This window comes from Sceloporus occidentalis, unplaced genomic scaffold (assembly GCF_023333645.1).
Source record: "Sceloporus occidentalis isolate IW3139 unplaced genomic scaffold, rSceOcc1.0.p SCAF_4, whole genome shotgun sequence".
NCBI lineage: Eukaryota > Metazoa > Chordata > Lepidosauria > Squamata > Phrynosomatidae > Sceloporus > Sceloporus occidentalis.
In genome coordinates this window covers 102,512,929-102,657,107 of record NW_028316984.1, presented here as the reverse complement: position 1 = coordinate 102,657,107, position 144,179 = coordinate 102,512,929, and the positions used below count along the sequence as shown (strand labels likewise).

The following is a 144,179-nucleotide window of genomic DNA, read 5'->3' as shown; positions in this document are numbered from 1 at the left end:
TATGCCAGAAAACCTGCTATCCATCTCTTAAATCAGATTAATGCATGTAGCATTCAGGGTAGCCTGAAGAAAGGGAGCCCTCCCTCCATGATAACTGTCATCCTTTGGCCTGTGAGGGAGTGAACAGGCAGGCCCAGCTCCACCAGGGCTAGCCTGAAGAAGAAGAGCCCTCCCTCCAGTCCATCTGCCTTGGTCTAGGCCTCAGAGGGAGAGAATAACCACTGGACCTCATCCCCTTTCCCACCACCATTCCCTTCTCCTTTTGTATCATGTCTTTTAGATTATAAGCCTGAGGGCAGGGAACTGTCTAATTAAAAATAATAATTGTAAGCAACTCTGATAGCCTTTAGGGCTGAAGGGCGGGATATAAATAACCTAAAAAAATTAAAAAATGCAATCACTATTGTCACAGTCCTACATTGCCACAGCATAGCATAGATATCTGCTGGTGGAGTTACACCAGGCTAGTCCTATGCAACCCCATTCAAAGAGAAATGTTGTGCAGCACATGTTCAGGAAAGGGACTCATTGCACAATGTGCAATGATAAGCACGTATAATTGTACTCATTTAGGCATCCTCATGTGTAATGGTTCTACCGCTACAACTCTACTTCCTCCAATGTCAGCTGAATATGGCTGTTGCATGATGTCAAAATAACAGCTCTGCATGTGTTGTACAACTGAAGCTTGCATATGTCACTAACAGGATGCCAGCATCTGTGTGAAATAGTTCTCTGTCAAAATAACATAAAATATTTGGTAAACCAGCACAACAAATTCTAAAAACTAAAGTAACACTGGTGATACCCTTAATAGGCCAGTCAGAAGGTGCGAAAATCATTGTGCTCACTTTCAAAGTCCACTGGCTATTTCATCAGGCAAAGATGGTAAAAAAAAATCATGCAAGCGATGTTACTGGAGTCACAGATCTACATCTTGCTTATTCAGAATGTTACAGAGAGTGTTTATGCAGTTGGAAAATTCATGCCCAGCCTCCCCCTAAAAGGAAGTCAGAGAAATAACCAAGCACCAAGGCAGTAGAAGGAGGCAATAACATTTCTGTTCTCCATTTGACAATTACTGGTGTATTACAAATTATTTAAGTAAAACTTGTTGCATTGCCACTCATTTTTCATTCATGGCAAAGTTTAGAATTAAATACCAACTGCTCAATGTCCAATTTTTCCTCAAACCACCTATTCCCAACTACAGTTCTACAAATTGGCCACATACTGGTCCACAGAGGCACCAGCTGACAAGCATACAACTATATTCCTATCATTGAACTCAGAACTAACATAATCTGTAGGGATGTCTGGAAGTTTTCAAGGAAGTAACCATGTTAGTCTCAAGCAGCATAAAAAGGAAGAAGGGAGAGGAAAAAAGAAATGTGGTAGCACCTTTAAGAGCAACTGGTTTTTATTTTTGCATGAGCTTTCGTGGATATAAACCCACTTCTTTGTCTCAGGACTGAATAGCTACTGAATACAAAGATGTAGGTTTATATTTACATGCAAAGCTCATGCCAAAATTAAAACCAGTTAGTCTTTGCTGTCACATTTTCTCCCTCCTTCCCTCCTTTTTAGGGATCTCTAGAGTTTCCTGCAGATGCCTGTGATTGTGTGTCCAGATATATATATATATATATATATATATATATATATATATATATATATATAAATAAAAGAAAGAAAGGATTGGTACCTTAGATTTTTAAGTCCAACCTGGTCATTCATGTATTCTGGGAAAATGTCCACTACATACTTGTATATGAATCTTAGCTCCTGAACTCAATATGCTTCCATGCTGTACATAGCTACTGTTAATCACATTCTATTATTCTAGGACAGACTACAAAGAAGAGAAGTCCATGCGCTTGCCTTAGTAGTCAGGTCCTGTTCAGCAGGTAGTGTCTCTCTCAAAGCACGCAGTCCATGTTTAACTAGCTCATCCAGATTACCTGAAAAATATGTACATATATAACCAATACATATGTAGTGAATTACTTCTCTTTGAGTGAAAGAATGCCTCAGAAATATTTGCCATGTGAGAGGTAGCCAAACTTCTCTTCAGCATGAAGCCCCCAAACCTCACAAACCAGGGAAAAAAATTAAAGAGAAAAGGTATGGAAATATCAGCAAAGTAAGATACTCCCATCAGACAAAAGAAACCAAACACTTACAGTCAGAAAATTCAGTCATGCGTCGTTCCAAGTAAGTTCGAGCTGACTGGGATCTTGCACCAATGGACATAGCTTTGCAATCAAAATAATTTGCAGAAGGGCAGGTCTGGAAGATATGAGGGCCCATGTCCTAGCAAGACAAAAGGACAATTTCTTCTAGAAAGAGAAACACCACTGGAGACTGATAACATTTTATTTCAGCATCCAAATAACATCTATAAACCACAGGCAGTATAGGAATACCTCAGTTAACAACAACCCTGACAACGCTCCTTTTTACAAAATGTTTTTAAGAGAGCCCGGCCCACCTTCTTCTTGTTTTCTGTCTGGCTGGAAGTATTTTTGTAGCACTGGCACTGGGAGGATGGTGAAGAACAACTGGAGGAAGACAGTGGTTCAGTGCTAGATTGCAGCAGCATGTCTGCAGTAAACAATGCAATAAAGCCTCATCTGGGAAAGAATGGGATTCTTCTTTAGGTGATCGTACTGAAGGTATGCCTCCAGATTCACTTAGTGAACATGTGTGATGAGGAAAACAGGGGGGAAAAGTGGAGGATGAAAGATTAGCCTGCCCCACCAGCTACTACCTTAACATGTTGAAAAAGCATAGATCTGCATGTTTTTCCAACAAAATGTATTTTTTTTTTTTATGGAGGCTGTTGAAAGACAAAATCATCCCGGGATGCATTTAGGAAGAAGCTTATGGAGTTGTCTCTAGATGAACCAGGCCTACCTGACTTGGTTGTTTCATTACACATGTGCATAATGTTAGTTTTGGACAAAAACCAAAAAATCTGATGGAACACATTGACTCAACTTTCTTTTTTGGTATAACAACTTATCTGTATTTTATCCCTATGTTTTCCATATTATATCTACCTCTGGTACTAAAGCATCTGTTAAAGAAGCCCAGGAACACATTTACTTCGTTAACAGAGGACTACAAGAACATGATACCACTATATTCATGTTTCTTATGGGAAGGTCCACATTTAAGATATTTACACCATATGCTGTTTCATAATCTGTGAGAAGATTCATAACCTTTTTCTTCACACTTGTTTAGGGATGGAAAACTCCAAACAGAATATAAACAATGTATCTTCCAGCAGATTTTTCTTTCTAGATCAGTGAAAAGCACCACAGTACTTACATCATAACCTGCAATGAGAAGTCCCACACCATATGGTCTTCTGCCATATCGTTGAGTTGGTATCTGTGTTTCTTGAAAATGCTAAGGAATATGTCTTAAATGTTTAGTTCACATATTTACATTTGTCCTATACAATATATTAATTCACTTTTCAGTCTTAGAAAGGAACACAAAGTAGCTTACAAATACTGTACATAGGGTCAGAACAATAGTTAAAACAGCTTTTAAAACAATCATCCACAGAAAGTCTCAAAACAAAACCATTAAAACACACCAGAGGAGACTGAAGCTAAACCAAATGCTCAATGTCCAGTTGTTGAGTATTATCTTAGGCCACTGTCCAGCTGTTGATTAGTAGCTTAGCAACTATTTATTTTCCAAGATATCCATTCCCTCAAAAAGGATACTGCTTCCAATTAGAGATACTAGTCGAGACACTGGAAGAGGCCTGTCAAATACAAATCTAGAATCCAGACATTCTTGACGCATAAAATTGCTGCAATGTTAAAAAAAGAAAAGAAAAGCATCATACACAGTAGTCAACTTACTGCATGTGAATTTCATTTCACACAACTTTAGCCTTTAATAGGATTAGTCTTTAATATTCTAAAATACTCTTGCTTGAATGCTAGAGCTGATGGAGCATAGCGGCCAGACGTATGAGCCTCCTTAATTCCAGGATGTAGTCTACTGTTCAAATTTCACCTCAGCCATGGAATTATTTAATGCTTTCAGCCACCTTATATACATATACACATGGTCCTGTCCACATATTGAATGTGTGGGGAAGCTGTGTGGCCTAGCTCTATCCATTGTAAACACCGGGCATAACTGCCATACTCCACCAAACAGTCACTTATCTCTCTGTAGGCACAAAGAGCTCTTTGTGATAAACATCAAGCAGCTATTCATTGGGGGAATGTGATGGTGATATGCAGAGAGTGAAGCCATCCCCTGTGGTCCCATCTACATATTTATTCAATGAATGAAGGAGATGGATGTACTTCCATATTATTTGCCCACTGTACAGGTTCAATATAAGAGAAATATAAGTGGGGTGGCATAGAAGGGAGAAAAGTGTTTTGCACATGAAAATGTGGTTTATGGCCAGGATTTAATGAGGGGGGCAAAAATAGATTTACTTCTTATTTGTAATAATGCTTGAGACAAACATAAGCCAGCAAAAATGTTAGACGTGGACTAGAGGTAAGGGCTTGAAGACCCAGTTGAACTTTAAAGTCACTGTATGTCCACTGCCAATGTTTCAGTCTTAGTTCCAGTCTTACTGTTGTAACATGTAATATTCAGAAACATCCACTCACTGTGACCTATGAACTCTGTAAATTGTGAAAGTAACATAAAGAGTATCACTATGCACTGCAATTAAAATACTGATTACTCTTCATAGCAGGGATTCACACACCAGAGCTATAAGGGCTATACCATCCTAATTTTGGCTCTTCTAGAGCTCTGGAGGACCAAGGGGTGTCATCACAGCCACCATTTGGGATGACCAGAAGTGATGACACATCTGGCTGTCTTTCACTGGAGCAAATGGCTATTTGGGGTGCAGAGTTCCCCAACAGCATGTCATAGTCCCAGAAAGGGCTTTTTAATCCCTTTTTTTTAAAAGAAAAAAAAGGAACTCAACTTTTGGGCCAATACAATTATGGTGTACAGACTCTTTTGAAAGGTCAGTGGCAGTCCCAAGGGTCAAAGTAGATCCCCACTTGAAGAGCCAGAGGCAGCCTATGGGCCACACAATTTCCACCCTGGTTTATGGGAACATATTATTACTTTTAAGATTCCATGGGACTGAAGCCTTGCCAAGTACATTTTTTTTAGACACTTGTATCATTTGGAGCTTTATTTGGCACTTAAGTACACTACTGGCCAAAAATAAATGCTAATGTTAGAACTAGAATAAGTTCCTCCTAACAAGACATCCCACTTCAAGTAACATGACAATGGCCTGGGAACCCAATACGAACCCACAAAATGTGACTGCAATTTGGTACTAAGTTCACACTCAATCGTAGCATTAGAAGTTTTACATTGATGTTATCATTAAAGAATATAAAATCAACTACAAATTTACCACAGGAGACGTGCATCAGCAGTAAGTCCAGCAATTGAAATTCCAATATGGTTGTCAACATAGAGGATTTTTTTCTGATGAGCTGCTAGTTCTGACTGTGCTCTCTAAATAAGCAAATATTGATTGTCAGTCAAATAAACATTTATGACAATGACAAGAAATGTTAATTCACAGTTCTCTAAGTATCCATAAATACGGAGTATAAGTTCATATAAGCAGCTTCACACTTTTATGCATTAACCCATTCCCTATATGGACACATGAAGCTACCCAACCAGTGATGTGTATAATTCAGTAATGTCTCTTCCAACTAGCAATAGCTTAGCTACATCCTGAGGAGGGATCATTCACAGAAACTGGATTCCATTTAACAGTAATGCTAAAACCATGGCTCGAATTTGCTCTTCTGTTCACATTAAAAAAGGGATGTAAATTTTGCCATTTTCCCTCTTTATCATAACCCACTGCACCCCAATTGGGGAGAAGTGGTCAACCTTCACAATCCATTTTCCAGGCATGGAAGGAGCTCCATAGGGAAGAGTGGTGGGAAAATCCCTTTCCATGAATATAAACTCTGTTTCATTCATGCAAGGGAAGTCCATGTGCTGTACTGCCTTACTACATCTGGTGTCTAGGAACATCAATTCTCTACCTTCAGTAAAAGAAACAAAGCTCGTGCAAAGGAGAATACAGTTGTCCCTCCATATTCACTAGGGTTAGGGGAACCGTGAATATGGAAAAACCGCAAATAACAAAAACACTGTTTTTACCTGAGAGGACATCTCTCTGGGAATCTCTAGGTCCTCCAGTGCAACTATGTGGTCAATATCCAAAATACACTGGCCATAGAATGGCACTGGAGTAGCTACAAATGGTCTTTCAGTGCAACTTTTAGTTAAAGTTGACCACAGAGTTGCACTGGAGGACCTAGACAGTCCTAGAGAGAACATATTAATGAAATCCGTGAATAATCAAATCCGCAAACATCAAATCCGCAAATATGGAGGGATGACTGTACACGCATCCCTCTCCAATTGCAGACTTGGGATCTGCAGTTTTGGTCCTTCACGTATGGCAAGCATAGAGGAACAAAATGGGGTACGCACTTATGGCAGCGCATGCATGCAGGAGCATTCCGCCATTATAACCAATGGGGCTTGAATATCTGCAATAGTTCTGATTCCCATCAGGGAGGGTCTGGAACAGATCCCCCACAAATCAGAAGGGGCAAGTGTATTTTAAATATTGCAAAATATATGTTCAGAAGCCTATCATTCTGGCTGACTTTCCCTGGAAATGCCCTACCCACCTCAGAGCCACTTTAGAAAACCATGCTTTTTTGTGTTGTTTTCAAAAGCATCTACTTTGGACGAATCTTAGAGCAGATCCAAATCACTATAAATGACTATAAACACCCCTAAAAAAGAATGGAACAAGGAAATGCAGAATCCAAGGGGCTATATTGTGAGAATTTAGGCTTCTTTAAACCATCATTGAAAAGCTCAACTCTAGGCTTGCAGGCTTAGAACTGAACATTGCACCTGATACATTTGTCATTACATGCAGAATATATGTACCAATGCACCAAATATTGTATCAGTCACTTGCCCCATGTAATAGCTCCACTGTCTATGGACACGTACTACATTTTTACTTTTTGAAACAAAAAAGGCTCCAGAGTTTACTCTCAAGTGTACCTTTAATGCCACCAGAACTGCATGCGTTTTTGATTTAAGCCCAACAGTTGCAGAGCCTTGCTTGACAGCCTCCATTGCATATTCAATTTGATGAATTCGGCCCTATAGAGCAAAAAATAGAGCATACTTCCTTTAAACATGAAAATTCTACAAGTGAACAGACTACCCATTAATAACTTTCACAAAAATTAACAAAAAATGTTTTTTTTCCAGTTAAGTAAAACCAGTCTTTTTGCTCTACTTTGCAACAGATCACAACCTTCAGGTTTTAAAATTTAGTTATGTCTTCGCTGATTGTAAAAGTATTCCACAATAGCTCTTGAGACTTATTACACAAAAATATAAGCCATACACATAACCAGCACACTTGCTCCCTGAGGCTTTTGTATGTGTATTGAAAGTAAGCAATTTATTTTATACCATTAGTTGTGGTTAAGATTGCAGTGTTGAGAGACAAATGTACACCAACTTGCAATAATTATCTATCTTCATATAGGGACTTTTGAATGAACATGGTTCAAAATGGCAGTTTGGATAGTGTTTAGATGAGGGAATCATCCTTTCAGGTATTGACGAATTGCCACTCATGATTGGTCAAACTGGATGAGGGGAACTGGTGGTCCTATAGAAGGCCACTGATTCCCCAACTTTGATTTAGACTCTCTCAGCATCACACTCTTTACAAAGGCCCATCACTGTGGACTACCAGAGGTCTCTTATTCCCAGTGTATCCCTTTACTCCAAAATTCAGCCGATAACGGAATACAAGTGGCTTATTAGTCATGAGAAATCAGTGGCTTCATATTTCTTTGCAGACCCTCCTGGTTTCTGTATAAGAGCTTTGATCAGGCAACCAGATTGTCTGATGCTCTTAGCATAACCATGACAAATGCAAAACTAAATATACAATGAGTAACAAAACAACATACCTGGGGGCTCCAAACAGTGACATCATTGTCATACTGGTTACGGAACTAGAGCAAAGAGAAAAGAGCTCATTAATATAAGTAGCCATAACAATTTGGAAAAGACAGGCTACATATTTGCTTCTTCAAGTGAAACAGACACTCATTATTAACAGATACTCAACATTCACTTTAAAACTCTTTTATTTTAAGTGATTCCAGCTGATAATGCAGATCTGAAGGTAGCATGACGGACTTTTAAAAACGATAGCCGACAGGAATTTGGCAACTATTAAGATGTACTAAGAGGCGTACAGTGTAAATCAAGGGCAAGGAGCGAAGAAAACAATTTAAAATATAGGAGAAAAGACATCACAATTGCTCAAAGTAACTGTAGACAAATGTACTGGCTTGGACACTTAGCTATTATTATAAATCAAGAGAAGACATTTCAGAAACAATTAGTGGCCAGCGACACAATGTTCAACATACCACTCAAAAAAAAAAAGTTTCATTTCTTAACATGGTAGGCATGCTGAGGCCTAAAGCTACAATCCTCCTTCTTCAAATCAGGGGGTTTTGCTTTCATTTTCAACAAGAGCAACAATAGTGCCTACTGGAGGCTGCTATCGCTACTTGAAAGACCAGATCATAGCGAGAATCACCAACTTCAAAAGGAAAACTTCTCAGTACGGAAGAACATTAATAACTCTATCCTACGCATGCTGGTTGAATCTGATGTTGCTTTTAATTCTTGCTAACACTGCATCCACAAATTCTGGGAGAAATTAAGGAAATTTTGCATTTTTAATTTTTTTAACAATCTAGTATCTCCTAAATAAACTATAAGTCAGCATGAAGTGTTACACTGCTGTTGTTTTAGACTACAACCACATGGTCTCTGGAAGGTCCTCTACAGGGCCATAAGTTATGCAAGATATCCCCCTCTGAAAACGCTCAGAAACAATTAAATTACATGCTGCACTACCAGCCCTGAAAACTTCTAAGATAAGAGGAACTAAATTGTTTAGAACAGACACTGCAGGATGGAATAGTCAAGCAAAATGCTGAATCATGTTACAATGATGCAGAAGGTTTTGGGCCTCATATAAACCATAGGAGGAGAAAAGGAAAGCAACGGGGAGAGTCACAAAGTATGACAAAGGAAGAGTGAACTGCAAAACCCAGCAACAACCCAGAGTGACTCATGAGTAGTCTCCTCTTGCATACTGACCTGAGAGTACAGGAAACCAAGTAAGGATCACTTTCATTTATTGATGTCAGGATATTTTCCTTATTTGGGACACATCTGATTTCATTCATTTTTCAGTATAAGGGTTTGTTTGGGAGCCAGAGAGCTTGTCTCTTACAGGGCTGGCAAACGTCCCTTATAAAGGATGTCCACTATTTGAGGGTTGTCCAGTTTTTCCTTTTATATAGACTGAACAAGAGGCCAAAAATTCCCATGTTTTGAGGAGTGGGGCCTTTGTAAAGAGAGAAATGCATGCACAGGGCAATTTATAAATGTGGCCAATACACTGATCTGACAGGGAATGTGTATGTTATAATATGGTATTAATATCATTGTAATAATATATGGCACAATGCAATACAGTTGGCCCTCCATAACTATGGATATTTTTTAATCTAGTACAGTAATAATGTATGTAACAATATCTCCAGGGTTGTTCTCCAATGCTCAGGAAGTATCTGTGAACAGCTCTGTATTCTACTGAAATATCAAATGCTGGTTTTGGTTTCAGTTAAATTAGCCTTGTACTCTCTCTCTCTCTCTCTCTTTATATATATATATATATATATATATATTATTACATACATGATGACTGTACTAGATAAAAAAATCCGTGGCTATAGAGGACCAACTGTATCGCATTGTCCCATATATCATTACAATTATAATACGCACACATTTCATTATAGATATATCTCTCTATATATATAATCATAGCATATTGTTACATACATTAAGACTGTGCAATGAACCTGTTTCCTTTCTCAAAAGGAGTGCGGTGGATGATGGAGGAGGAGGAGGAGGCGCGGGGCTCCCCAAAGAGGCCTCTCCGTCCCGGGGCTCAAGTGCTGACTCACCCGACGGAGAGAAGGGCCTCCCCGCCGCAGCCCTCCTACGGGGCCCGTCGCAGCCCACTCTTCCTCCGCCTCCGCCTCCGCCCTTCCCTCCCCATCCCTCTCTCTCTCAGTCCCTTCCTCACCATTTCGGCGGAACCCAGGAGACCGTCTGACCGGCGCGAGGTCTTCCCAGAAAGGCGATGGATCTATGATTCGGCGAGCGACGGCTTTGGCCTGGGGCACTTCCTTCCGGCTCTGCCGAGGAAAAGAGGTCGATGCTCGAGCCATCGATTGAAAACAGAAGAACAAACCCCGCCTCTTCAAAACCGTTGGCGCGACAGGAGTGCCTCAAGCTGCGCATGCGCACTGGGTTGCTGCTGGGAAGCGGCTGAGAGTTGTCCTCAGTTGGAGGAAAGGGTCTGAGGAGCAGCCCAGTTTAACTGCCCTGGCTCAATGAGGGGAATTATGGGAACTGTAGTTTTGTGACGCATTTAGCTTTCTCTGTCAGAAAGAGCTCTGTTGCCACAATAAACTACAATCCCCAGGATTCCCTAGCACTGAGCCAGGACAGTTAAAGCGCTCTCAAACTGGATTATTTCTGCAGTGTGTGTTTTGGACCTTAATCTGCATTCAGTCCACCTTGTTCCCACTGTTTGCAGTGAAGACAAGTAGACACGTTCCTCAAAGGGGGAACAGCAAGTGTGGGGCTACTCAGTGGGCTTCTTAGCCCTGCCCAAAATGGAGGACATTTGGAATTCCTCCTGGACCAGGGTGAACCAGACGTCCTCTTTTTCTTGGTCCTGTCCTCCCGTTTCAAACTTCTGTCCAGGAGGAATTTCTAAATGTCCTCCATTCTGAGCATGACTAAGAAACATGCATTTACATTTATGTTAGTGCTTGTAGCTTTTGTTTTGTTAGGTCCTACATTTTCTTGAATGCCCTACATTTTGCAGAGTTCTGAGCAATCATGCTGGCCACATGATCACAGAGTAGTCTCTGACAATGCTGGCTCTTCAGCTTAGTAATGGAGATGAACACCATCCCCTTTGGTCAGACACGACTTGACAACCTTGTCAACAGGGAATAGCTTTACCTTTTTAATGTCACTTTGCAAGCTTATAAATGTTGAAATCCTATGAATAAAGTGGTTCTTTCTTTGCTCCCGAGACAGACTGCTGGGCTGCTCTCTTCAGGAAGGGAGGTGAACACCTTGATCCAGGATAACAATTTTCCCACACAGATTCAGGATCGAGACCCGCAGTCCACATACATTCAGGGTGGTTGTGGTGGGAATTAATATCTCAGATCTCCCACCTCCTTATAAACACCACCCAAAGTTTTCCTGATGCAAAAACATGAAGATATCTTGAGAAATTCAGTGTCTTCTGCCTATCAAAGAGGTCTGTGGCCTCAAGAAGGATGGAGATATACTGGATTGCAAAGGAAGTATTGCAAATGGATGTTAAATCTTTGGACTTTGGGAATCTCCCAGTAGCTACATGGGCAGAAGGAGGAGGTGTCAGTCTGCAAGAGATACCCCATCGTACCATCTAAACTAAGAAGGCCTGTGACTAACATCTTCAATTTCCCCCCCTCCTATATGACTTTTACATCTTGTCTGATGGAGAAGCCAATGGAGTTTTGAAAGTTTGCAACATGCATATTGTGCATTTTAGTTGGTCTAATAAAGGTATCAGTTTGGTGAATTTTTGATGTTATTGGATTTTCTTTCAGTTAGTTTCAAAGGTGCTACAAGATCTCTTAAGGTGTTCTGCAAACATCTTAGCCTGTGCTCACTGAAGGAAAAAAGAATGGTAAACAATGGAGTGTGGATAGTGTGCAGAGCTTTAAAAAGTATTAAAAAGTGAAATGCTGTACCCGTCGTGAGTGTGATGTGATTTATATACAAGGATTTGTGTTTACTGCTCTTGCTTTATAGTGTGGGAAATCCCAATATCATTGTCAATCATGACATAGGCTTTAAGTCTACAAAACCTCATGCTTCCAGATTCCTCCTTTCAGTTAGTCTCAAAGATGCTACTAGATCCCTTTGCATACAAAATGTCTCTTTGTTACCTTTCCCCCTTTTTCTCTAGTGCTCTTGCACAACTGATATTTATTTACTGTAAGCTTGTTGTGGTAGGGACCTTGTTTTGTTTGTTTCTCCTTGCTCTTTGAAATGCAGGCTACATTGGTAGAGGTTAATAAATAATTTGTGATATTCCTGATGCTGTTAAGTGGATCACTTGACGTCACAGAGTGTGTTTAGTCTAGCAGACACGTGCAGCCCAATCCCATCTGTATTGGCTTGCAAACAAATTGCAACGACTTCATTGTTTACAACAAATCCCATTTATTTATTTGTATTCATTTATTTATAATATATATTTATCTTCATATATTTCTTTTCCTAGTTCAGGACTCAAGGCAGCTTATAACAGTTGAAACAACCATAGCTAAATATTCACAACCTACAAAAGTTAAACATGTAATTAAACCCTCAATAAAAGTGAAACTAGTTAAAAACATAAACCATTAAAAGGAAAATAACAAATAGAAAATCCATCACATTATGCAGGCCCCTTTCACTTTTGTCCAATCAGTCTTCCAAGGCCTGTCAAAACAAAAAGGACTTCATCCACTTATGAAAAGGTAGCAAAGAGGGTGCCTGTCTAACTTGGGAAGGGAGTTCCAGAGTCTGGGGGCATCCACTGAGAGGGCCCTCTCCTAAATGGACCTCTGATGATGGGACAAAGAAGGGCCTCCCCAGAATAATACAAAACAAGAACAGCCTCGCATGAGGGAATTTGTTGTTCTTGTGCCTTCCAAGTTATTTCCTACTTATCGTGACTTTAATCACAGGGTTTCCTTGACAAGGTTTGTTCAGAGGAGGTTTGCCATTGCCTTCCTCTGAGGCTGAGAGCATGTGACTTGCCCAAAGTCACCCAATGAGTTTCATGGCCAAGTGGGGAATCAAAACCTGGTCTCCAGTGTCATAGTCTAACACTCAAACCACTGTGCTACGCTGGCTCTCATATGAGAGAATACGGCCCTTCAAATAGCCTAGACCTGAGTCTCCCATGTAGAAGTGGATTCCACAGATTATGCCCACTGATTTGAATGAGCTGGTGGGGGACATATTTCAGGGTTGTGCAGTCGGTTGTGGTGAAGAGCCCAGCCAGCTGGCCAATCACAAGTTTGGGGAACAGTTAGGTCCGAGAGAGGACTGTGTTCCAGGAGTTCCTGAGGGAACAGTCAGTTAGAGTTTGGCTGCAGACCAGGAAGGGTCTATTAAGTCCAGAGAGGAATGTTAAAATATTGGGAGTCTGATAGTGAGAGACTCTAAGTTAACTGAGCTCTGAAAGAGGGTTGCGGTTTGATAGTATCCTGAGGGATTTTATAGCCTGGGTGGCTGAGTCAACAATAAGGATAGAAAAACTTTACATCTGTAACTGAGTAACAAAGCAAGACTAAAATAGCAACTACGGCGCGTTACAGACGGCCCAGAAGGGGCCGTCTCACGCCGCCACCGGTTGCAGCGTCCGGGAACCGCAGCAGCCAAATGGTGCGGTTCCAGGACGCTGCCAAGAAGGAGCGTGAAAATTGCGCTCCTTCTTGCACCCCGGAAGAGACACCGGGGCGTGACGTGCGGATGCAGAGTGTCCGTTACGTCAAGATGGCGGCGGCCATGTGGAACGGCCGCCGCCATTTGTTACGGATTCAGTCCGTGCTAGGGTTAGGGGCGTCTGGAAGAGACGCCCCTTTCTAACCCTAGCACGGACTGAGTCCGTCCTAGAGTGCCCGTTTATAACGGGCCTATGTAACCATAAGACACTGTACACCTTTACTTTCGAATAAACTCTTATTCTTGTTTGAAGAACCACTTGGCCTGAGTTTTGAAGCACAATAACACACTACTGAACACTAAGTCTAGAGTGGTTTGTGACATAATTTGGGGGACAGCAGTGGGATAAGAAGGCCCAGGGTGCTGTCAGCCTAAAAGAACAGTGGTTTAAAAAAATTAGGGTGGACATTACATATTTTGGTGGCAGCACCGAGATCCAAAAAATCCAGTTGCTGAAGATGTGCTTCAGTTACAGGGATCTGAGTGTGAATTACCAGATACCCAATACTTAATTTGAACTTTAGAGTAAAAAGTTCAACAGTTTAGAATCTAGGTGTTTGTGTCAGGGGAGTAATCTCTGAGGTAGAAACTAAAGTGGGAGATTACTCGAGGATTGACCACGCTAGATAATGACTAGTCTCTGAGGTAAAAGTGCTGAGGTATTAGTAAGAGACTAGAAGAAAAAGGAGAAAAAGTACACTTAGAAAATTAACTTTGAGAGTGATTTCTGAGGTAAAATTTTGGAGTAAAATAGAGAATCACTAAGTGGCAGTTAAATCCAAGTGCCACTTACATACACAGTTGAAACAAAGATAGATACAAGTATTTCCTGAGGTAAATTTTTTGGGTAATTGTAGGGAAATACTCGAAACATGCCTCCTAAGAAAGTCAAACCTGCAATGGGGCTAGATATGGTGGAAGAAGACGTAGTTGGAAAAGAAACGGTGGCTAGCCTCAATACTTCCATTTCTAAATCTCAAAAGAGCATAGAGATTTGGAAAATCAACCTTGAAATAGCCAAGTTTAAAAAAGAAAAAGAAGTTGAAAGATTCAGAACTGAAAGGGAGAATGAGAGTACTCATAACCGAAAAATACATGACATAAAAAAGAGAGAACTGAAGAATGAGAGAGCTCATAACAGAGATATGTGTGACATAATGAAGACATGGGGGTTAGTGATCACCTTTATTCTGACATAAAACCTTTAAAATGGGCCATTACAAAGAAACCTACTCAAAGATCATCAATTCACAGCGTCATATTTTACACAGGCAAAGAATACTAAGGCTAAGCAAGATGCTGCCACAAGGCCAATTCTGGTGGAAAAAATTAACTTTCCATTTCCTTGCTACTACTGAATTATAAATAATAATAATAAACACTTGCCAATTCAATGCCAGAGACCTACTGGGATATCCTAGTCTACTTTCTGGGACTACCTAGGACCCAGCTGTTAGAAAGTGAACTCTAAAAATAAGTCGGAGGAAGTAACCAAAAGCTTAAAGGTGTGTTTTTTTAAAGATGTAGTTGAGTGTTTTCGGTTTTGTTTTGTTTTTTGGTTTGAACAGGGTTTAATCCATTTTCAGTGCCATGGTTCATTTCTGTAGCTACATACTATAATAATACATAAACATATTAAATTTTTTGTTGTTGAATTTTTTCCCCTAAAGGTTTTATTCTGAGTAGATGTGCGTAGGATTGCATTGTGAATGTACATTTATACTTTGCTCTTTTCCTTACAAAAGGCTAGTATTAAATTAAAAAACCTTTAGGGAAACCAAAAATCTAAAGCAGCAGAGCGCTAAAAAACAAGACAGAAACACCATAAAATCAATTTGCAGAGGATTAAAAAGCCTGGGAAAGGTCTGTGCCTGCCTGACACAGACATGACATCCAAGTCGGATACAGTAGTCTTTGTTGCACAGTATGCACCTCAATTATTCTTTCTTTGGCAACACTTGAATAACACCCCATCAGTGCTGCATCAAGTTTGTTTTATACATTGCTCTGTTAACTTCTCAGAATGAGGTACACTCAAACTGTCTCATGAACCACAGCACTGCATCATGTGTTTCATGATGCAGTTTGCGCATACCTCATTCTGAAAGGTTGGGCAGAGCAGTGCATAAAACAAACCTCTTTTATTGCATGGATGCAATTATAAATCATTACTGTGTTACAAATAACAGTCTGGTGTACATCTGATGGTGTGGTTGTTGGGAAAAATAGTGTTATAACAACACTATTCCAGGGTTGGGGAATCTCTGGCCCTGATGAAGATGCTGGAGTATACTTCTCATTCTCCATGTTCATTGCTCATAATGGTTGAAGCTAATGGTAGTTGAAATCCAGCTCCATCCAGAAGATTCTCACCCCTTCCTTGAAGCCCTTCCACACTTCTTGTTAGTTAACATATAACTTAGATGTGTGAGAACAATAGATGCAGACATCTTTTCTGTTCTTACATTTGAAGAATACTATCTCATCACTTCAAGGGCTTTTCAAAGTTTTGAAAATAATAACAATAATAACATTTATTTATATTTCCCGCATCTCCCTTCAGATCAAAGCGGGATTACAGCAGTAAAAACATCTTAAAATACATACATAATTCAAAAACATCAATCAAAGAAATAAAAATAAAAGGGAAAAGGAGAAAGTTGTTACAGTGTTGCTCAGCCGTAAAGATTGAGTCATATATTCAGATGTACAAATCAGATTAGAAGAGATTAGTTGGATAGGCCCGCCGGAAGAGATCCATCTTCAGTGCCTTTTTGAAGGCTTCCAAGGAAGTGATAAGACAGACCTCTTCTGGTAAATTGTTCCAAAGTCTAGGGGCCATCGCAGAAAATGTTCTACAAGAGGTAGTTTTCAACCTGGTTTTGGGATATTCCAATATTTTTGTGCCAGATGTTCTAAGAGTGTGGGGCGGATTATGTAGGGAAAGGCGTTCCCTTAAGTAAGCCCAGGTCATGTATGGCTTTATAGGTAAGAACCGACACTTTGCATTGCGCCCGGAAGCTAATCGGCAGCCAATGTAGAGATTTCAGCACCGGTGTAATGTGCTCTGATCTTAGTGTCTTGGTGCTCAGTCTGGCTGCAGCATTCTGAATCAGTTGGAGCTTCCAAACTTGGTACAAAGGTAGCCCCATGTAGAGTGCATTGCAGAAATCTAAATAAGAGGTTACCAGTGCATGTACTACTATTTCAAGGTCCCCCTGAGCCAGGTAGGGACGCAGTTGGTGTATCAGCTGTAGCTGATACCATGCACTCCTGGCTATCGCCTCCACCTGGGATGTCAACTGTAGAGACGAGTCCAGGAGTACTCCCAAACTGCGGACTTCATTCTTCAGTGGGAGTGTGACCCCGTCAAGGATGGGTTGGCAGATCTCCCCCCCCGGACCAGGGGCACCTATCATGAGCACCTCTGTTTTCTCTAGATTCAGCTTCAGTTTGTTTTCCCTCATCCAGCCCATTACAGACTCAAGGCAGGAAAGGAGAGATGTCATCCTTAGTCACTGCAGCAGTCGGAGACATAGAGCAGTGAATTTGGGTGTCATCGGCATATTGATAACACTGCGCCCCATGTCTCCAGATGATCTCTCCCAGCGGCTTCATGTAAATATTAAAAAGCATGGGGGACAGAATAGCGCCCTGAGGGACACCAGATGTCAGTTCTCTTTTACGAGAACAACTGTCCCCCAGCATCACCATCTGGAATCTGCCTGAGAGGTAGGAACAGAACCACTGAAGCGCAGTGCCCCCAATACCTAGCTCCCTCAGGCATTCCAGAAGGATACCATGGTCAATGGTATCGAATGCCGCTGAGATGTCCAAGAGCACCAACAGGGCCACACTTCCCCTGTCGATGTCCAGACGGAGATCATCGACTAAGGTGACCTTAGGCAGTTTCAACTCCGTATCCCACCCTAAAGCCAGTCTGAAAAGTGTAGTTGTTCCTCTTCAACCAAGAGTAATTTAACCTAGTTGCTCTGGGGCATCTCCCTAACCACTGTGGCTTAAATGTAAGGGATTTTCATTGAATTTTGGCTGCTGTAACCAAGAGCATTCTGTGGTTCACTGCACTATATCATTTCCCAGCCAATGAAAACAATAGACTGATGCTGCAATTTATCATGAATAAAAATTTGGAATCTCTTTTGCTGTATGAAAGGCTAATATTGTCGTTTGAGTGTTGCAGTTCCCTGCTGTGCTACTAGATGGGAACAACTGCCTTGATTATTATTTATTTAATCTATTACTTTCATTATGTCTTTGTTTAATGTATATGCACTCTCAGAGCTGGCCAGGAGCCTTGTCCGGCAAATAAGCTTTTCTATGTTTCATATCTTATTTGCTAGTTGTGTTTACTCATCCATTTTTCCCTTTAGTTGTCAAGCAACAACCACCCAAACTACATCCTCTGTACCCACAGCCACCTAAGAAGAACAGCAGATGGCTTAGCTACAGAAACAAAGACTGGCTTTCATTCTTAATTTTGTTTCCTCTGCTCTTTTCATTAGCAAACTCTGTAATGGAATATTTGACCTTTACAAAGATCAAAACGTAAATAAGGTTCATTGCATGATGCTATTTAATGTTATTTGATTTTGAAATGGTTGCTGCAATTCTACTTTAAAAATATTCTTGCTGCCAAGATGTATCTGTTTTCCTCTTTTAAGGCTCTTCACACACAGCACAAAGAGCATGCGAAGAGGGAAGGAATGAAAGACAGGCTTAAATAGGGGAGACGTATCCAGTAGATGTTATACTTTTGGTCATAACTACAGCAAAACATGAAGTTCAGTTCTGTATGTTTTTAGGCCAACTAAAGTCAACATCTCTTATATCAAAGGACATGTATATAGAGCTCTATGGTGTGTTCAATGAGGCTTGCTTGCAGGTTGAATTTAGCAGTTTAGTAGAGTGATGCTCTCTGTCTCCCCACCTCCTTCTTTAAGAAAGGGAATTAGATGCAAGAACAAGCTTTTACTTGTCCTGAAAGCTCAGAAGAGACAGATTCTGAACACCCTGCTTTGAACTTGAGTGTCACTTTGCAGATAAAATCACTAGAATATGATCTGACTCAGATGCTATAATTGATACAGATCCAGTGTGTTGTGTGTGTGTGTGTGGATAACATTGGTCTCTGCATGTCCAGTGATAATGGATACTTTTCAGTTTATGCAACCTGAGGATGTGGTCAAGATTCTTAGAGAGCTGCCACATGTGTTCTAAATCCTTGCCTTTTTTGGCATACTGTATTTAAAAAGACAGAGTGGTACTGGCTGAGTGGGGAGAGGTTGGGCCTTGCTAAAACAAGACAGAATTCCAGCTTGACTAAAAGAGGCAGTTATAAAACCATTACTAAAAAAGTTCACCCACTATTCTGGATAATTATCAGCCAGTCTCTAACATTCCATGTTTGGACAAGGTATTGGAGCATGTGATGGCCTCCCAGCTCCAAGGATTTCTTTGGCGCGTTCTGGACGGGCCCTATTGGGTGCCGTCATTATATGCAAGGGGCGGCGCTTCCTGACGCGCCTTGCCCTTCGCACGTAACGAGGGTGTCAAAATGGTGGCGCCCTATAAAGATGGGTGGCGCCATTTTGACATGATGGACGCCTAGCGTCCACATGTTTCAGCGCCCTTGTGATGCTGCAAGGGCGCCATTGGCGCCTTGTGATGTCACAACAGCGCCGCAAGAAGAACCCACTTTTTGCAGGTTCTTCTTGCTGCGCTGGGGAACCGCGCGGTTTGTCTGCTGCGGTTCCCTCGCACAGCAAACACAGGCGCCGGCAGACCACCCTTTTGGGCAGTCCGTAAAGCACCGTTATTTAGATAATTTGTTCCCAACCTTTGGTCCTCCAAGTGGTCCTCCCATAATTCCTGACTGTTGGCCAAATTAACTTGGACATCTCGAAATGAAGTCCAAAACAAATAGACCAAAGGTTGGGACCACTGATCTAGATCCATTTCAACCTGTTTTCATGGCTGGTTGTGGAACAGAGATGGCTTTGATGACCTTGGTGAATGATGTATACACCTGGAACTACACATGGGGAGTCTGTATCTGTTCTGTTGGACCTTTCAATTGCTTTTTGTTAATGCACCCTGCATATGCCGTCTCTGGGACCAGGCATGTTTTCAAGATGTCCCAATGGCCTTTGGGACACCAGGTTAATTTCACATTGGCAGGACATGGGGACCTGAAGGTATGTGGAATGACCCAGGTAACATCAAGACAAAACCTAAATGGGTGTGCTGTTCACTTTTTCCTCTCTCAGATTCCCTGCATGTCCTCTTGCACCAAGAGACAAAGGAGGTCTCATTGCACCAAGGCAAGTAAGCCACCTGCTCCCAGTTCCCAGCCAACTTCCCTATCCATCTATCCTGGGGCTGTCCTAAATCCAATCACTGTTTTTTGTAACTCTGAAGTTAAAGCCATCAACCAGTTTGGAATCCCATTATCGATTCCTTGAGAAAACCATCAGGTCTTTGTTACATTTCAAGGCTAGGATCTCAGATATAAATGTCTGTCCCAAAACCTAGCCTTCCTGAGAACACAGTAGAGCATACTGCAGTCACCTTTCCAGGACAGGTAATTATCACCCCTCTGCATCCTTAAGGCGGGTTACATACCGCCGAGAAGCAGCGCTGTCCCGCCGCCGCCGCTTGCGACGTCCGGGAGCCGCAGCTGCCACACCGCGGGGCTCCCGGACGCTCAGAGGAAGGAGCGCGGAAATTGCGCTCCTTCTCGGGCCCTGGAAGAGGCGCTGCAAGTGCCAAAGGGCGCACTCGCGGCGTCACTTCCGATGTGCCACGTGCAGACGCAGAGCGTCCGTTACGTCAATATGGCGGCGGCCGTGTGGAACGGCTGCCGCCATATTGTACGTATTGAATACGTATTAGGGTTGGGGGGTGCGGAAGCACTGCCCCTTCCTAACCCTAATACGTATTCAATATGTATTTTTTGGCGGTCTATAACCCGCCTAAGACTCCACTAAAAAATCTCCATACTTCTGTTTTGGTTAGTTCTCAATGTTGTGTCTGTCTGAATTACTATCATATGTTTAATTGCATCCTTGCATATTTCTAAATAAAAGCTTTTTTATTCACCCCAAACCTGGAGTTCTCCTCAGTACTGTTATACACAGGTGTAAAAGATCTTCAGTTTAGCCATCTTCTTGTAAGTTTCCTTGAGCTAAACAAATACCCCAGCTGACACAGTTGGTAGGAACCCCTCAATGCAACCACCTTTCTTTGGGTAACATTTTGATACCATTAATCATCATATCCACCTCTTTGGAATTGGACTTGGGGATATTGTCTTACAGAGGCCTTGTTACATCCTAGGGGGCGAACCCTGCTGAGACACTCATGTTCAACCCCTGGGCCATTGGCTTGTGGGGTCCTTCAGGGCTCAATTTTGTCCTTCAAAGTATTTACCATACACGGAGTTGCTAGGTTATCCAGAATTTTGGAGTCTGGTGCCATCGTTATACAAAGACAACCAAGTCTACTACTCTACCACATTTGAAGGAAGCTGTTTTGGTTCTAAAGCAGTGCCTGTCATCAGTAATGGACTGGATGAGGTCAAACAAATTGAAACTTACCCCAGATAAAACAGAGGTGTTCCTAGTTAGCCAAAAGGCAGATCAGGCAATAGGGATTCAGCATGTGCTGGATGGGATTACTAGATGGGTGTCCCTCCTGAAGACACAGGTTCTCAGCTTGGTCATGCTCTTGGATTCAAACCTGAGCTTGAAGGTGCTGGTCTTGACAGTGGGCAGGAGTGTGTTTGCATTGTTAAGGCTTGTATGCCAGCTGCACACATTCCTTGAGACACCGGATGAGACCACAGTGACACACGCCTTAGTTATATCCTGGTTGGATTATTGTAATACCCTGTACATGGAGCTGTTTTTGAAGAGTGTTTGGAAATTTCAGCTGGTCCAGAGAGCTTCAGCCAGATTGTAAATGGTGCTGGCTACAGGGAGCACACAACTCCCTTGATGCAACAGCTCCATTGGCTGTTGGTTCATTTCCAGGCACAATTTAAAGTGCTGGCTTTGACCTATAAAGCCCTATATAGCTAATCTCCATATTATTTTAAGGATCATCTCATCCAGCACAAAGTTGTCCATGTTTTGAGATCTGCTGGGGAGACCCTCCCCATTGTCCCACCACTCTCACAGGTGCATCTCGGGAAACATGGAGAGCATCTTCTCAATGGCTGCCCCCAGGCTCTGGAACACCCTTTCCAGGAAAGTTAGATTGGCACCCTCCCTATCTTTCCCCCCATAAACACCTGAAGACATTTCTGTTTCGACAGGCCTTTAAGGATTGATTGTTTAGGCAGGATGGGCCTTGTACGATGTGCTGGGTCTTCTATTTGTTATTTTTTATTGTGGTATGGTATTTTTATTTTTATGTTTTAACCTGTTTAAAATGTTGATAGTTTAATCACTTTTAAACTTTTGTGTATTTTTTTAGCTTTTTTCTTTTTTTAAAAAAAATCTGTTGTAAAGTGCCTTGAGTCCCAAACTGGAGAAAAACCAGAAGACTAATATCTGGCAGGAGGCCTTACTGAACAACACCAGTTCCTAGTAAATTTGCCTGTAACTGGACAATTGTGGTGAAGAGCCCAGCCAGCTGGCCAATCACAAGGCAGCAGTCATCAGCCAATAGAATGCTGGCTGGTAGAACTTTAAAAATTCCGTGCTGACAGTTGAAGTTGGCAGTTGGGAAACAGTTAGGTCCAAGAGAGGACTGTGTTCCAGGAGTTCCTGAGGGAACAGTAATTTGTCAGAGTGGGTTTTGATTGTAGACCAAGAGAGGGTCTGGTGGTCTCAGAAAGGGACAGTAGTAGAATTGGGAGCCTAGTAGTGAGAGACCCAGAGTTAACAGGACTCTGGATGGGGGTCTCAGTTGATTAATATCCTGAGGGATATCATAGCCTGTGTGGCTGAGTTATTAATAGAGATTTAAGAACCAATCTGTAACTAAATAAACAAGCATGTCAACAATAACAATTTCATATCCAAGTTATATTTTACCATTCTGTTTTAAAATAAACTTTTGTTGCTGTTTGAACATCCACTTGGCCTAGGTTTTGAAATCATAACACACTACTAATCATTAGACATTTCAAGGGGTTGAGACATCATAGAGAGGGATCGGTTGTTCATCACATATTTTGGTGGCAGCGGTGGGATAAGAAGGCCTAGGGTGCTGTCAACCTAAAAGAACAGTGACATAAGAAAAAATTAGAGTGGTCGTTACAACAACGAACTTTCAGAAACAGTGATTGGAAGGCACACCCTCCAACATTTCATAAATGAAAACTAGGACACATGGGCAAATAACAACAGTGCAGTCAAGATGCTAAAAGTTATTAATGAAGAACAACATACAAACAAGAAGAGGCTGCAGCAATTTGTTTTTGCCTGAGCCTACTGGGAAGGGCAAGATTCCACCTTTCCCAATAGACTCAGAGACAAAAACTGGGACACTTCACTTCATGGCAGGAAGGAAGAAAATCCAGGGGTTTAAAAGCTGGTGAAGGCTTCCTGGTGGTCAAGGGGTTTAAAAGCTGAATAAGGCTTCATAGTGGGAAGGGAGAAATCCAGGAGCTTAAAAGCTTTCCAAGGCCTCATGGTGGGAAAGGGGAGATTGCAGGGTTTAAAAGCCTTTTTCAGGCTCTACCATCACTCTCCCATCTGCCTGAGGAGGAGGGAGGGGAAGAGCACCACTGAGCGGAGGTCATTTCAATTCCAAGTGAGCACAGTTTTTGGCCTGACTCCTCTGCTCTTTGAACCTTGCTTAAGCAGAAACCAGTGAGGTGGCGGGATTTTCCTTGGATTGGATGTCAGTTAATTAGAGCCTATATTTCTTGCACACACACACACACACACACCCAGAGCAACTTTTGCACCTCCCTTTTGGGTTACACACCATTGTTTGAATAGCACTGCTCTTATGGACACAGATATAAATGGCTATCTCTGGTCTATGCACTTACTTTTCTCAGATCCACAAATGACTTGTACATGGTATTTTAGGCATAGGAATATGCCTGAACTATGCCCCAAATTCCACTTTTTGTCATAAAACATATTTGAGATCCTACTTCCAGCCCATCCACCAACATCCGGCTTCAGTAGGAGAGAGGCAGGCTAGCTCCATTGGGCCTAGCCCAAAGTAAGATGAAGAGCCCTCCCTCCAGCCCATCTGCCATGGCCATGGCCCCAGAGGGAGAGAGAAGCCAATGAACTTGACCCCTTCCCCACCACCATTCCCTTATCCTTTTGTGTCATGTCATTTTAAATTGTAAGCCTGAGGGCAGGGAACTGTAATTAAAAAAAAATGTAAGCCACTCTGAGAACCATTATGGCTAAAGAGTGGGGTATAAATACTCAGAATAAATAAATAAAGATAATTTTTCACAGTTACGTTCCAACACAGTAGACAGCGTATAGCTAATATAGCCACCACTATGAGGCTTTGTTAATTGAGATATGCCTGTACATTGCCTAAAGGTGACTGGTTGTTCTGCATTTTAACTGGCACAGAGGGGTTATCCGTTGGTTTAAATTACTGAATTTTTAAAGGTAAAGAGAACAACATTGTACAGCTGTGATTGTATAATTGCCAACATTAGATGAAAATTGACTGGTCGGGAATGTTCAATTGTGGAAGTTTGACAGTATTGCTGGATCCAAAACACATTGCAGAAATAATCCAGGTCTCATTCCCACTTACAGATAAATTGGCGTGTGATCCAAATCGACGGATTGATTCAACATCAGGGTGTGGTTCCCACTACATTTGCCCTGATCTCATTTTTCCCTCTAAAATAATCCACTTGTGGTTCACATTCATGCATGAATCAATTCAAAATGGACCCACTCCAGCCAGCCGATGGGCAAATTTAAATTGATTCCGATCTGCATCTGGTTCACACTTGTGCGGAATCGATTTATCAAAAAAGACACGGAAAACAGAGTCAAAAAGACGTGGGTTAAATGGGTCTAGTGCATGGTCCCTCTCTTGGAATCGCTTCAGTGATTCAGCTTAAGTGGGAACCAGGGTTATTTGAACCGGTTCAAACTGATTTGAGATCCACGGAACACTAGTTTTGTGAGACATTTAGCCTTCCCTCTCAGAGAGCTTTGGTGCCACAATGAACTACAATTCTCAGGATTCCCTAGCACTTAGCCAGGGCAGTTAAATCAGTCTCAAACTGGATTATTTCTGCAGTGTGGTTTGGACTGTTCACATATAGAGAATAAGTGGGGGCAGCTGTGACTTTTCTTCTGAGCTGTGAAAGAGCCCAGAAAAAAAGAATTGAAGATTATAGGAGGTAAGCAGCAGGACTGGAGCTGAATAAGAAAAGGGAAGGTTGGTAGTAAGGACTCCGCTGGCAATAGTTCCCAAGAGAGGTGAAATCCTAAAACTCAGAGAAGATTTGGTCCCAACGTTTTGGTTGCTGGATTACAGGGATGACTGACAGCTACTAAATACATCATTGCCAAGTTTATACCTGTGAATTCTTAGAAAGTCTCTGGGGGCGTTTCCACTTGCGATTTAAAACGATTTTAAATACAGCGGTTCGTTTTAAAACGACTCAAAATACAGCGAGTGTTATCCCGCTTTTCAAATCGCTTTATTTGTATCGTTTCCATTTACATAACGTTTTATTTTGTTTCACTGTAATTGACACAGTGTCGTTCCCATTCATGGATGAATCGGTTTATATTTAAACTGGTTTTGTTACTTTTTCGTTCACATTAACTTGTTTCGGCTATGAATGTCATGTCAATCAAAGCGACGTCATCATGACATCACAATAATTCGGAGTAACATGCATCGATGTAGCCTGTACCTGCGTTCCCACTACCTGACCGTTTTTAATTCTTTTTAAATTTCGCGGGTTTTTTAAAAAAAAAGAGCCAATGAGGAGGCGCTTAAGTGCCTATGAGCCTGGAAGGTGCAGGAAGGGCTGGTTTAGGCAACCTGATGTGAGGGAGAGAGAAAACTGCCTCTCCCAAGAACTTTTGTTTGGTTGATTTGGAAGGAAGTTCATGGGGAAAGATGGTTGAGGGAGAGAGAAAACTGCCTCTCCAAAGCACTTCTGCTTGGCTGCCTTGGAAGAAAGACCCCAGAGAGGCTGGGGGAAGTTCCTCCAGCAAAGCAGTCATCCTTCTGGCTTGGAGATTTGGGGAGTGATTTTTTTGGAGGGGCAGCAGCCAATGAAAATCGTCTGCATCCGAGGCTCTTCTGTTGCGTCTCCCCAGACAAGAAGGAGCCTTATTCGTCCTCTTCTGTGTCTCCCCATATTAACTGCCATAACTCAGTGCTAGGGAATCCTGGGAATGGTAGTTTATTATGACACCAGCACTCTCTGGCAGAGGAGGATAAATGTCTCACTAACACAACAGTTTCCATAATTCCTTAGTACTGAGCCAGGGCAGGTTAAGGGGTCTCAAACTGTATTATTTCTACAGTGGGTTTTGAACTGCAGATGAGGTTTCTTTCCCCGTAAATTAAAAAAGTTGTTACTTTATAATTTACTTTAGAAATACACACACACACACAAATATACATTCATATGTGTATATATATATATGTGTGTGTTCACACAAACTTACAAATATGTATGTGTGTATTATTATTATTATTATTATTATTTATTAACCTTTATTTATAATGTATATACCTATATGTTTGTGTGTGTGTGTGTATATATATATATATATATATATATATGCATGTGTGTGAGAGCATTCATATATAAACATGTGTGTGTATAAATACACACACACACACCCCTACCTACCTATCTATCTATATAGTGTGTGTGCCTGTGTTTTCGCCAAATCAGATCAAGGAGGAGAAGGCACAGGGCTTCACTGGGGAGAGAATCTTTGGGGAAGATTGCTCCCTGGGCTGTCTTGGGAGCGATGAAGCAGGGATGTCCTGCAAAACCCATCCCATAGTTCCTCTGGAAAGAGCCTTGATTCCCCAAATTCGCTTTGCCTGCCCCATTGATCTCTGGGCTGTCTGGGGGGCAATCAAGCAGGCATGTCCTCCAAAGCCCATCTGCTGCTCAGGTGCTCAGGCAGAGGTGAAAAAGAAAAAAAGAATAGTTAAAAATGGTGTTCAATGGCTCTCCTCACACATTGGTCTATGAATGAGGAGCAGAGGGGAGGTTGCAATCCACCTGAGGAAAGGCTATTATGCGAATGGAAGAAAATGGTGCTGGCGATGCAGAAAGAGACCAAAGAGGGTGACACCCCCAGGCCAGCCCCTTGAGTGCTGATCCTCCCATCTCCAGGTTCCCGAATCAGACACCCTTTCATTCCCATTTAAATACAGCGATTCGTATATCGGCACAAGGGATAACCTGGGGTAAAACCTACTATTTTTTTGCGCCGGTTTATAGGCTTCTGATCCAGTTTAGATGTTTGGATTCGAATCAAATTTGAATCGCTGTGGGAACGATAGAGGGTAAATCTAGAACTGTTCTAGAGTTAATTTGGGCTTGAGTGGGAACGATACACCCTGGATTCGCTTTGTAAACTGGTGTATAAGTGAGTGGGAATGCGCCCTCTGTTTTGCCTTATATTTTGGCACACTTAAGATAGGTGTCATCTTATGATGACAGCAGTATGGTGGTTGAAAGTGGTCAGGTAATACGAAAAAGGCCATCCATCACACCAGGGACGTAGCCAGGATTTTAGGAAGGGGGGGGGGGTTCCAGACTAAATGCCACCATTATAATGGGGCTTGGGTGTGGTGGCGCAGCAGCACACACCATTCATTTTTCTAATGGAAGGGGGGGTCCAGACCCCAAGGACCCCCCCCCTTGCCTACGTCCCTGATCACACTGCAGTAGCAGTGCAAAGATCCTAGAAGTGGGATGCATAGACAAGTAACTGCATTAAAGAATACGTTTTAGACTGAACTTTAGTGCTAGGTGTCTTGTTGTCATCATTCACTTTTACTTATGTTTTGCCAATTCCTTGAGTGATGCAGACTATCACAGCTTTGTGCTAGTTCAGTTCAGCTTGTGTATAGCATACATTTTATTTGGCAGAACCACCTTAGTCACCTCTGCTCCAAGACTGCTTTGGAAGCAGAAATATGATCTTGCCTTGATAACAGTGAGGCAGCTTCTGGCAAAGTGACACACTCTCTTTGCAACTGCTTTGAAAGATTCCTGAGAGTAGGCAGTACATCATACATGATGCCTATATTATTAAAAAAAATCTATGAATATAAAGATGTTTCTAAAACCAGTACACTTTATTCTTTGTCTATGGAACATTTGATAAACGCCTATACCAGGTCTTCTGAACTTGTGGACAACCAAATGCTTGATAATTTCCCAGTTTTTGCTGTCCTAGACATGCAGAAAACAGAAAATTAAGGACATATGAAAGTTCCTTTAAATTGGTAATTCCACCTACAGTAGAGCCATTAACGCAATAGGGTTTATACAGACTTACCATTCAGCAAATGATTCACCTAGTCTGGTTGGGACTTATAACTGGATTTAGGGTTGCCATACATAGTTGGTAGATATAGCTTGCTTGGGTAGATCAGACCTTGTGTAGGCCTGGACTGCATATATTAAGATTAAAATAGGTCCACACTATTTGGCAGACTGTTTCTCCTGGTATGAACTGGCCAAGCCCTTCTCTCCATCTCAACACCATCACAAACACGGTTGGTGGAGACACGAGAGAGGGCCTTCTTGGTAGCTGCCCCTAGACTCTGGAACTCCCTGCCCAGGGAATGGATCAGAACATCTCCCTCCTTGATGGCCTTCCACTGGCAGGTGAAGACCTACCTGTTCACACAGGCATTTAAGGAATTACTATAAGGCTGGGATGTTGGACGATTTTAAAAATTTGTTACAGTTTCCCCCTCTTATTTATAGTTTTATCTTTTTAAAATATGTTTTATTCTTTTAATAACTACCTGTTTTAATATTGTAATAATGTAATCCCTTTTAATGTACTTGTTTTAATATTGTAATAATTTAATCCCTTTTAATGTACTTATTATTATTATTATTATTATTATTATTTAATTTTTATGTTTTTATTGTAATGTTTTTAATACTGTAAAGCCACTCTGAGTCCCAGTCCTGGTAAAAGAGCAGGATACAAATAAATAAATAAATAAATAAATAAATAAATATCATATATCTTTGATTGAAACTACCTACTAGATATGCAAAAGTACTGAAACAGCTGTTGGTGTATCACCAAGTTGCTGGCATATTTGCATAGTGGTTACAGATTCTTACAGGAAACATATGGATTAAATTGTATGTCATAAAGAGGCATTCAGCTCATAACCACTGGACAATATCACATGACTGAAATTGGAAGTATAATCCAGTGTCATCCTGAACAGAATCATGCATATTCATGTTATTGTGCGAAAGGTTACCACATGCGATCACTGGCAGTCCAAACGCACTCCTAACGCAATCACGCATCAATCCACAGTTAAGTAAATTCTGTGAACTAGCGAAGTCACAAACCCTGTTCCTAGGCAACTTTGCACTCAGTGCGCTATTGTTTGGTGTGATGTACATGTCTCCTTTGGTCCTGGTCCCCCCCCCCCCATAATCTGGAAGGGGGGTTTCCCATGAAGCCACACTGCAATTCCGCTTCAATTTTGCTTCCGCTTGTCCTTCAGCATTGCTGAGGGTGGGCTGCTGCCTGCTAATTAAGAGGCATGGACCCGGAGCTATTGGATAGCATTATATTCACGTTTTAATGTGACAAGAGTGAATATATGCTCATTTTAACATGAATAGAGCATGTTCTTTCAACCATTCTTCCTGCCCCCCGCCCCAACCTCTTTTGTCAACTGTGGGGTTCCTTGGCTCCTCTCTCTCACTTGCCTAAATATGCTATGCTCTAGTCATCTGGAGTCTCACTTAGCATGCACAAGGGTGTCAATTCGCAATTAAGAACCCACAGATGTGATGGCTTACTTTGCACAGAATCTGGGTTGCATTCGGGGAGGCCATTAAAGCGAATTTAAAGTGTGATAAGTAGTCACATAATTGCGTGAATTTTCGAATTGACCTTGCTATCTTCTCTTTCGAAACTGAGAGCCTCCCGTCCCTTTTGATAAACTCCATTGTTTGCAGCAATAATTATCACACCAAACCTGTTGGTGGTTCTGTGACCACAGCAAGAGGAATAAAACCACGTAATTGCTGAGGAATATGCAGAACAGAGCACAGATTTTGTAATTAGGGCTGGAATTATTATTAAGACTGTTTACTTAAATGTCTACTTTTCCCATCTCAAATGTTCATAACAGGATAAAACAAACATAAATAAATTATGTCTTTTAAAATATTAACAATATGAACATTGTTATAATATAATTATGCTTTTTGGTTGTGGCCCATTATTGGTGGCTTCCACCCTTACAGAGGCTGTGCTTTATTTTTTTCCCACTGATTTTCTTCAAGTAGACTGTAAAATGATTTATTGTCCTGCTTGTTAGCATCATTTTCATTGGTTGAGGTCTACGAGCTTCTAAATTGCTCGTATTTTTATTTTATCTCCAAGATTTGGAGTTATGTTGTTAACGGTTTGCTAATTATTATTATTATTATTATTATTATTAAACTTTATTTCTAAAGCGCTGTAATTATACACAGCGCTGTACAAGGTCGGTAAAATTAAAGAGAATATAAAAGCCTGCCCAAGGCGTACATTCTAAAATAATAACAATTAAAAGAGGAATAGATAAAATTACCATATAGAAAAGAAAAAACAAATTAAAAACATCAAATATCAAACAAATCACATCACATCAAATATTGTCAGACAGCCAGATGACAATCACAAATTCCCTGAGAACGCTTCCCTAAACAATATGGTTTTCAGCTCAGCCTTAAAGCTGGTTAGGGAACTGATGAGCCGTGCATGCAGAGGAAGAAGGTTCCAGGAATGAGGGGCAGCAAGAGAGGAGGGACGGATCCGGGAAGGGGCAGAGGAGATCCTGGGTTGAAAGAGGAGACTTTGGCTACCAGAGCGGAGAGTGCGAGTAAGGATGTAGGGAGAGAGAAGATCAGTTAAATAAAGAGGGGCCAGCCCATGCAGGGCTTTAAAGGTGAGTAGCAAAAGTTTGTACTTGATGCGGAAAGGAAAAGAGAGCCAGTGAAGGAAAGACAACAGAGGGGAGACATGATCATAACGGCGAGCAAGTGAAATAATGCGTGCTGCTAATGGTTTTCTCTAAATTTTAGTGTGACAGTAAAATAAAAAATTAAGTCTACAATAAATATAAAATCAAAGGTAGTAACTGTAGTATTCAGGGGAATAATTTCCTAAATATCTATAGAGAATGAAGGGGAAAAATGAGAGCTGTTTAACATCACAAGAAACTTGTCAATCTGTCACTTGTCCTTTAAATATATATCAAATCTAATGGTGTGGAGCCAATTTACATGGGCAGTCTTGGGCATGATAAATCACACTCAAGGTTATAATACAAGTGGTGAATAAAATGAGGTTACAGAAACAGAAGCAGATAAACATGAAATAACCTCCAGCCTTTCCCACAATGATAATTAGGCCACCAAAATCCAAACCAAACACTGTTTGTTTCCCAATTATGTGTCAATTTTTCCTGTATGTTCTATCTCTCTCTCTGAGATTAAACATGGAAATGGTTCTACAAATCAAAGCTGACCTTTCCCTATAATGGCCACTCAAAAGTATTCAAGGAATGAGATGGTTCCTTTAAAAAATAGGAGGTGGCTAAAGTTCCCTCTCCAAAATGGGCTTTGGTTGAAGGGGTTCAGAAAGGTTTTGTGCACTATTGCATAGTCTTTTATGTTTTTCTAAGTAATTAGGATTACCATGACTGCCTGGGAACTAGGTGTTCCAGACAGTTTGCATAAAGAAATCGGCATTGTGCCCATTTGGCAATAGAGATTTGTGTGGATGTCAGTTCTGGAGACACATTCAGCGGAATATCATGAGTGCCAGCTAGATGTGTGGCTTGGGTGACTAGTAACAAAAGTTCAGAGTTGTTTTTATAAATGGGATAAGGACACTATGCCCAAGATCAAATTGGCAAGAGGAGGTGAGTTTAGAAGAGGTATACTATGGACATTTGATAGAAGAATTATGTGTATGCTTTGGCAGACCTTGACTACTAAAAAGGTAGAAACTTTGTTTTGCTTTTCTAAATAGGGTGGGTGCCAACATGCTGTGCACAGAATCAACATTAGGGAATTGATTCTTTGGGGAGCAGGTTTTTTTTAAATTTAGCACATTGTGATGGTCATGCTGCTGTTTACTTCTCACTGCTGAGACACTTTGAGGATCAGGTTTTCCTAGACTATCCTTCCAACATAAGGATTTTTTTGAAGAGTTTTGTACTACAATACAGTACAGTTAGCAGTTGGCTGGATTCTATAGGCATACCTTGGTTAATAAAGCTCTTGACAAAGAAGTTCCTTTTTACATTCTTTTCATGCTTAACCAGTGTCTTCTCTTTTCCTTCTTGTCCTCTATCTAGCTGATTTTTTAACAGCATTGGTACTGGGAGGGTGATGAAGGACTGGAGAAACACAGACTTTCAGCTACCAGGTTGAAGCAGTGTGTCTGCATTAAACAGGGCAATAAAACGTGAGCTGGGAAAGAATGGGATACTTCTCAGCTAATCTTACCCTAGTTGTATGTGCCTGCCTACAACAGGCAAAGTAACAGTAGCTGCCTCTAGAATCCCTTACTGAGAATGCAAGGAATAGAAAAAACAGAGAGAAGGCATGGGAATAATTAGCCTGTCTCATCAAGTCATAGAATCAGAATTGGAAAAGGTTTGAAGGGTCATTGAGTCCAACCTGCTCAATGCAGGATTTCCAGCTAAAGGATCTCTGGCAAGTAGCTGTCCAGCCTTATTTTGAAGACATCCAAAGGAGGTCCCACCATCTCTTTAGGCAATTCTATTGGTTCCATTGCCAGACTGCTTTTACTGTCAAAACGTTCTTTCTAATGTGCAATTGAAATCTAGTCTCTTGTAATTTCATACCATTAAACCTGGCCCCACCCTCTGGGGCAGCAAAGAACAGACTTGACCCCTCCCCTTTGTTACTGCCCTTGAAGTACAGTTGGCACTCCTTATCCACAAATTCTTTATCCATGGATTCAAGTATCTACAGTTTGAAAATATTTTTAAAAATATATACATTCTAAAAAGCAAATCTTGATTTTGCCATTTTATATAAGGGATACCATTTTATTATCCCTTGTATTTAATGGGACCTGAGCATCCATGGATTTTGGAATCCGCTGAGGGTTTTGGAACCAAACCCAGAAGATACAAAGGGCCCAATGTATTTCAAGAGTGCATTCATTCAATCTGTTTTTCACCAAGCTACACACGCTGAGCTCTTTCAACTTTCCTCATGTTTTGTTCTCCGTACCTCTTATCATCTTTGTTGTCCTTCTCTGAACCTGCTTCAGCTTGTCTATAACCTTCTTCAAATAAGAGATGTAGAGAGATCTTGTAGCACCTTTGAGACTAACTGAAAGAAGGGTTGGCAGCATCAGCTCTCGTAGACTAGTCTACTTCCTCAGATGCATCTTTAGTCTATGAAAAGTCACGCTGTTAACTTCTTTCTTTCAGTTAGTCTCAAAGGTGCTACAAGATCTCTCTACATCTCTGATTCTACAGACTAACATGGCTATATCTTTGAATTCTACTTCTTAAAATGAGGCACCCGGAACTGAACACATAACTCTAGATGAGGCCTGACCAGTGCAGATATTGAAAGATTTATTTTAAAGCCCTCTTGATCAGACTTGCCATGCTACTACCGAAGACTTTCTCGACAGTCTTCATGAGGTATAGTCTCATGAAGCCAAAGCATTCCCTGAAGCTAGACCTCTCTAGCCTATACCATCTTCATAACCAGATTAAGTGTCCTCCTGTCCCGTTTAGTCCTCTATTCTTCATTGCCTCAAATCCCTTCAACTTGCTGCCCAAAGCTTCATAGGGCTAGTCTACAATACTCCTTATTCCAGCTGAATAGAATGTGATCCAGCCACACATGATTTCCAGGAGTTTGACCTTTTTGCAAGACCCCCCCCCCCCCAAATTCCTTAAACTCTGTGGAAGAAGGCTTCACATTTTTTACTGGAATATGTCTGCTTTGCATGCATTCAGATGGCTGAGAATTTTCGGTAGAGGGAGGGTGAATAGATGTGAATTTGTGCAGGAAAGTGAAGAAAATTGTCGATATAAATGTATAGTACACCTTTGTGTAGATTAGCCCATAGTGTAAGGTGATTGGCTTAGTGTCGGACCTCTGTATCCACAGGGGATCCATCCCCCCCCCCCCCCCATGGATATCAAAATCTGTGTATGCTCAAGCCCCATTAAAATTAATGGCAGTGCAGCAAAAATGGGGGCTTGAATCCACGGAAGGCAAGTCTACCAAAAAGGAAGGTGAACTGTATTTATTTACTACTCACAGTAAGTGACTTCTTGTTGTTGTTTTCCTTCACATTGTTTCTGACCTATGGTGACCCATGGGGTTTTGTTGGCAAGACTTGTTCAGAGGAGGTTTACCATTGCTCTCTCCAGAGGCTGAGAGAGTGTGACTTGACCAAGATCAGCCAGTGGGTTTCACAGCTGAGTGGGGAATTGAACCCTGCTCTGCAGAGTCATAGTCCTATGCTCAAACCAGTACACCTCACTTGGGGACTTTATCACACAAGGAAAATTGGAAGGTTAAAGTTGGGGCAAGGCAGGATCATCCAGAGTATTAGGGACAAGTTCGTAGCTGCTTATCACATGATGCTGCTCACAATCCGGACAGAATCCAGAGAGAATGTGAGGGGAATCAAGAAATGAGCAAATTCACAAAACTACCGTATTTGCACGTCCATTTTGCTTGTGAATTCACTCCCTTCGCATCATGCCAGCTGTGTGGAAAGGAAGCCTCCAGATGCCTTCGTTTCCCAGGGTGCCTTGCTGTGCCAAAGAGGAAGAATGCTCTCTTCCCTTAAAGGGATACACACACACACACACACACACACACACACACACACCTCTTTAGGCTCACCTGCTGCTTTCCACCTCTAATTAAGGGCACAGCTGGTGGGAGAAGGCAGCGGGAGGACGCTTTGGAAGTCCTCCTGGACAGGAGGGAGAAGTGGAGGACATGCCCTGAAAAAGGAGGGCATCTGGCAGTGTTGGTGGAATCAGGCAGGCTTATGGACCCAGCCCCCTCCTCTTTCATTCTCTTGTGTGTGTGTGTCTTTGTGTTGGTTTTACGGAGTTTGCAAAGGGGAGCCTCATCCTGCCTCCCTCTGACACAGCTTTGGGGCGCCTGTGGAAATGACAGTTTTGAGCATGCTCAGAAAAGGTGGCAATGGGGATTTGTTTGCCTCCTTTGGATACCCAGATTCGAAACTGACCCTAACTAATGTGCCTTTAACCCCTTGTTGTGCTCTTGTGTGTGATAACCATTAGCAAATGGGCTTGTTTTCCTGGGATGGCACCACTTTAACCATTTTTGGGATAGACGCACATAGGTTTGCGTGTGGAAAAGTCCTGGCTCTCATAAATGACTAGTGAATGCAGTTTTTGTAGTGCAACATAAACACGCAAGTGAAAACTCAGCACTACTTGGTCATATCAGGTTAACTGTCTGGTTTAGAAAACTTGTAACACTGAGGTACTGACTTTTTGGCAACACACAACCCAAAATCTCCATAATTTCTTAGGCTTTAAATTTAATGGGCGGAAGGAATTGAGCTTTAACAGTCATGTCCAAATCACCGTTTTCATGGGGCATTGTAACATCCATTTTTTGTATCACAAAACCCCAGCATCTGCACAAAATGCAGGCCTGTGACTAATATTCTCATTTTTAATTTTTTTCTCCCCCTCCTGTATGATTTTTAACACCTTTGCTTGATGTAGAAGCCGGGGGAGTTTCCAAAACTTGCCTCGTGTATATTGTGCATTTTGGGTAGCCCTAAAGGTATCGCTGTTTTGTGGATGTTGGGTTTCTGAATTTTGCAACAGAGTTAAGAAAACTCCAGAGGGTCGCCATAAGCCAGAAATGACTTGAAGGCACACAACAACAACAACAACAACAACAACAATCTTTGTTAAAGACTGACAGTATTAGGGTATACAGGGCTCTGTCATTTTGCTGCAACAGAGTAATGTCATGCTTACCCAGACTGCCGGCTAAAAACAGTTTGTGGACAGAACCGCAACAAAGTGTTTAGCAAACTGTTTAGGAGGTCGGCAGTTTAATGCCCTGCTTTTGAAAACTCATCAGATCAAGCCGTATGCATGCCCATGTTCAGTTTAACTCTAAATACAGTAACACTCCAAATCTACAAACCAGGGATAGCTTTATGGGGCCAACCAAAAGGCATGATATACATATCTCAAGTTTTGAAAGCTTATAAGACATATTTTATGCTTTTTGGTTGGACAAATGGATTTTGGATGTTACTGTCCTTTGCTATATGGCCAACAGGGTAACCCTGGGTATGTTATCTAAATCAGAGATTATTCTATCAGCCAAAAGGAGGTCGGCAGTTTAACACCTTGTTTCTGAAGACTTGCCAAATCAAACTGCATGAATGTCTGCATTCAGTTTAACTCTGAGGATAATAATATCCCAAACCCACAAAGCAGGGGTACCTTTATAGGGCCAGACACATGCATTTTAGGCCTTTTGGTTGGCCCTGCTTTGTAGGTTTGGGATGCTATTGTCCTCAGAGTTAAACTGAATGATGGATGTTATTGTACTTTACTATATAGTATATACTGTATGTATTTTATGGTATATATGTATTATATATGTACTTTATATATACTTTATATGTGTACTTTACTATCCATTTATATACAGTATGTACTTTATAGTATATATGTACTATATATGTATTTTATATAATCTTTATATTTGTTCTTTACTATATGTGTATATATAGTATCCACTTTATAGTATATACATAGAACTGTATTTCCCCGAAAATAACACAGTCTTATATTTATTTTTCCTCCAGAAGACGCCCTATGGCTTGTTTTCAGGGGATGTCTTATGTTTGGGGAAACAGGGTAGCAGTCTTCTCTGCTGCTCCGCTCTGGGAGGCTATAGCCATGCCTAGCACTATGTCTTATTTTCGGGGTATGGCTTATATTGAGCAAATGCTTAGAAATCCTGCTACAGCTTATTTTATGGATATGTCTTGTTTTGGGGGAAGCAGAGTATGTATGTACCATATATGTACTTTATATATGTACTGCACTAGATATGTATGTACACTATATAGGTCCTATGTATATACTTTCTCTGTTCCTTCAGGGCGAGCCTCCCTGGCCCCTCCCCCTCCCCCTCCCCCTCCCCGGCGGGCGACCGTTAGGCGCCAACCGCCAGTCTCTCTCTCTCTCTCTCTCTCTCTCTCTCTTTGGGGCTCTGGCCAGGGTCTGTCCCGCGCCTCGCAGCGTCACGTGACCGGGCCTGGAGGGGCTGGGGGCGGGGCGAGGGAAGGGGCGGGGCGCTGGAGGGCTGCCTGCGGGGCTGTTGTTTCAGTGGCGGCGAGTAGTTCCCTCAGCGTCGGGTGGAAGCCAGGAGAGGAGGAAGAGAGCGGGGGGATCCTCCCTCCCTTTCCCCGCCGTGCTCCGGGTGCTGTGCCCGCGGAGTCCTTTGCCGCCGGGGCATCATCGCCGTTGCCCGCCTTCCTGCTGGGCGCCGCGCGGCGGGTCTCGTTTGAAAAGATGAGGCGGCGGCGGCGGAGAAGCAGCTGACGGAGGGCGCCCTCTTTGCTCGGCGCTGATGCCGCCCGCCATGAGGGAAGCAGAAGGGGAAGGGAGAGCCGCCCGCCCGCCTCCCAAACTGCCCAGCAGCCCGGCTCCCGAGGAGGTGCCCGGCGGCCTCCGGAGGAACGGCTTCGCCAAGGGTTGCGCGGCGGCGCTGCCCAGGACCCCCTCCCGGGGCTTCCTCTCGCTGCTCCCGGCCGCTTTCCGGTGGGGCGCCCTGGCGGCGGCGTCGGCGTCGGTGGCGGCGGCGTGGGCGCTGCTTCCGTGGGGGGAGCTGCTCCGGTGCCTGAGCCCGCTCTTCAGCCTGGGCAGCGCCTTCTTCCTCCTCTCCTGCTTCCTGGCCGGGGGCGAGGGGGGCGGAGGCGTCCCTTGGTGGCTGCTGGCGCTGCCCTGGTGCTGCTTCTCGGGGGACCTGGCTGCTGCCCTGCTTAGCCCCCCGACCACGACCACGACGGAGCCCGGGACGGCCTGCGGGCGCCTCTTGGCCTCGCTGAGCGCCGTGGCCGGGCTGACTCTCTTCCAGCGCAGCCTCAGGCTCCGGCGCTGCCTGCTGCTGCTGCCCTTCTCCAGCCTCGCCTGGCTGCTCGCCCTCACCGGCTTGGCCCCGCTGGCCCCGGCCCTCAGGCCCCTCCTGGCCGCCCTCGCCGGCTCGGCTGGCTCCCTCCTGGCCCTGCTCCGAGGCCGAGGGCGGCTGGGCAGCCCTGCTCCCGACTCTGGCTGCCCCTGCTGCTGCTGCTTCTCCCCGGGCAAGGGCTGCCAGCTCCAGCCTTGCCACCCGGCCAGGACCCCCGGCAGCGAGGAGAAGGTGCCCGTCGTCCGCCCCAGGAGGAGGTCCAGCTGCGTCTCTCTCGGCGAGAACGGCGGCGGCGGCAAGGTGTCCGCCAGGAGGCCCTCCTTGCCTTGCATCTCCAAGGAGCAGGTGAGCCCGCCTGGGCAGCTGCGCCCAGCAGAGAGGGCTGCATCCAGACTGGAGACGTAGCCCGCTTTGGCCCCGGGCTCAAGGCTAGGGAATTCTGGGAGTTGCAGTGTCCACAACAAACAGCCTTCAGCTAGACAACAAGTTAAAGGGCTGCCAAACCGGGTTATCTCTCCAGTCTGGATGCAGCCCTCGTAACACCTTTGAGACTCTCAGAAAGAAAGGGGCACCGTGAGCTTTCCTAGGCTTTGGTCTACTTCCTCAGATGCATTTAGATGCAATAATAATAAGTAGAGAGGTCTTGTGGCCCCTCTGAGACTCACTGAAAGAAAGAAATTGGCAGCATGAGCTTTCCTAGGCTCCAGTCTACTTCCTCAGGTGCCTTTAACAGAAACCCTTTTACCTGCTCCTTTTTCCTGAGGTTGGATTTTGGTGGAGGAAATTAGAAAGCACTCTCTCTCAGGTGCCAAACATTTACATTAAACTCTGAGTCAAACTATCCAGGGTCCCACACTCCACACTTGATCTGTGATTAGGATAATATATCCTAGGGTAGCTGTGTTGGCCGTATAGCAAGGGACAATGACATCCAGGGTCCACAAAACAGGGACACCTTTATTCAGACAACCAAAAAGCATAAAAAACTTGAGATAAGTATATAGCATGCCTTTTGGTTGTCCCCATAAAGGTATCCCTGTTTTGTGGATTCAGTTAAACTGAACACAGACTTGCGTACGGTTTGATCTGACGCCTTTCCAAAAGCTGCCGACCTCCTAAACAGTTCCCTTACAGAAATGGTAAGGTTTGTATCAGCAAACTGTTTTCAGCCGGCAGTCTGGGTAAGCATTATTATTCTGTTGCAGCAAAACATCAGAGTCCTGTATACCGTAATATAGTCAGCCTTTAATGTCAAGAGGATTGCCTGATTTGTGCCACTAGAGTTTTCTAATTAAACAGCCTTATTTTCTTAACTAAAGAGCCTAATCTGTCATTGGAAACAACTCTGCCTTGATTATATTTATATTCTAAAGAAACACAAGCACAGGACAATTTCTGTAAAGGCAACCAGACCTCAAGCATTGTAAAGTTGGCATGAATTTCCAGACTCCAGTAGTAACTGCAGATTGCTACTCAGAGTGCAAACTAGACAGGTGCTAAAACTGTGCGGCTTTTGAAACTGTCAACTTCCTTTTTACTCCGTCGTTATTTACTCCCCCGGAAGCTGTGTGAACAGACGTAAACAGAATTATTTTGTCAGCAAGAGGATGTTCATTTTCTTTTTGCAGCGTCGTTTGTCATGTGAGTTATCCAATAAAACCCAGCACTGTGAACAACTTGCGTTAAGGAAAACCCCACAGAGGATCGTGTTAACAGATAATCTGAGAGGCAATCTGTTATATTTTGATAAGGGGGCAATAAAAGCTTCCTATCTCGAGATGCCAATAAATAAAAACTACAGATGTGTGACAAGAGGATATCAGGAGAGCTGTTTCCAACGTTTGAATAAAGTTGAATAAGGTTTCACATTGTTAAGCAGGTGGTATTTGGACTTGGGAAGGATGAAAGTCAGTTAAGGCTGTACTGCGTAGGAAGTGTTGGCAAATGTGTGGTTTATCTAACGGAATCAGTAGTGCTTTCACTTAAAAGAGTCATTGGTGAGTACAGATTTATTATGGGTTGATCCACAATTTATCCTGCTCATTAAAGGATAACATATTTTACAGCCAAATAGGAAAGACCAAAATAAAAGTACAAGCTGAGTATCACTTATCCAGAAACCTGAAATACTCAAAAAATTGTCTACTTGGATGGCTGAGTTCAGTGGCATCACTAAGGAGGTGAGGATCGGATCGCACCAGGTGACACCCTAAGAGCGTGTGTGTGTGTGTGTGTGTGCTCCTCACACATTAAAATGTTAAAATTACTTTTTAAAAATCCTGGGGCCTCTCCTTTCTCCTCCCACTTAGCCTCACCCCAGTCATACTCTCTCTTTGGGGTTTGAAAAGGACACAGGCAAATGCCACAGCCCATTTCTGCCCAAAGGCAGATGTTCTGCATAGATATTTGAGAAGCAGAGGTGTCACCCCCCCCTCTTACGGTGTCATCTGGTGCAGCCCCCACCCCTGAGTGATGCCACTGATCTCAGCCATCAAAGGGGACAATTGTAAAGTATTTCGGATTTTTTTCAAAAATGTTCTTTTAATTTTGTTTTTAATTTTTAATTTTTGTTTTTCACCGCTTTGATAGTTGGAAAAGCGGTTTATAAATAAACATTTCTTATTATTATTATTATTATTAAAAAACCATCCCATTTTACCAAATTTTCACTTTAACCACATGAAACTATATAATTAGATTTAGGCTGCATGTGTGATATTGTCATTTAAAGGTAAAATTTTAATTTTGCAACTTGTTTATAACCCAACTATTACCATTACATTTGGTGATATATGAGAATTATGTTTTATGAGTAACATAAATAAAAAACCATTATTAAGGATTTTATATGGTTTGGTATGGAAGGAGGTCAATTGGGGGGGTGACCCCAAATTCAGTGACACCTTTGCTTTCTGATAGTTCAGTGTAAACAAACTTTGTTTCGTGCACAGAAATATTTAAAATATTGTGTATAAAATTCCTTTCAGGCTGTGTGTAAGAGGTATATATGAAATATAAATGAATTTTATGTTTAGACTTGGTTCCCATCTCCAAGGTATCTCATTATGTATTTGCAAATATTCCAAAATCCAAACATAAATTTAAAAAAAAAAAAACTGAAATGCAAAACATTTCTGGTTCCAAGCATTTCAGATAAGGGATAGTCAGCCTGTTGTAAGTTGCTGGAAAACCTTCATAGTTGGTAGCTACTAGTTATGGAATTGTCCTTGTTAGTGACCATTCTAGAGCAATTGTCCAGAAGGCACCTGGGAAGCCACTGTTAATCTGGCTCCTCCTCAAGACCCATTATAAAGTGCTCTTTTACTGGTACCCTAGCACTGCAGTTCACAGCATGCATATTTGGGAATAGGTTCTACTGAACTCAGCAAAATGTCTGAGTGAATATGCAGTTGAACTACTCACTTCTCGAATATGAAACTCTGCTAGACTAAATTATTTAAATGTGAAGATGAGAAAAAAGAATGTGTTTAAAATTAAAAAAATCATTGGACTCTTAATTCATTTGTTTACTGTAAAGTGGTTTGATTGTAGTTTTGCTTTAAAAACAACAATGTGGATGTATTTGTATCTGGCTCTCTGTTCTAAATTTTAGTTTAAAATACTTCATGATTTTTTAGAATTTCTTTGCTTCTTTCTGTCTTTCTTTTATAGTGGTAACGATAAGATAACTGGGATGGTGATTTTATTTAAATTGATTACAATTTCAGTTCTGTCTTCACATTTTTTATTATTATCTATTATCTAATGATTTTTTTAAAAATGCGATAGTCTATAAATATGCATTTTGAACTACAATGTAGTTATTAACAGTTATTCCAAAATAATTATCTACCTGAACATAAACATCTATGCCTTATCCCCAGTACAGTAGACAATTTTATGAATATACTGTGCCTGCAATCCTGCCTGCATAATAAAAATAGTTTTGCATATAACCCTAATCTCTGAAAAGGTGAAATGTGATCTCAGGATGGGATTTTTGTTTGTTTTATTCTGGTTGTTTTGCAGCTTGTGTAACCTTCAGAAGGGAACTTGCATGGAAGAGATATGAAAGTTCAAAGCAGGAAAGCTTGTATTTTTCCTCAATTCAAGTTCCTTTTCTAATGTCACACTAGTCATGCCAAAACAAGGACCACATCTCATTCATAAACTGTGCTTTCTTTCTCTTTATTGCAATTATGACTTAACAATCCTTTTCTCTTTGCTTTAAGATATATTTTTTTGGCCTGTTACAGACTGCCAAAATAAAGCTGCTTCAGGTCTCTTTGGAGGTATGCTGTTTAAATGATGCATGCATCCTAAGAATCCGGAAGCTGCACCAAAGCTCCATTCCAGTGCTTAGGAATGGAGTGTGGCTTTGGCGCGATCTCAGGACTCTTAGGACCCATGCATCATTTAAATAGCATACCTCCAAAGAGACCCGAAGCAGCTTTATTTTGGCAGTCTGTAACAGGCCTTTCTGTTTTATATGAGACTGATACTAGTGGGAGGAGGAACAGGATTTGGATAACCTGGGATTAAGAAATAGGGTTTACTGATATTTCTTGATTTTTTAAACTCACAAAATGCAATAGTAATTTATTATTATTATTATTATTATTATTATTATTAATTTATATCCTGTCTTCCTCCTGATATAGGGACTCAAGGCGGATAATTTACTACAACTCACACTTTTAAGAACATTTGAGACACAATAATTTATCTTATAAAAGTTAAAAGAGCTGAGTATCAGTAGCATGAACACAGCAGAGTGGTTAAGCACTGAGAGTTAAATCTAAGGCAAAGTATAATTTTTGAAAAAAGTTTTATGTTAAGGAAATCAGACTTGTGTGATATTTGAAGTGTGGTAATAGGAGTTCAGAAAATTTGACCCAAAAATATTTTTATCTTGTTTGTACTGGCCAGCATACCCCAAGGCCAGCCCAGAATATCCTGACACTGCACTTGCCATTCTGCCCCCATTACCTTTGCCTCTGATTACAAGGGCTGTCTGTTTTGGGCTGCCCAGTATGTCTGCCACTGCCTAGTGCCTCCTTCTGACCTCAGTATGAGGCAGCAGATTCGCTGGATGGATCAGCTCACCCATGCAGGCGTCTACAGTACTGTGGCATAGGAGTGGAGGGCTCTGGATCTTCTTCCCAGAAGATCTGGAACAACAAGTAAGTTTTTAAAAGTCATTTTAACCCTGTTATGCCACAGTTCTAGTATGAGACATGGCAGACATTGACAAGACTGCCCCCACAAGAACTAGGGTTTGGGCCTTGTGTCATCTTAACAGGATTGTGCCAGAATGGGAAGCAGAACGGGCCTTTTGGCTTGTGCAGACAAGACCCAGGAAGGAGAAGAAACAAGGTACAGCATGCTCGCACAAATGCAGAATTTCTAGGGCCTTGTCTACATGGGCCAAAAGATCCACTTTCCCCCTTTTCTGGCATAGTTCTGTTTGGACAACACATATCTCAAAACCTGGTTCTGGTGCGAGCAGTATGGGTGGCGGATGTGCCGGGTGGCTGAGCTGGACACCTGTATATTATCTGTTGCGCAGTAATGGAGGGCAAGGTAATGGGCGAGATCAGGGCAGCTGTGGAGACAGGATACCCTGGTGTGATGACTGGTCCTTCAGTCATCTGGGAACTTCTTCTGAACCATAAGGGGTTAATCGGGGAGGAGGAACATGCTAATGAGAGATGACATCACATGCTAATGAGCTGTAGCATCATAGCTGATGTAAGGTCTAACTGACCAATCAGAGAGTAGGACCGCGAGATTCAAGAACTTTCTATGGGAAATCTTTAAAAGGCCCTTTGAGGCCATGTGCTCCTTTGTCTCTCCCTTGATCCTCTCCTGAGGGGGAACCAGATGATGTCTCTTTGAGTCTGGGAGACACAGACTCAGGGGAATGCAGGTCGAGAGGCAAGGGGCCCTCCCTGCATCCAGGAACTCAAAAGGACTACAAATCCCATCTTCCGTGAGTAGTTAGGAACGTGTTAGCTAGTGCGTTTAGGCCTTTTGTTATTTTCAACAATGGCTTGTCTGGAATGAACTCTGTAACTATGTTCTTTGACCTGCAAGGCAAGGAGGCTTTGCAAGAGCGATATAAATTCTTTCTATCCTATTCTATCCCTTTTTAAAATAAACTTCTTTCTTAAAAAGCATCTGCTGTCTCTCTGCTCCTGTACACGCGCCTTGACTCAGCTACTGGTTGTTCTGGGTTGGCAAGAAAGGAAACTAGATCTCTCTCTCTCTATTCCTCACAAGTCCCAGTGTGTGTGAGGAAGGGGTAGCTGTGGAGCTACAATAATTATAGTTCATTCACTGGGTGGTGGCAGCGAAAAGTTCTTTTTGTAAAGGGATCCCCTGAGAGTAATAGTCACGCACAGGGCTTTGCCCTCAGGGATCATCACACCTGGGCTGCCCTCAGAATATTTTGGCCAATACAGACAAGGCCATTGTGCCTTTAAAACCCTATCTATTCCCTGGTTTGGTTCTCCCTGGCCATGTTTCGGTTCAGTTTCATATACACTTGGTAAGCATCAGAAACTGTTTCTATGGAAAGAAAGAGAACTGACTTCCCAAGAAACTTGGAACCCATCCCCAATGAAAAAATTAATAATTGACGAAGGTTTCCCACACCCTCTCGGAATGGCAACTAATCAGTTTTGCAGAGAGAGAATGTATAAAAATTAATCAGGACCAGGAAAGACATGAAAAAAAAATTATGCACCTAAGCTTCGTGATATTTTTAACTGGCAATACGATTTCAGTTACCATATATCCTCAATTATAAGTTGACCTCCTGTCTAAGTCAAGGGCAAGTTTGGGAACCAGATTTAAGGATTTTGATATATCCTGTAGGTAAGTTGAGGGTAAAACTTAGGTGCATGTAACAATGGATGTAAAGTACGAAGCAAAGAATGTAAAGGACAAAGAACTTATAAAATTCTGGCAAGCGTAACTGTTTGTGCTTATCCTAAAGACTGGATGAATCAGGAAGGAAGTATGGTAAATCGTGGCAATGTGATATGTGGGGGAGATGACTAGGCGTGAGTGGGGCTATGAAAATGCACACATGTCAAAAAGGACAAGCAAAGAAAATGGCAACTGCAGGCTGAAATAGATGGCCCAGAAGTTGTGGCATGAAGCCGCCCCACCTGAAAACAGATTAGGGCCATGGCAGCCACATGCTGTGGCCTCAGTCCTCTGCGGTGCCAGCTGAAAAAGGAGCTTGTAATTGGTCGCGGAAAAGCCACCTTTAGCAGTTCTTCTCCAGTGGCTTCCTGGTGTGTTGGGGGCTTGCAGCATGTAACTGCCATGCCCCCAAGATGCCTGGAAGCCGGCACACATACCAGGTGGCTTCAGAGTGTGCAACATCAAAACATCATGGTCTGAAGCCGCCCAGATGGAGGTGCAAAGCACCAGTCTGTTTTGCCCCTACATTAGTGATTATAGCCTTTAACTTTAATGTTATAACTTTTCTTGATTTAATACCAGAAAAGTTGACCTATTCAGATGATTTATTCAATTTTTTTTTTTTTTTTAGGTATTTATATCCCGCCCTTCAGCCCTAATGGCTATCAGGGCGGCTTACATTTATTATTATTTTTAACCAGACAGTTCTCTGCCCGCAGGCTTACAATCTAAAAGACATGACACAAAAGGAGAAGGGAATGGTGAGGGGGGAGGGGATCAGGTCCAGCATTCTTCTCTCCCTCTGAGGCCTGGACCAAGGCAGATGGACCGGAGGGAGGGCTCTGCTTCTTCCAGGCAGGCCTGGTGGAGCTCGCCTGCCTCTCTCTCCCAGAAGGTGGCTGAAGGGAGGGCTGGTCCTCTTCGAGGAAGGCAGTTGGAGCTCGCCTGCCTCTCTCTCCCCTTCCAGATGGTGGCTGAAGGGAGGGCTGGTCCTCTTCGAGGAAGGCAGTTGGAGCTCACCTGCCTCTCTCTCCCAGATGGTGGCTGAAGGGAGGGCTGGTCCTCTTCAAGGAAGGCAGTTGGAGCTCACCTGCCTCTCTCTCCCAGATGGTGGCTGAAGGGAGGGCTGGTCCTCTTCCCTCAAAGCCCAATTTCCTCTTGACATTCCTTTGAGAGGAAGCACCAGAGAGCTGCCATTGCCATTTCCCCACCCAGGCACTCAAGGTTTAGAAGTGGTGCATCAATAGAGAGAGTAGAGATCAGTGTTTCTTTTAGGTGATATTAGGTGAAATTGTTGTTTGGCTTAATGTCAAATATGAGAGTACAGTAGTTCCTCTGGATTTGCGGGGGATATGTTTCAGGGCCCCCCACAAATTCAGAATTTTGCAAATATTCAAGTCCCATTGTCCCCAGTGGCATCATTGTGGGCAATGGGGCTTGACTATTTGTGAAATTTCCTCCCCTCCCTCCCTCCCTCCCTCCCTCTGTTCCCCCTCCCTTTCATAAGAAAAATGGAGGCTAGTGGGGAGTGGAGTAATCCCTGGATGCATTTAGGCTTGCCTAACCTAGTAATTTCATTTGCATTTTAACATATTAACATATGCCTATTGTTAATTTAGAATTTAAAATTTCCTGAAACATGTTGAACTATTTTTTTTAGAAATATAACTTCTTTCCATGTTATTTCTGTATCTGGTATCAAATTTTCTGTTAAAGAAGTAATGGCCACAAATAAATTGATAGAGGTTTACTTGTATTTCTTTATAAATATCTTAAAGAAGAGCAAAACATGGAGCATATCAACATCCTAACATATGGACCAACATACTACTTTGAAGAACCCCAACAGAGTACACTACTTCTATGAGTCATAACTTTGGTATAAAAAGTAAGAGGCAGGATAATTAGTTTTTGGCAGGTAAGCAGTTGAAAGGATGCTATAAAAATGGTAAGGCAGAGTTTGGAGGAGTGTATGCAAGCTTGCTTGTATGTTGGTGATAAATAGTGGGCAACAGAAGTATGGAAATGAGAGATGTACAGGGATGAAGGGGGCAGGGAGAAGAAAGCAGAGTCAAAACTTAGTTAAAATATTTTTAATCTTCCCTTTATCATGGGATCTCAAGGTGGTGGATAACATCAGTGTAATTATTTTAACATAAATTTAAGCAGACTGAGTGCTTGTCTACACTGGTGAAAAAACTGCACTCACCCCAAAGCCAGTGCTGACAGGCTTCATGACATATGGCTACATCTGGGGAGGATCTGTGGTTTTCAGCCCTTAACCTGACCTTGCTCTGAACTAAACAAAGTTGGAGGAAAGTCTGGTTCTTTTGGCCATTGTGACAGCTGGATTGCATCTGATTCAGCTAATTCAGTTGTCCAAGAACCAAGAGATGTGCCATCTTTCTTACCCTGTGCTGAGCAGTGCAAGAAAGGGGATAGATTGCCTTTGGAGCTGCCACTGCAGCTTTGTCACCAACTGATTGGGTTCCTGTGAGTGCCTGCCTGGTGCACTGCTACTTCTGCTGAGGTCAGATTGCCTATGCAAGGAGGGGTAGTGCTATCCCTCTTGCTAGATCACATGGCTAGATGTCTTCAGGAGGAGTCCAGCCATGTGACTTTGTTCTCCCCCACCCAGATTGCTTCCTGTGATGTCTGCAGGAGGTGTTTAGTTATGTGATCTAGAATGGGGGCATCGTTCTACCCCCTTGTCATTGATTGCACAGGCAGTCTATTCTGACCTCAGCAGAAATGGTGGTGCTCCAGGCAGGCTTTACATGAAGCATCTGCCCATGAGAAAATGGCAGTGGCCGTTTCTAAAACAGGACGCCACTGCAGCTTCCTTGCAGGGAAGAGCTCCCTGTGAGCTCATGCTTGGCATGCTGTCGTTTCTGCTGGTGGGGAACTCCTGCATCGAGGAGCTGGAAAAGCAACCCACCTCTTGTTGATCACATGGTAGGGTGCCCCATTCTGATCTCAGCAGAAGTGACAGCACACTGGGAAGGATGTCACAGGGAGCTCCTGCCCACAAAGAAGTGGCGGTTTTTGAGGGGGAAGGGCGAGCAGGGCTGATGCAGTGTCAACCTAGCTGGCCCTTGTGCAAAACAATGCGGTGTCACACAACATTTGTGCTGGTGTGTGTGATCAACATCGTTGTCAGTCTGGGACCAGTCCAGGCCATAATGCTTCAAACTGGCCCCAGATTAAGCCAGCAGTGCAGATGCACCCTAAAAGCATGTTAAACAAGACAATTTTAAGCCAGTTAAAACCATGCACACATACAGATTTTGATGAGCTCAGTTAAGCCCCAAAGCTTTAATAAAGAATGATGTTTTCACTTGGGGCCAGAATGAAGCCTGTCTGTGTTCCAGTTAAGCCTCCAGGAGCATTCCACTAGTGTGTTTCCTCCATTGATGAAACACATTGATGGAGATGTGAACTTCCAGTAGTCCTCAATTGTTCAGCAGTTGTATGTTTGTGTGAAGTTGTGCTGAAGTCGCTAGCCATTTAGAGACTTGAATGTCAACATCAGTACCTTAAATTCTGTTAGGGATATTCACATGTGTATCTTTCCCTTACATCTGTGGTGTCCTTTTTTGAGCACTTCAGTGCTTGGTATTCCTTTATTCCCTCCACAGCACCCAAGGGCCCTGACCTTGTGATTTACTGAACTGCTTGTGAAGTTGCCCATCCTGGTTACTTCATGCTTTGCAGCAAACATACAGACTCAAAAAGCTCCTGTCTACTTCCTTGTAGCATACACAAAATGATGGCATTAGCACTGAGATGGTCTAGCGTCCTCGAGGATCAGCACTGCCCTGATCATTTCATGTCTGGCTATGACAATGTAGCTGGATGTTTCTCTGAGCCTGTCCACCTGCCTGCTTGCTACAAAGCATGAAATGACTCTGTGGGGCAACTTCAGTAAGTATCAATAAGTCATAGAGAGAGTATATGGCTCATCATACTGTAGGTCCATATGCAGATATTTACATGATGCTGAGGGGATGCAGGATTGAAAGCTGAAAGTATTTTGGCACCCAATGTGACTCCTTTAGGATCAGTGTTGTATGGTTTCTATATGATGTTCTGGTCAGCAAATTTAGCTGCTTCATTTGAACTAGCTACAGCTAGTTGTCTTCCAGGGTAGCCCCACATACAGTGTGCTGCAGTAGTTTGATTGGATAGTTCCTAGTGCATGCAATATGGTGGTTATAGCCCTGTCTGCGCTGGCCCCAGATCTGTCCTGACTCTCCATTATAAAGGCTCTCTGTTCTGAAGCCAGGTAGCTGATTACATGCTCATCCCATTGAGCCATCTGCTGTGTCTGTCGCTCTGTTTTGAGGTAAAATAAGACACCCATTGACAATCACATGACTCTGCTCCTCATTCTGACCTCAGAGCAAGCAATTGGTGGCAGTGGTGAAGGCACTGGGAGGCTCAGCAGGATGCATTTTAAACAGTAGCTTGGCATTAGACTGGAAGATTGTAGATATTCCAGAATGATCTGGAACAAATAATACATTTTTTACTTGATTCTAAGGCAGATATATTCCGGTTCTAGTGCTGACATTGTCTGGTCTGTTTGCTCCAGAACTGAGGTTTGGGCCATGAGTCATCTGATCTCCCTGCTCAGAGGACGGGGGGAGGCTAGTTTATTTGACTCATGCAGACAGGGCCTAGGTTATCTTTGCCCAAGGAAGGCAGTAGTTGGTGAACCAGCTAAAGCTGGATCCATGCACTCCAGGTTGCAGAGTTCACCTGGGTAGAGATGAGAGAGTTGAATCTTGACATACTCTCAGGTTAGTCACCTGCTCCCTCATTGAGAGTGCAATCCTATTAAAGGGTGATGGTTTCTAAACACAAGAACTGCCAGTCCACACAGCCTGCATTTTATTTGAAACATGAAGGGTCTCCATTTCTAGCTTATCCTAAATATGGTGGCTTTGGGTTACAAAAATAAAATAGGGTGGTTGTACTTAAACACAACACCGTGGTGTACTGTGGTCAGCATGTGGCTCATTAAACTATTATTAGAAGCCTGTGAGCCAATTGGATAGCAAAAATAAAATTTGAAATAGAAAAATTAAAAATGAGTTTTTTTCTTAGACCTTGAATACCTCAGAAAATTAACAAGCATTGAGGTGTTTATTTATTTGACCTTCCACCTTTCTCCCAAAGTGGGATCCAAAGCAGTAAAGCAGGGGTAGGCAACCTTTTTGAGCCGGGGGCCTGGTTGCTGTCCCTCAGACAACAGGGGGGCCCGAAGCTGGGGGTGGAGCTTCCACCCTCTGGGGGCGGGGCCACACTGGGGGTGGAGCTTCCACCCCCCAGGGGCGGGGCCACATGCTCTGCCCCCGGAGTGATAATAATAATAATAATAATAATAGTTCCAAGCATGGAAACTACTACAAAGCAATTAAAAAAAAAAAAAAAAGGAAGAAAGCATGCACACTGTCTCAACCCAGAAAGGCACAAGGTGCTGAGAGGGGATTTTGCACAAAGAACACCAAGGGCAAGTAAATAATACTACTAATAATAGTTACAAGCATGGAAACTACTAAAATGCAACTCAAAATAAAAGGCAGAAAGCATGCACTGTCAACCCAGAAAGGCACAAGGTGCTGAGAGGGGATTTTGCACAAAGAACACCAAGGGCAAGTAAGTAATTATAATAGTTACAAGCATGGAAACTACTAAAATGCAATTCAAAATAAAAGGCAGAAAGCATGCACTGTCTCAACCCAGAAAGGCACAAGGTGCTGAGGGGATTTTGCACAGAGAACACCAAGGGCTCCTTCCCGGCTTCTGAGGGGCCTCGAGGCCCTCAGAGGCCGGGAAGGAGGAGGGGGATACCCGCACGGGCGTCCTTGCCGGCTCCTTCCTGGCTTCTGAAGGGCCTCGAGGCCCTCAGAGGCTGGGACGGAGGAGGAGGACACCCGCGCGGGTGGCTCCGCTGGCTCCTTCCTGGCCTCTGAGGGGGCCTCAGAAGGAGAGGACTGGGGCCGCGTGGGCCCTAGGAAGAGCCCGCAGAGGCCCAGGAGGTGGCGGAGGCCGACCCCTGCAGTAAAGGAACTACACCAAGGTGGCAACAAAAGGGGGAGATGATGCAAAAATGTGGCTAAATGGATTACTGAATTTGCTTTAAAACTGTTGTAATCCCCTTAACAACTCAAACTCCATGCATGTCCACAAAACAGTTGGACTCAGAGTCAGCAGCTAATATAGAAAGTACATTTCCAGGGAGTTCACAGTGTGGCCTGCATCACTTATGGAAATGAGCTGCTATCACTCAGTGATGTTTGAGTAGAGGGTAGAACTACTGTATCTGACTAAATTGCAGGGGAGGTGCAAACTAGGGGCCCATTGCAGCCTCCATGGCTGTTGTAATCTCATCTTTTCAATTTTGATTTACTGTATATACTTATATATAAGTCTAGAAATTCTGGTCAAAAAATTGACCCCAAACTCCCAAGTCAACTTATCTATGGGTCAATGTAATTACTGTATCTTAACTATATTTAAAAGAAGGAACCATCCCCCTGATGAAAAGCAGGAGTATGATCTGTCTTGGAAGCACTGGCCCCCTCTATTCTCTGATCCATCCAGCCTTAAGAGTAAGCACAAAGAGTTATATCTGCTGGAATTTTGTAAGTTTTTGACATTGTTTTGCTTTGCTTCATCCTTTAGATCCTTTGCTATATATCCCTAGGTTTTACCCTTGACTTATTCATGGGTCATAGCAAAATCCATAATTTTGGCCCTAAATCTTGCTCTCGACTTATACATGAGGTTGACTTATAGTCGAGTATCTATGGTACTTTTTTCCCAGTTTTTTGTCTCTCAAAACAGTTTGCCCACACCTTCTATTTTAGTTAAACCAATAAATAAAAAGTTAAAAAGAAACACAACAACCCACACATGCAGGGATATTTAGGAATTGGTCTGCGGTGTACCTATTAAATTTGACACCCAGTGGGCATCATTTTTTAAAATACCCTTCAGTAGCCTTTTCCTGGTCTTATGGAACTGCTAGCCAGGCAGGAAAGGGAGCAAGAGCGAGCGAAAGTTCCCTGAAGCAGCTAGCGCAGCGGAAAAAAGGAACTGGGGAAAAGAGCAAGAAGGCAGGGGCCTTATAATGGGTGGGCGGAGTTACCGCCAAAAAGTTTCTATATGTTGCAAAGTAAACTTTGCCCAGTGATTCCAGAAGTTTCCGAACAGCACTGCGTAGGCGCAGTGAAACCCATTTGTATGTATTCGCAGATGACCACTCGAAGAAATACTGTTACAGGTGAGCAACCTGTCCATATATATATATATATATATATATATATATATATATTATTATTATTACAGAAGGCTCCTGGTATTTGGTGGGGTTTGTTTCCAAATATATATATTATATATTCCAAAAAGCAAATTGTGACTTTGCCATTTTATATAAGGCACACCATTTCACTACACCATTGTATTTAATGGGATTTGAGCATCCATGGATATCTATGGGGATCCTGGAACAAACCCCAGTGAATATCAAAGTCCCACTGTACTTCATTCCTAGGGTAGCCTTCTCCTTCCAACCCTGTACTAGCTGTTCTCGTAGGACTGCTCTTGAAACTATCAGCACAATCTTTATTCCCCATACATACACAGTCCATGGAGTGTGAGTGCTGACACCATCTTAAACCCATGACAGCACATTCAGCATTAAACTACTATAAGCATACAATCATATCTCTATAAGCTGTTGCAGGAAATCTGAAGGGACCTGGCTCCTGACACTTAATCATCTCTGTTGTGGACCCACTGTGTTGTCTAAAATGTTTTTGGGTGGACCAAGGCTTTCTGTCTTTTGACTTCTAGATGGTATGAAGGAAAACTTGATGTCTTTCTATGACCTGTTTGCTAAGTGCTTTGAGGATGGTTTTGCTTGTGTTTGTGTCTAGCTGGATGGTACTGACAGAGTAAGTCAATCTACAGATATGCCACACATATAACATCTGATCCTGTTGTGTTGGAAGCCATATTACTTATTATGGTCTGACAATGTAGACAGATGACTTGTTGGAGAAGAGTCACTTACTTGTCTCTTTCCCTGCGTGGAATATAATGATGGGAGTTATGCAAAACATCAGGCTTATTATTATTATTATTATTATTATTATTATTATTTTACCTGCCTCTCCCTATGGATCAAGGCGGGAAACAGCAGATTAAAATACAGCAACAAATGGACAAATTATATGGGAGAAAGAGATTCCATAGGTAACCTGGGCCCAAACCATACGGGGCTTTAAAGGTAACAACCAACACTATGCACCTTGCCTGGAAAGTAATTGGCAGCCAACGGAGTGATTTTAATGTAGCTGTGATATGGTCACTTCTAGATGCATTATGTATCAGTAACCAATCTGGCAACTATGTTTTGCACTAATTGAAGTTTCTAAATTGGTACAGAGATAGCCCAATTGTCCATCCTTGAGGTTTTCATTGCATGGACTACCATCTTTAGGCCCTCCAGCTGTAGGAAGGGGCACAGCTGGGATATCAGCCAAGTCTGATAGTAAGCAGTCCTGGCCATTGTATCTATCTGGTCTGTCTTTTGGAGCAATGGATCCATAAGCATTCCCAAGTTGTGAACACAGTCTTTCAGGGGTAGTGTAACCCCAATCCAGGAGTGGCTGACATACATCCAACATCAGGTTAGGATTCTTAACAGTAAGTGCCTTTGTCTTGTCTGGATTTAGTTTCAGTTTGTTTTTCCTCATCCAGTCCATTATCTCTTTCAGGCAGTCATTTATAGGAGACACATTGTCCTTAGCTGATTTTTATTTATTTATTTATTTATTTTGAAGACATGGAAAAGTGTATTTGGGCGTCATTGGCATGCTGATAGCATTCTACTCCATGCCTCTGGATGATCTCTCCCAGTGCTGTCATGTAAATGTTAAACAGCATTGAGGATAGAATGGTATTTTGTGTAGTATCAACACAATGATACACAAGATGTCTTTTAGGGCAGATTTGTAGCTTCTGGTTTGTGTTAACTTTCAGAGGCACTGGAACAAAATAATCCCATTTCTTTTTGTCCTTATAAAAATAAATATTTTCCATATTCCCTTGTGCAGGGAGATAACTTTTTAAAATCTTTATTGAATTTTATACAAGTTAAAACAAACATATGAAACATATAAAAACAACATAAAACATTTCAATACAATCAACTAAAATCTAACTTCCGAGTACCACAGTCTTAGGTTATATTTGTTTGCAAAAGTGATTTGTAACTATGTATATACGAAAATACATTTAATCTATTTTCCTATATTCTCTTCTAGATTTGTTATATAAGCATATCTATATATGCATACTACTTCATAGAGGTTATACAGTGAAAAAAAATCTAATTTATTTTATACTGTCTTTATTCTATCTATCCTATATTTATTTATTCTTATATTCATGTCTTTACTGTATTCTTCCATTTTTCATTACATTGTTGTGGTGTCTTTCCACTTGCTAGCATGGATAGACTGTCCATTATTGCTAACCCGTGGACCTTTATTTTCCATGCTTTAATAGTGGGTCCTTTTCCATATTTCCAATATCTGGCATAGACTATGCAGGCTGCCATTAACATATACAGATTAGTTTACTGTTATCTTGCTGATTCAGATTCATATTTGCTATCTCAGTTATATTTAATAAAAATAGTTCCGGTGTTAGAGGTAGGTTCTTTTGCATACTTTTTAAAATTCTCTTATGTATATTTTTCCAGGATTTTTTTTGTTACTTTGCACTGCCACCACATGTGGTACAGTGATCCTATCTTTTTTTTACACTTCCAATAGAGATTCTCATTTGTTCTCTTAATTCTTGCTAATTTAGATGGTGTTACGTACCACCTAAAGAACATTTAAAAATAATTCTCTTTTAAGTTGTTATATTTCGAGAACTTGAGTATTCAGTGTGCTAATGGGGTTGTTCTTCCAATGTTTTGCATCCACTTTATCATATTATTCTTTATAGTTTCATCTTTCATTTCTATCTCTAACAAAACATATATCTTGGAAACCATATGTTTTCCTCCTCCCTTTAATATCTTATCCAATACTCTTGGTTCATTCTCTACTCCATATTTTTTCATATCCTTTTTAAAATCCTCTATAATTTTCCTGTATGCAAAGAAATGTACTGTATTTTTCCTCTGTAGTTCTCTCTCTCAGTTTAATTTCCAGTCCATTTTTGGTTTTAACCAGGAGTTCCTCATAGCTCAGCCAGCGGTCCAGGGAGATATCATTTCAAATGTATGTAAAATTCTTTTTTAAAAAATTAATGTTCCTTAAAAAGGAACTAAATAGAAATAGAAAAATTAAAATACTGGTATTAAGAATCTTCCACAACTATTAAAGTGTTAATAAGGAGTAAAACTTTGCAGTCTGTACATTTTATTGTCTTTTAAGTGAAACAGAATGATGTAGTGACTATACTGTCAGACTGCTGGTGTGAGTGTAAACAGATGAGGAAATGCTAGGACAGGCACACCAGGACGGGGGCTGTTGTCTTGGGAACTGTTTGCGTCATTCTACCCAGCAATTAGCTTACAGTGCTTTTATTTTATTGATAGTGTAGCAACCTGAACTTGACTGTAAGAAAAGGCTGGTTTCAAATGGTAGTATTTCAATTTGATTTTGAAGACATGGCCTTTGTGGGAGATGTTCACAAATAATCTTAAAAAACAGTGTAGTTTTATCATCCTTCATAATTATCATTGTGAAGCTGTGGAGAAGATTAGAAAACATTAACTTGGAAGGCTTTGTTTTTGGGTTGTTTTTTGTTTTTGTTTTTGCTTGATTTGTATATCAATTACTAAAACCTTTTCTTGCTAAAACTTTATCAAAATAAAAAAAATGAAAAATAAGCAATTTAAAAAAACAATCTGAGACTCGTATCAAATTATCTGCATACACACACACACACACACACACACACACTGTATATTGCATTTTTGATGGTGAGAAGAATTATAAATTGCTACAGCAAATGAAATTTGAAAGTCCATATTTGTTTTTAGAAAATACAAATTAATAGCCCAATAGTGCAAATTATGTTTATTGCTGTGTTCACTATTACTGTGTTTACTGGGACTTACTCATTAGTAAGTGGATAGAGGATATTAGATTAAAAGAAATATCTATTTAAAATAACAAGGTTTCAAGTAGTACAACTTTAAATACTTCTATGTCACTAAATGTATGATGTCAGCTGGCTTTAAAATGACAGGTTCCCTACACCACAGTAAGCCCTGGGCTCAAGAAATCCTTCTTCTTTCTTGTTTACTCTGGTGTGGTGGCAAAGAGTGTAAAAACTTTTGCTTCGGGGCTAGATTAACTGCAGCTTCTCTTGTTGTCTATAGTTTAAACTGTGTCTAGCTGCGATTTGTTAAATTTTATTCTAGTAAATGGGATATTTTTGCATCTCAGGCTTTCACTTTCTTGCAGAATTCACAATGAACAAAGCCGATAGGGTAGGTGTTTTATGAAATCTTCACATAAAGAGTTATAAACAATATCCCCCAAATGTCAATTCTCTGCCATGTGGAAAATAGCAGGTGGAACAAAAATGGTCCCAACAAATCTATTTCATCTTGCCATTGCTAACCAAAGACCTAACTTAAAATGGCATAATCCCACAGATGACATCTCCTTGCTTCACAATGTTCTGGACTAGGACAGCAGACATTTCTCTGAGCACAAACAATACTGTTATTGCTGTAGACAATTATTCCATAATTTATTGTAAATTATTATTATTTGTACTGTATTTATTGTAATTAACTACAGTTTATAACTTAATAACATTAATGCTACATTTTCCTGCAAATAAATACAAACATTTATTTTCTTCAGGGATTTATGTTCTATATTTTGAACAAACACAATGAGATTTGTGTTTGTTTTTAGTTGGAAATGAGAGTGGTAGTGTTTTTAGGACACAGAAATTACACTGGTTACTGTTTTTAATTTTGTTAGGTATTCAGCACAAACTTTGCACTTCATGTGAATGTCTGGCTTTGGGTGTTTTAGTTTTGTTGAATAGGCATCATTTTCCATCTTCAAACATTGTTGTAGATATGGAACATTTTTATCCCTTGTAGTATACTGGGATTCCCATGGGGTCAGAAAATGCCTCAATAGTTACTCGCTGTGGAAGTTTAAACATACCAGCTTCATAATGGTTTGAAGCCAACACATTTCAAACAGTACAAAAAGCTGCAGGTAGTCTAAACCTGAAGCTTCTGAATATTTGTTTAAAGAAGGGATGATAATATCTTTTCTCCTTGGTTCTCCACTGCCTCTCAATTTGGTTCTCCACTGCCTCTCATTTTGATTTGTTACCAGATAGTTTCTTAGCTCAATGTATAACATTTAGTATACTGTCTAGAGCAGGGGTTTCTAACCTTTTTGACTCGCAGAGCCCTAAGGGCTCCATGGAGCACAGGTTGGGAACCGTTGGTCTAGCTGGTAGACAGCTTGCTGGGGATCAGGATCCAATTTTCTCCCCCCTCCTCCATGAGCTCAAATCTCCCTGATGAAACCTAAACAGATTTTCTCTGTTGGCACTATCTGAGACAAAATGGCAACTGGGGTAATATTGTGTCACTTCCAGTGGCTAGTCACATTTGGTCAGATAATACAGCTATAATCTAAAGATTATAAGAAATGTCATTTAAAGATACAAAATGAAATAAAGCCCAAATGATATGTATTCTGGTCTTAGATCTTCGATCTCAGAGTATAATCCAGAAGGTTCACTATTAAATTGTCTTATTTTATTTATTTGTTAAACTTATATCATGCCTTTCTCTCTGAATGGGAGTATTGCTGGATTATTATTGGAAGTTTGCTGAAAGATCTCTTGAAAATAATTTTACAGTGGCAAGCACTCCCCCCACCTCCTGCCTACAGTGCGTTTGTGAACCTTTGATATGTTTCCCACATGTATGTGCTAGGATTCATGGCTATGCTTAAAATAGCTAGAATGATCAGAGAGTTTTAATAACCTGTTTTCTGGTGAGTTCCACTGCAGCTGACCTGCCACTTGAATTGCAGTGATATTGTTGCTTCACTCTAGAGATGCTCTTTGTTGGAAGAAAAATGCATATATGTGACTTTGCCAGGCTTTATTCAGAAACAGGTATTGGTGGATTTTTATTAAAAGGAATCAAGAAATTTTAAAAAGGTCCAAAATGTCTCTGCTTTTGAAAAAAATATGTTAGAAAATGGTGTCCTGATTCTTCAGGATTATTTGATATTAGAATATTCAATCAAAAATCCACCAAACAGTGTTTGGGCAATCAAAATGCAAATATGCATGTTGCAAGCTTTTGAAGCTTCACTGGCTTCTTCACCAAGCAAGGTGTTACAAACCAAACAGGAGGAAAAAATATGAAGATGTTAATCATAGGCCTGCGTTTTGCCGTTTCTCCTATTAGTTCAGATGGCATAGAGGGGAATATCTTGCAGGAAAATTTGCTATATGGCCAACACGGCTACCCCTGGATGATATTAGAATAGTTATAGGGAGACACTTAAAAATTACTGAAGAATTTAGGAAAGAGTTGTTAAGGTGTTTGTGTATTTTCCTCATCAGATAATAGTCAAGCCTGCCTTTTCTCTATTTGTACAAATAGATTTTCCAAATCGCTTTTGCACTGAATGTTTCTAAGAAACAACTGACGTCACTTGGAGATGTACCAGAAAGCTTGTGTGATTATCTGCGGAGGGCTCACTTGATTTGTTCCTTGAGTAAGCAGGCATACAGCTTGTCATGCTCATTGGCAACATTTTCTAATTTTCTTTTTGTTTTGTTAGGAATAGTCTTTTTGGGTTTCTTACTTTTCTCTAGTTGAAAAAGAAAAGGTACAGTTAATATTAAAGTACCCCCTTTCTTTGCTAATATTATGTGGAATGGTTACTTAAACATTTCCTAAAATACTTTAGAAAGAACCCATTCAGATATCTATTAAAATTGAAGGTGTAGGGATAGGAACAACAATTTTTGCTTTAGAGAACTGAGGGAGATTTAGAATATGTAGAAGTTACATTTTGAAAGTATTGGTAGTTTTTCAAAATAACAAACTGGAATGAATAAAATCAAAAGGCATTCAAATTGCTTGAACAGCTGGGTGCTAATTTTTATAATCTTTTTAAAAATTTGGCCACTGAGGGATAATCCATGCCCTATATACAAACTCTGAAAATGTGTTACTAGGATATAAACCAAACTTGTTCAGATCACGTTTGACTAGTTACTTTAGTTTATTAATGAGGTTGATTGGTTCCAGTAGACATAGTACCATTTATGTATGCTTCTGCAAAAGACATATATTTCACTGATTTCTGTAACCTAGGGCCTGAGCAGACAGGCCAAAATAAAGTTACTTCGGGTCACTTTGGAGGTATGCTGTTTAAATGACACAGGCATCTTTAGAGGCCAGAGGTTGATCCACAGCTGCTCACTAGTCCTTAGGACTGGAGTGTGGCTTTGGATGGCTTCTGGCCTCTTAGGACACATGCATCATTTTAACAGCATACCTCCAAAGTGACCCAAAGCAGCTTTATTTTGGCCTGTCTGTTCAGGCCCCTAGTTTCTATTGGCTTGGCTATAATATGCTCAGAATTGTACTCCATGAATTAGGTCAGTGTTTCCCAATCTTTTCTATGCCCCACACTCTAATGTTTGATCAATGTTCATACTCCCTACAAAAGCAATATCTCATATGAAGATGAAGAAGTCCTGAGCCTAGTGGCGCAGTGGTTAAATGCCTGTACTGCAACCATTCACAAACCATAAGGTTGCGAGTTAAATACCAGCAAAAGGGCTCAAGCTCGACTTAGGCTTGCATCCTTCCAAAGTCGCTAAAATGAGTACCCAGATTGTCAGGGGCAATTAGCTTAGAATTTGGGAACTGCTTAGGGAGTACTTAGTGCACTGATAAACGGTATAGAAATATACTTGCTATTGTACTTGCTATTTCTCATTTTTGAACCACAAATTGAACTCCATACAATACTGCAGGTAAATAAATTGAACTTAAAAAAATAAGCACTGAGCAATTAGATTCTAATTTATTAAAAAAAATGAGTGATGACTCCTGACTTGTCAGTCAAGGACACAAGCCACTCTTTGTCCCACCCCATGAAATTCCAGCTCGCACCCACTGGGGTGCAGGCAACAAGCGTTTATGACTGTCCCCCTCTGGAAGAGAATAGAAGTGCTTCAACGGCATGTGGAGATGCAAGGGGAAAATTGCAACTCTGCTGATCCGTTTCAGTTTTCTTTTTTATGTGGTAGGTCCTTGAAAGACATGAATCCCCATTACTACCATATATTGTAATTATATAATCATTAGAATTCAACAGGAATAGAAAATTCCATTGAGATTTATGGCCCCTTTCCATCAGACAGAAGGGGAAAGAGTTTATACAGATATAGAAATATGGCGCTATACAGAACACCCAAAAAGGGTGGTCTGCTGGTGCCTTGTTTTGCTGTGCAAGGAAGCCACAGTGGACAAACCACGTGGCTTCCTCCCGTGGCAAAAAGAACACTCAAAAAGTGGGTTCTTTCTGCGGCGCCTTTATGACATCACAGTAATAATAATAATAATAATAATAATAATAATAATAAGCTTTATTTGTATACCGCTTTTCCGTGGACGATCAAAGCGGTTTCCAATATCAGATTAACAATACATAACACATCATGACTGCTTCTCTCCCCAGTGGTGCACTTGTGACGTCACAAGGGGGTGCGACGTGCGGACACTATGCATCCGTCACGTCGTAATGGTGGCGCCCATGTAGACAGGGCGCCACCATTTTGCCGCCGCCAGTACGTACTAGGCCAATCCTAGTACATACTAGGGTTAGGGAACGTCTGAATGGTGCATGCTCCCTAACCCTACGGCCGCCGCTGCCACGCTCCTGCCTATGTTTAACTAACTTTGCAAAAAATGTGATCAATTGGATTCAGCAAAGTCAGTCATCAATAAACGTAGTAGAATCCAGTAATGTGTTGGGACCTTTAAAATGTAGGTATTAAAAATCAGTCAAATGCTTCGCAGCTCCACTCCTACAAAAGTTCCAGGGAGGCAAGAAGAGGGAATTTGTGATGGGAACATATAGAGGGAAGAAAAGAGTTGTCAGACTTTCTCTTTATCCATTAAATCTGGAAAATGTAATCTAGTCATCACTTCCAAGTTTCAGCAAATTGTTCAAGGTGGCTGTTTAGAGCAGTATTCACTTTGGGATTTGTTCCCCTGATTCTCTTCTGGTTTTGTGGTGCAGTTTGTTATCTCTTTAATGATTTAAAAATTACATTTGTGTGTTGTGACATTGATTCTCCTTGCACTTTCAGTTGCTATTTGTACCCCTGTTATTAGATCCTTAAGCCATATATGTGAAATGAGGATTTAGAGTTCTGCTTTGCAATGGTTCTGCTTTAGTGTCTCTAGGCAATTACAAAATGTGTTGTTGGGACAGTTCTACATATTGCCATGTCAGTTACTGTATATGGTAATGTAGGATTTAGTATTATCCCTCATCATTTCATATTATTTATTAAACAGCTAGGAATGCTAAGAGGTTGTTTGGAAGCTGTATTGAAATGTTACAAAAGTCACTGTATACATTATAAAGGATAACAGAGGGTACATTCAGTACGGGAGCCTCAACCAGTCTGGCATTCTGAGTGAATACAACTGAATGACTAAGTGCAACTAAATTATTTGCATTTATATGCTCCCTTCAGGGTGTGCAGGGTGCTATGATTTGAGATTTAAAACAAAATAAAAAAATAAAAATCTTCCACTTTAAAAATAAGTGTTACACTGTTAAAAGATTTATTTATGCCCACAAAGCAGGTTAACCTACCTTAGTTCTCATGCCATGGAAGTAGTAAACACATTCTGTAGTCTCATATATTGTTCTCACTTACAATTTAGTTTCCACGAAGGCATATTTTCCCTTGATAGTTCAACCCAGTCCTCTTCTGAAAATCTGAGGCACAGTGAAACTTCAGCCACTATAAGGATGTGGTTTAGGAAACACTAAGTTGCCATGGGGGAGAGGTACTGGTATTGGTGGCAGACAGCTGTTTGGACTACCTCTGTTGACGCATACCAGAGGTCTAATCTGCAGTGCTATGGTATTCTCGGAGTTTTATTTTTGTTAGATTCTTTGATATAGTCTTCTCTGTCAGCAAGCTCTGGTGCCACAACAAACTACAAGTCTCAGAATTCTATAGCACTAAGCCATGGCAATTAAAGTGGTGTCAAACTGCATTATTTCTGCAGTTCAGATTAGACCAGAGAGGAGAGGAAGATGAAACATGCATTTTTGAGCAAACATATGTAGAATGACCTTTGCAATGGGGTATGCTCAGTTTGAAATGAACTAATCATTAAACTGTAGAATTGGTAAGTAAAGCAAATCTGTTCTAATCATTGCATACTTATTTTGCTGATCTTAGTTTTTGTCAAACATGAATTAACATTATGTTAATGTATCTTTACATAGAGTACCTTAAAGTAGGTTGTGCAAAAGCTTGGCTATTCTGATTTAAAATTGCATGTATTAATGTTTGATAAAAGATTGAACAAAGGCGGGATACAAACCGCCATATAGTACGTATAGGATACGTACTAGGGTTAGGAAGGGGCGGTGCTTCCGCACCCCCCTAACCCTAGTACGTATCCTATATGTACAAGATGGCGGCGCCCCTTCTACATGGGCGCCGCCATCTTTACGTACTGGACGCATAGCGTCCAGACGTGTCGCGGCGCCTATGACGTCGCGAGTCCGCGCCAGGCGCCTCGCGACGTCATAGATGCGCCGCAAGAAGAAGCTCCGAAATGGAGCTTCTTTTTTGCTCCGCGCGGGAGCCGCACGGTTTGACTGCTGCAGCTCCCGCGCGGAGCAAACGGCGGCGGCGGGGAAGCGCCTCAAAGCGGCGGTTTGTATCCCGCCAAAGTTTCTGTGGGCGTTGGCCACATGGATGTTAAACAGTGGGCTATTGGAATATGCCAGATTACAGAATTTGTTTTCTTTTTTGTACAGATTTTGGGGTCTTTCGTGTCATACTAGAACATGCAAGACAATAGCATACCATACACAAATTAGTGTGCAACACATTATGTTCATCAGTCTGCCACATGCAAGTACATGGATGAAGGAATGTAAATTCACAGAGGTTTGCATATCATATAAGCAAGGTAGGAGGTTTGTCACATGCAAACATACAAGAATAATTAACAAACACCCACAGTAACATGCATCAGAATATCACCTGCAGATACAGAGTATAACATATGGAAATATAAACTGCAAAATGAAACAGTGTTCCAACTAAATATGTACAAAGGAATCTATCATGTATAACCCTTATATGCCTGTGATGTGTGAAGGCATTCTGAGCTTCCTAAAAGAAAAATAATGCAATACATTATGAGCTCCAGAGATCAGGATAGTGTGGTTGCTCTCATTTAGAATGCAGTATTCCACACTTTCTTTCAATAAAATATTTTCTAGACTTAGATAACTTTCTCTTTCTAAAATATATATTCAGTAAATCCCACATTTGTGAACTAGTATGAAGCATGGTTAACTACTAAAGATCTGGACCAAGCTTACAACTTGTTTGAGAGAGCCTTTTGATACATTAAGCTCGATTGCCCAGATGGTCTCCTGATTCAGCTAGAGCTGATTAGAGTCACCTGATCAAGCAGCTGAATCCAATACTGTGTCAAAGAGTTTAAAATCCTCTCAAAATGTCAGCTCACAATGTTTGGTTGACAAAGATATTAAAGATGTATGAAAAAATGAAAAAACAAACTAATCTGGAAATGGCAAAAGAATGAAAGTTTCAAAACTGATTACTGTGTGAAAGGACTGAGATATTTGAAAAACATAATACATTCAACCATCCATGGCTTACAAAATTTAAAAAAATCCAAAAAGCAAACCTTGATTTTGCCATTTTATATGACAGGCGCTATTTTACTATCCTTGTATTTAATGGGACTTGGCTGAGCATACATGGACTCTGGTATCCGTGGGAGTTCCTGGAACCAAACCCCAGTGGATACCAAGGACCCACTGCAGCAACTATGTATTTGTTGTGCTCTGAACTCTGACAGGCAGAGAGGCTATTTTGTCAGATGCATGTCTTTGAAAGTTCTCCACAGACTAACAGAGATAAAATGCTATCCCAATAATTGCCAGTTGTTAACCAGGCTGCATTGTACCCATGCCCCCTTCCCCTCGAACACCAGATTTAAAACACAAGGGACCACTTCTTGTTAGACACACTTCCCATCAGAAATGAGACTGCTAATTAAGATTCATTGCAAGCTGTATGGGAAGCTGCATTACCTAACTCAAAAACATTGATTATGAAGCAGTATGCAAACTTGGAAGTGGGGTGGGAAAGAGAGTAGGGAGGGGCCTTAAGAGAAGAAGCACAAGAGAAAAAAAAGTAATGTACTGCTTTTAAAATGACAAGCACACCTCCCATGCTGTATCCCAAGCATGGTGGCAGTTTTGAATAAATGAGACAAAAAAGTCATACTAGACACAGAGAATGAATTCTAAAATTTAAATTTGATTATTTTTCTGCAGAAACAGAAATTCATATTAAAATCCAAATGCCAAACCACTTAGCACTCAACCTGTTTTCTTGCAAAGTTTTAAAACTGTTAGGAGAACCACAAGCAGTTATCTTGATTATTTCTGGAAATTTCTGATATTCAAATGCTGATAAATAATTAAGTTAATTGGAAAAAAAATAGGGCTCAGCTGAGTACTGGAAGAAGTGACGTCTTTCCCCCAATTCTCCTTCAGTGAGTGTAAGGGGACATGACATGGGGAATGAACAATGATCATATGCACGTGTTGGTGGAGAAAGATTTTGAAAATATAACTGTATTGAGCTTAATGGGACATCTCCTGACTGCAGGCCCTGTGCCCTAACTTGATTGAATGGGGACCATATTCTTTAGCTTGCATTCTGTTCATTTATTGCAATATATCTTAGTGAAAGCCTGATTCTTCACTGTACTAGACTTTGGAACTTCATTTTTCATAAAAAGTGTCTTCTAGAGTTTTAAGTTACAAATGCTTTACTTTTTTATTAGTTTTCTGCTAAAAATATAAAAGATGAGATAAATTCAAATTGAAATAGTGCATAATTGGCATCCAGGACTAAAGCAAATTGTTAGTCCCAATTAGAGTCGATCTACTGATATTTGAAGCTTGGTAAATCAGCACATACATATACATGTTATTGATTTAATAGGTCTGTTGTAGTTGGGATTAACTCTAGGATTTAGTTTAGGTATGATTTTTGCATTTAATTCAGACTATTAAAATATTTATTGTTAACTAGTAAGTTTACTTCATCATGAAACATTTCAATTTTCCGGAAATATTTTATTCAGGTAATGATACTTTAGTAAACTGGAGAACAAATCAAATATGGAGCCTAAATCAGATTACATTTGGAACCTAAAAGTTTTTTCTCCTCTCTTTCTTTTTAAAATGGCATCTCTCTCTCTCATTACGGTGTAGATTTCAAGCTTGAAATATGTCATCACAGTTCATCTCTCCTACCATTATAACAGCTTTCCTAACCTGCTAATTATGATTTCACTCTGAATATATTAGTATCATCTGAAAACAAAATTTTTAGCAGCAATTAGAATAAGTAACCCATCTTGATGGGTTTTCTTGTGTTTTAATTCCATTAAAGATTTTGAAAGTGGCCAGATCCTCTAATATCTGTTGAGGATTTTTCCTACTGGTTTGGATAGGGTGTGGATTGTTCTTTATCATTCCTCATTACTGTCCAACCTCTTCCTTGTACTTTTTTCTGTCTCCCCCCCCCCCTTGCAACATACACACATACCTAATTCTCATGACCTCTGTCTCTCTTCATTGCCTTCTGCCATCCTCCTATTTTCTCATTTTCTGCTTTTTTCAGTTCCCTTCCCCAAATTCCTTCTTCATCATCAGTACTATTCTTGTTGCAAGTATTGAAATTTACGGAAGGGTTTGTTTGAAATTAAATTGTTTTCCACTCAGGAAAATATTGAAGCACTCCGAACAGATGGCCATCCAGCCTCTGTTTGAAAACCTCCAAAGAAGGAGACTCCATCACACTCTGAAGTAGCATATTCCACTGTCGAACAGCTCTTACTGTCAGGAAATTCTTTCTAATATTCAGGTGGAATCTCTGTTCCTTTACTTTGAATACATTGCTCCAGGTCCTAGTCTTTGGAACAGCAGAAAACAAGCTTGTTCCATCTACAATATGACATCTCTTCAAATACTTAACCATGGCTACCATGTTACCTCTTTCACATGTACTGTTGTCAAGCAAGTTTTCACCCATCCTATATCTGTTCATTTCATTTTTACTGCCTAGGTGTAGTATCTTACATTTCTCCCTCTTGAAATTCATTTTATTAGTTTTGGCACAGCTTTCTAATCTGTTAAGGTCAAAGGAGAGGTTTTTGACATGGCTGGAAGCAATTTAGTAGGTAGATGAGATTCTTTGTTCTCTTGACATGTATTCTTAAAAATTGTGTTTCCATTTGCAGATAGTTGTAAGTTAAATAGGCTAACTGAGGAAATTAGCTTCAAATATATTCTAGTTGTCCAACTTTGCATTTATAGTTTGTCTAATTTAAACATTAAAAGCCATCAAGTTAGTTTTATTTCACTAATTATTCACTTCTCCTTCTGACAATTCTTACTTATGCTTGTAAGTATTTTGTAGCTATGTGTTACATCACCTCGATCCATTTTTACTGAGGTCCCTTAAGGCTTTTCAGTAATATTCAGATCCTGTTTGGAATACCAAGCCCAAAATGTTTGTGTAAATGATATATCTGGGTGACTTATTAACACTTTTCTTGGGTAACACTTTCTTTGAGCCAGAATGGGTACATTCCCAAACTGTTATCATCGTTGACATAAGCTGTTTTGCTTTGATCCAAAACCCGAGAGGCTGATGACCTGCTTCTCTTCAATTTTTTTTAAAAAAAGCATCTGTGAATCTGAGTTTTGTTAGTATTCCTGTAATGACATTTTACACCAATTTTGAATCAGCTGTTCAATAATTATAGCAGCAGGTTCTCTTTATGGGGCCATTCAGACTACCTTTTACCCCGGATCAGGAATCGATTCTTGCATGTGAAGTTCATATCGGCCCCAAATCTCTCACAATCAATTTCGAGGCATCCACAACCGTTAAGTGGCAAATGCCCCTTGGCGCGTGTTATTTGGAATCAGGGGGGGAAAGCTGTGTCTTTTGAAAAAACCCGGGTTCTGCGAATATGAACTTGCCCCCGATCATGATCGGGGCAAGTTCATCGGAGGGATTTAGGGCAGAGGGAGTGCAGAGGGCAAGCATTCCCTCCCCTTCATTGGAGAAGGAGGAGGAAGGAGCCGGAGGAAGGATGGAAAAAAGGGGGAATTAGGGTGACAGGAGGCAAAAAAGGGGAATCAGGGTGACAGGAGGCAAAAAAGGGGAATCAGGGTGACAGGAGACAAAAAAGGGGAATCAGGGTGACTGACGGGGGCTGCAAAGGGCAGTCAGAGGGAAGGCAAGGGGGGGACTGGAGAAAGTGATGGAGGAGCAGGAGGAGGATAAAGGAGCTGGGGGAAGAAGGGGGCCATGGAGGGCATTCTATAACAGAGCAGGAGGAGAAGGGGCAGGAGGAAGGGTCAATTGAGGGCAGGTCAGAGGGAGGCCACAGGACTGAGCAAATCTCCCTCTCGCACCAGGGAGCTTTCCCTTTTTAAATGTTTTTTAAAATTATTTTTGGCAGTCTATGCGCATGGTTTTTGCTTTAGGCAGGGTGGGAAGAAGGAGGAGGAGGAGGATTGCCAAAGGAAATCGGACTGCGGAGCCAAGAGGAAGGAGCTTCTCTCTCATTTTATTTTTTATTTTTGACAGTCTATGCACATGATTTTTTGGGTGACATAGAATGTGTGTGTGCTTGTGCTACTTTCATTTCCTCTTGCTCCTGGAACAGCACCTTGTAAGAGGCTGTATTATTATTATTATTATTATTTGTGTTATATGCGGATGCTACTTTAGAATGCCTGCGCTATATTTCCCTTTCATTTCCTCTTGCTCCTGGAATTATTTGTTTAAAATGCGAATGCTACAATGCCAACGTTACAAATGTTTCCCTTTCAATTTGGCAAATTGATACTAATTGAATACTTTTGCATTTGCTACACACAAGACACACACCGGAAGTTTTTAAATTTGACAGTATCTGTGCACCCTGCCCGCCAGTTTTTTTAAAAAAAGGAGGGGAGAAGCCCCCATCCGCTTAGCCAATGGCTGCAAGAAACATCACCTTTTACGAAAGTGGAACTAATTTGATTGACAGCAAAGGACCCTTTCTTTTAAACTGAGTAAAGAGCTGCAATGGCATTCCGGGGTTAAATACCCTGATTAAGGTATTTATAGTTGGCACTTGCCCCCGATTGTACCCAGTTCCCTCCAGCACAAATGTGCCAGTCTGAATGGGCCCTTAATATACTTTGTTAAATCTGTAACCAATTTAGAAGCTAGAATCACTCCTTAGATGCTGACTGCTTTCCTTTTCTCACCACTAGGAGACAGTCTTTCTCTGTTAGAAGTATTTCAGCCTTGTGCTGAAGATTTTTCCTTTCTGTCTCTTTCATAAAACTCAGAAATACAGTAATGCTTGAGTCTACCTGGTTTAGATTCTTAGTGAGGGGTGGAAGGAAACAAAAACCCTAATTTTCAAAAATAATCCAGAGGTTAGATGCCTTGCTGCTCTGTCCACCACCCATGCTATATACCAATTGAATATCTGAAATGCTTGGGACCAGAAATATTCTGTATTTTGACCCCCCCCCCCCCGATGTTGGAATACGTGTTTTGCATATACATAATGAGGCACAATAAGGCTGGAGAAAGATTGAGGATCTCTGAAATGGCAGGAGGCATGAAGTCCTGCCATTTCATAGATTCTCTCTTCGATCTGCAGCCTTGCCTCTCCAGCCTTGCAAATACAGTACAGTTAGGTAGTACGCTACTTGTGTTGTAGCTCAAAAAGTTTTGGATTTTGTACTACTTCAGAGTGTTGAATTCTATAGTCAACCTGTATATACTGTCGGTTCCTAACAGATGTGGTGAAACCTGCTCCTGTGCACAACATTACTACAACTAGAACCTAGAGCTAAAACCTAGATATATTTGATCGCTAAGTAAACCAATAGAACTGATTAGAGCTAGAGCTTGGTGGTGGGGAGGGGTTTTTTTTATGCCCTCCCTCCCAGCGTCTGTCTCCTCTCCTCCTTGGCTCTGAGGGGGGCCCAGGTGTTGCTGCACTGCCACTGCTAGAGCTTGGCGGTGGGGAGGGTTTTTTTATGCCCTCCCTCCCTCCCAGCGTCTCTCTCCTCTCCTCCTTGCCTCTGAGGGGGCCCAGGTGTTGCTGCACTGCCACTGCTCTAGAACTGATTACATGTCTTTGTGTTCAGTTCTTTGACCAATTTAGTAGTAGCATTGTGAGAAATAAGTCTCCAAAGCCAATCTGTTATTATGTGTTAATATGGAATAAACCTCCATACCAAGGAATATGCTTTCCTCAGACTAGCCCTTCTCTCCCACACCGCCAGGCAAGACTAGAAAGAAGCGTAAAAATTCTTCCTATGTATCTTGCTCATTGGTATCTGTTGCCTTAGCCTCCCCATTCCTCTTAGAGAAGAGGGTGAGCTTGCTCTCTGAAGGAGGAGAAGGGCTCCCCAGAATTAATTATGGTGGACTCTTCCCATTCGTACGGGTTTGGTTTTGGGGGCCCCTGCAGATGGCAAATATGTGAATGGTGACATGCATGCAGACATTTCATTGTGTTCACACCGCCATTGAATAAAATGGGGCATGTCAATCCATCGGGGGCAGGGGTCAAATCCATGGATCACCAGCTCACTGATATGAGGTGTCCCCTATTCTGTGTATTTGTTTAATTCAGAGGAGTCCCCTATCCTTTTGAGGAAGGTGGGAAAGACTAAATTCCTCTGGGGACCAAAATTCTCGTGATGCTTCAGAAAGGCTGCCAGAAATCAGATCTAAGGAGAGTTTTCTTGTTGCTCCCTTTCTGGAGATTATTGCAGATACAATGAAGGAAGAGAGTGATCTTACCCAGTTTATGCTACATCTGCACCAGTTCACACTAAATGTCTTTTTTCTCTACCACTTGAAGTTCTGGAGAAGTTAAAAAAAAAGCCTTTTTATTGATACTCCTGTGGTGTGATTGGTTTTGGCAACTCTTTTCCCTAGGGATGGAGTTGACAACTCCCAAAACGCTGAGGATAAAAAAAAACCCTGAAAATCTTTTTGCATAAGTCTCGTGAAGCTACTGGTCTAGCCATCTGAGCAGCTTCAGTGATCTCCTTGTTTGCTAGAGCTGCCATTAGATAGACAAGAGATATTTTACCCCAGATCCCTGGAAAGAGACTTGGATTAGAGAAGGTATGAATAAACTGGCCAAACATTCTGCCTTCATTACAGATGGCAGTCTTGATTCAGTATGATTTGCTTCCTGTGCCATGGCCCGTAGTGTTACAGCCAGATGCTAATTTTGGCTAAAATGTTGGAATGTGGATACCAAATGCAAGGTCAATCTGTCAACCTTTTTTTTAAAGGATTCTGAATTATTAATTGATTAATTAATTAAAATATTTATATCCCACCCTTTGGTGGAAGATCTCAGGGTGACTTACAATAAAAGCAACTTAAAATAATAAATAATTACAAGTGTTTAAAAGATCAAAAATATATTAAATGGTTTTTCAATGTAGGATGATTTAAAACCAGTTAAAACTATTTTGAATCATTTAGCTATAAGACATGTACAGCCTTGATAAAATCAGTTTGGTCTAAAGTCTTTAACAAAAAGCCAGGTTTTAACTTTGATCTGAAATGATTCTAATATTGGCATCAATCAGGCCTCCAAAGGGGCGGGAACTCCACAACTTTGGTGCCTACCACAGAAAAGGTTATCTCCCATGTTCTCCCACAATGTATTTCCCCTACTGAAGGAACACAGAAGAGGGCCCCTCCAATACATCTCAGTTTTCTGGCAGACATATTTATAGAGAGGCACTCCCTTAAGTATTATGATCCTAAGCTGTTTTGGGCTTTAAATGTTATTGTTTTGGATTCAGAACAGGTCTGAATACAGGTCCTTCAGAACAGGTGTTATATGTTATTAGAATAGAAACCTAATGAGCCGATAAGCTGCTGCATTTTGCAGTAGCTGCAGTTTCTAAGTTGTCTTCAAAGGCAGTCCCTCATAGAGTATGTTGCAGTAGTCTCAACAGGAAGTTACCATTGCATGGACTACTGTTATCCCTGTTCAGGAAGGACCATAGCTGGGAAACCAGTTGAAGCAAGACTCAAGCACTTTGAGCCACCAAGTCTATGTAGGCCTCCAGTGACAAAGATGGATCTAGAAGTACTCTAAGGCGCAGTACATACCGGCAGGGAAATGCTGGCCTTTTGTGCTGCGCACAGTTGCTGCAGCAACTAAACCATGTGGCACAACTGCTCAGTAGAAAAGGAGGCGCTTGGAGTGGCTCCTTTTTTGCAATGTCATAAGAGCTGCATCACAGCCATTATAACGCTGTTTCCTGCACATGTGTGGGTGCTCAGACGCCCACAAGTCATCATTACGTGCCTCCTGTGGGCAGTGCTGCTCAAAAATGGCGCCGCCCACACGTACTAGGGCTTGGGATCATGCAGTTGCTGTGCGCTCCCGAGCCTAGTATCAGCGCAGCCACGCCACTTTTGGCCCGTCTGCACCTTTAGAAGGAGTGCAACCCCATCAAGACTAAGTAATCAGTCAACTCAAGAACCACAAATCAATAGAATGTTCATCTTATTGGGATTCTGTTTGAGTTTATCCCACCTATTACAATATCCACGCACTGCTCCAGTACCTGTGCAGTCCCAGCCGACTCAGATGACATAGAGAAATAGAACAGGGTAACATCATCATCCTGATAGAACCCAGCCACAAAAGTGCTAATGATCTCTCCCAGCAGCCTCATGTAGATGTTAAACAGCATGGGAGACAGCACAGTGACCATGGGGCTGAGCAGAAGCCCCTAGATGCCAGTTGTAAGCCTCCGAACCTTCCCTAATATATTTATTAATCCAGCTATAGTTTTGATATAACATTAGGTGTCAGCATGAACGGACATTGCGGAAACATACATACATAACACTAGACTAGGTAGTGTGAATGACACCCAGTCATGTGGAAAGGTATGGGGATGGAGGAGCTGCTGGAGGAGCGCTACCACTCCTCCCTCACTATGCATTTTTAACAGAAATTGAAAGCCAGAAGATGAGTTCTGCCAGATCAAACAAGACTGGAATCCCCTTTTCGTCTCTTGTGTATTCCTAAACATTTTTTTCTGCCCCCTCAGTAGCGAGGACTCCAGATCTTGTCTGGGTATTATGAAGTCCATGAGGCATCATAAATCAAAATCAACCCCTCTCATCTCATCAATATCAAAATGAACTTTCCACTTTGGAAACCTTCTCAGGTTCTCTTGAGTGGCAGTCAAGCTTTTAGTTTCCTATGGAACTTCTAGATTGATGATGGCTTTAAGGTATAACTAGCACCCCAAAACATAGCCTTTTTGTTGCAATCTCTGCCCCACCTGTCCAGTGACTGTTGCTCTCAGGTTTCTGTCTGAGTCGCTAGTCTTTGACTGTCCCCGTCTGCTTCCCAGAACCTGCATACCCAAGATTTGTGGTTTAAGCGACTCCTGCTTTCCTGCTTTCTGTGGAGCATCTCTTCAGGATCAGTAGATATACCCCTTATCTAACCCTCAAATCTATTATCCCCTTTCACGTTTCTACATTCAGTTAGCTCTGTATGCCGTGTGAGAGAGTGAGTTACTCTAGTATGATTTTTCTTTTATGTTTCTCCCAACAAAAGGTCATGTAGGCAGGATACAGACCGCCCATAAAGGGCGGTCTGCCACCACCTCCATTCCTGTCAGCGGGAAGCTTCAGCCTCCAAACAGTGAGGCTTCCTGGTGGCGGAAAAAGAACCCGCAAAAAGTGGATTCTTTTTGTCACGCTTGCGACGCCCGAGTGCGCAAATGGTGCACTCATGACATCGCAAGTGCCACATGACATGCGGACACTACGTGTCTGTCGCGTCAAAATGGCGGCACCCGTATGTACAGGGCACCACCATTTTGACGCCCCATCACATGCTAGGGGTGAGGCCGGTATGGACGGCCAACCCCTAGCATGTGATGGGGGCAGCGAAAAAGGCCCATTTAAATCGTGCCGTAGTTCCCCATGTCTGCAGTCTCTGTTAATTATTACTGATATAGCTGCATATGTTACTCACTCTTGCAAAGCTAAACTAAACATTCTGCTAACTAATCAAAGATAAATTGTAACTGTCAGGGGAAGCTCTACAAGCCCCACACATTTTGAATAACACATTCTATGGAACTGACCTGGCAGATAGGAGCAGAACTACTGTAAAACAGTGCCTCCTACCCCCATCTGCCAGAGCTGGTCCAGTAAGATACCAAGATCAATTATATCAAAAGCCACTGAGAGATCCAGGCGGATCAGTAGGGTAGCATTCCCCATCTTTTCCCCAGGGTAGCTAGTCAGAACAAGCAAGACTATCTTGATACTGTATCCTAGCCTGAAGCTAAAGTGAAATGGGTCTAAATAATCTGTTTCGCCAAGAACATCTGAATTTGTCCAGCTACCACATATTCAAGCACCTTGTCCAAATATGGGATATTAGTGATAGGGTGGGTATGATAGTTATCATACACTTCTGGGTCCAGGAAGGTCCTCTTCATGAATGGGTGCACTGCAGCCTCCTTCAAGGGAGCAGGCATCTCCCCCTGATATAGTAAGGCATTTACTATTCCTTGGACCCACCTAATCCTGGTTTCAAATATCAAATAAAGTGAAATGTCTTGGCATAGCTCTATCCAAAAATAAAATAAAATTCAGAACTTTATGATAACAATTATGTATGTCTATGGAAAGAGATTTTAAAAAAAGACATGCTAAAATTGTCACTCATGGGCAGAATGCCCTCAATCAAAATGAACGTCTTCCCCAAACTAATGTTTCTGTTCCAAAACCTTCCAATCATAGTTAATGATAAAAATTTCCAACAATGGGAAACTGACATCTTGAAATTCATCTGGGCGGGCAGAAAGCCACAAATAAAATGGAAAATTATGAAAGATGCCAAGGAACAAGGAGGATTAGGAATCCCTGATTTCAAAGCATATTACTATTCATGTGCCATGGATTGGATCAAAAAATGGATCACATAAAGAGATGAGAAGAGGCTAAACCTTGAAGGTTTCAACATCAGATATGGATGGCACGGATATTTATGGTACAGCAAGGCAGCAGTGAACAAGGAATCCAATGACCATATCATCAGGAGATCGCTGTTAAGAGTCTGGCTCAAAATTAAACAAAAAATATACAGTACAATAAATTACCAGACTGACTGTCACCTCAAGAAGCGATGAAAAACCAAAAGAAACCTACTAACATGGGAGAAAGAAACCCCTAAACTAAAAGCATGTAAAAAATTAGAAGATGGATTTACATGTCAATGGATTACTTATCATCAATTGAATGAGAGATGGAAAATTGACCTTGAAACAGAAGGATTCACTAAAAAAGAACAGAATTGGATGAGATCTTGTGTGAAACCGAAAAATGTGTTATATCCAAATTACACAAGCTTCTCCTGAAGATAGAAATGGAAACAGAATTAATTAAAGAACCTACCATCAAATGGGCACAGAACATCAGACAGCCCATACAACTAGAAAATTGGGTAAGGGCCTGGGGCCGAGACCTAAAATTCCCACTTAGTATGGCTGTGAAAGAAAATCTGTATAAAATGATACATAAGTGGTACATGTCGCCCAACAAATTAGCAACAATTCAACAACATGAAAAAGGAGCTTGCTAGAAATGCGGTAAAAAAGAAGGGACAATTATCATATCTGGTGGACGTGTCAAACCACAAAAAAATTCTGGAAAGATGTACACAAGACATTACAACTAATAATCCAAAAATCAATTGAATTGGCACCAGAAAGTTTTCTACTAAATATAGTAGAAGGAGAAGAAGAAAGAAAACTACTCAAATACATGCTCTATGTGGCCACAGCCACAAGAATAGCATACGCTCAAAAATGGAAGGAGAAAAATACACCATCAGTAGATAACTGGGTTAGAAAATGCTTGGATATGATGGAGATGGACAAACTAATAGTGCTGTTAAATGGAAATCCTGTTAAGAGATGGAAAGAAGAATGGAAACTGCTATTACAGTTTTGCGAGAGAAAGTGGTCAAGCATAGATTCAGATAGGGAGCTAAAATCAAGATTTATTACACACACACACACACAGATTCAAAATATTCAGATATTTAAATCTAATGAAAAAAAGAATCTGAGCTACAATACTAAACAATATCAGAACTAACCTGTTAATTAAGACTTACTTCAAAGACATATAGCCTGAGAAAATACTGAAACACAAGATCATTAAGAAGTGGATTGAACATGCAAAATGAGCTTAACTCAAAGAAGAATATTATTAATTTATGAAACGCTTCTGAAAAAATTCCATATAGACATATATTAGGTAATTGGGAGGTGAACTTTATATGCTATATGTGATTTTTTAAAAAGATGTCTTAAGAAAATGTCCTTGTTATTGTCAGATATGTATGTAAGGTATGTGAGTTAGTAATTAGTTTTGAAGGTATGATTTTTCTGGTTTTTTTCCCTTTTTTAATATCATATTCTGTAGGGGGGTTGTATGTGAGCACTTGTGGAATAAAATAATTAAAATAAATGAAAATTTGGATAGGGCAAAGGCTTTTGAACACATTTTTTACAAGTTCTATAACACATTTTAAATTTAGTATCAATTTTAAATAGTTTAGCAAAATCTAGATTTATTTGAAATCAAATATGGCAGATTTCAGTATTACAAAAATTTAGAAGAAGCCTTTTAGGTATGGCAAACCCCCTCTGAAGAAAATTGACAAGGAAACCCCTTGATAGGTTCAGTTGAGGGTTGCTTTAAGTCAGAAACTACTTGAAGGTACACAATAGCAGCAACCACTGTTACAATAATTATTTTCTTAGATATCCATGGCTTCCAGCATGTGAAAATTTAGTTTGACATTTCTCAAGAAAATATGGTTTGGTGTAGAGAAATTAGCAAAATTAATAGTAATACTAACAATATTAATGAAATATATTTTGCAGTATTTTGAGGAAATCTTTGCAGTGATAATGTCCTGCTTATTTTAAATTAAAATAATTAAAGACCTTCAATTTGAACCTATGTATTTTTGCTTGATTGTCTGATTAGACCTGATTGAACAACTGTTGGATTTTCTTTACTTGTCTACCATGTTTGTATGTACAATTTTACCCTGCTGCTCTTCTTTATTTCTGCCCAATCCAACTTCTATATTGTTGTTAGACAGAACATAATTGTTTGAAGCAGTAAAACATAGTAGCATAAAGTCAGGTTAGGAAAGTAAAAAATCTTTCACTCCAGTATTATATGGGAACATAGTACATACTTGAATTTGAACATGGGGGCTCACTGATTGTGTCTGTTGTGATCCTCAAAGAAAAAGCACTAATTAACACCTATTTATGAATTATTTATTGAGCAATGTAAGTTAACAAAGAGGGAAGATTTGGAGATTCGAACTATGATAGATTTCTGTTTGAAATAGGTAGATAGTGCATTTCAGACATGTTTTTTGTTGATCTTACTAATTACTGTATAGTTACAGCACTGAATACAGTGAGTACAATGAATCCAAAGATGTTTTTACAGCTCATTTCTATTTTGGTTAAGAAGATGGCAAAGTGTGTAATCTGTATGTAGATCTATTATTATACTCTTGTAACTTGTTTTGTTATTTTACAGATGATCCTTTGGGACTGGGATTTAAAGCAGTGGTATAAACCTCACTATCAGGTCAGTATCTCTTAAAAATATTTCAAAATGTCAGCTTTGTTAATAAAGAGATAAATGGTTGAGAAACATCACTATATATCCAGCAGTAATATGCACTTCCCTTCATCAAGAAGTTCCCTGTCTTATTTTAACAGCAAATATATCCCTGCAATTATATCTTTAGACTGATAACAATTTATGAACAATTCAATTCAACTGGTTGGATTGAAAGGGCGCTTTAGTTGTAATGACAAATATTTCTTTATTATGACTATATTTTTTCAAATTTAAAACAGAAAAGAAACGCTTTCACAAATGTCTGCCATAGTATAATGATGGAACAGCAACAATGTCACCAACCAAAGGCACTATTATCCTGGCATTATTTCACTTCATTGTCCCTGTGCAATAAGCTTCTAAGTCTCTTGAGTAGGGGTATCCCTTGCTGAGGGTTACAGAATCAGTGGTTTCTGGGCCTGATAAGATGTTTCAGCAGGTGTGCTGTCTCTCTGTGGCAAAGATCCATGATGTGGCAGAGAGGCTGACAAAACCTGTCAAGCCAACTGACCATTACCTCTTCCTTTTGGTCCATGTGAAAACTGAGGATACTGGAAGGCACAGCCTTAAAAATATCATAAGGGATTATCAGGCTCTTGGTAGGAAGCTGACAGAGCTGGATTATTATTATTATTATTATTATTATTAAGCTTTATTTATATAGCGCTGTAAATTTACACAGTGCTGTACAGTGGATCCTTGTTATACGCTGGGGTGTGGTTCCAAGATCCCCCGTGTATAACAAAATCCGTGTATGCTCAAGACCCATTAAGTATAATGACATAGCAAAATGGTGACCCTAATAAAAAAATGGAACATCAAGGTAAATTTATACTTTTTTGGAACATTTTCAAACCGTATATGCTTAAATCCGTGTATAAAAAATCCGTGTATAAGAAGGGCCGACTGTACATACAATCAATTAAAATAGATAAAATAAACCTGCTTATGGTGTACATTCTATAAAGATAATTAAATATAATACATATTTATTGTACAGGTTGCCATCTCATATCTTCTCCCAGTTGAAGGGCATGGTCCAAGAAGGGAGAGGAAAATTGCAGAGGTAAACAACTGGCTCTGCAGATGATGCTGGAGAGAATAATTGGGATTCTTGGATCATGGGCTGCAGTTCCATGAGGGGAAGGACTTTTGGGAAGGGATGGGTTATACCTCACACCAGTTGACAGAAACATTTTTTCCAATACAGTCGTCCCTCCACATTCACGGAGATTAGGGGAACAAGACCCCTATGAATGTGGAAAAATGCAAATAACTCCCCCCATGAGAAACCCATTTAAAGGAGGGGTGGGCAGAGGAAGAGAAGCAGGGGCGCATTCTCCTTTTTTTCAGCCCTCCCAGCCCTTGAATGGGCTCACCACCCCTTCTCTGGCCAGATTGCTGCCTTCCCCAGGCAGTGATCCTGCTGGGAAAGGGATGAGGAGCCTCTATCCCCGCTCCTGACCTTTTCCCAGCTAATTGTTGCCTGGGCTGGTCAGGCAGAGATCTGACTGCAAAAGGGAGAAGGAGCCTCCACCCCTCCATGATCCTTTCCCAGCTGGATTGCTGCCAGGGCAGCAGTATGGCTGGGAAATGGAGGGGAGCCTCCACCTCCCACAATCCTTTCCCAGCCAGATCACTGCCTGTGCAGCCCTGGCAGCAATCCAGCTGGGAAAGGGCCTGGAGAGTGCATGCTCCTCCTTCCTTTCCCAGCTGGCTGGATCGTTGCCTGGCTGGCCAGGAAAGGAACAGTTAGCTCCTGGGCTATTTTTCCCAAAGAGGAATGTCTGAGTGAGTGACCTTGACCTCACAAATGTGTCAAGTCCATGAAAGTGGAGAGCCGACTGTAGTCAAAATGTTATTGAGGGAACAAGGCAAATAGTGCAGGGACTCAACAGTGCAAGGGGAAAAACTTTACACAGGCAGCTAGAGGGGAGGACCCATGGTCTCCAGTGTCTCTATACCAGGGGTAGGCAACCTTTTTGAGCCAGGGGCCGGGTTGCTGTCCCTCAGACAACTGGGGGGCTGAAGCCGGGGGATGGAGCTTCCACCCTCCGGGGGCGGAGCCGCACATGGGGGTGGAGCTTCCACCCTCTGGGGCGGAGCCGCATGCCAGGGTGGAGCTTCCACTATCCGGGGGTGGAGCCACATGTCAGGGGCAGAGTTTCCACCCTCTGGGGGCGGAGCCGCATAATAATAATATTTGCAAGAAGCTACTAGGGCCGGCAATGCCATAACACAGGAAAAATGCATGCACACTGTCTCAACCCAGAAAAGAGCAAGCAAGTCCATGTGGGGGGATTTTGCAAAGAGAATACCAAAGGATAACAACAATAATAATAGCAATATTTGCAAGAATGGAAGTGACTAGGCAAGGCCACAAAACAGCAAAAAACGCATGCCACTGTCTCAACCCAGAAAATAGCAAGCAAGTCCATGTGGGGGGATTTTGCAAAGAGAATACCAAAGGATAACAACAATAATAATAATAGCAATATTTGCAAGAATGGAAGCGACTAGGCAAGGCCACAAAACAGCAAAAAACGCATGCCAGTGTCTCAAACCACTTTCTTTCTTTCCCTTCCTCCCTCCCTCTCACTCCCACCCTCCCACCCTCTCTCTCTTCTCCCCTCCCTCCCTCTCTCTCCTCTCCCTCTCACCTTTTCTCTCTCTCTCCTCCCCTCCCTCCCTCTCTCTCCCTCCCACCCACCCTTTCTCTCTCTCTCCTCCCCTCCCTCCCTCTCTTTCCTCTCCCTCCCACCCTTTCTCTCTCTCTCTCTCCTCCCCTCCCTCCCTCTCTATCCTCTCCCTCCCACCCTTTCTCTCTCTCTCCTCCCCTCCCTCCCTCTCTCTTCTCTCCCTCCCACCCTCTCTCTCTCCTCCTCCCCTCCCTCCCTCTCTCTCTCTCTGCCTCCTCCTCCTTCCCCCCCGCCCCTCCATTTATAGGAGGGAGGAGGGAGGGCGTAGCCAGGAGGGAGGTGGGCGGCGCCCATTTGAAGGCCCGGTGCAGCTCCTGGAGCCCCGTTTCAGGGCTCCGGAGGCCGCATTGGGCCTCCTAATGGACAAGTCGCGCGAGACTTCGCCACCATTTTGAAGGGCAAAATGGTGGCCAGAGCGGCCGAAATCGGCGGCGATTTCGGCGGCAGGAGGGACCGGGGGCCGGCAGAAAGGCGCCCGCGGGCCGCAACCGGCCCGTGGGCCGGAGGTTGCCAACCCCTGCTCTATACCAATGCAGAGAGCTTGGGAAATAAGTAAGATGAACTTGAACTTCTAGCACAACAAAGCAAATATGATATAATAGGCATCACTGAAACCTGGTGGTATAAGCACATGTAGGGGTAAAGTCAGAAAAGCAAAAGCAAAAATGAGCCCAGGCCTGCTAGAGAGGTTAAGATCAATAAAAAGGGCTTTTGGGAGGTATATCCACAGCAAAAGGAAGAAGGAGGAAATGATAGAGCCACTACATGGAGAAGATGGTGAAATGCTAACAAGGGACAGAGAAAAGGCAGAATTACTCTACACCTTCTTTGCCTCAGTCTTCTCAGAAAAGGAAAAGGGTGCTCAACCTGAGGAAAATGGAGCAGAGGGCACAATAGGAGAAAAGCGGCCGCACCACTATAAGACCCAATGGCACTTTGGAGGAGCTGCTTCCTCCTCCTCTTCTCCCCCGCCACCTCTTCCTCCTCCTTTCTCCTTCTCCCCGCCTCCATCTCTTCCCCACTGCCACTTCCTCCTCTACCCTGCTGCCATGCTGCAACTTTCTTCCTTCCGCCTCTTCTTCCTCCTCCTGCTCTCTACCGCTGCGTTGTAAGGCTCACCTGCCAGGCCTTTGCAGAAGGCAGAAAAGGGCTTACCTAGCTGACCCGCCTCGCTCCTTCCTTCTCCTCACAAACTCCCTCTGCCTTGCTTAACTGGCTTGCCGTGGCTGGCTGCAGCACGCATGCAAACAAGGAGTGGGAGGTTAGTGAGAGAGGAGCCTGAGAAGGGTGTGCATGTGCAATAAGAGGAGGGGAGAGAAGGAGGAAATAAGGGTTATGTGCTCGCTAACCAGCCTCCTGCCCTCGAGCATGCTCAGACCAAGGCAGCACCAAAGCGCATGCTCACTGGGTCAGCGTGCGCTTCCACTCCAGCCTTTGCCGGCACCCGTCTTCCTCTTTGTCCTCCTCCCTGCTGCTACCACATGCTGCACAGCACTCTTCCTCCTCCTCTTCCTCCTTGCTCTCCTTCCTGCTGCCCTACCACGCCACCCCCCCATAGTCTTACCATCCACGGATGCTCAAAGTCCGCTGATAAGGAGGGCCCACTGTACAGGAATACCTAGTTAATCTAAATTAATTTAAGTCTCCTGGACCAGATGATCTACATCCAAGAGTATTAAAAGAACTGGCAAATGTAATATCGAGGCCATTGGCAATAATCTTTGAGAACTCCTGGAGAACAGGAGAAGTCCCAGCAGACTGGAGGAGGGCAAACGTCCCCATCTTCAAAAAGGGGAAAAAAGAGGATTCCAGCAATTATCGTCCAGTTAGTCTTACATCAATACCAGGAAAGATTCTAGAGCAGATCATTAAACAGATAGTGTGTGAACATTTAGAAGGGAATGCCATAGTCAACATGTGTTTCTGAGGCCCCATACAGACAGGCCAAAATAAAGCTGCTTCGGGTCACTTTGGAGGTATGCTATTTAAATGATGCATGCGTCATAAGAGTCCGGAAGCCACGCCAAAACCACACTCCAGTCCTAAGAAAACTGGGCCAAAACTTAACAAAATGAGGAAAGACCTAGGGAGCTGGCTCTGTTTAGCCTGAAGAAGAGGTGATATGATAGCCCTGTTTAAGTATTTTAATGGGTGTCACGTTGAGCATGGAGCAAGTTTGTTTTATGCTGCTCCAGAGACTAGAACACAACAATGGATGCAAGCTACAGGAAAAAAGATTCCACCTAAACATTACGGGGAATGTCTTGACAGTAATAGCTGTTCGACAGTGGAACACACTTCCTCGGAGTGTGGTGGAGTTTCCTGCTTTGGGGGGCAAGTCTTTAAACAGAGGCTATATGGCCATCTGTCCGGGGCATGGGGGGGGGGGGTACTTTGATTTTGAGTTCCTGCATGGCAGACGGTTGGACTGGATGGCCCATGTGGTCTCTTCCAGTTCTGTCCATTATTTATTTTTATTTTTTTGAGCTGACACTTTCTTGACACTTGTTGAAACCTGGTTGAGAAGAATAACCCAGAATTGAGAATTTTGTGTAGTTTTTGGCTGACATCCACACCTCATGAAGTGTTTATAGAATCCATGTGTTTTTTCCATCTGTGAAAAACACCTTTTTGGCAAAATTGTGTTCTTTATGGAGGAAAAAAATACTTTTGCAGAAAAAAACCACTTTCCAGAAAGAGTTGGGCTTTTTTGTTTTTGCAGAAAAGACATTTTGTACAAAAAAAGTGGCTTTGAAAATTGTTTGCTTTGATACTGAAATTGCTTTTTGTGTGGAAAAACATCAATTTTTCACAAAAAAAAAATCCCAGGTTTTGTGCAAATTTGGTGTTTTCTGTGCAGGAAAACATAGTTAGGATTGTTTATTGTTTATTACTTGTAAGAGCTGAGACACAGAATCTAGGGACCAAAAGACAACAGGAGTCCATAAATATACAAAACAAAAACATCCCATCTGCTAAAGCCAACATTAATATTTTTGTTTAGTTCTAACTGGTCTCATTCTGTTTAATAGGGAAGTTAATTATACTGTAATTTATACCTTTCATTAATTGATTTCATAATCACTATCAGTGACTAGAAATTCTTCTCTTACAGAGTGCAGAAATCGATCTAGGGTTTCTAATTTATAGCAGAAACCCACTATGTGTGTAGTTTTTGAAAAAAAGAAAAATACTGTGCTCTTCCCTCCTTTCACCAGGAAGACATTGTGACTGCTTTTGCCACCCTCACTTCCTCCAGCCCTTTTGTTTCTCTCCTAAGCCTGATTGAACTATCAGATCTTATTTTATTTACCATACCTTTTTCTGCATTCCACTGAAGCTGAGTCATCCAGGAGTAATTAGCTCTTAATGTGTGATTAAGCTGTTTGTACACAAGGGAGAAGGAAAAGAAAGTACTTACTGTAATAAGGGTGAGGAGAAAAGAAAACTTGATTGCAAATCTTCTATCTTCTCTGTTCTGCTTTCTTAATGATGAGAAAACACTGTTCTTGTGACATTTCAGTTTTGCAGTGTGTTAAATCATTAAAAGCAAAGTAAGGCTGCGATTAATAAGGCCTGGCTATTGGCATGAAAGAAATTGGAGAAATTTAAGAGTTGAGAAGAATTGCTTGGACAGTCCTAGAAAGTAAGTTGTCCAAGTTCTGGGAGTATAGTAGAGGTACTAGCAATGCAAGTTATAGTCAAAGAATTTCATCTGTGGAAGGAACAGACAAAATGCAGCCCCTGTGCCTGCTTTTGCCACCCTCACTTCCTCAACTCACCTTTTTCGAGGGCAGCCTGGAGTACAATACAGTGGAACCTCGCCATAGGGGGGCGCGCCATACGCGACCTTGAGCATACGCGTTCAAGCCGCGGCGCTTGTGTGGGGCGGAAGGGGCGGCGAGTCCCATTCAGTTGAATGGGCGCGTGCGCCCGTTGCGTCCCGCGCACTTCTGCGCCGCTGTGCACGAGCCCCATTGTTTACAATGGGGCTCGAGCATAGGCGGAAATTGCCATACGCGGCGGGATCCGGAACGGATCCCCCGTGTATGGTGAGGTTCCACTGTAGTTGTTCATCTTCTAAATGGATCACAAATGTACTGATAAACATTTAAAAAAAGGCATGGGTCCTCAAACATTTCCATTTCCCCCATTTTGGAGGCATTTTTGGCAGGCCATGCTAACTCTGATTCATAGTATAGGTATTCAAACTGCAATGATATGGGGTTTTCAAATGTGTTTTTCATAAAAACAGATCTTCCGCATGTGTGGTTTGATTATGATTATTTGCTGGAAAACACATAATATACTGAAAGACCATTTACTTCACATATTAAATGAAAATGTTTATTGGCAACATAGCCAGTGTAAGGCTGAGTAACCTAAACATTTTGCCCCATTGGTAAGTCATGAACTAAATGTACTGCTCCTTTATAAGTTCACACATTTTCTAAAGTTAAGGCTTTGAGACTGTTAGATGCTGGCTTCTGTCCACATAACCTTCTCTGGAAAACTGTAGCCAATTTCTGGGTTCATAAGGCATATTTTGCATAACAGACATCACATGGCTGGACAACCCAAAGTCAATAAGGTTCTTGGAATAAACACCAAAGCTGCTTAAAGCTAATGGTGAATGTTTTAGGGTAGGAGAAAATCCTTAAGCAGGAAGTACTTTACTTTCTGGAACAAACTTTGTAGCTGGGAAGCATTAAATATCCTTGCTTTGTGCCCCAATATATCACAGTCCCTATGACCAATTCTGTTAAATCCGCTTTCCCTATTGGCATGTAACAAACCTTAAAGGTTAAAGATACATCTAGCTGTTTGTCACAGCTAGACAATATTTTCTACTTGGTTTTGATAGATAGTCATTTAAACTTAGAACAAAAGGTCTTTTGAGGAAATAGTGGCTTCTCTAGGGCTTAGGTGCCTCCCTAATATTTGAAATGTGCAACCTCTGCTTCTCCCAGAATAATCTTATGCTAACTCTCGGGTTATGCTGGAGGCTAAGATTGAGCAGCCCTGGTTCCTATCCTATTTTGCACAGCCAAAATGTACAACATGCATTAGATAGATAGATAGACAGACAGACAGACAGTGTAACATTTAGTTATAGTATGGCATATGACATCCTACACATACAAACATAGGACAGGCAGTATTATTCTGACATCACACAGATAAATCTATATACAAACCCAAAGCCACATGCCTACATACAGATATTTACAGATTCAGGTAGTAGAATCATAGAGTTGGAAGAGACCACAAGGGCCATCCAGTCCAACCCCCTGCCATGCAGGAACTCACAATCAAAGCATCCCTGGCACGTGACCATCCAGCCTCTGTTTAAAGATCTCTAAGGAAAGAGACTCCACTACACTCCGAGGGAGTGTGTTCCACTGTCGAACAGCCCTTACTGTCAGGAGGTTCCTCCTAATGTTGAGGTGGAATCTCTTATCCTGTAGCTTGCATCCATTGTTTCAGGTCCTGTTCTCTGGAGCAGCAGAAAACGTGCTAGCTCCCTCCTCAGTATGACATCCCTTCAAATATTTAAACAGGGCTATCATAGCATCTCTTAACAGTCTCTTCTCCCTAAGTCGCTGGGACCCTTCACCATTTTGTTCGCCATCCTTTGGACACGCTCCAGTTTCTCAACATCCTTTTGAATTGTGGTGCCCAGAACTGTATTCCAGTGGGGCCCGACCAAAGCAGAATAGAGTGGCACTATTACTTCCCTTGATCTAGACAGTATACGTCTATTGATGCAGCCTAAAATTGAATTCACCTTTTTAGCTGCCGCATCACACTGTTGATTCATGTTCAACTTGTGGTCTACTTGGACTCCCAGATCCCTTTCACACGTAGTCTCGTCTAGCTAGGTGTTCCCCATCCTATATCTGCTCATTTCATTTTTCCACCCTAAGTGCAGTACCTTACATTTCTCCGTGTTTAATTTCATTTTGTTAGCTTTGGCCCAGCTTTCTAGTCTATTCAGGTCATTTTGAATTTTGATCCTATCCTCTGGGGTATTAGCTACTCCTCCTAATTTTGTGTCATCTGCAAATTTGATAAGTATGCCCTCAATTCTGTCATCTAAGTCATTGATAAAGATGTTGAATAGCACTGGTCCCAGGACAGAGCCCTGTGGGACCCCACTGGTCACTTCTCTCCAGGATGAAAAGAAGCCATTGTGGAGCACTCTTTGGGTTCGGCCAGTCAACCAATTACAAATCCATGTAACATGGAATAATACTCCAATATTCTGTCTCATAAACTGGAAAAGATAAACAAGTTCTAGACTAATTCCAAGCCCCATTCCTAAAACTATGAGCAGCTAGAGGCAGTGGGGCAACACAGTTCTTTTTGGGTTTCCTCTGTCCCACCTGTGGTTTGGTGACGGTAGCTTATGTCGCCTAGCACACAAGGAATGGGAAACAGACTCCTCTGAGCCTCCTATCCTGGGGAAGCAATTCTGTCAGTTTGAGGTCTTAAGGGCTCACACCATTTTACCTGGAAATCTGCCTTCAGCAAACTAAATTGAAGACACTGACAAAGATTTTTATAGAAAACTTGGTTGTAAAACTGATGTGAGGTCACAACCTGATTTAGAAATGTTTCTTTGTAGACAATGTGTAACAGGGTAAGTCTGGCCTGTACAAGATAGGTCTGAGTTTATCCTATCAATACCTGATGTGAAATAAATGCTAGTTACCTTGATCTCCCAAGAGACTAGGGACTAGATGGCACATTCAAATACAGACTGCAAGTGAATTACAGTGGCCCCTCCTTTCTTGTGGACTTGCCATCCACAGATTTGAGCATCAGTGAATGGCAAGTCTAGGGGGGCAGAGGAGGTGGAGGAAGAGGAGGAGGAAAGTGACGTGCAATGGGAGGAAGAGGAAGGGGTGGCATGGTGTGGTGTGGCATGGTGTGAGGGGGAGGAAGAGGAAGGCGAGGCAGGAGGAGGAGGAGGCCAGGAGGGGCACACCTTGCCCACCACATAAGGGCCAGCCATTTAACAGTTTTGGACTTCAACTCCCAGAACCCTAGACAACTTGGTCTACAGTGAAGAATTTTGGGAGCTGAAGTCCAAAATATCTGAATCAAAGTTTGGGAACCACTGGTTTAGATCATTTTATTGTTTTAAATTTTAAATTGTTTTAAACTGGTTTTACCATAAACCAACCTGAGAACTTATCAAATAAAACAGGTTAGAAATATTTTAATATCAAAAGAACAGTAACAACAAGAATAGCAGCAATACATTTTAAACAAATTGCAGGTAAACCACCCTTTTCTTTTTCCTGTGTTTACAGTAGAGAATAAATAATGTATTTTCTCATAAGAACCCATTTGTTAAAAACTGTTATGGTACTGCCTACATACATACAGGGAGGTGAGGCAATTTTGAAGTTGCTACTATCCATAATCAATGCCTCTCTCGGGGAAGGTTGTTTTCCATTGAGCCTGAAATTGGCAGTGGTGAAACCCATTCTAAAGAAACCTTCCCTTGATCCCCTGGACAAAAACAATTATTGGCCTGTATCTCTTCTTCCCTTTTTGGGTAAAGTGATCAAGAGGGCGGTTGCAAACCAGCTCCAAGCAGTCTTGGATGACACAGATTATCTCAATCCATTTAAAACTGGCTTCAGGTCGGGATACGGAGTGGAGACTGCCCTGGTCGCCTTGGTCAATGATCTCCGTCTGTGCATTGACAGACGGAGATCAAGTGTAGCCCTGTTGGTGCTCTTGGACATCTCAGCGGCCTTCGATACCATAGACCATGGTATCCTTCTGGAACACCTGAGAGAGTTGGGAATCGCTAGCTCTGCCTTGCAGTGGCTATATTCCTACCTCTCGGGCAGATTCCAGATGGTGATGCTGGGGGACAGCGAGAGAGCTGACATCTGGTGTCCCTCAGGGTGCCATTCTGTACCCCATGCTGTTTAACATTTACATGAAGCTGCTGGGTGAGATCATCCGGAGACATGGGGTGGGGTGTTATCAGTATGCCGATGACACCCAAATTTATTTCTCTATGTCTCGGGGTGTTTCAGTGGCCAAGGAGGGCATCTCCCCCCTGAATGACTGCCTGAAGTCGGTAATGGATTGGATGAGGGAAAATAGACTTAAGCTGAATCCAAATAAAACCGAGGTACTCGTGATAGGTAATCCTAATCCGGGTATGGAGATAAATTCATCAGTTCTAGATGGGGTTACACTTCCCCTGAAAGAATCCAGGGGTGCTTCTGGATTCGTCGCTTCAACTGTCTTCTTGGATGCGACAGCCAGGAGTGCCTGTTATCAGCTTTGGCTGATATGCCAGTTGCGCCCCTACCTGGAGCAGAGGGACCTAGAAACGGTCGTACATGCTCTAGTAACCTCTCACCTTGATTTCTGCAATGCGCTCTACATGGGGCAACCTTTGTGCCACATCCGGAAGCTCCAATTGATACAAAACATGGTAGCCAGATTGGTTGCCGGAAAATCCAAGTTCGACCATATTACACCTATTTTAAAATCACTACATTGGCTGCCTATTAGCTTCCAGGCACAGTACAAGGTGTTGGTTATCACCTATAAAGCCCTACATGGCCTGGGTCCAGTCTACTTGAAGGAATGCCTCCTCCCATACAATCCTTCCTGTACACTCCGATCCTCTGCGAAAAACCTCTTACAATCTAGAAAGACCAGACTGGTGGTGACCTCCCGGAGGTCCTTATCTGTTACTGCTCCAAAAACTTGGAATGACCTGCCGGAAGACAGTCACCAATTATCCTCACTCAAGGCTTTTAAAAAGGCGACAAAAACCTTTCTCTTCTGGCAGGCCTTCCCCGATTGATAATGTCCAGAACCAATTGAATCGCCCTTTTATTATTTTTCTTACTTGTGATTTGTTTTTAACTTTGATGTATTGTTATGTACTTTTTAAACATTTTTTTTTACTGTTTAATTTTATAGTTGGGAGGGTTGGGTCAGGGGTTTGTGGAGCTTGTTGTTTTTAGTGTTGTATATTGTATTTTCTTTGTTGTTACCCGCCTTGATCCTCAATCGGAAGAGGCGGGATATAAATATTTATTATTATTATTATTATTATTATTATTATTATTATTATTTATCTTAACAAAACATCCATGAACTCTATTTCTGTTTTGATGAATATTTTGATTTTCAGCCTCATAATAATAAAAAAAGCTGTTGCTGTTAATAGCTCACTCTTTCTATTTCAGAATGTGTGCAATGGGACTGGAATTGATCTTTCTGTACTAAATGAGACTCGCAACATGGTGTCTGATCTCCTGAATGATCCAATCCTTCCTCCACATGTGATCTCTTCACTTCGAAGTATCAATAGCTTAATAAGTACTTTCTCAGGCTGTTGCAAGCCAAAAATTAACCCTTTTACTCCATTTCCTGGGTTTTATGCATGCCCAGAAATGGAAGACACATCTGACAGAGGAGACCGTAAGTTGCACAAGGTAAAAATATTATAATTTCAGTTTTCATATGACAAATTAATATATTGTCTAATGTATTATTTACAACTGTCCTGATGGTGTAATAGTTAATTGCCAGTACTGCAGCCATTCACTCACAAACCATAAAGTTGTGAGTTCAATCCCAGGGACTCAGGGTCAACTCAGCTTGGCATCCTTCCGAAGTGGCTAAAATGAGTACTCAGCTTGTTGGGGGCAATTAGCTTACAGTTGTAAATTGCTTAGAGACTGCTTAGTATGGTATGAAGTGGTATATAAATAAAGCTGCTATTGCTAACTTGAAGCTTTTGCAGATATTTTATCCACATGGTAATTGTTCGCATTGTTCTATCTTAGATTGTAAACAACAACTTTAAACAACAGTAAAAATCGTGTCTATGTATTGCGTGATTTGATGACGCTGTGTGTGAGCTATTTACAATTTGTCCGACTTCAAATGAGGGTTGGGCTAAACTTGGAAGAGGAACAATCCACTGCCTTTTATTACATGTCCACCCCATGAAGCCAAGCATGAAGTCAAATAATTGGCTGGTTTACTCTTTCACCTGTCTTCCTGTTGTGATCTACACCTGTTTGCCTTTGCCTTCTTCTGAGGCTGAGAGAATGTGATTTGTCAAAGGTCATCCAGTGGGTTTCCATGGCTGAGTGGGGATTTGAATCCTGGTCTTCAGAACTGTAATCTAGCGTTCAAACCAGTACACCATGTTGGCCCTCAAGAAGCTAAAGGGATGCTATGCACTGACCAAACAGCTCGTGTTCTCCCAGCCTTGTTTGGATGATGCAGGCCAATAGCCCTCAGCTGGGATTGGGCAGACCAGATGACAGTCCAGTGGTTCTGGTCTGATCCTTTGTCAAAGGGTCCTTAATGCAGGTCAAAAAGGCCCACTGTTTGCTGTGGAGTTTCTAGGAAACTCCGTGGCAACTGCCAGATGGCCCTGCATGGCCCTTACTTGCCTCTGCTATTGCATCGATTGAGAAGATCTCTGTTGTGGTCTGATATGGAAAGAGGGAGCCTGGCCACATGGGTGTAGCCTGGTGCCATGTTTCCATGTCAGAGGCTGTGATGGGGGTCTTCTCAGTAGCAGCAATGGTAGAGACATATAAAGGACATGTGGTGGTAGTGGGTCCATGGTGCGGGGGTGGGCTTGCGGGCATGTAAACACCTACCTATCCCCACCCTGGCCTTAGGACTGACATGGGGCAGGATAGAGTGGGCTTGGTCCCTGCTATCCTGGCCTGTCTGCTCATCACCAAAGACAGTAAGACAAATAGAAAAGCCTGACACTTATCCAATATTCAGACATTTTTTCTGAATATTCATTTAAATTTAAATTAGCTTGCTATTTGGATTATGCTTTAATGCAAATGTGTTTCATGACAAACCTATCAAACCCCCTGATGAAACACTCTGAAAAATTGCATCCTGTAACAAATTCGACACTGCAGGCCATTTGCATTCTATTTCTGAACATAACTTTGGAAAAATAAAACAGGTCAGGGGGCAGCAAAATTAAATTTAAAAGCCAAGTGGCACCTTCCAGAGACTTAAGGGAACATGATTTGACCTCAGGAGAGGGAATTTCTTCCAGGGGGGCATCGGGGAGAGTCAAGGGAAAAAGGGTACAACTTGCCAAGATCTTGGGAAGGGAAAATGGGATCCTTAGAAGATGTGCAGGTCTGATTTAAACTAGATAATACATGTATTGAATAAAGCTATATATTGCTGTAGAAAAATACCACCATTCTTAACTCATTCAACAGACAATGAACAGCCGAAATAGTTTACCAACTCCACAGTTAAGGCGGAGTTCAGGAGCATCAGGCTTACTGCCTATTGAACCATCGTCTAGGTGGGAACGCAGTAATGGCAAACGAGCACATCACGAGTGTAATGCTTCAAGGTAAGAATGCCATTAATGTAGAATTTCTAAGATTCCAACTTATTTAATATTATTGAAATTAAAATTTCAGATGAAATCAAAAAATGAGTTGAGGGCAGGGAAAACGTTTGAGAAAATATTTGGAATTTTGATTTTTTAAAAGAGGTATAGTATTGTTATCATAAAAATATTAAAATCAGTAGTGTGTGCCTTTATTCCTTCATTAATCTCTAGGATATCCAAAGCACAGCATTCTGATATGTAATAAATATTGGATGGCAACCACTAATTCTGAACCTCACATTTTAAAGAAAAGTACGATCAAAGATGAATTGAAACTTGTTTACTATATAATCACTACTTAAGAAATGGTGAGAGAAAATCGAGGAGCCCATTATTGGTTAAGCTGTGTCATCTTTCTCTATTTTGGAGGTAGAAACACAGCACTGGTAATATCCTATGTCTTTTAAGTTCTGAGATGATTATTTTTTGAGAAGTTTTTTCCCCTGAAATTGTGTGTGCATGTGTGTGTGTGTGTGTGTGTGTGTGTGTGAGAGAGAGAGAGAGAGAGAGAGTACCAGGAATTCTTTGAAATGTTTTCTTCATGCATTTCTTAATTTTTGGGGCTGCCCAGAATTATAGTTGTAGCACATCAGCCTAAAGAGAAGGAAGTATAATCAAAACTGCTTGTTACAGTTAGTTAATTTACCTGGCATTTATTACATAAATAGCACTGTTGTGCTGGAGGACCTAGAGATCCTTAGAGAGAATATATTGATCAAAACCGCAAATAATCAAAGCCGCAAAAGTCAAAGCCACAAATGTGGAGGGCCAAGTCTACACCATGTTTTAAAAACAAAATATGGTGTGTATAGATATAAATCAAGGTCAGCAAAGGCCCGGAATAGATGGGCAAGAAAAAGTGGCTCAATCCTGCTTTTTCTCAAAAAAAGCATGGCTCAGTGCCAGCATGGCCCAGTGCCAGCATGGCCCAGTGCCAAGGTGGACTGAATGTGCATGGCCTGACCAAATGGCATGTTATCAAGCCATGCTGTGGAGTAATTTTTTTGTTGCTTCCCCACCATGCATGCACACCATTGCACAAAAAAATCACCAATGACTCCTAAGTATCTCTCACATTTGCAGAGATGCCATCCCATTGGATTGCTGCAACTTTGAATGGCCACACAGTTGTATGTGCGATGCATATACAATACAGAGTATTGGTGTGCGAGCAGTACAGTGGCAAACCACAATCATGGAGGCACCTCATACATGTCATCTTCATCCCCCTTCACCCTGTGCCCCCCTGTTGGACTGTCTGGTTTGTGTATATTGTAATGACATCCGTTGGAGTTGTTGCACTTTCATTTTTTTGCTTTGCCGTAGCTGCACACTTGCATCTGGGTGTTAATATGCAGGGTTAGTGTTAGGATGTATTGCTCCTTCAGACTCGCTCTCACGTCAGGGTGTTTATATGCAGGGTTGAAGGTGCTCATCTTCCGTGCTAAGCTGAACTATCCTGGTGTTTGCTCTGGTTTTTAGCCCCAGGGTGTGGCTTCAAATTCTCCAATAATGTTTGGTTCTGCTCTTTTTCCCACTTTAGGCATGCTGAAACTCACAGGTGTTTAATGGGCACTGGGAGGTAAATTCTCCCCACCCCTTGTGCAGTTGCCTACCCCTGCTCTACATAGTCCATGCAGAATTCCTTCAGTGGCACTATCTACCATATATACTTGTCTATAATTCTAAAAATGTATGCCTAAAAATTGACCCAAAAATACCAGGTCGACTTATTTACAAGTCACTATGGTAATATGATAGCAGCTCTTTCAGATTTCCCAGGACAGTGCAGAGAGGAGTTTTATTCTCTCTGAAGCCAAGCAGAAAGAGTCCCGGGTGATTTACTGATATTGCTGTTTGTTTAATAGTTGTGTCTGGCTGAAACGAAAGCTGAAATGTTGAAGCAAAAAGCCTCAATGAGAGTCTCTCTTGCCTTATGCACACACACACACACTGAAGGAGCCTCTAAGTTTTACTCTCAATCTATCCATAGTTCATGGCAAAATCCATGATTTTGGCTGCAAAACCTGACCTCAACTTATACCTGAGGTCAATTTATAGTTGAGTATATACGGTAAACATGTAAAATAAAATTAGGAGTTAAAATATTTTGCAATAATGTTTAATGTATTACTGTTTCATTATAAAGGTTTAAAAACAATCCCTTTGGGGATAATAGTTTATAAAAGAAGCATAGGGGCTGTGCAGACTGCCTCTTTTACAGCCAGATTGGGGCCACTGCAAATGCATGCTGTGGCCCCGATCTGACCTTTGCAGGGTGCAAAAAGGAGCTGCAAAAAGCGGCTTCTTTTTGGACAGCCATGCTGCCGCAGCTTTACAACACTCCTTCGGCTCTGCATTGTTCAGACACAGTGCCAGAGGAGTGCCGTGAAGCTACGTGCCTGGGGGCAGAGCTGGAGCATGCATCGTGTAGATGCTACTCTCCGACTTCACCCCCAACCTGGCCAAAGATGCCGGTGTGCACAGCCTAAATACAGACTAAAACGCCTACTTATAAGGATAACAACAGTACAATAAGATACATCTCAGTAAAACTTCACACGGAAACAAACTTCTCAGAGAGAGCTTTGAGAGAATGCCCATGTAATTGGGGAAGAACAGATGCCTCAAAAAGACTGACTCACAAGATCCTGCTTTGAAGAAATGACTCCATCTCTTCATAAACCAAGAGAAAATTTATAACCACTTCAACAGAACAGTAGATAAGAAATGTATCTATCAAGTGCTAAGAACAATGGGTATGATAGTATAAGCGATCCTCTGATTAAAGGAAAAATAAATATATTGGTAAAAATAAATTCCTAGTGGAATAAATGAGCAAGGCAGAATGAAAAGGAAAAAAAAAATCTGAAAAACTCAAGGGGGGGGGGGTGACAGGAGAGAAAGAAAAAAAACCCACCAAAATTACTTTATCATAGTTTATATCATGTTTCAGGAGAAGATTTTCTCTTGGTCCCACCACCATCCCAGGCTCGCCTGGTGAGGTCACGAGAGAGAGAGAGCCTTCTCAGTGGCTACTTTCACCCTATATAACTCCCTTCCACAGGAGACTAAGCTAGCCCCCTCAGAAGATATTTTTATTTTATTTAAACAGGCCGTTTAAGATCTTGCAGACTTTGTTCTGTTGGGAGATGAGGGAGTTGGTTTTAGATTTCTATTTTTAACTTTGTATGTTTTAATTTTTATATTTGCAATTTGTTATATTTTTTCGATTTTAATTGTTTTAATGTGTTTTATATGTGTTGCTTGTTGTGGCTTGTGTGCTGTGCCCATAACCCTTGTTGGGACCTATGGAAATGACGTGCAGTGTCCACCACGACCACCTGCAGAGTTCAACCACATCGACAGGACGCCAAGAAGAAGGAATCTGTGAAGATGTCTTCAACTAATAATGACTCTTACAAGTCTTCACTCTAAACGAGGGCTTTAATTTTCCTTTGCAGCATTTACAACATAGATATACACAGTGTATTTGACATCCGTCTCTAATACACACTATTTACACCAGCCAACAATAATAACACAACCTCTGAGGCAGCCACATTAACACACAACCATCTCACTGCCTCCCAGTAACAGACACAGCCTACTCATAGGCACCAACTGTCTCACAATAACAGACACAGCCCACTCTCTGAGGCACCAACTATCTCCCAGTGACAGTTGAGAACTGACAGTTGACAGTTGCATCAACATTCCGATGATGCACTTTTTGAATGCTGACACATTAGCTGCCACTGGAGCTTCAAATTATCTCCACAACAGCTTCCCCTAGTGGCCACACCAATGTCATTTCCTGACATTCAAGGCTAGCCACCTTGGATCCCATTTTGGGAGAAAGGCGGGAGAAACATAAAAATAAATTAATAAATAAATAATTTTTCTGGAAATACAGCTAGCTGTAAGATGTTTATCAAAGAATTTGTCCACAGATTTTTCCTTAGAGTAGACAGGATGCTGAAATGGGAGGAATAGACCATTTTAGGTGGTAATTCATATTAACTTTTATTTCTATATCCAAAGGGGTATTTCACTTCATTGCAGTTTTTGGTCTCTTGATCACTTGTAGGGATTATTTGTCCGTAATGCTACTAATATCACCTATCATATTTTGCATGTAATTTAATAAGAACAGCAAACATATTTCATCCAGTTTTTGATCTGTTGTTTACGTAGTGACAACATGCAACAACATTTTTCTAGAAAGGAACAAACATAAAATAACACTGATTAATGAAATAAGAAGATTATGTTTAATGTTATGATTTTTCACAAATAGTTAATTAATTTTACAGCTTTTTAAAGTAGACATCTAAAGTGGGCCCAACTAGCGGACCTAGGTAAGATCATACAGGTGTTATAGAGGGAGTAGAAATTTTAAGTTTCATATAAAGTGTATTATAATCCATTTTATGCAGAAAATAAGAATACAGGCTCTGAAGACCTTAGATCTATAACGTGTATTAAATTGTGTGCTCTGTATGTATTGCCAAGCTTTCCAACAGCAGATGGCATCATTTAGTAACATAGCTGCCAGTGTCAGTTATCAAAACTGGAAAGTACAGATATTAAAGTATTTCCTTAGCATTTAATTTGAATAAAGCACAAAACAGCCTTGATCAAGGTTTTTAATGTTAAATATACATTAGTGCAATAAATTCAAGTTTCATCTTGTTGACAGCACTGTTTAATTTTTTGTAAAGCTATATGAATAAGTATTTAAATAGTTGTTCTCAATAAAAAAGTGAGTATTTTACAAAATTAGTGGTAGTAAGATTGTCTGTTGAAGAAGTTGGCAATGTACACATAATGTAAGTAGTAAGGTATTTCAAACTATACAGAAAATATTATTTTCTTATAGTCCTATTCAGTGAGTTCCAATTGTCTGAGTAAGAATAGGATCTGTTGCAAAGTCAAAGGCTTTTCATGGCCGGCATCCATAGTTTCTGTGGGGTTTTCGGGCTATGTGGCCATGTTCTAGCACAGTTTCTTTCTGATGTTTTGCCAGCATCTGTGGCTGGCATCTTCAGAGAATCTGAAGAATCTGTTAGTGTGTAAGGGGTATTGTGCCAAGGTTATATCACAAGGGATGTATGGTGGTGAGGTGAAGGGAGGATTGTAGTTGAGCTGTGTGCCTACATGTGAATAGGAAGGGAGATCTGGGGGAAAGGGGGGGGGTTGAAAGGGAAAGAGACATGGAAACTATTGAAAGGAACAAATCAGAGATGTGCTTCTTGAATTTCAAAGGGATTGTTCCTGTTAAGATTAAACTGGCATATGCTACTTCTAACTGGATACGTGGAAAACAGCAGCAATGAAGGAAATAGTAGAAGGAATCAGCCTACAGTCTGAAGAAAGACCTGTTGATAAATGTGAAAAGTGCAGTGTCTGTCCTGGGCAGTCTGTCCTGGGCCCAGTACTGTTCAACATCTTTATCAATGACTTGGAGGAAAAAATTGGGGGAATACTTATCAAATTTGCAGATGACACCAAATTAGGAGGAATAGCTAATACTCCAGAGGACAGGATCAAAATTCAAAATGACCTGAATAGACTAGAAAGCTGGGCCACAGCTAACAAAATGAACTTCAACAGGGAGAAATGTAAAGTACTGCACTTAGGGCAAAAAAATGAAATGCACAGATATAGGATGGGGGACACCTGGCTTAAGGAGACAACATGTGAAAGGGATCTAGGAGTCCAAGTAGACCACAAGTTGAATATGAGTCAACAGTGCGATGCGGCAGTTAACAAGGCCAATGCGATTTTAGGCTGCATCAATAGAAGTATAGTGTCTAGATCAAGGGAAGTAATAGTGCCACTATATTCTGCTCTGGTCAGGTCCCACCTGGAATATTGTGTCCAGTTCTGGGCGCCACAATTAAAAAAGGACATTGAGAAACTGGAGCGTGTCCAAAGGAGGGCGACTAAAATGGTGAAAGGTCTGGAAACCATGCCCTACAAGGAACGACTTAGGGAGCTGGGGATGTTTAGCCTGGAGAAAAGAAGGTTAAGGGGTGATATGATAGCTCTGTTTAAATATTTGAAGGGATGTCATATTGAGGAGGGAGCCAGCTTGTTTTTTGCTGCTCCAGAGACTAGGACCCGGAGCAATGGATGCAAGCTGCAGGAAAAGAGATTCCACCTCAACATTAGGAAGAACTTCCTGACAGTAAGGGCTGTTCGACAGTGGAACACACTCCCTCGGAGTGTAGTGGAGTCTCCCTCCTTGGAGGTCTTCAAACGGAGGCTGGATGGCCATCTGTCGGGGATGCTTTGATTTGGATTTCCTGCATGGCAGGGGGTTGGACTGGATGGCCCTTGCGGTCTCTTCCAACTCTATGATTCTATGAGTGATAAAGCATTCAGGTAGTGGTTTTCAAACCTCCACGTGTTTTGAATTTCAGCTTCCAGAAGCACTGGCCAAGTTAGCCAATGATCAGAGATTATGGGAGCTGAAGTCCAAAATATTTGGAGGACCATTTCCCGGTTCAATGGGTATAGCAATGTCTTCAAAAAGCAGATTGGAAGTATGTAGAGAGATCTTGAAGCACCTTTGAGACTAACTGAAAGAAACAAGTGAGCTGCATGAGCTTTCGTAGACTTAAATCTATTTCCTCAGAATCAGATTGGAAGATTAGTTAGCAAATTATTTTAGCCCATTCACCATTAGGACTTTTGCACATCACTTCAGAGCAGCTAAACCACCAGATCCTGTGAATAAGACAGCCTTGGGATTTCTGGCTTGTTTCTCTTTAACAAGCTAGCAAAATAGCCCAGGATCAAATGATGGGTTCTTTCTTTAGCTCATGGCAGAGAAACAATCTGCAGTTCTGGCTCCTTTCACATTCAGACATCATACTAAACAAGCCATGGACAGAAGGGTTGTGGTTTGTTTAGCATTATCTAGTTGAGCCAGCCCAGTCAGACAATATACACTAGCAGAATGCTAATCAAACTCAAGCCATGGTTTCAAAGAAATGCTGGCTTGTTGTGATGTGTAAGCTGAATCATCCAGTACAAATGCAGTGATGCCAGATTGTACATGTTCCAGTAATTAACTGTTAGCAGTGAAAATAAGTTATGGTAATGGCTATGACTCTTCAAGTAAAACTGGTAACTTTTAAGAACTTCTCTCTCCACAAAGGGGTCTGGAACCAAATCCCTGCAGATAGGAAAGGCCTACTGTCTATTTTAAGTTAACAATTTTGTACATTAACTAATGCCCATTTAATATAATGGGGCTTGCTCTTTTATGATTGCTGCTTTAATTACCAATTTAATTTAATTACTAATTACCCCTTCTCTCTCTCTCTCTCTCTCTCTCTCTCTATATATATATATATATATATATATATATATACATAATATTTTTATTAAATATTTTTATAAATATTTCTTTAGATTGAATTCAGAATGTCCCTTCTGTCAATGACAGTACTTTTTCTGTTCTTAGAATGATCTAATATCTGTTAGAAGCTCCACTGCAACAAAGGAGGGGTAATAGTTAACTTCTTACATCACAACCTGGTTCCACCCCTCCAAACCCCCCCCCCCCCCAAATATTAGCTTTCTAGGCAGACCTAGGGGAAAGGAAGAGTTTATGAAAAATGCCTTCCTGCTCTTTGTCTTCAATACTCATGGAAATGCTGAATACAAATCATAATATTTGGAAAGGCAGTATGTTTGTCATATTTGATATTTCAGGATTACGTGGTTGCCTTATTTTTGATACCTGTATTGATATCCACTGTCTGCCATTTGTTTGGGAATATGAGTGGCAGAATCCTCTTGGCTTCCTGTAGTTACTGTTGGCCTTGTATAATTATTTGTTTAACCACTGTGAACAAAATGCTGGATTAGGAAGGCCTTTGGTGTCATCCAGGGGCTGTGCACGCAGCCCCAAAGGGTTGGCCTCCAGGTGCCCCTTAGACAGGCAGATCAAGGCCGTGGCAACCACACGCCATGGCCCCGATCTGGCCTTTCCAGGGCACAAAAAGGAGCCACAAAAATCAGCTCCTTTTTGCACCCTGGCACATAGCCACTGTGCCGCAGCTTTATGGTGCTCCTTTGGCACTGCATTGTGTGGACTCAGTGCCGGAGGAGTGCTGTAATGCCATGCGGTGCAGCACACAGCATCACACTACCCTGGGAGCAGAGCCGGGGTATGCATCATGTAGACATCATGCCCTACTCCGCCCCCCCGCCCCCCCCCAGCCGGCCTTTCAGGCAAGTCTGTACAGGATGTTAGTCAACCATTTCCATTTAAAAAATATTTTCTTATTCAGAGAGGATGACAGGTAATAGTTGGACGACTGTGGATTTTTTTTATGTGTGTTTTATATCTTCCTGATTTTACCAGTTTTTAATGTATCTGTTTTGGTATTCATGTCTAGGAATATTTGTTTATAGGATGTGTTTTTAATAACTTCCACTACTACATTTATGGTCTATTTTTTTTCTTTTAGTTACAACATTAAAATGTGTGTTTATCTACATTTTAAGTAAGTAGAACAGCAGAAAAACAAGACCTTTTTCTGTTTCCCCCCCCTCAATTAGCCAAGCATCTTATTCTAATGGACCTCTCAGCACAAACCTGTTGACAATACCAAAACAAAGATCATCTTCAGTGACTTTGGCTCACAGTATTGGATCAAGACGAGCTGGTAGGATAAAAATGTATTGCTTCTTTTAACTTGTTTATCAGCTATAAAACCATCCGGAGTGATGCAAAATAACAGCAAACATCCCACATAAAATCATCTTTTATTTTTATAAGTGCATCCTAGGTAGAGTATCTGTTTTATTCAGATAAAATAGTTTATTCTTTACAAAGGACTTTAATGGATATCAGTTAAGCAATTCCCTCTTCTTAAAATGTTCAGACTATGATTCCTGTTGCTTATGTAACCAGAAAACCGCTCATATGCAAGTGGTGGTAAGGGTAGCAGTACATTTGGGGAAAACCAAGGTTTTTAGAAGTATCAACAATTTCTGGGGGCCCTAAAGTGGAAACAAAGGGCCCAAACAGACAGGCCAAAATAAAGCTGCTTTGGGTCACTTTGGAGGCATGCTGTTTAAATGACACACACATCTTAAGAGGCCTGAAGCTGTGCCAAAGCTGCGTTCCAGTCCTCAGGACTGAACCATGGCTTTGACGTGGCCTCCGGCCTCTTAGGATTCATGCATGATTTAAACAGCATATGAAGTGACCTGAAGCAGCTTTATTTTGGCCTGTTTGGACCCAAAAACAGTAAGTTCTGAATGGACATGCTGTCCACTATATGTTGACTGATGGTTCGTGCTGGGTGGGAGAAGTTCACACTGTAACATTTTGAGTGCCTATCTTTATGTAACCAAAATGGCACTATCAGTAAACAGAAGAATAGTATCAGCATGCTTAGCAGAAGCCTGAAGTTTTTAGATGGAGGAATTTAAGGAAGTTAATGTCCCAAAACATCCCATAAATGGCTGAACATGTTAGGCAGGTATGAAATGTTACCTGTTTGCTGGGAGAAAAAGAACCAGAAAAACTCCTCACAGTAACATTTTGTTGCTGGAGCCAGTTTTATAGTACCTATGTTGCAAAGTACAGGTTAAGTATAATTTCTCCTGAATTCCAAAACCCTAAATATTCCAAAATTATTCATATAGGTGGCTGAGATAGTGATATCTTAGCTTTCTGATGATTCAGTGTAGACCAATTTTGTTTCATGTACTAAATTATTAAATTATGTAAAATACTGTGAATAAAATTACTTTCAGGCTTATGTGTATGTGTGCAAGAAACAAATGAATTTCATGTTTAGACATCTCCAAAATATTTCATTGTGTATATGCAGATATCCCAAAATCCAAAAAATATTGAAATCCAAATTTGTCTCTGGTCCAAAGCATTTCGAGTAAGGGACACTCAACTTGTACCTACATGTAGATTGTATAGTACTTATTTCAGTCTTAAACACTCTGTTCAAACATGCAAACTTAATTTTATGCCCAATAACAGTCAGCGTGTGTGTATGTATCCTTAAATTAAATCCCTAAAAAAATTACCCAGCCCAACAGGGGTAAGAATTATGTTGTTTTTAATTGCTGTGAAGTCAACTTTGATAATCCAATGAACGTGAGGAAGAAGAGACAAATACTGCAGAGTACCCAATGAAATCAACACACAAAAAAGGAGTGCTCAGTGAATGGCTGCTTTAATTTTTTATTTTGGAAAAACCCAACAAGTTTCAGCCTATGTATATATTTCAGTGGCCTTATTCAGGGGCTGTAGAAAAACATAAAAACAAATATAAATATAAAATTAAAAAAAAACAAAATGACAATGCAGAATGATAACCTACATATAATACTATTTAAAGTCTACATACACTCATCAATATAAAATGTAAGTGCAGAAATTCTGCAGCTGAAAATCTCATTCCATTTACTAGACTGAAAATAAACAAGTAAACCAGCCACAATGTTTTAAAAAAATCATTTATTTTATCAGATGGTCAGGGAAAAGGGGGAGACAAAAGGGAGTGAGATGGATGTATCGTGCAACCAGAGTAGAAAAAAAATTAAGTGAATTTACAAAAATGGGAGGAGATCAAGTTCTTCGTGTAGTCCTCCAGAATCTAAAGATTTTAATTTTAAAATCTACTGTGCTTCTTCTTTAAATAGAATCTTCTCATTATTATTATTTACTTTTTCTATGGGCTCAAGCAGATGAGTGGCTTGGAGCAGCTTGTGGCCACTGCTGCTGCAAGCATGCCCCAATTGCTGTACTTAGGGGGAAACAGACGGGGTGGAAGGGGCAGTTTGAAGCCAACCCTTCTGAAGATGGATTGTGGCCGCAGCAAACACACTCTGCATTTCCAATCTGCCTTGAACCCAGCCGAAACAGGAGCAAATAAGATCCGCTCCTTTTTCTACTGGGCATGGCAGCTTCAAACGCTCTGGTGGTGTGTGGCATGTAAACACTGCCCTGGTGGTGCATTGATTAAATGCCTGTACTGCAGCCACTCACTCAAAACCACAAGGTTGCAAGTTCAAGACCAGCAAAAGGGCTCAAGCTCAACTCAGGCTTGCATCCTTCTGAGGTCGCTGAAATGAGTACCCAGATTGTTGGGGGCAAATTAGCTTACAGTTGTAAACCCCTTAGACACTGCTTAGGCAGTATGAAGCGGTATATAAATGAAGCTTGTTTGTTTGTTTGTATGAAGCCACCCACTTCTGGGCAGCCATCCAACTTCAGGGTGGATTCATGACATGCGGTGTCTAAATGCTGCACTCTAAACCTGCCCGGACAGTGGCTTAAAAGGGCCATCTGCCATAAGTTTTCCATTTTCCACCTCTCACTAATTAGCATTCTGTGGCCACTGAGTAATTTTAGTGCTCACTAGGTTTTTTTGCATATCCTCCAGCACTTAGGATTTTTCACCCCATGATGTTTTTTGGATTTGGACAAATTTGAGAGTTACAATGGGTTTGTTGATACTTCTAGCCTGTGTGTAGTGTTCCATACAGTATACAGTATGGAACACTGTATAATTAAGGAACAACTTTTACCCTTAATATAAACAGTATTCTGCAGGTACTTATTTAATGCACATTCCTAAAGAGCAGTTACTAGGGTTTCTACCCTTTCCTTTCCTAATTCACATATGGTGAAGGGCTTCCTGTTCTTCTTTACTGCTGAGATGATACATTTTGTCATAGTGTGATTTTTGGCTGCATAACAACAAAGCATTTGAAAACATGAAAGCATATAAATGACGATTTCAACTTAGCAAGCCATCTTTGAGTTTCTGAAAATTTTCAGGCTGTATTCTTAAACAAGTATTGAAACAAACTGTCTAAAACCTTAATAAGCCATCTTAAATCACACCCATGTTGTGTTTATGTGTGTATGTTTGAATTTGAGAGATAACACTCCTAATAGCATATATAAGATATGAAACAGATGATTATTGGATTAATATAAATTCTAGACATAGCAAAAAAAAATATGGTCACTTAAGTAAGCATCCTTTGTTTTGGAATCACCCATATACACATGTTATATGTTAGAATATCTTTTTTTAAAATATGCTATCAGACTACTGGATGTTTTTCATGTGTTGAGCCTCTCATATTTTATTTCTTTGGCTTCCCCACACCCTACTCTAATATTAGGAACTTCCCAGAATCTAATTCCGGTGACTTCTCCTAGTAGTGGATTTCTCTTTGGTGGATACCACAGGTCACCTGTAGAATTTCCTGACACTGCTGATTTCCTTACTAAGCCAAGTGTTAATATGCATAAATCTCTGGGATGCACCTTTAGTACTTCAGATTTTCAGCAACAATTTAAAACATCTTCACATTATACATGTAGCAGGTAATGTTCTCTGTTTACTTAATCAAAACTTAAATACCAACTTTTAAACTAACTTTCTATCATATACTTCCATAGGTTGAAAGTGAACATAACTTTCTGATTGGTCCCAGACTATTCTTATTTCATAGGTCAACCATTTTATAGTATGTTTTTCATATTTTGACTAGTTTTCCTCTTATTTTTATTAACCCTACTACCTTTCATGCTTATCTAGTTGGCAGCGGGCTGCAGTAACATAAAAGACTGCATGAATATCCTTGTATTTCCTTCTTTATAGACATCTCTTATATACAGTACTGTTTATTAATAAAACACAGGCCACTGACACCTGAAAAAAATAGTTGTCCTGTTATCCTATCTACACTAGACCTACTGAAATCAGTGGGACCTGTTGGAAGAAGCCTATGCATTCTCTTTCCTCTCATGATATAGATAGGGCCTACCTCCATCCCCTCTTCTTTTCTGAATATCTTTTTCTGAACATTTTAAACTGCCAGTAAGCAGTCAGTAACAGTTCTCCTCTGAGCAAGGTTAACAGCTTTCTTCCTCCTATATTAACTCCAGGTAGATTAGGTTTTTGTTTTGTTATGTGTATATTTATTAAAGCCATGATAATTTGTTTCTTGTTTCTTTGAGTTAGTCATTAATTTTAGGAAAGCATATTAAAATATAATCTGACCCACACTTCTGCTGTACTGCTAGTGAAAGCTAGACTCTGACAGATTTGACTTTCATACTTGCTTGTTTTTTTGTTTGTTTGTTTGTTTCCCTTTAAAAGGGTTAACACCCTGGGAAACTCAAATTGTACCCCAAGGCCCCAACTTATTTACATTAAGTCTTCTAGATAGTTAAGTTAGATGTGGGTAACTAAGGGTTAAGTCCAGTTGTTAGATAAACAAATGTAAACCAACACTTTATGTAAATCACATAAATTCAGTGGGTCTGTTCACTTGGGATGAACAGTAGGATTTAGTCCTAAAGATTTAGTCCAGTGGTATAATGATGCTTTATTCACTTACCTTTCTTGAACCCTTTTGCTTGAGTGCAAATAAAATTGTTTAATTGAGGATATTCTGAATAGGAGTTACCCCTAGTTTAACTCTGGTTTGTCTGTATGATATTTAAGGAAACATAGTATGATATTCAGAAAATTGTGACATGAAATGAGAAATTACAATTGTATCTTGCTTTATTTTCCATAAGTTGTGGACGACAAATATTCAAGACCGTTGCAGCCTCGTTATCTGAATCCGTAACAGAATATCAAAACCACAGATCAGGTGGGATTATGAATCACACACACACACACACGTATCCTTTGTTTTAATTACTGACTAATATTTGTAGAAGATACATTTCTGTACCTAGCAGAAATGTTCCATATGTGTTGAGAACTGTGATCTTGACTCATCTTCAATGGGCTAGAACCCAAAATTTCAAGTGAAGGAACCCTAAAAATTGGAGGGGATTCATTTTTTTGCTTATTCTTTGTGGTATCTTTGCCTCACACAAATAGATTATCCTGCACCTGTGCATAGTAGGGAGTTAGTGCTGAATTCTAGTTCCTTCCACCTTATGGGAGGTGAACTCTGATCCCACCAGTGCTGAATTCTAGTTCCTTCCACCTTATGGGAGGTGAACTCTGATCCCACCTATTGAGATATTTGCATCAAAATTATAATTTATTTTCCCATAAATTACCATAGGAAATGTCAAATTCTAGTTAGGTTTTCATATTGTCTTGATCTATAAAGGTTCCTATAAAATAGCCATTGCAAAGTGCGGAGAGACACTGGCAAAGTGGAATGTTCACAATAGCCAATCAGGGGCAGGCTGACGAAAAGGTGGGGGCCTGCCTGATGAGCAGCTCTAAAAAGGGGGAGGAGCCGTTAAGAGTGTAGGAATGTGTCATGTACTGTTAAACAGAGAAGCGGTTTCAGTACTAATCCTTAATGTGATTCAGACTCCCATGTAAGGAAGAAAGATTTAAATGGACAGAAGTCCAGTGAAGTTGATGAATGTGTTGCCAGAGGTGCAGTTAGAAGTGAAGAGATTAGCCTTAGTGGGATTCAGACTTCCGTGTAGGAAAGGGAGATTTAAAAGGACAAAGAGTGTCCATTGATATTAGCTGAGAGTTTTATAGTCTTTGAGAAGTGAAGAGCCAGTTTAGAGAGGCTCATGACTGCCTTGTTCTGGGGAACTGTGACTTGTGAATAGAGCTAGACTTTCATAGGATTTATCCTCCTAATGAAAGGGCTTTAGTGGAACTTGTATTTAAAGAAATAAAATATAGTTTCAGGTGAAACCAAGTCAGTTAGGGTAGTGGAACAAAGACATTTGTAACAAGAGAAGTGATGTACACATTGTAACAACAAACTTTGAGATCCAACTGCAAAAAATATACTAAATTAAGTTCTGTCTGTAAATAAGTTATTTTTCTTCTTGTTTACCAAGGAGTAGCTTGAAGTAATTTATAAATAAGAACATCAAAAGCACACTACCAAGAATACTTTTTTAAAAAAACTTAATAGAAAAGCCCATATCTGAGTCACTTGTTAAGAGAGTGGACTGGGATAAGAATCGGGGCCAGTGAAAGGACAAAGGGTTAAAGAGATAATTTTGAGGGAAGAAAAACCTCAAACTATATATTGTAAGAGGAGAAGAATCCTGTGTAACCTGGTGGTCACACAAAGTTTGTACTGGAATTATTTTATAGTGGAGTCAGGAAATTTTAATTTTGGATATTAATAGACATTATCAGACTTAATGCTAACTAGAGCTGCAGTTATTTACATGGTAGTTATTTACATAGGTAGTGGTTACAATCATTACTTATGAGAAACTTGATTAGAATGAATATGTAATTAAACCTGCTTCTTAAGACAAACAATTTATCCTTTTAGTCTCAATTTAATTTCCTGTACCTGCATGGACTATTCTGAACCATCTAGAGCTCACTCAGTGTTCTCCCGTTAGAGTTCCCACCCTTTCACTGAACATGTCTATATTTGTTCCTTGCAATTTCCCTCAGCTTCTTTTTGACATCTCTAAATCAACAGCATTCTGGAATACTCTGACAACCTTGATACCCGCTTGAACCATTGGTATGGACTGTTCAAGTACTTTCTATGGAGGAGTTTTGCCCTACAGTCCACTGTGGGTTTGGTGGTGGAGGAAATCTCAGTCAGTCCATGGGTAAAAGCTGACTAAAGCTCACACTAAAGTGAGCTAGAAGAGGTCAACTTCCCCAAATGGTTGCTCATTATTGAGGGACAAAGGGGTTAATTCCTTCAAGGAGAAAAAGAATTTGAGGCACAATCATCGATCAATACCGACATTGGAATCACCATTGGCATCAGTTCTCTCAGTTTTTGTATCTGTTCCTCCTTCAGAAGTGCCTTTAACTGCTCCTGAGTCCCAACAGTTCTGACAATGGCCCCAACAATTCTGACAATGGCTCCTGCAACCAGTCAGTTTTAATCTTCTGGAGAGCAGCATGCTTGATTGTCTCACAAAGCCTCTCGGGTGTTGCCTAGGCATTGACCTTTACCTCCATCACAGAGAAGACAGAAATCTGAATTTGCAGTAATTTACATGACATAGGTAGTGGTTACAATCAATGCACTACAATAGGTAGTGGTTACAACCAGTCAGCTATACAGAGGTCTTATACTTCATCAAGACCATGGTACTGAGATTACCAGTATTGGGAAGATTCTCTGTATATAGCTGTTTGATTTATCAATTAATACTAGCATGAGCATATGTGGAGAAAGCATCCAGGCTCTCATCACTCTCACTTGCCCTCATACTGTGACCAGTACTACCATAGAGAGTATGTGTCTTAACAAAGGTTGAGTTATCAACCCTATTAAAGATGGTCCCATTCTCCTTGGGAGCATATACCACTGGATTCTCCTAGACAGCACTTGCTTTTATCACTTCATCACAGACCTGCACCATCCTTGTCTGTTCCTCAATATTTCTGTTGTCACCTCTGCTAAGAACAATGGCCAGTTTCAAGATTTCCCTCTGTGGTTTCACTGATTCTTTCAATCTCTATGATGCTGATGATGGTGTACTCTGCTCTAATACAAAGTATCATACCCTACTTAATTTCTTTCTTGATCATTCTATTTCTTGTGTTTGAAGGAGTCTTGGTAGTGGTTAAATGCTGGTACTGCAGCCACAATGTTGCAAATTGGCTCCTTCAGGGCTCCAGGTTGACTTATCCTTCCATCCTTTTGTAGGTCAATAAAATGAATGCCCAGCTTGTTGGGGACATTAGGGAGTGATTAGTTCACTATGAAGCGGTATAGAAATGTAAAGTGCTATTGCTGTTAGTAAGTGCTGCTATTGTGCTTCCACTCTCATCTTCTGCTACTCTGTTACTATCAACATCTACAATTCTGGCGTTGTCTTCTGCCTTGTCAGTGGTTGCACCCTCTGTTAGTCCACAGCAGTAACTACCGTTGGAACCATCTGATGACTATGATTCAGACTCGACATCTGCATCTCTGTTGGAGCTCATCCACAAATAATGAGCTAAACCATTTCCCATGCCTCCCACATCTCGATGAATAGACAGAATCCGGCAAGGGGGCGAGGGGCTACATTTCTTTTCAGAACCTCCACCTATCATTGTTGAGGCCACTCAGACAAATTGGGGTAAGAAATCCCATTCTATCCCCCCCCCCCCCCAAATCTGGGGTTAGAAAGTAGACATAGTGGGCAGGTGCCTTTACTCAGAGTAGCAGATTAGCAAATAAATTTGCAATTACATATTTTGCATGGCTGTTTCTCAGCAGCTCATAAAATTTCTCCATGATACTCCTATGCCCTGAAATGTAGAGGGGGGCGGGAATAATCCAAAACTTTTCTCAGGCTGTTGTGACCACTCCATTGTTGTCTTGTGAAGTCCCTCTGATATTGAAGTTCTTGACTTTCCTCTGTGCTAAAGGCCTGTGTTTCTCATAACTCAAAGTGTATTTGGCTGCCATTTCTGCTTACTGCTAGGACCATACCAACAGTCCTTGACTGTTTGTGTACCCACTTGTTAAAAGATTCTTCAAGAGTATGAAACATCTGTACCATCTGATTGCACCATCTGTACCAGTGTGGTCTCTATGAGCTAATGGGTGTAAACTCTTTCAGCCTGTTGACTGCACCTGTTATCTTTCAAGGTCACTTTCCTTGTGACCATCACATCGACTCATTAGGCCTCTGAGCTGTATGTCCTGAGATCTGATCCTCCTTACCTGGCTTTTCATAAGGACAAGGTGGTACAACAGCCAGGTATTTTTTTTCTTCCTAAAGTGATTTTGCAGTCCCATCTTAACCATCCAGTCGTTCTTCTAACTGTCATGTGTAACCCTTTGAATGCTACGGAATCATCTCTTCATCCCTTAGACATTCGTAGAGCCCTTGACTTCTATGACTCATTTACCAAGCACTTCAGTTAATCTCCCAGACTTTTTTCAGTGCTATGGACGTGCAAAGATGGGGATGCCAGTATTTTCTCAAAGACTGTCTAAATGGATTTTGCATTCCTTTTTGTTAATATACAAATTAGCCAAATTGCTTCTACCATTGGGTCTTTCAGCATACCCTGAAAGAGTGACAGCTTTATCAATTGCTTTCATTACATGAGTGTTGTTGCCATGTGGTCTCAACAGTCCACCTTTATTATGCAGTGTACATTGTACTGTAACTCTCTCTTAGGTTGTTTCGTGATTTCTTCACGGCTAGTACAGTATATCCCCCATCTCTGGTAAGTCAGCTAACTAGTTATCCATTTGTGCTGAGTCACAGAGACCACAAAGAGGAAGGATAGGTTGCTTACCTGTAACTGGGGTTCTTCAAGTGGTCATTTGTGAATTCATACAACCTGCTCACCTACCATTACTCATGTCCTGCCAAATATTATTTTTGTGGTGGACTGAGGAGAGTAGCTTGGTGCACTAAAGTATCTACAACAGAGGGTGGTTCCTGCTAAAAAGCTACTCAGCTCTAGAAACTTCCTTGTGTGTCTCTGTGCACAAGAGCCCCTTTCTGTGAGTTCACAGATGACCACTCAAAGAACCACAGTTACAGATGCGTAATCTATTCTTGCAGGAGATTACTCTCCAATGCTAAGTAATCAGTGAGGTGCTTAAGGACCCCTCTTACCCACTGGAGCTTTGTATTCCTTGGATATATGAAGATCATTAGTTTTCTGTATAGATAGACCTGGAAGTTTCTCCTCTGGAATGAGGGGCCAAAGATAGGTCTTTTGGTGTCTTCTTAGCAGTTATCCAAGTGAATGATGTAGATGATAACTCTTTCATGTGAACTGGCTTGTCTTACTTTCTGAAATGATGTTAGAGGGCACTCCTTGTGAAAAGTAGCTATGCCTACTACCTTCTTTGGGGTTGTCTCTGTCCCAAATGACTATGGACGATGATTGTTAACCATTTTACTAGGTTAATGTGAGGCCAAGGGCTGACACTTCCTTTGTACATGCTGTCCTTTCTGCTTTTTCTGGTAAAACATAGAACCTACCTGCAATAAACTACCTTGGTAATTTTCCCATTTTCACACAAAGACAACAGATAAGGAGGACAGGTTGCTTACCTATAACTGTAGTTCTTTAAGCAGTCATCTGAACTCACACAACCCACCCTCCTTCCTTTCTATATTTTGCCTGTTTTCTATTTGTGGTAGACACAGAACTGAAGGGAGAACACAGAGAGTGGTTCTTGGTTCCTGTCAAAAGCTACTCACTTCTGGAATGTTCTGATCATGGCTCTATACAGGTTCAAAACTCATTTCAGTGCATTCACAGATGACCACTCAAAGTACTAGAGCTACAGGTAAGCAAACTTCCTCCTTTCAGTTACTGTTTTGTGGAAGGTTGTCACATAAACAATTGATGAGAACAGGTCAGTACAGGTAGGTAAAATTTCTTTGTTGGTGCAGTGTTGAATCATGTGAACTCCTACTTATACTATAGTGAAGAAACAAATTTACCTCTTCTGCTTTCTTAAAAAATAGGGACCATTTTAGTTGGATATATTTTTTTTCTTTAAGCAAGATGAGGTAATCATCTTAATAAATAAAGCCATAGCTCATACTTTATCAAAAGAAAAAAAATCAGATGTGTGGTATTGTGCCATGTAACAGAATGCAAGTTTCCAGTTATCACTTTTGATTTTAATTAAACTGCTAGCGTTTTTTGCCATTATTTAAGGTGAAGATGGAAATAGTGATGTTTCAAAAGACTCAGCCCACTTTATAGAAAAACAGCAAGTTGAAAGAGGAGAAACAAAAAATCATAATCATCAAACAGATCAAACTGAGAGTAATCAACTGGAGGTAAGTGTATTATTATACTAATACAGTAGCTAAGTGATTTGTGATTTAATAAGCAGTTTAATATTATATTATATAGCACACCTCATTTATATATTTGTCCTGCCTCACAAAACTACAAATCCTAAGATTTTGTTGGATAGAGTAATGGCAGTTAAAGTCGTTAAAGTGCTGCTTTAATTCTGTCATGTGGACATACCCTATTAAGTGTGAGGAGTTCACTGAAAAAAAGAAGCAAAGAGAAGGCAGGAATAAATATCAAATCCATGGGTTTTGAACAGAATAGATTTTAGTTGCCAAATAGTAGTCAAATGTTATTCCACTTTTGTGCTTTGCAATTTTATAGCTAGAATAGCTTCTTGAGTTTATGAAACAAACTAGAGAATATCTTGGGGCTCCTGCCAAGAAAGAAAGAGAGTAAAGGATGTGTGTCGTGCATCTGAATGATAGACGTATTATAAATACAACAATGCTGGTCCAAGTTCATTATCCTGATGTGAAATAAAAAAGTTGTGTGTGTGTTTGTATAGAGCAGTTACTGTATTTTGTTTTTGTTTCACTTGTTCACCTCAACTAAAGTTAGACACATTAAATCAATGAGAATTTGGTGTGTCAACATTTGTAAGTTCCATTTGGTCAGTGAGTCTGCTCTGGTTAGGCCTTTCTTTTTCTTTCTTTTTTAACCAGGAGCCTTAGAAAAATGTTTTATTCTTTTCTACATTGATTATGTATATGTGTTAAGAATCAGATGACATAAAATTGCCCCATTATTCTGTGTAGTAGTTACTAACCTTTGTCTTATAGGTCAGTGTAAGTATTGTACCTTGATTTTTATTGAAAAGCAACCACCCCCTTCTCAGAGTAGAGTGGTGAAAGGCAAGAGCTTAGTACAGTGATGGCGAATGTTTTAGAGACCAAGTGCCTAAACTGCAACCCAAAACCCACTATTTATCTCAAAGTGCCATGTCCCTCTGGCTTTCTAGTAACAAACTCTGGCAAACTCTGTGCTGGGGCTCGTGCCATAGATTCACAACCACTGGCTTAGTATATCCTGGGAAAAGCCAAAAGAAGCACCAAGCCCCCCTCTGCTCTCTCTGCCATGGCACCACTTCTGGCCTATTCGAATGCTTAGGTGGGAAAATGGCAGCAGTAGCTCTTTTGTACTCCCCCTCAAAGTAGCAGTGAGAGAGTAGAAAAGATTGGTGCTGCTTTTAAGTTATCCCAGGAAGGACTAAGTTCTCTCACCTTTCACCACTCTACTCAGAGAGGGGATAGTTTCTTTTTTTGATAGGGAAAAATATGAAAAAAAACCCACTAAAAGAAAGCTCTAGTTTCATAGTCTACTGTGCCTTAACCTTTATCAAAAAAAGGAACTATCTCCTTCTCTGAGTAGGGTGGTGAAAGACCTGTTTGAATGCCTGGGCAGGAAAATGGCAGTGGCAGCAGCCGGGCAGCTGGCCCTGTTGCTTTCTTTTCTTTGTGGAACAACACTTGACTTGTCCAAGGGTCATATCAAAATCCATAATATTGGCCCTAAAACCTGCCCTTGACTTGTTCCTGAATATATACGGTCCTTTCAATAGAAATACACTTGGTAGATGTCCATAACTAATTTGTGTTGCTCTCTGTTTATTATGCTTAATATTTTTAGATAGAGAATGATTATTCATTAGACTTGATGGCAATAGAAGACTATGATTCATTAATAGAGAAAATGAACAACTGGAATTTCCAAATATTTGATCTTGTGCAAAGAATGGGAGATAAATCTAGAAGAATCCTTAGTCAGGTTTGTTGTTTTTTGAATCTGTTTCATATATATTGCTGCTGTTACAGAGTGTAATTACAGATATGGAGAAACGACATACATAAAACTTTTTATTTATGGATGGACAGTACATGAAAAAGTTTTTGTTGGACCTTTATGTTAACAAAAAGACCACAGAAAGAAATTTAAATAGAGCTTGTCAGCCCCTTGTGCTTTCTGTTTTCTTGTTTGTTTCTTTATAATTATTCTTTGGTGTTGTTTTTTTTTAATGAATGAAGTTTAGCCTGGAGAAGAGAAGGTTAAGAGGTGATATGATAGCCCTGTTTATATATTTGAAGGGATGTCATATTGAGGAGGGAGCAAGCTTGTTTTCTGCTGCTCCATAGACTAGGACCTGGAACAATGTATACAAGCTACAGCAAAAGAGATTCCACCTCAACATTAGGAAGAACTTCCTGACAGTAAGGGCTGTCCGACAGTGGAACACACTCCCTCGGAGTGTGGTGGAATTTCCCTCCTTGGAGGTCTTTAAACAGAGGCTGGATGGCCATCTGTCGGGGATGCTTTGATTTGGATTTCCTGCATGGCAGGGGGTTGGACTGGATGGCCCTTGCGGTCTCTTGCAACTCTATGATTCTATGAAATAGTTATATGACTATTGACCTTCACAAATAAAGTAGTAAGGTTCTGAAACCAGCTGTTGATGTTGAAGTTTGAACCTTAAGAAGAAACCTAGTTTGTCAATATAGTACCATCCTGAATTACAGTGCCATAATTAAGGCCAAAACCTTAAGAAAGGGAGTGGAGAACCACTAAAAGAAAGCTGTAGCCTCATAGTCTGCATTCTTCAATCCCCTGTCTCACATGAGGTTCTGGAGGGTCTCTTGATTTATAATTATGAACAGTTTTTGAAGAATTGGTGGAACTGCTGTGAGGGAGAATGGAATGTGAATATTTATCCTAGTTGATCATACTTCTTTGTATCCAAACCTATGTATTTCAAAATGTAAAACCTAAAAACAATTCAAATGTAAATAATTTGCTTTACATTCTGTAGAGTAAAAATAATTATGTTATATGTTTAGGTTGCATTCACATTGTTTCAAGACACTGGTTTATTTGAAATTTTCAAAATTCCAACTCAGCAATTCATGAACTACTTTCAAGCATTAGAAAATGGTTACCGAGACATTCCCTGTAAGTCATGCCTCATAGCATTAACCTTGTTTGGTCCTCTGAGCCATACTACTTTCTTTAAGGTTTTACCCATATTACATTTGCAAAATAGCTCTAAGTACAGTTTAATACAATGATAGTGATATGTTTTGTTATGCATTATGGAATAATAACAAATAAAACAAATTTCAATAAATCTAGTAGCAAAACTGAATAAAATGAAGATTGTGTAAATCAATAATTAAGATTGGAAAATGAGTTGCAAAGAAATACATGGGATCGATAAAAGTAATAAAAAGTTGTATGCTAACATTTCTAAAAATTGACTTCCTTCTAGTTTAAATTTGTCTTTACGGTGGGGTATACATATTCTACAAATTTAAATTAGCTTAATAGCAATCTTAACAAGTTTTGTTGACTAAAGTAGTGCAATAGTAAGGAATTTTGAACAAAATCTCAGAATCCACAATCATAGGAGTTCATATGTGCCATAATTTTCTAAACTGAGACAAATATTAATTTTGCAACATAACCCATACCCTTTTTATTCCTTTCCATAGTTCCACAAATGTCCTATTTGGTAATGTTTACCTGCAATGGTGTTTTAGTATTCTTGAAATAATTGTGTTATGCATGTTGTGTGAAATTACTTTTGTGCAAGAGTTAGTACACCTCATTCTGGGCACATCACTAGGGCAGGAGTGTGTGGACTGCATAGGGTGATACCTTTGCCAAGAGAGCCCAAGGCTGTGCAGAAGCTCAAACAGGTCAGCCGCACAGCGAACCAGTTGAAAGCTCACCACAGCTGCTGCGTTCTGTCTGTTCTTCTCTGCTCCTTTGTGGTCTCTTAGCCAAGAGAGCCCGAGATGGCAGAGCAACCCAAACAAGAGGTGGCAGCGCAAGCCTATTGCAGACTCACTGCATTTGCCACCTTCTGGTCATTCTTCTCCACTGTCTTGAGCTCTCTCGACCTTGACCAAGAGAGCCCAAGACTGTGGAGAAGCCCAAAAGGGAGGTGATGATGCAGGAAACTGGTTGCAACCACGTATGGGGTGAGGTAAGAGATGGCTGCAGTGGGTGGAGGGAGTGGCTGGGGGAGTGCCACATAGCTTGGGTAGGGAAGAGAGGGTGACAGGAGGCAGTCAGGAGGGGAAAGGCAGAGGGCAAGTGCCCCCCGCCTGCTGATGTTTGTTCTTCTGCCACCCCCTCCCCTTCTGCTCTTTCCCCATGTTGTCTCCCCTTGAGTGTCTGCTTGGGGATAACAACATGAGTTTACCGCACTGGGGGCTGTACCAACAGCCCCAAAGGAGCGGCTCTGTGCTGCCTTGGATGCGCGGGGTTGGGGACACGGCAACCAGACGCCACACCCCCAACCCGCCAGGAAAAGAAGCCCCGAAAAAGAGCTTCTTTTGCCGGCGTTGTTTGTACATATGAGCAATGTCGTCATGGCACGCCCCGTGTAAACGGTGGCACACCAAGATGGCGCCCACAGCACGGGAGCTCTACCAAGTCCTACTTTCAGCCCCAGGCCAGCGCAAAGTGCTGGTCTGTACCGGGCCAGGGTGACACAAGCCTTAGTGATGCCACTGCCCCATTCTGAGAATTTTCTAGCACAGCATATATTGAGGATGTGACTCTTAGACTGTGCTCCATTTAGAATTATGTGGGCACATTATCCAAAAGTTAATTTGTTCTTCCCCTTTGTTACAGGCATTAGGTTACCCTGATGTTAGTCCAGTTACTTTAGGGCAGATTTGTGTAATGTGCACCCTTTCAAACTTTGCTGAACTGCAATTCCCAGCATTCATCATCATTGGCTCTGCTTAGTGGAGCTGCTGAGACTTGCAGTTCAGCAACATCTGAAAATATGCACATTTATCATACACCTGACCTAAGATAAACAGACTAACATTGGTTTCCAACCTTGCTTCAAAGAATGGCAAAAACGTCTTAGGGAAGCAATATAGACTGGAGGACAAAACTGTTAAGACTGTTAAGGAATGGCTTGTAAACAAAGCAAAATGCCTTTGGAATAGATATTTGGAATTCTGTGTATTCTATTTGCAACAAAATATTATGTGTCATTTTACTTGTCCCTCCCTGAGAAATGATATTGTATAACTCTAAAGACAAAGAAAGGAGAAATCACTATGATAAAATGTTAGAGCAATTATTCTGCAAAAGATGGCTTCCCATTCCTTGCCACCCTGTCACTATAATGTTTGCCTCAGTCCCAAGCATCAACACTTGGCTGTGTACATAGTGAACGGAATGTTTTGGCCATTTCCCCACTCAACATTAAATTTGATCATTTTTTAAATGAAAAGTTTGGAGGGAGGGAGGGAGGGAGCAGGCTCCAGAACAACTTCAGGTCTTTTTATCATATATTGGTTTGACTCAACCCCCTCTGTCTAGGTATTTAAATCTTAGTGGATCACATTGTGGTATAATACGTTGAGTTGCATTTCTGAATATTTTTTTACTTTGATGGCAAGCAGGAAAGCAAGTCAGTTCCTGATGGGGAAGAACATGACTTTCGACTTGAGTTAGTGGTTTGCCACTGCTTCTGTCCAGTGTTTTCTTGACTCTTGGATTTCAGCTTACCCTTTCTCTTTAGCTCTGTACTCTTCTCTAGTAATTTCCTACTCATGTGATTTTTCTTCCTAACTCAGCTTCCTAACATCAACTCTTTCTGCCTCTGTCAAGCCACTCCCATACTCCAGTTAGCAGTGCATAATCCTTTCTGTTTTAAGACACTATGTAGAATTTTCCTAGTTGAAGTTATTTCATCAACCTTCTGTGACCAGACTTTCTGCAATGGAACTAGGTATGTTCATGAAAATCCTGCAAAAGAAGCTCAACCAGTGGTCTACAGAATAGCTTGCAAGCAGGCATTAGGTGATTGTAAGGTTTTTATCTTAATTTGTTAAAATAACATTTAATTTTATAAATTGATTTTAGACCACAACCGAATACATGCAACAGATGTTCTTCATGCTGTGTGGTATCTAACAACAAGACCAATTCCTGGATTTCAGCAAATACACAGTGGTTCCTTGACAGGAACTGACATTGGTATGTGGTTTGGTTTTTTGTTTTTGCACAACAAGGTTTGGGCCAATAAAATAAAATGGATATATTTCAGATAATTTTTAAAATATCCTCCTGATGTTTCTTTCTTTCTTTTTTTTTTTTTTACATGAAGGTTTCATGTTTGAAAGATAAATCTAACAGACGATGTCATTTACAATCAGTGTGTCTGATTTTAGGATAATTGATTGAATAATTGCTGACATGCTTTGTTTTCTTGCCAAAGAAACGGTTTCACTTAGATCTCTTCTGAATGAGGCCTATATCTTCTTGTAGGAGTCAGCATGTTTCTAGCAACTCAACTACATTAGGCTAATATTTCTTTATTTAATTAGGAAATGAAACATCTCAGACTAAAAATACCTAAGGTTAAACTATTTAACTTAATTAGAACTTTTTCTTAATCCAAGTGAAGAAGTGAAATAGTTTTGAACATTCAATATTCTCTTTAATTAATATAGATGCATCTTAAAATGTTGTTAAGTTCACTATTATTTATAATAATAATAATAATAATTTTTTATTTTTATACCGCCCTTCCATAGATCAGGGCGGTTCACAGCAAATATCAATAAAACAATTAAGAATACATAAAAACACCCCTCTCTCACTGACCCCTCCCCCCTGGTAAAAAGCCACCACAGCGGCAAGATAGTCCTCCGCAGTTCTGGGGAGCTTCTTCCCAGGTGACATGGGGGGGGGGGCAGTGGCAGAAGTAGTCCTCCACCAGCTCTCAGGCAGTCCCCGATGTTGCTGGGTCTGCCTGATGGCTCCCTCTGAGGCCGAGATGACAGTTGAAGAGGGAGGGGCCTCTTCCTTCAGGCAGTCCTCGATGTTGCTGGGTCTGCCTGATGGCTCCCTCTGAGGCCGAGATGACAGTTGAGGAGGGAGGGGCCTCTTCCTTCAGGCAGTCCAAGATGTTGCTGGGTCTGCCTGATGGCTCCCTCTGAGGCCGAGATGACAGTTGAAGAGGGAGGGGCCTCTTCCTTCAGGCAGTCCTCGATGTTGCTGGGTCTGCCTGATGGCTCCCTCTGAGGCCGAGATGACAGTTGAGGAGGGAGGGGCCTCTTCCTTCAGGCAGTCCAAGATGTTGCTGGGTCTGCCTGATGGCTCCCTCTGAGGCCGAGATGACAGTTGAAGAGGGAGGGGCCTCTTCCTTCAGGCAGTCCTCGATGTTGCTGGGTCTGCCTGATGGCTCCCTCTGAGGCCGAGATGACAGTTGAAGAGGGAGGGGCCTCTTCCTTCAGGCAGTCCTCGATGTTGCTGGGTCTGCCTGATGGCTCCCTCTGAGGCCGAGATGACAGTTGAAGAGGGAGGGGCCTCTTCCTTCAGGCAGTCCTCGATGTTGCTGGGTCTGCCTGATGGCTCCCTCTGAGGCCGAGATGACAGTTGTAGAGGGAGGGGCCTCTTCCTTCAGGCAGACCTCGATGTTGCTGGGTCTGCCTGATGGCTCCCTCTGAGGCCGAGATGACAGTTGAGGAGGGAGGGGCCTCTTCCTTCAGGCAGTCCCCGATGTTGCTGGGTCTGCCTGATGGCTCCCTCTGAGGCCGAGATGACAGTTGAAGAGGGAGGGGCCTCTTCCTTCAGGCAGTCCAAGATGTTGCTGGTCTGCCTGATGGCTCCCTCTGAGGCCGAGATGTCAGTTGAGGAGGGAGGGGCCTCTTCCTTCAGGCAGTCCCTGATGTTGCTGGGTCTGCCTGATGGCTCCCTCTAAGGCCGAGATGACAGTTGAAGAGGGAGGGGCCTCTTCCTTCAGGCAGTCCAAGATGTTGCTGGGTCTGCCTGATGGCTCCCTCTGAGGCCGAGATGACAGTTGAGGAGGGAGGGGCCTCTTCCTTCAGGCAGTCCTCGATGTTGCTGGTCTGCCTGATGGCTCCCTCTGAGGCTGAGATGACAGTTGAAGAGGGAGGGGCCTCTTCCTTCAGGCAGTCCAAGATGTTGCTGGTCTGCCTGATGGCTCCCTCTTTTTGAATGATACTGCTTTGTATTACAAAAAACAAAACAAAACCAAATAGGGCGTATATGTTATTGGCAATCCCAATTAGAGTAGTTCCAGTTAAAACAGATCCAGTTAGAACAGATCTATTGAATGGTGAATCAATACTTAAAGTAGATGCAACTGGTTCAGTAGGTCTATTCTACTTGAGTCTTAGGTTTCAGGCCTCAGACACTAAACCAGAATTGTTCTTAATTTCATCACAGTTGTTTTTAATAATGAAAACATCACATTTAATCTTTGTGGGGAAAACAACCATGGGTAATATTAGCTATGTTTCATATAAGTATCAATTTAAAATATAAAGATTACATATATCAAAACCACAGTTTCACGCTTTATGATAGTGGTTTGGAAAACAAATAACATCCTGTCAACCACTTTCACCAGGAACTTAAGACCAAGGTCCCATTGGGTTTGTTGGTGTAGTTATGATGGCAACAAAGGAAGCAGTGACAAAACAAAAAGGCAGAGAGGAAAGGAAAAGAAGAAAAAGAAGGGGGCAATAGTGTTTGGAGGAGAAGGCTGCTGACTCCATGCCATCTGTTTCCCAAATGCCTGCCTTCTGTGAAGAGGATCCATTGAGCCAAGGAATTACAAAAGGACTAGCTTGCATTTGCCTATCCCATGGCACAGGTGATTGTGCAAGCCAGATGTCGTATTATTTCTTGGCTGCTTGGAACCCTGCCTTCAAATTCAGGCATGCACAAAATATGCAACACAGAGGTAACAGTCTTTTCTTCGCATCAAACTAATACTGCACCACCTCTCCACATGAGTCTCCAAGGTTATGGACCATTCCATTGGTGTTAGCACCACTATAGAATCCTGAAAGTTTCTTATATTCTTCCTTAAAGTTTCAGGTCAAGTCAAAATCTTCAGCTTTAGTGGTAGAGGGAACTGAAGGATGAGTGGGGATCAGGGAGGATAACTTCTTTTCCTATTTACCAATAGAAGAGCTCAGTTGAACAACAACAACAACAAAAACCCTGCTGATGAACAGAATCTTCCATATGGAAGATTTCACTGAATCCAACCCAATAAAATATATTGGTTGGTAGATAAACCTTGAAACTGTAAAACACCACTATTGAATATTTTTAAAATGTTATTTTCTTGTTTATTTTTTCCTAGATACAGAAAATGGTATTTCAGCTGGCCAAGTTGCATATATTTCTTCCAAGAGCTGTAATGTTTTTGATGAAAACTATGGATGTTTAGCTTCAAACATTCCAGCCTTAGAATTAATGGCTTTATATGTAGCAGCAGCTATGCATGATTATGACCACCCCGGTCGTACAAATGCCTTTTTGGTAGCTACAAACGCTCCTCAGGTAGGAGGATTTTAATGAAAAATTTACAATAAGGCTGATAATACCAAAATATATGAATATCATGCTCAGTTCTAAACATATAGCAGTCAGAGGTATTAATATTTGTCAACAGTTCTTCATTTGTTACAGTCAATCTGATTCAAGAACATTAGTAAACCATAGAGCTGTGAGGATCTAAAGGACAGTCCTTACTCACCAAGCAGGTGGAGGGCTAGTTGAAGCTCTGCTAAATCCAAATTCCTTTCAGTCTAGGAGTGCTAGAAAAGTTCTAGTACTCCCCTGGTTCTGACCTAGCTTGCTGTGTTCCTGGGTTGAATGGGGTTTGAGTGTGGTGTTGTTTGGCTCCTCCCATTCTTCACTCTCTTGGCAGCTGAGATCAGCCGGCAGAGTAGCTGTGCTGGCAGATCTCTGTGCTGTCTGATCTCTGTGATCATTCAGCAGAAGGGGCTTATGCCACAATAAGGTTAATTCAGCTGAGAGAATGCCAGTTCTGCTAGCATAATAATTTTCTGCCTCTGCTTACCCCCTATAGCCACTACATCTTTGAGTTAGGGTCATTAGTTATACATCATAATTAATTCTCTAACAAATGGAAGGCTTCCAGGATTATTTGAAGATGGAATTTCCCCGATGCTGGAAAATTCCATCCAGTCAGTATTTAGTGGATCCAATTAAATTATTACATCTGTTCAGAGTCTGTATTTCTGATTTTTCAGCATCATTTCCCATATAAAATTAGTAGTTTTGATCAATTGGTAAAGCTAAAGCAATTTAATATTTTACTTTTTCAGTTAAAACTGAAGTACTTTTATTTGAGTATTTAAAACTTTTTTAATATATTAGTCTTAGGCATTGGTGAAATTTCAGTTATAACAAACTGTTATACAATTTTTTTTGCAGGCTGTGCTGTATAATGACAGATCAGTTCTGGAAAATCATCATGCAGCTTCTGCTTGGAGTCTCTTCTTATCTCAACCAGAATACAACTTTCTTCCTGATCTTGATCATGTACAATTCAAACGATTTCGATTTTTAGTGATTGAAGCAATCCTTGCTACAGATCTCAAGAAACATTTTGATTTCCTTGCTGAATTTAATGCCAAGGTTTGTTACACAAGTTTACCTGTGCATAGAAAATCATCTTAATGATAGTTCATTAATATCAACAGATATTTATATCAATATATTATATTTGGCAAATTTGGAACTGTAATTCTTATTTTCGAAAACAGTGATGGCGAACCTTTTAGGGACCAAGTGCCCGAACTAAATGGTCCTCTAGCACCAGGTGTCACACAGTGCCAGGGGTGAGACATCTGCTGTCCGGGGGCAGGATTTCTTCCCCTGCCCTCCTGAGCCTTCAGCTGCCTCCAGAGAGACAGCTGGAGGTCGGGGAGGGTCTCCCCATGTCATCCCTGGCCTTCAGCTGCCTCCCAAGAATCAACTGGAGACCGGGGAGGGTCAGGAAGGAGGAGAAAGAGGTGTATGTCTCTTCCTCCTCCTCCTTCCACTGCGTGCTGGGGGGAATGGCGTCATGTGCCAGCTCTGGCACATGTGCCATAGGCTCACCATCATGGCTCTAAAGGCACCAGATCCTATCTGATCTTGGAAGCTAAGCAGGATCAGCCCTAATAAGTACTTGGATGGAAGAATACCAAGTGCTATAGGATATATTTCAAAGAAAGGTACTGGCAAAACGAACTCTGAATATTCCTTGCCTAAGAAAAAACTATGAAATTCATCTCTATAAGTTGACAGGCAACTTGAAGGCGCCTACACAATTCCTTGCTGTACCATCATACATTTCTTAATTGATCTACTAAATCTTCAGATTGCATTGTGAATAGCTGAAAACAGAAAAATAGCAAGTCATGTAGAAAATTAACTGACTTCATTATAATGGGGAATATTAAACCTCACTCCCTTGGTTAGCCATCTAAAAGGATTTGGAATGGCTTAGCAGTCCTCTCCATGTACAGAAAGAAGCTCAGCTAGCACAAACATAGTGTCTATTCTAGTGGCTCTGTATATAGGCTCAGAAGGTTCTGCCAATAGAAATCTGCACCCAATGGATTTCTCACCTTGAAATAAGGCCAGGATGAAGTCAGCCTTGCATCTGTTGCATCAAAGTTCTTTCATTTTATTAAGAGGGTCCTAGATTGGGCCCTTCTGCTTTTCAGTGGAAGGATTCCCTCCTGCAAAGATACCTGTTGGACCTAAAGGCCCATTATAGATGCCGCCTGGAAATGGTGATTCATCACTTTGCTTCCACCTCATTCCAGTTAGGATTACTCTCATTTGAAATGCTGCTATATTGCTAGCTGTCATGTGCTGCAGGAAGATTTTTAAAAAAATATATACTAAAGTAAGAAAATGAGCTAGCTGATTACTCTTCTTCTCTGAAAGAACAGTTACAGTCAAATGCATCTTGCAGATGTGAGGAACTAGCCAACTGTATGCACTTTACTAATAATGGAAACAACACAGAGGCCACAAAAACCTTGATTTGCAAAAATAAAATGTTAGATCTAAGTAAATCTGTCTTGATAAATAAGTATGTAGCTATCTTATACACTCATCCCTCTACATTTGTGGCTTTGACTTTTGCAGATTTGATTGTTCATGGATTGTATTAATATGTTCTCTAGAAATATCCAGGTCCTCCAGCGCAACTCTATGGTGAATTTTAACCAAAAGTTGCACTGAAGGACCTAGAGATTCCTGGAGGGAACACTCCACTAGGCATTTGTATCTCCTTCTGTGCAATTGTATGGTCAATATCTGACAGATGTTGACCACAGAGTTGCACTGGAGGACCTAGAGATTCCTGGAGAGGTGTTCTCTCAGGTAAAAACATAGTGTTTTTGTTATTTGCGGTTTTTCCACATTCGCGGGGATCCTGTGCCCCTAACCCCAGCGAATGTGGAGGGACGAGTGTAATGTGCTTAGGGTTACCATTTGTCCCAGTTTTAAAGCATGTAAAAATGTCCTGGCTGGTTGACGCTGTATGTCCCAGTTTCCAAGGGAAACAGCAACCATGGTGTTACCCAATGGGCTTATGAGTTCTGCTCAAAATGGAAGAGTTTTTGGGATTCCTCCTGGACAGAAGACTGAAATGGGGGACAAAGAAAACGCCTGGCTGCCCTGTTTTGGGGTGGGAAGCCAGGCGACCAGCCCAAGGGAAAGCGGGTCCTCCTCTGCAGCTGCCACCTTTCCCCCAGCCAGGCCTCTCCTCCTAGGAGGATCCTGAGGCCACTTACGAGGCAGGCAGGGCCCATTCCTTCCGAAGCCTAATTGTCCCCAAGACTGACCAGCCTCTGTATATGGGGCCAAAATTATGCATTTTGCCATGACCTGTAAATAGATCGAGGGTAAAGCTTGGAGGTTCCTTCTGTGTGTGTGTGTGTGTGTGTGTGTGTGTGTGTGTGTGTGTGTGTGTGTGAAGAGAGATTCTAATTGAGACTTTTCTTCATCATTCCAGCCAGATGCGTGGGTGGGAAGGGGACTCTTAAACTAACAGCAATATCAATCAGTCACCAGGACTCTTTCTGCTTGTCTCTTTCTTGCTAAACTCCTCTCCGTAAAGCATTGGGAAATCTGAAAGAGCTGCTATCACATTTCCATAGTGACCCGTAAATCAGTCGACCTGGGATTTTGGGGTCAATTTTTGGGCGTACATTTTTAGACTTATAGATGAATATGTACAGTATATAAATGTCAACAGGCAGGTGAGGAGGCACCCAGACACTGTTCAGCTATAGTTGGGTGGCTGGAAAAAAGGAGTTGCCATTGCCCTTTCTGATCGCCAGCCTTACAATTTGGCATATTGCTCTGGAGGACAATATATAGTCTTTCCCCCCACTTGCTGTGCTGCAGACAGATGGTTCTTGTGCATTTGGCTGTCCCTACAGCTATCAGTTGGCTGTAGAGCTGCAACTTAGCATTATCAAACTGCTTTGAGCAGATGTAGTATAAGGAAGTCTGTTATAGTAACACTAATGGAGCTTTATGCTGTGTAGTCTGCCTGAACCTCATGCTGACTTTGCTTCAGTGAATGGTACAGGGTTTGTGTTCATAGAACTAGGTGGTCCCACTTTCTCTTCTCTCTGTACCTCCCATACATATATACATACATATCAGAAAATTTACCCCAGCATGTGGAAAATTACATAGAATATTGTGTGGGGACCTTGCACACAGAGTAAGAAATTGACAAGTTCCGCCCCCCCCCCCCCCTGGCGTAAAAGAAATTCCGCATATGCTTGAGCCCCATTAGAAGTAATGGGGCTTATGCTCGCAGTGGCACATATGCAACCTTCTGTCTCATGGCACCACTTCTTCCGGCACTGCTTTCAGCGTATGCTGAAAGCTGCGTATAATGCACCCGCGTATGGTGTGGGCGCACTGTACTTTTGAATAGATATGAATATGATTACCCTGCATATTTTTAAAATATATATATATATTTAAAGAAACTTTTTTGTACATTAAGTATCAAAATCTACTGACTGTAACTCTGAAAGACTTGATGGATTTTATAAGATTTAATTTAGTGTTTTTGTCCTCCTCCAAATAGATTAATGATGTAAACGGTCATGGTATTGAGTGGAGCAGTGAGAGTGATCGCCTATTGGTGTGTCAGATATGCATCAAGCTGGGAGATATCAATGGTCCAGCAAAAGTTAGAGATCTACACTTGAAATGGACAGAGGGCATTGTCAATGAGTTTTATGAACAGGTAAGCTTTATACTATACAGTCAACTCTCCTTATCCACGGATTCAAGCATCCACGGCTTGAAAATATTCCCCAAGAGCATAAATTCCAAATAGCAAACCTTGATTTTCCATTTTATAGAAGGGACACCATTTTGCTCTGCCATTATATTTAATGGGACTTGAGCATCCATAGATTCTGTTATCCACAGGGGATCCTGGAACCAAACCCTAACAGATAACAAGGACCCACTCTACATGCCTTCTAAAATTGATCTGTTTATCAATGGGTTTATAGTTAGATTTGCTTAAGAAAATGTATGGACGATCCTTTAAGTTATTTACTTAAATATTAGAAAGTGCATAATGCTTTAAATGAAGACAAAGATTCTTGGGGATCATCCTGTCTTCATCTGAGCAGATCATAGAGGGTGAAAACGCAGGACAGCTCAGCCAATAGAAATGTGATCAACTTGAGAAAAAAGAAAACTATGTGAAGGAAAACCTTTCGAACTGAGTCTCTAGGACAATCATTCCTTTACCTAGATTGGCAAAAAGATTGAAAAAAGAAACTCCCAGCTAGCTAGTTGTTTTGAGCATACAAACCATGTTTTCTGTATCTTGAAGAAATAGAATTCTTGGAGTAAGGAAGTTTTCCACAAGCAGGCAGTGACAGTGCAGGTCCATGTGACAGTAGGTTAGCCTTCTGTTGAGCATGGAGAAACATTTAGGTCATGATTCCGTATAGGAACATATGCACACATCATGTAGCTATGTCTCTGTAGATGTATCTCTTGATGCTGCCCCAACTCACCTATTGTGTGGTGACATTTATATATTTATTTACTACATGTATATACCACCTTTTTCCCTGAGTGTGACCCAAGATGGCTTCCAAAGAGGAACAGTTTAAAAACAATTTAAAATCTCCATATTATACTATATAAAAATCATTTAAAAACCATACATAAGTTACTAAGATACAGAGTTCAGTATGATCCTTCCCTGCTTACCTGATAGCAACTATATATTGTCAAAATCTTGAATTGAGAAATTCAGTGTTGGACATAAATATGTTGGGGGCCATTATTAGACCAATATGGAAAATGACTGAAAATAAACATCCACTACCTCGATGTTCTACAAAACCTACAGCATCTTCCACTGAGAAGCCTCTCTGGAGTATGAGTAACACATGTGCTAAATTATTCTATCTAATGGGACTATGATTTCTATATGTTGTTGTTGTGTGCCTCCAAGTCATTTTTTACTTATGTAGACCCTAAGGTGAACCTGTCATAGGGTTTTTGTGCTTGTTCCTTTGGGGGGGGGGGGGTGTGCCAATGCTATCCTCTGAGGCTGAGAGAGTATGACTTGCCTAAGGTCACCCAGTAGGTTTTTATGCTCGAGCAGGGATTTGAGCCCTGGTCTCCAGTGTCATCCAACTATAAATAAAATCTTTGTGAATAGTAGAAATTCTGTGTGAACTTTTAAAGGACTGCCAGGAATATACCTATAACGTTTGCTTAGACTGTCTACAGTTCACAAAATATTTTTATTTACAGCATATTGACATCATTGTCCCATTAGCTAAAATAATTCAGTAAATGTGCCACTCATACTCCAGAGTGACTTTTCAGTCATATGGAGGCATTGTAGAATGTTGAAGTTGCTGATCTTTATTTTTAGTTAATTTCCATATTGTTCTAATAATGGCTTTAGAATATTCATCACAGTTTTGAATTTTTCAATGCAAGATTTTGACAACATTATACTTTTCAGTGCATAGTACCTGTCACTACATGCCAGTATAGGCCATGTCTTATGAACACTGACTCAACATACTTAGCCCATCAGCAATCAATCAGCTTCTTCAACTCCATCATAACTATTATGAAAGTGTGTTCCTTAAAGCAGATGCTTGTTGTGTTCTTTTGGTAAAGTTATATAAAACTAGAAATAGTAATTTGTTATTGCTCCATGTTTCTTTATCAAAATATTGTTTATCCATTTTTGTTTTACATGATTTCTAAACACTACATTAATATCCAGTCAGTTCTAAACTTCTTATCCTGATGAACTTTCAGGGCGATGAAGAGGCAAGTTTGGGATTACCCATAAGCCCTTTTATGGACCGGCATTCTCCTCAGCTTGCAAAATTACAAGAATCTTTTATTACTCATATTGTTGGTCCTCTCTGTAATTCCTATGATGCAGCTGGGTTGCTTCCAGGACAGTGGGTTGATGAAAAAGATGATAATGAAAGCTTTGAAGATTATGATGCAGAAGAGTTGGATAGTGAAGAGGATGAAATGGATGACTTTGGCACAAGTACGATTAAATATGTGTTTGACACAGTATGCAGAACTTTAAATTGATTTTGATTTACATACTCAGAGGAATGATTGTCTATTTACTTTTTTAAGACACTATTATACCACTTTCATTATAGAGGCCACAAAATAGTGTACTATATCATATTAATTATAGCAGTAAAAGACACAATACAACTTTGATAAAACAAAATATTTCATTAAAATCACTAAAGATAACTGATCAGGAAAATGTTGAGAAAACTCATAAATCTTCAGTTATATTGTACAGTGAGAGCCTAATTGATTTTAATGGTCAGTGCTTTTCACATGATAGGCACCACAACATACAATGATTAAATACAAACATCAGTAGGCTCTTGTAAAGTAAGCGGAGTCTTTCCCGCACAGCCTTGGGAATGGAGCAGTGGGCAGAAAAGATGATTTCATTGATAACTTGGGGACTGTACAGACTGTCCCTAAGAGAGCCAGATCGGTGAAATCCACTCCTAAGGGAGCCAGATCGGTGCCGCGGCAACTGCATGCCACGGACCCAATCTCGACTTTTTGCAGTGCAAAAAAGACCTTCAAAAAGTGACTCCTTTCTGCACTGCGGAAAGGGCACCGTAGCCACCAGTACCACATTTTTGGGCACTACTTTGGTGCTGCGTCATGTAGACGCAGTGCCAGAGGAGCACCATGATGCCGCACACCATGTGGTGGTGTGGGTGGCACCATGCCAGCCTGGAGGTGGACTCCACCCCCAGGCTGGCCAAAGATGCCGGTCTATACAGCCTGTTGGATATCAAATGTCTCACAAGAGTAACATTTTGAGCCTGCCTTCATCTGATGAATGCATCTGAACCATATTTCATCTGATACATCTGAGGAAGTATGCTCAAGTTTATGAAAGCTTGTGCTACCAGCTTTCAGTTAGTCTCAAAGGTGCTACAAGATCCCTTTGCACACAGAAGACATTATCATTAACATTATCAATGTAAGAATTGTTAACATGTTACAGTACCTATTTTTAATGCATTCTTTTGAGAATTTGGGGCTTTTTTATCTCATGTGATTTTAAACTATGTAACACTTCTTTTTTCTTTTTTCAAATTGTACTGGCCAGAACCATATAAGCTGCTCATATTAGCACTGGGGGGTTTCATTGTTATCCTTCTGGTGAAACTGGGAGCACTATAGGACTATGACACTGGAATATTCATAGAACAGTAATACTGTATGGGACAGCTTTTAATAATTGCTTTTAAAATGGAGTTTGGAGATAAGATTCATATAAAACTTTCAACTGTGAAGTTGTCCCCTCCCTCACATTCCACCAGTATTGCTGCAGTAAGCATTGCATTAGTGCTATACCTTTATAGCCCTTCTCCGAATTCCACTTGCTACTAAACTTCCTGGGACACTGTTGGCCTTGCAGAGAAATCATGTTTCCCATAAAGATTACACTTTAATCAAAGCAGGGTTGGCCAAATATACCCCTGAAGCCACCTAAGACCCTACACCCATGCTTTTTGTGACCCTCACCTCCTCCATATTTCCTAGACTTCCCCTTCTCTGTAAAGAAAAATAACAGAAAAATTAATAATATAATAATAATACTTATTTCTTACCTGCCTCTCCCCGTGGATCAAGGTGGGGAATAACAACAATGAACAGATAAGCAACGTAAGTTAAAACATCAGTTTAAAATACACATCAATTTAAAATGGCAACCTATATACATTAAAATGATCCTCATGTAAAATTCACAATTTAAAAAACATCTAGATAAGCCTGCCGAAAGAAACTGGTCTTCAATGCTGTTTTAAATGTGGTCAGCATGTTCAGCTGTCAGATTTCTTCTGGCAGGTCATTTTATAGTCTAGGGCAGTGGTTCCCAACCTGTGGGTCGGGTGTCCGGGATTGCTGCCAGCAATCTCTGACTTATGCTGATAACCAAGCCTGCAGCCAACACATGTAGGCAAAACAAACCTTGTGGAGAAGCAGTCAAAGAGCAAGCCGAGGAAACAAGCCGATGTCAGGGTTGCAGAAAGTCAAGCGTGCCAAAAGACAAGCCGAAGTCAGGAAGCCAGAAAGCAGCGTGGTCAAAACAGTCCGACGTCACGATAGCCAAGAGATAACAAAGGTCCGGTCCGAGGTCAAGAAAACAAAGTAGCAAGGTAACAAGATGTCAGGAGCTAGAGCAACAGCAATCACACCAAGGGCTCATGCAATAAACTCAAGCCTCTCTCCCACTTAAATCAGGGAAACTCTCCCTCGAGCCACCTGAGGCTGGTTTGCTAATTGTCTTTCTGCAATCCTCCTGGATCTGCGCCTGCAAGCATTCTCGGCCCTTCTCTCTTGATAAGAAGGCACCTGCAGGCACGCCTCGTCTCCAGAGTCACCACTAGGTTGTGGCACCATAGAAGGCCTTTCCTCAGCACTAGGACCTGGTTGGACCTCCTGCTCTGGGGCTGGGGAAGCACAGCTGGGACCTGGCAGAGCAGAACTAACACCTGGCGTAGCCTCAATCAGCCCTTGCTCTGGAGGAGGCTCATCCTCCTCCTCATCCTCCGAGAGCTCATCTTGGCTGGCCATGATATCGGGACCCCTTTGGGGGTCGAATGACCCTTTAATGGGGGTCGCCTAAGACCATTGGAAAACACCTATTTAATTACAGTTAAGAAGTAGCAATGAAAATAATTTCATGGTTTTGGGTCACCACAACATGAGAAACTATATTAAAGGGTCGCAGCATTAGGAAGGTTGGGAACCACTGGTCTATGGGCAGCTGAAGAAAAGATGAATTGCTGCTGTTGGAATCTTCCAGAAATTTAACATAATCTTCCTAAGTTTAACATAACCTCCCTCTCATCCCCATCTCAAACCCAGAAATAGACTCCCAAGTGCATGGTTACTTGTGTGTGCATATTTTGTTTGGTCTTTTGCTCTCTGGTGGCCCATGCACCGCCTGGAGAGTTTAAGAAGGAAAATTGGCCTTCAAATTCAGGTCAGTTGCCCACTCTGGGTTAAAGAAAGAAAGGGGGAAGAGTTTGTTTTTTAGTGGTGGTGGTGACCAGCTGCACGCCCTTCAAAGGAAATGCTATTTTAACTGTGTAGTATTAATGTTGGAATTTAGGGGGTGGGGTGAGGAAATTTCATTGTTTGAAATGTAATATGAGCAATGCTACTTACCTGTTACTTCCAAAGTCTCTAAAAGCACTATTAAAACCTGTTCTTTGCTAATAGAAAGAAATTGCTTTATACTTGTTTAGGCCTAAATTTTAGAAATGAGTTTTTTTCTTCCATTTTTCAGAACTGCAGAGAAGAAGACAGCAGATATTTTGTCAGCTAATATACCATTTGAATGAAAATCATAAAGTATGGAAGAAACTAATTGAAGAAGAAGAACTAAATAAATCTGAAGATAGTAAAAAGACAGAGAATACATCTTTATGTCAAACAGATGAGATTCAAGTTATTGAGGAAGCTGATGAAGAAGAGGAACATCATCAGGGAGAAGAGAAAACATTTTAAGAAGAATTTAGAAAGATATACATAATTAATCCATGAAGCATATACTCTTCAGACTGATATAGTTGACAGAACTATGAAAGATCTGAATACTGTGAAAAGACATCTGCTTCACTAGCAGTATCCCTCTCCTGTGCACTTTCACCTCAAGGAATTAGAAACTTTATTCAAAGGTTTATTGAATATTGTATTCCATGATTCAAGGATGTTCTACCCAACTTGGTATTCAAATACCTTGTTCTGATGGCTTGCTGAAAATAGCTGCTTATTATGAAAATGAGATTTTGAAAAAACAGCAGCTTCAGTTACCAAAGTCACCAAAATATGTTGCTTCTAAGAGCTTTTTATTACATATACACACACATAGACCGAGTGGGCCCTTGGTATCCCCTGAGGTTTCGTTCCAAGACCACTCACATCCCTCTGGATACCAAAATCCATGAATGCTCTAGTCCTGTTATACACAATGCCCTAGTAAAATGGTACCCCTTATACTAAATGGCAAAATCAAGACTTGTTTTTTGGAATTTTGGGAGGTAATGTTTTCAAGCCATAGATGGTGGAATCTGGATGCAGAGGGCTGACTGTATGTATGTATGTTTTGGAATGTGCATTTTATTTTTAATGTGAATCTAAAAATGACTGTGCCTATAGGTATGAATGTTAGAATTCACAACAATTTCATTTACAATTGTTTTCTTAATAGCTATTTTGAGCTGATTTAACCATTTGATGACTGCAACCAGAAAAGCTAATTTCTGAGTTTTGTGGTTAAAATTGAATCCCATATGCATCAGTTTGATGCTTTTTACTGTGGTGCATAACCTGCCATTTTATTTTTCTGAAAATGTTCAGGTTTGCAGTGAGTATCCAGGCTAGCTTGCTAAAAATACACCAGTTGCCTTTTTCTTACTGTTCTGTAATAGGACATAAAAGCTGTTTCACTGTTTAAATAATTAAGGGATTTTATTCTTTTAACCAGTTATAGGTATGTTCCACTCTTGCTCAGGTTTCATGTTCAGAAATATGACACAACAGATTTTATATTTACAATCTTGTGCTAATGCTAGATGTTCATTTTAAAGTATACCACCTTTCTCTTTCTTTATATGTAAACTTTAGTAGAATTAAAGGATTGTTTTCTATAAATCCATTCTTCCAAAATCCATTTTTCCTCAAAACATGCAGGGATAGCTGTGTTGGCCATTTAGGAAATTCAAACAAAAATCCACCAAACAATGATACAGTGCAGCCTTGCCTTATGCAGGGATCTGTTCCAGACACCCCCCCCCCCCCCGCGTAAGGCAAATACCACGTAAACTCAAGCCCCATTCAATAGAATGAGGTTCGTGTTTGCGGCAGCGCAATGTGCACACGCGACGAGTGCATGTGCCATTCACTGTATTGCAGCGTGGCTTCCGTGTAAAGTGAAAGCCACCTATGGCACGCCTGTGTATGGAGCGGGTGTGCTATATCTTTATTAGCCAAGCGAAATGCACAATACACTTGTTGCAAGCTCTTCAAGCTCCACTGGCTTCTTCATCAGGCAAGATGTTACATACCAAATAGGAGAAAAATTGGAGATGTTAGTAAGATGCCTGCATTTTGTTGTTTCTCTTCTTAGTTAAGATGGTATGGGGATGGTATCTTTAGCATGCTGACTCCTCCTCTTCTAGCCATGTAGGCAGTAGGGAGATTTTCAAAGTCCAGGAAATTTAAAGTTAGATTTTTCCTCATTTTACAGTCACCTGACACATAAAACACTACAGTCTTGATAGTAACATCACACATCCTTTTGCCTGAAAAATACACATGTGATCATCAAAGTCCAGGTGTGTGTTTCATGATTTGTTATGGATGTTTCGAATCCACATGATACAAAGAAGTATTGCAGACAGTTTTCTTTTTTCCTTCATTTCAGTCCACATAGTTGATGTTTATTTTGTTCCCCCAGATGACATAAACTCCATTTATGAATTTAGGCATTACCATGATTTTTAACTACTAAATAGAGAATGAAGGATCTCTGTCTGATTTTGTAACCTGCAAAGTATGGTGTGTGTGTGTGTGTGTGTGTGTGTGTCTTTAACCAATCATCTTCTGCTATTTCCTGACCCCTACTGGAGTCTTCCAAACTGCTGGCATTTTAGACAATCTTTTATAGATTTATCTTTCTGGGAGTATTCATATTTGAAGGTAAAATTGTCAGAACACTTAACTTGCATGGGCCCCTGTTGTGTTGTCTATATTGTTTTACTGAAAGGATCCACACAACAATAAGTCGCCGCTGAATTGCTCTCTTAAGATAACATTTTGTCTGATTTTGCTCTTTCCAAACTGTTAAAATGTGTTGCCAATTCACTTCTAATACCACATAATATTTCTCAACCTGCATTTATAATATCTGTTTCAAAACTGAGCTCATTTGGAACGGAAGCCAGATTTTGGAGAGTGCAGTATATTATGAAGTGAATTCCTAGAGTATTCTTCTGGAAATGAACAGATTTTAAAACAGCATGAAAGACACATCCTTGAGAAAACAGCACATAATACGAACTTAAAATTATGTCCAGCATTTACTATTGGTGTACAGAAAAACCATAAGGATCTTCACTGAATCTAATCTTTTTTTTTTTTTTTTTGATAAAATTGCCAGCTTGTTAGATGAAAGGAATGCTGTGGATATAGTATATCTTGATTGCAGTAAGGTTTTTGACAGGGTTCCCCATGACATTCTTGCAAACAAGCTTGTAAAATGTGGGCTTGACAAGGTGACTGTTACATGGATTGTAATTGGTTGACTGGCCGAACCCAAAGAGTGCTCAACAATGGCTCCCTTTCATCCTGGAGAGAAGTGACAAGTGGGGTCCCACAGGGCTCTATCCTGGGCCCAGTGTTATTCAACATCTTTATCAATGACTTGGATGACAGAATTGGGGGTATACTTATCAAATTTGCAGATGACACCAAATTAGGAGGAGGAGCTAATACCCCAGAGGACAGGATCAAAATTCAGAATGGCTTTAATAGATTAGAAAGCTGGACCAAAACTAACAAAATGAATTTCAACATGGAGAAATGTAAGGTACTGCACTTTGGGTGGAAAAATGAAATGAGCAGATATAGGATGGGTGACACCTGGCCTAAGGAGACTACATGTGAAAGGGATCTGGGAGTCCAATTAGACCACAGGTTGAACATGAATCAGCAGTGCAATGCGGCAGCTAAAAAAGCCAATGCAATTTTAGGCTGCATCAATAGAAGTATAGTGTCTAGATCAAGGGAAGTAATAGTGTCACTATTCTGCTCTGGTCAGGCCCCACCTGGAATATTGTGTCCAGTTCTGGGCACCACAATTTAAAAAGGACATTGAGAAACTGGATCGTGTCCAAAGGAGGCCGACCAAAATGGAACGACTTAGGAAGCTGGGGATATTTAGCCTAGAGAAGAGAAGGTTAAGAGGTGATATGATAGCCCTGTTTAAATACTTGAAGGGATGTCATATTGAGGAGAGAGCAAGCTTGTTTTCTGCTGCTCCAGAGACTAGGACCCGGAGCAATGGATGCAAGCTCCAGGAAAAGAGATTCCACCTCAATATTAGGAAGAACTTCCTGACAATAAGGGCTATTTGACAGTGGAAACACACCCTCAGAGTGTGGTGGAGTCTCCTTTGGAGGTCTTTAAGCAGAGGCTGGATGGCCATCTGCCAGGGATGCTTTGATTGAGATTTCCTGCATGGCAGGGGATTGGACTGGGTGGCCCTTGCAGTCTCTTCTAACTCAATGATTCTATGATTCTATGTCCATTACCAGTATTAAAATTTTGAATAGACTGGAGATAGGCATTCATACCTGGACTTGCACATTAAGTACCAAAAACTGATAAGCCCGGGAAAGAAGGAAGGAATTGTGGTACAGTAACAGTAACTTCACCATTGGCATTCAGGTAGAGAAAATGGAGGAATGAATGTGGAAATAAGCTGCTTAATACTGAGCAAATTGCATTGAATCACAGTGTTACAGAGGATCTTCCAAATGTCCAGGGCAGATTTTGAGTTGGGAAGAGGATGGTAAAGGAGATGAAATTCATTCCACCAGTAGTGTCTATCCATTGACAGACACACACTGTTGTATTTCAGCTATTGTGTACTAAAGTATGAGAGCCAAAGCAGGATCCAGCATTCAGTGGAACTGAGTGAGACCCCCTTCTATCCCGTAACCTCCCGTGTACCCTCAAATCAACTCTAAACATCTAGGAATGCTTTTTATTTCAGTTTTCAGTTGACAGAGGAATGCAAGGGGGGGGGGGGGAAATCTTAAAGCTTCTCCATTGGAACATTGGATTTAGTTGCAAGATGGAGAGGTATATAAAATAAATGTACTAATGTTGGAGAAAAGGGCATTGTGTGTTGTTGATGCATTAGCAAATAAATCAATAGCAGTATATGGCCATTTGCAAATACATTTGCAAATGTATAGGCACCATTTGCAAATACATCAATAGCAATAATATATATAGCATGTACATTTCTATACTGCTTATCAATGAACTCAGCACTCTAAGCAGTTTACAATCTGCAAGTTAATTGCCCCCAACAAGATGGGTACTCATTTTACTGATCTATGAAAAGATGGAAGGCTGAGTGAATCTTGGAGCCCTGTGATCAAACTCACAAACTTGTGGCTACCAGCATTTTAACCACTGCACCACGAGAGTTCCCTCATCAACATGATACCATTTGAGCTTCTCTGTAGGCCTGGATTTAAATGCAATAATTACTTGATTTCTTTAACCTATTACTCTTTTCTCATTACTCTCTGTCTCTCTCTTTCACACACACACACACACACACACACGAATATAAGTATCTGTCCATAGGCATCTTCACTCCATGCACCTGATGAAGTTGGCCCAGTCTACGAAAGGTTATACTCCAGAATTCTTTCTCTTAGGGGTGAAACAGACCGAAGGTGTGGCTTGAAGCCGCCCCTGAGAAAGCCGCATTGGGGCCACAGCCACTGCATGCTTTCAACGCTCTGTTTGCACATGGCATGTAAATGCTGTGCTGCCGGAGCGCCCAGAAGCTGACCCACATCCAGGCGTCTTGGAATGGGAGGTGTTACCTGTACACCATGCCTCCATGCCAGCCGGAAGCTGACTTTTTATGGTGGTCTGTTTTGTCCCTTAGTCTCAAAGGTGCTACAAGATTGTTTTTTAAGACACACTTGGTTATATTTAAATATTGTTATCAAGATTATATCCTCTGGAGGAAGAAAGACCAGCAGAGGGGTTTTGTTGGCTGAAAGTACATGTTGGGTGCAGCGCCCACCTACTTTCTACTTTCCACATTGGCTCTTTTCTACAAGTAGCAACATTTAACCTGGCACATTTCTTGGGTGTTGGGTGCCATATTGAAGCCTCTCAATTATGCAGTCACCCATTTCACCTGCATCACCCTTTTCAGGAAAGGTCATGGAGTGTTGGTTCCTGTAGAGAAGAGGGCTGGGAGCTGGCAACCAATTTTAACTTAATCACCAAGACCACCAAAAATCTTAGATTCCTAATTTTATACAATTGGAATTCATACTAATTGTGGTATTTTAAAGATTCTTACTATAATTAATTGTAATAAGAACATTTTTAGAAATCTGTAATTAATTATTACTAGAGAAATTTTAAACTAAGATATTAAATGTAATGTGTAGAAAAGTCAAAGCTTCAATGACAGAAAGGTCATGTCTGCTTTGGAATTTTGTTTATATGACATAAGGATCATATTTCTGGCACAATGCAGCACTTTTATGGTTCTGAAGTAATTGTAACATACTGCGGAAATAAAGGGAGGGAGAGTGAAACCAGATCTGAAAGGATGTTGAGGGAGATAACTTAATACCTTGTTTCTAACATCCGTCTGTTTCAATATTATGAGAATAACGTTGAAAATAGTATCTTGTCCAAAATGCTTGGGACCAGAAGTATTTTGGAGGTCAGATCTTTCCAGAATTTTTCAGAATATTGGAATATTTTCAGTTTTGGAATACAAATACTGTATTTTGTACTGCATTTGTGAGGCTGGAGAAAGACACGGCTGGAGAGAGATGCAAGGATCTCGGAAATGTCAGGAATCCAAGCCTAGTGCTCGGCATGTATCGCCCCTCCCACCATTTGAGTATGCTTAAGAATTCTTGCTTTTTCCAGCCTTATGTCTTTTTCCAGCCTCATTGGGGGGATGCAACACCGTACTGTACAGGAGAGCCAGCCAGGGAGCTAGCCAGCCACTCACCTCCACCCTACAAATAAATAAGCAAGAGCACCACAGCCGCTGTCTCAAAGCATCATGTTGGCACTGAAAAAGTTTTGGATTTTGAAACATTTCGGGTTTTAAGACAAGTAATACTCAATTTGTACTGGTTGAGGTAGCGTGAAAGATTTGTAATCTGAATTTCTTTCTGCTTAGAGTTACAGCGTCATTCACATTTTGCTCTAAAGCGAAGGTTTCTCTGTTGTTCTCTGGAGTCTTGCTTGACTCATGTTTATATCTTTACTAAAATATTAAGTAGAAGAACAGCCAAATGCACCATATTCAAGCAGAGATCATATATTGACATTCAGAGCTTTTAATACAGTCAGTAAAGACAATCAGGTTATGGAGAGTAATGCTGATGTTCTTGAAGTTGAAAAATCTCTAGAACATATTGAATGGGAAGTTTTAATGAATTGACTTTTATTTATCCATCAACAGCTATGAATCATGATTGTTGTATGCATCATCCAGGATATGAAAGAGGCTTTGGTTTCCAGTAGCTGGGAAACTATGACAGGAGTGAGATACAGCCACATGTGCCATTGTGAACCTCCTGTAAACATCTGGTTAGCCACTGTGGGAAACAGAATGTTGGACTAGATAGGCCTTTTGCCTGATCCAGCAGATTCTTCTTAGGTTGATGTAATCTCTGTTCAAGCAATTTACAATAAATCATGGCCTGAATCCAGTTCCTACTCTTAAATAGAGTAGACCCATGAAATAAATGGAATTTGCTTAAGTGCTGACATTCAACAATTGATCCAGTAAGCCTGCTCTAATTTGCCCTCAGATTTAGACTCATGATTTACTTATCAGAATAAAAAATATATATATTTGCACTGGGAAAATGTGACAAGGTGGCCTCCTCTGCATTACTTTAATCTAAGCTAGGTGCCACAAAACATTAGATTTGTGCCTTCCCCACATTCTTGACCTTTTATCCAAAGCTCCTGTGTGTGCTCTTCAAAACTGGAGCATGTCCAAAGGAGGGCGACCAAAATGGTGAAGGGCCTGGAAACCATGCGTATGAGGAACGACTTAGGGAGCTGGAGATGTTTAGCCTGGAAAAGAGAAGACTAAGAGGTGATATGATAGCCTTGTTTAAATATTTGAAGGGATGTCATATTAAGGAGGGAGCAAGCTTGTTTTCTGCTGCTCCAGAAAATAGGACCCGAAGCAATGAATGAAAGCTAGAGGAAAAGAGATCCCTCCTCAACATTAGGAGGAACTAATTAAGAGTAAGGGCTGTTCGACAATGGAACAAACTCCCTCGGAGTGTAGTGAAGTCTCCTTCCTTAGAGGTCTTTAAACAGAGGCTGGATGGCCATCTGTCAGGGGTGCTTTGATTGTGAGTTCCTGCATGGCAGGGGGTTGGACTGGATGGCCCTTGTGGCCTCTTCCAACTCTATTATTCTATGATTCTATGATTCAAAAGCATGGTTTTTCTCGGTTCCCTTGTATTAACGAAAGGACCCATGAATACATTAAATTAAAAGATTTTCTTTACTCCAGAAATCAGAGATCAGAATGAACTTCCAATGTGAAGTGAAATGCTTTCATGGCCGGCATCGATAGTTTTTTGTGGGATTTTCGGGCTATGTGGCCATGTTCTAGACTCTAGAGCCGTGATGGCCAATGCGTTGCACGCGTGCCACAGGTGGCACGCGGCTCAATTTCGCCAGGCACGGGGTGAAGGAGAAGGCGGAACGGGCACGTGCCCATTCCGCCTCCTCCCTACCATTTTCGGACCTCCCACTATCTCTCTGAGACAGCAGGAAGCCAGAAAATGGCGCCTGGGTGGAGGAGACAGAGGCGCGTGCGCGTCTGTCTCCTCCTCCCAGCCCTCTTCCCTCCCGGCTCCCCTTCGCTTGCCGCGAAAAGGCTCCACGGAGCCCTTTCTCGGTGAGCGAAGGCTGAGGAGGAGGGGGCTGGGAAGCGTGCCCAGCCTCTTCCTCCTCCCGGCTCCCCTTCGCTCGCTGCGAAAGGGCTCCATGGAGCCCTTTTGCGGTGAGCGAAGGAAGGGTGAGGGCCCTTTTGCCGGCCTGTGACGGCCCCAGGAGGGACCCTCAGGGGCCGGCAAAGGCCAGAGGACAGCGCACCGCCCTCCACGGCCCTTTTCCCGGCCTCTGACGGCCCCAGGAGGGACCCTCAGGGGCTGGCAAAGGCTGGAGGACAGCGCACCGCCCTCCACGGCCCTTTTGCCGGCCTCTGATGGCCCCAGGAGGGACCCTCAGGGGCCAGCAAACGCCGGGGGAGGAGCCAGAGGCTCCCTCCCTCTGAAAAGGGGCAGAAGCCCCACCCCTGGAGGGCAGAAGCCCCGCCCCAGCCCCCATCCTGAGGGTAGAAGCCCCGCCCCCGGAACACAACCTTAACAAGGTTTGCCATCACTGCTCTAGAGTTTATTCCTGATGTTTTGTCAGCATCTGTGGCTGGCATCTTCAGAGATTCTCTGGAGATGCCAGCCATAGATGCTGGTGAAATTTCACGAACAAACTCTTCTAGAACATGGCCACATAGCTTGAAAAACCCACAAATACTAAGAATGAGCTTCATTTGCTGATGTAGAATTTAGAATATTCTTTATACATTCCTGTATGTTGGTTGATTTGCTGTTGCAGCTAACTTTAAGGATGCAGTCCTGTGCATAGTTAGCTTCAGGTAAGCTCAACTGAATCCTTGGGATTTACTTCTGAACAGGCACAAGATAATTCTGTTCTTCAGCTATTCAACAGTAAGGGCCAATTCAGTGGCTTTGGGGAAGGAGACAGTTATTTCCTAGCTATTCACATTTTTTGACTTGTGGTGACATGACTGTCAAGTTACTGTCTATTAAAGTGCTTCTGTCTTCTTTAAGCAAACTAACTAAAATGGTTAAGATTTATATTTTTGTGCCACTCATTTTTGGAGTGTACTAGCCCTCCAAGCTCCCCTGTGGTAGAATTCAGTCCTCCAGCTGCAAAGGGTTCCTCGCCTCAGTTCTGAAATAAAGTAGTGTTGGTTGCTCTTCGCCTTTGTATGGTATGCATGTGCAAGGATTTGCTTTTAGACCTGTCTAACATGGCAGTTGTATTGTGAGGTGTCTTTGTTGCTAGGTGTATAGGAGCATGGGAATACTAAATAAATAAATATATTTGTTCCTTGAATCTTTTTGCCCACTAGCAAAAAGTATAGGTCAGGATATATATGTGTGTGTGTTTCTGTGTGTAATCAATACATGAAAAAGCACTTTTTCCTTGGATTTTAAAATCTTTTTTTAATGGAATTCATTTAATAGAGCAGTTTGTTTTGTCAACAGGTTTCATTAGAATTCAAATATTCCAGAGACAAGATCTGATTCTACCAAATCTTTTTCAAGAAACCCCCTTAGGGGAATAATATTTGCATTTATTAAGGAAGGAAGGAATACCAATCTAGACTGATAATTGTTTTAAAAAACAAAACAGTGCCATGACACAGTATATATTTTAGATAGTGCCCCTACTGCTCACCTTGTGATTTCCCTATGTTCCAGGGATTTTGCCAAGAGACAGAATGACTCAGACTCTTGACTCATCTCCTCTGATCAGCACTATCCTCAGAATCACTTGCTGTGCTAGATGAGATCAGGAAGTACATTTATTCGCCATCATTATCATCAGAAATAAAGGTGGAGCTTGTACAAGCAAGTCAGGCTGAAATCTCTGAGTTGTAGTATCCTTCATTGGGAGGAATGACAAAACACTTATCTTAGTGTGAAGGAAACAAGATTTCATTCATCCCATGATGAACATGTTTTCCCCGTTTTTCTGTACAATTGCAGGTGGTATGCACATTGTCTCTTGGCTTTTTATCAGGTTCAGAAAGTAAATAGAAATGGGATGGATTTTTCACCCTGGAATTTTGCTCACTAGGATTTTGATCAAAGGATTGCACATGCATGCACACATACACCTCACTCAGAAGAAACTGAGTGGGTGTCTTATCTGTTTTCAGGTCAACTCTGACATACAGTTACTGTTTCGTAAGGTTTTCTTGGCAAGATTTGTTCAGAGGGAGTTTGCCATTGCCTTTCTCTAAAGCAAGAGTCACATGCCCAAGGTTGCTCAGTGGGTTTCCAGGGCTGAGCTGGGATTTGAACTCTCATCTCTTGGAGGTGGACTCAAGCATTCCACTATACCTTGCTGGGTCAGACACGGGTTTAATTCAAGCAAATGTCCCTATATTTCAGTGGTGGATAAACTCCACTAAAGGATGATGGGGCCTTTTCTCTGTAGTTTACAAGTTCCTTCTGGGGAGTAGAGCTTGAATTTAGTCACTTTTCCCTTAGAATAGAAACATAGACTTTCCATCCATTTGCTTTCCTGATACACATCTTTTCTGTTAAATGTTTGGTTGTCCTACAATATTTTGTGGCCATCCTACAACTGTACATGTTTTGATAATGACTTTTTGTTTGAAATCTGAAAATCTACTTGACTTCACTTTCAAGATGTTGAAGATAAGGAATATGGCTATCAAAAGAACTGTGTTTCCCTCATACTAGTTATGACTCATTCTTAGGCACAGGATAGGTAAACTACAACTGTGACTCACAGTCTCATCACCAAAGTGCTGGCAATACACTGAAGTGAATGAGGCTTGGATGGGAAAAGTATTACAAGGATAAGTGTTTCACAGTGCAGTCCTGCACATATCCACTCAGCAGTCCCATTCCAATCACTGGTGCTTAATTGTAAGAGGAAGTAGAATTGTATCCTTAGTGTGAATTTTTACTTTGCATTCCCTTGGGTCCTATAACTACTCTGTTCTTTACAACAGAGGTATGATGACCATATGTTTACTTTGTTGATGGTGTCTTATAATCAGCATTATGTCTTGAGCAGTGGAATACTCATGAATTTCTCACTTATGTAACCCTAAGGCAAGCCTATCACAGGGTTTTCTTCATACTTTTTTCATAGAGGTTTTGCCTTTGCCTCCCTCTGAGGCTGGGAGAGTGTGAATTGTCTAAGATCACCCAGTGGGTTTCCATGGCCAAGTGGGAGTCATAGGGCAACTGCTACACCACACTGATTCTTTTATGTGGAGTGGCAATCTAGGTATCCTGTGGGTTGCAATGACACCATAGGAATTCAGTATGGTGCCAAATTCTTGGAACAAGGAAATACATTGTCCTCCTTGCATTTTCTGAGTCCAGTTCATTAGGGTCTGAACTGTTTATTATGAGTTGAAAGGAAAGTTGTGCCCTACACTGAGCTGCTTTTCTCCCATAGGGAGAAAAGTGGCACTAAAGTAGCACTAAGTAAAGAGATCCATTTGAAGACATTACGGGGGTAGGTGCTAATTCTGATCCTTCATCTGTTTATACCGCTGTCTAAACTGAGTGGCAAGTATGGCCCTGCTCAACTGTGTGTCAGATTGTAATCTTATTTGGTCCCAAAAAACTGGTCTAGATGCTTGCATACCTTTATCCCAGTTTCTATTCGTGATGGTTGAGTATGGGATAAAAATAGCACTATCCCTTTTGGGGACTGATTTTCTTAGGGGAGGTAAGGTACAAACCACATACAGCCACATATATGATAGAATTCTCTTTAATGCTGTCTTCACCATGCTGGAGACCTGATGGTTCATGGGACACATTGTCTAATAGTTGGTACAAGGAGCAGGGGAAATCTTTTAGATGCAAAATATAGTTAGTTAGGTAAGAAATGTGTGGTCAGCTCATTGCCTTTTGTACTGTTAAAGAAGGAGACAGCATTTTTTCCCTGGCACAAAACCAATAGTCAAGTAATTACGCAGTAGCCTTACAGGTTCAAGGAATGGTCAACAGACTTTGTTTAAATCAGCATATATTGTGAGCATAACAACTTCATTTCCTATTCCCTAGGTACCATATCTGCACATGTGTGTAGAGAGGGCACATAGCTAAAGATTCTCTACATTGGATGAAGCAATAGTTAATCTGTCCATTAATGTTTTGTTCTATTAATCTGATCCATTATTTTAATGGGTCCAGCTCACTCAGGGAAAATTGCTGGCATAGTGATGTTATAGTCTGAATGTTAGCCAAAATGTTTCTTCTCTCTTCACAACATCTGTTATTATCATGACAGAGGGCAAGCCTCTTAAAAACTGAACCTGTACTACAGAAATCCAGGAAGTTGGTACTCCTGAGATTCTGCTTGCAAAATGACAGAGCTAGAGTAATGAGTAAAGAATATTATAATTTATTATTATTATTAACCTTTATTTATAAAGTGCTGTAAACTTACACAGCGCTGTACATACAATCTTTTTAATTGGACGGTTCCCTGCCCCCAGGCTTACAATCTAAAAAGACATGACACAAAAGGAGTGGTGGTGGGTATAACAAGTAAAATCTCTATTGGACATTGATGAGACTATCTTGCGTGATCTTGATGTGGTGTGTCTTAATTGTTGTTGTTCCCTGCTCCTGATCCATGGGGAAAGGTGGGTAAGAAGGAATCATCATCATCATCAACATCATCTTTGTTCTTTCATCCAATAATGCTTCTCTAGTTGAGAAGTGCTGTGGATTTTTATTCTTATGCAGTTATATTTTCAAGGATAAACCAATGGATAATGGAAAAATATTAAAGACAGACTTTCCTTCTACTTCTGCTATCTTTTACTTTACTACATTTTAGTGGTAGCGCAAAGGTTATTCTAGATACAGAACTAGCATTTTCAGGTTATGGCAAAGATTGCTGTGAAACTCTGGAGCCAGTGCCAGCCAGTAGATTATATCGGGATAAGACATCAAACTAACACAAATGAATTACTTTTTAAA

General features: G+C 41.2%; 2 protein-coding genes across 3 annotated transcripts in view; one reads left to right on the top strand and one right to left on the bottom strand.

The window, feature by feature from the left end:
- Positions 1-10,412, bottom strand: part of LOC149314431 (proteasome subunit alpha type-1) — a 12,901-nt gene extending 2,489 nt beyond the window's left edge. Inside the window, exons 1-9 of the mRNA XM_089523102.1 lie at positions 10,299-10,412; positions 10,021-10,227; positions 8,061-8,105; positions 7,132-7,233; positions 5,435-5,538; positions 3,744-3,832; positions 3,337-3,407; positions 2,184-2,313; positions 1,882-1,961 (exon numbers count right to left, since the gene is read on the bottom strand). Coding sequence (XP_089379228.1) covers positions 1,882-1,961; positions 2,184-2,313; positions 3,337-3,407; positions 3,744-3,832; positions 5,435-5,538; positions 7,132-7,233; positions 8,061-8,105; positions 10,021-10,227; positions 10,299-10,412 — 942 coding nt within the window. The remainder of the gene's footprint in view (positions 1-1,881; positions 1,962-2,183; positions 2,314-3,336; positions 3,408-3,743; positions 3,833-5,434; positions 5,539-7,131; positions 7,234-8,060; positions 8,106-10,020; positions 10,228-10,298) is intronic.
- A 26,874-nt stretch (positions 10,413-37,286) lies between these two features.
- LOC149314430 (cGMP-inhibited 3',5'-cyclic phosphodiesterase 3B-like) lies at positions 37,287-132,246 on the top strand. Of its 2 annotated transcripts, XM_089521104.1 has the most exons (17): positions 37,287-38,512; positions 77,189-77,239; positions 78,276-78,341; positions 89,208-89,456; positions 91,236-91,375; positions 99,998-100,104; positions 103,604-103,808; positions 105,012-105,088; positions 111,037-111,161; positions 112,810-112,947; positions 114,012-114,123; positions 117,064-117,177; positions 120,323-120,522; positions 121,423-121,626; positions 125,099-125,260; positions 127,324-127,567; positions 130,865-132,246. In XM_089521104.1, exons 1-17 carry the CDS (start codon positions 37,610-37,612, stop codon positions 131,083-131,085), a joined length of 3,318 nt encoding a protein of 1,105 aa, XP_089377230.1. In that variant the 5' UTR covers positions 37,287-37,609; the 3' UTR covers positions 131,086-132,246. The 2 variants fall into 2 exon arrangements, with proteins under 2 accessions (XP_089377230.1, XP_089377231.1); XM_089521105.1 differs by lacking the exon at positions 78,276-78,341 and having other exon boundaries at positions 37,288-38,512.
- The last annotated feature ends 11,933 nt before the right edge of the window (positions 132,247-144,179 follow it).

Bases quoted from the DNA above. Each gene is read 5' to 3' on its own strand.
- LOC149314430 (XM_089521104.1), top strand. From the start codon at position 37,610: ATGCCGCCCGCCATGAGGGAAGCAGAAGGGGAAGGGAGAGCCGCCCGC. The intron at 91,376-99,997 runs GTAAGAATGCCA...CCCCTCAATTAG, and splicing joins CACGAGTGTAATGCTTCAAG to CCAAGCATCTTATTCTAATG. The intron at 105,089-111,036 runs GTGGGATTATGA...CCATTATTTAAG, and splicing joins ATATCAAAACCACAGATCAG to GTGAAGATGGAAATAGTGAT.